The sequence below is a fragment of the Ovis aries genome, chromosome 1 (assembly GCF_016772045.2).
Source record: "Ovis aries strain OAR_USU_Benz2616 breed Rambouillet chromosome 1, ARS-UI_Ramb_v3.0, whole genome shotgun sequence".
Taxonomy (NCBI): Eukaryota; Metazoa; Chordata; class Mammalia; order Artiodactyla; family Bovidae; genus Ovis; species Ovis aries.
In genome coordinates, this window is record NC_056054.1 from 71,686,450 (window position 1) to 71,830,628 (window position 144,179).

General features: G+C 45.1%; 4 long non-coding RNA genes across 7 annotated transcripts; 1 reads left to right on the forward strand and 3 right to left on the reverse strand.

Annotated features, from left to right (window-relative positions):
- Window positions 1-11,187: 11,187 nt before the first annotated feature.
- On the reverse strand, window positions 11,188-70,463 carry LOC132658019 (uncharacterized). The gene is made up of 3 exons (XR_009596962.1): window positions 70,228-70,463; window positions 31,504-31,593; window positions 11,188-24,016 (listed from the first exon to the last, which is right to left on the reverse strand). It is a non-coding gene; the product is annotated as an uncharacterized LOC132658019 (long non-coding RNA).
- LOC132658017 (uncharacterized) lies at window positions 40,174-63,771 on the reverse strand. Its single transcript, XR_009596958.1, has 3 exons — window positions 63,676-63,771; window positions 62,657-62,823; window positions 40,174-44,104 (listed from the first exon to the last, which is right to left on the reverse strand). It is a non-coding gene; the product is annotated as an uncharacterized LOC132658017 (long non-coding RNA).
- Window positions 58,184-60,266, forward strand: LOC132658018 (uncharacterized). The gene is made up of 2 exons (XR_009596959.1): window positions 58,184-58,490; window positions 59,069-60,266. It is a non-coding gene; the product is annotated as an uncharacterized LOC132658018 (long non-coding RNA).
- Window positions 70,464-88,567: 18,104 nt separating the features above from the next.
- On the reverse strand, window positions 88,568-106,809 carry LOC114113097 (uncharacterized). Of its 4 annotated transcripts, none has more exons than XR_009596963.1 (4): window positions 102,048-106,809; window positions 101,070-101,286; window positions 100,489-100,727; window positions 88,568-95,439 (listed from the first exon to the last, which is right to left on the reverse strand). It is a non-coding gene; the product is annotated as an uncharacterized LOC114113097 (long non-coding RNA). The 4 variants fall into 4 exon arrangements; XR_006060107.2 differs by having other exon boundaries at window positions 101,070-101,200; window positions 102,048-106,805; XR_009596964.1 differs by lacking the exon at window positions 102,048-106,809 and adding an exon at window positions 98,062-98,219 and having other exon boundaries at window positions 101,070-102,040.
- Between the last annotated feature and the right edge of the window lie 37,370 nt (window positions 106,810-144,179).

Consider the following 144,179-nt stretch of genomic DNA (forward strand, 5'->3'; position numbering starts at 1 on the left):
CCCTCGAATCCCAGGGCTTGTCGCCCCACCTGCTGGGTGAGCTGTCAGTAGATCCTGTCCAGCTGCCCAGGGTTTGCCCCAGCTGCCCACGTCATGCCCCTTTCTGGTGGCCAGATGGTTCATCAGTGCAGACTGTGAAGTGATCTCCGCCTAACTCTGAAGGGCCTCTTAGTGCCAGAGCCCCCGTGGGTCACTGACACCATCTCCAGGCACGCACTGCCACTGGACCTCTCCTCTGCCCACTCTGCTTCCTCTCCTGCCCTTCCACAGATTGGACTCCAGGGGCACCCTTCATGCTCAGCTCTGTCTCAGAGTCTGCTGAGGGGTGGGGGCGGGGATGAACAGCTGCCAAATTCTCCCTTAGACGTTCTCTGTACAGGAGTGTCTTGCCCTTTCTTTCTCTTTTTCTTTGTATGTCTTCATTCATATCACATTGTACTGCTACTGCTAAGTCATTTCAGTCGTGTCCAACTCTATGCGACCCCATAGACGGCAGCCCACCAGGCTTCCCCGTCCCTGGGATTCTCCAGGCAAGAACACTGGAGTGGGTTGCCGTTTCCTTCTCCATTGCCTTCTATCCCTAAGGGGAAGGCAGATGCCAGGGACTTAGGGTGAAGAACTACATCAATTCTGGAGCAGGGGCTCCTGGCTGCCTTGAAGGCCTACCTGGGGTGACAGATCAGAGTGCGCTACTGAACTTTATTTCTATAAAGACCAAAAGTGAAGGGCTGAATCAGAGTTAGAGAGGGAAAGGCTTAGTTCCATTCCCTGACCGAATTCCTTTCTCCCATTTTTTTTAAGAAGAGATTTCCTTGCTCAATCCCCGCATCTCTCTCTCCTCCACCCCACCAGTCTTGCTGGAAGCTGTTGTGGGATTCTGGCCCTCTTCCCCTCTTCCTTCATGCCTCCATCAGACTGGGTCTGGAAGGCTTAATAAGGAGGCACATCAAAGGCGTTACTTCTGTGGCAACAACCCTCCCAGCCAGATAGAATCTCCTCCCTTAGGAGGACCCCCAGCTTCTGATACCCCATCTCAGCTCTTCCTCTGGAAACCCTGGGGTAAACGCAATCTAAGGGGGATGGATGAAAGGGACCCGGGGCACAGGGCAGCTCTGGAGGCCCTTTTATGTCCCGATTCCCAGGCGCTAAGGACGTGTCCAGACAGCTACCCCCAGCGCCCAGGTCGGCCCCACTCCCCTCTGCTCCTGGGACATGGTGTCTCCTCCAACCTATGTACTAGAAGACAATAAAATGAACAGACTATGTAGTATATTAGACCATGATGAATGATATAAGGAGCAAAGTTAAGATGTGATGTAGAAATTAAAATTGCAGCCTGAGCTAATTAATACAAGGTTCAGTTCAGTTCAGTTCAGTCGCTCAGTCGTGTCCGACTCTTTGCCTCCCCATGAATCGCAGCACGCCAGGCCTCCCTGTCCATCACCAACTCCAGGAGTTCACTCAGACTCGCGTTCATCGAGTCAGTGATGCCATCCAGCCATCTCATCCTCTGTCGTCCCCTTCTTCTCCTGCCCCCAATCCCTCCCAAAGTCTTTTCCAATGAGTCAACTCTTCACATGAGGTGGCCAAAGTATTGGAGTTTCAGCTTGAGCATCATTCCTTCCAAAGAAATCCGAGGGTTGATCTCCTTCAGAATGGATTGGTTGGATCTTCTTGAAGTCCAAGGGACTCTCAAGAGTCTTCTCCAATATAGGGTAGGAGAGTATATTCCCAGAGAAGGCGATGGCACCCCACTCTAGTACTCTTGCCGGGAAAATCCCATGGACGGAGGAGCCTGGTAGGCTGCAGTCCATGGGGTCACAAAGAGTCGGATGCATTGGAGAAGGAAATGGCAGCCCACTCCAGTGTTCTTGCCTGGAGACTCCCAGGGACGGGGGAGCCTGGTGGGCTGCCGTCTATGGGGTCGCACAGAGTCGGACACAACTGAAGCGACTTGGCAGCAGCAGCAGGAGAGTATATTAATTAGCTCAGGCTGCGATTATAAAATACCAGAAACTGGGTGGCTTAAACAACAGAAATGCATTTTCTCACAGTTCTGGAGTCAGCAGTCTGGATTACCAGCATGGTCAGGGTTTGATGAGGGCTCTCTTTCTGGCTTGCAGATGGCTGTTTTTTTTCTGTGTTCTCACGTGGTAGGGAGAGGACTTTGTTGTCTCTACCTCTATTTATAAGGGGCCCAGCTCTGTCAAATCAGAGCTCTACTCTCATAATCTCACTTATCCTTAATCACCTCCTTAAAGACCCTCCCTCCAGTGTAGTCACATCACCATATGAATTTTGAGGGGTCACAGTTCAGTCCAACACAGTTCAGTCCATTGCAGGGATTTACAGAAGTTCTCCCTGAAAAGATAGCTTTCAAGGGCATATCTGAAGTATGCTGCTGAATGATCCAGGATTATGTGGGAGAGAATAATTCAAGGAAGAACAAAGTGTAGAGCAAAGATCCTGAGGCAGGAGCATGCTGGGCGGCTGTAATGGATGAAAGGAAGAGAAGCAAGAAGTGAGATGAGAGGCAACAGGGAGGTCAGAGTATATTCAGCTGTTAGGCCATTATAAAGATGCTGGTTTTTATTATGAGTGAGACGGGAAGCTGGGGGAGCAAATATATAACAAGATGTGATTAAGTTTTAATGAAATCGCCGTAATTACTAAACTGAGGATGGATTGAAGGGGGAACATCGGGAAGCAGGGAGACAGCTAGAAAGCTAGTAAAATATTCTAGAGATTACAATGACTTGCCCTTTAGATCTGAGCTTCTCAAAGGCAGGAGCTGATCCTTATTTATTAATATTTGCATCAACACCTAACCCAGCACCTAACCCAGGCCCAGGCATTCAGTAGGTGCTCAGGAGATATTTGTGGCATGAATGAATTTACATGAAAGACATTATGAGACAAGAGGGACTGAGAGACTGGTTGCCTGTGGATGTGACATCATGCCCATGTCTTCTGTTTATCACTGTCCACCTAGAAGAGTGTGTGTTTCTGTTATCCCCTCCAGCAGCTCCACTGTCCAAACTGGGACTTGAGTGCACTCCTTGCTCTTCCCCCAAACTCTATGCATATAATCTTTCTGGACTGAAAGCTGGCTTTGGGATGTGGTCTCTCAGGGGCTATTGAAGTAAGGGAAGAAGAAGCCAGGACCAGAAGCTGTGTCAGCAGCCCAGACAAGGTGTGGCTAGAGCTGGTTATCCCAGAACAACCCTGTGCTTGGTAGCTCTCACCATTTTTTTTTTCTCTCTTACTTGATTTCTATTTATTTTAATCTTTGTAATTTTTTAAAAAAAATACCCTGTTTCAGGTGTGATGAGCATGTTGTTCACACCTGGTCGGGTAAGTCCTGGGAAGCCCAGGTAGTGATGGCCGTAGTGCCAGCCCACTTGAAAGACTGTCTGATAGAGGTGGGGCAGAGTTAGCAATGAAGGTGAGGAACCTGGGAGAAACAGCAATTCCTTTCCAGGATCTTTCCTTGCAGGCAGCTCAGAGGCAAAGTTTCCCCACCTCCATTACACCCAACAGAGTAAGGAAGAATGAGCAGTCCTCCAAGGTGAAACGCTCTCATCAGCTTGACATGAGGAACCCTAGTGGGTGCTTTGAAGCTCCACAGGTCTCAAGTCATAACCCTTCATGATCTCAGGAATACTATGTCTGGGCCAGCTTCAACCAGCTGTAGAGGCCCCTTGCTGGACCTCCTTGTGGATTAGAAGAAACTGGCCCAGAGAGAAAATCACCAGAGTCTTGTCCCCCCGTAGAGGATCTGCCTCCTCCCCTAACTGGCCAGGCACTTCACCTGTGTCATCTGAAGCTCAGCGTGGCTCCCTCTGCTGTGACACCTGAGGCCTTCCTGAGGAAGGGCATGTCTCTCCAACTTCCTGCGGGGCGTCTGTGTTTGTGTGAATATCTGTATCAACAGGAGTAGCCTGTGTCTTACACAGCAGACTCATAAAGTAATCAAAATGCATTTTTGTTTGTAGTCTGTCTGCATTCTGTATGATCTGTTTACTGTTGCTAATCCTTCCTGCCCCTGCTGGAGAACTCCAGCAGGCCCCAAGAACATGTTACTTATTCTTAATAAAGGACAATCCTAGAGTCATTTTAGGCAGTATCGACCTGACTCAGCAACAAGCATGTCCGGTCCAGGAGAGCAATCAAAACTCTGCACCTGATAAGATGCCAAACCCTGAGTCCTTCCCCAGCAGGCCTCTGCGGGCTGGCAGGCAGCCGTGGGGAACTGGGCGTTGGTCTGTTGATTTCTCTCTTATAGCTCTAAGAATTGCAAATAGATTTGAAACATCTTTACTGCAGAAAACATTTATTTCTCTGACATTCACTGAAAATATGGTACACAAAAATGAAAAAGAATAAAATGTTGCACTGAATACCATGAAGGCAATATGTCACATCAGTATTTTAATTCCTTGCCAACAATTTGAGAATTTTGGAGGCTTATTGGGTAAAAGACAACTTTATTTTCATTTTAATAGAATAAAAACTTTAAGCTTATGAGGGAAACTAAAAAATTTTTTCATTGTTTAGTGGCGACGTTCAGTTCAGTTCAGTCGCTCAGTCGTGTCCAACTCTTTGCGACTTCATGAATTGCAGCACACCAGGCCTCCCTATCCATCACCATCTCCCGGAGTTCACTCAGACTCACGTCCATCGAGTCGGTGATGCCATCCAGCCATCTCATCCTCTGTCGTCCCCTTCTCCTCCTGCCCCCAATCCCTCCCAGCATCAGGGTCTTTTCCAATGAGTCAACTGTTTGCATGAGGTGGCCAAAGTACTGGAGTTTCAGCTTTAGTATCATTCCTTCCAAAGAACACCCAGGGCTGATCTCCTTCAGACTGGACTGGTTGGATCTCCTTGCAGTCCAAGGGACTCTCAAGAGTCTTCTCCAACACCACAGTTCAAAAGCATCAATTCTTCAGTGCTCAGCTTTCTTCACAGTCCAACTCTCACATCCATACATGACCACTGGAAAAACCATAGCCTTGACTAGATGGACCTTTGTTGGCAAAGAAATGTCTCTGCTTTTGAATATGCTATCTAGGTTAGTTATAACTTTCCTTCCAACGAGTAAGCGTCTTTTAATTTCATGGCTGTAATCACCATCTGCAGTGATTTTGGAGCCCCCCAAAATAAAGTCTGACACTGTTTCCACGGTTTCCCATCTATTTCCCATGAAGTGATGGGACCAGATGCCATGATCTTCGTTTTCTGAATGTTGAGCTTTAAGCCAACTTTTTCACTCTCCTCTTTCACTTTCATCAAGAGTTTGGACAGATTTAAAAAAAATATTGTGCTAAAACTTAGGTTTGGAAGAGTAGTGGGCATGTGTGGTAACCCCTCATTAATCTGGGGTCATCAGGGGACAAGACATTTTAGAGAAATCACATATTCAATCACTTAAGTCCTATCCTTTGAGAAATTCAGTGCCTGTGTTAAACATTTTTGATGTAAGATTCTAACTTCCTTGCATACTGAAGGAAACACGAGTGCAATGGAAATTGGGTCCCATTTGCCCATAAGATCATCATTATGAAAATCAGTTATGGGGTCATTCTGAATTTGCCCTTGAGGCTACTGGAGTGTGTTGGTGTCTGCCCCTGCCCTCAGTGGGCTCGTAGCTGTGGTCCAGTAAGCCCCAGTGTCATTTCCTGGACAAGAGCCTGGGGACGCTCTGTAGACTCTAAAGTGTGGCACCCAGTCTGGCAGTGGCAGTGGGGTCTCTGCCCAGAGACAGCCAGGCTTACTTAGGCTTGCTCTCATTACTCCTGAAGTGAAGTCATTCAGTTGTGTCCAACTCTCTGTGACCCCATGGACTGCAGCCTACCATGCTCCTCCGTCCATGGGATTTTCCAGGCAAGAGTACTGGAGTGGGTTGCCATTTGCTTCTCCAGGGGATCTTCCCGACCCAGGGGTCTTAACCTGGGTCTCCCACACTGTAGGCAGATGCTTTACCACCTGCACCACCAGGGAAGTCTCTTTACTCCTACTTGCTTGTAATATGATATCAAAAGAAAGAAAGTGAAGTTGCTCAGTCGTGTCCGACTCTTTGTGACCCATGGACTGTAGCCCTCCAGGCACCTCTGTCCATGGGATTTTCCAGGCAAGAATACTGGAGTTGGTTGCTGTTTCCTTCTCCAGGGGATCTTCCTGACCCAGGAACTGAACGCAGGTCTATAGGCAGACTTCACCGTCTGAGCCACCAGGGAACCTATGATGTCAAAAGTGATTGAAACTCAAACTGCAGTCTTCATCTCTCTTTATGGTCTCAGCTTTGGGTTTCCCACTATCAAAAAGGTAGTTAGAATATCCAGGGTTAAGGATTGAACCCGGTTGTAAGCCATAAGGTGCTGTGTCATGTTTGCTGGTTTAACTAAAAAAACGCCTCCTGAGGCTCATATCCCAGCTTTAGCAGATATTTAATCAGAAGTAAGTTTTGAAGAGGAGCTGTTTACAGGAAGGGATAATTCTGGTAGATACAGGAGGAGTGTTCAAAGGAGAAGGAGTCTCCCCAAATTTCCTCCTGTGAAGCTTAGTGTGGTGGATGAGAATTGGGGCTCAACAGCATACACCAAGTTCTCTTCATCAGGACACCAAGAAGGGGATGAGCAGCCAAAGAATCTCTCTGAAGTTACACTGGTTCACCGTTTCCATCTCCCTGACATTGTTCAGGGGTTAAGTGTCTCTGGTCAGAGATGTGCTGTTATTTCAGCATAACTGTTCCTTTAAGAGGGCTTCCCTGCTGGCTCAGACAATAAAGAATCTGCCTGCAGTGCAGGAGACCTGTGTCTCTCCCTAGGTCGGGAAAATCCCTTGGAGAAGGGAATGGCTACTCACTCCATTCTTGCCTGGAGAATCCCATGGACAGAGGAGCCTGGCAGGCTACAAGGTCATGGGGCCACAAAGAGTCAGATATGACTGGGCAACTAAGTGCTTTCCTTTAAGAGCTCCTGGCACCTCTGGAAAGCAGGCTGTGGGCTGCTGCAGCACTAAGTACGTCTGAGCCATAATAGGGTGACCTCTGACCCTAATCCTAGCCACTGCTTGGATTTATGGGCTCCCACTGGTGTAGAGAGGGTGGAGTGGAGGGACCAGTCAAGTTCACCAGCTGGCAGATAGGCCTAGGGAGCTGATAGATTGGGGCTTGTTACATAAACTGGGATCCTGCTCAAAGCTCAGAGCCCATCAGATTCCCCCATTTTGCACAACCCCTGTAACGGTAGCCACATCCTCAGTGCATAAGTTTAGTTGTAACCATGGACCAGCCGATGAGCCTGTGCCTTGGTAGGCAAGGGAACAAGGAGAGGCCAAACCCACTAAAGAATTCTTAAGTTTAATAAGGGGGAGGATTTTGTGTGTGTTGGGTGGGTGTGGGGTGTTAGAGGCTCCCAGGATTTCAGACTAGGATCCTGCAAGATTTTGTCAGGTCAGACTGTTCTAACATGTAATTAAAATGCTGTTTTAATGCTATTATAAAATGAAATTTTAGTTTGGACACATCTTTAGAAAAACTCAGCCTCCTTTTCCATAAAAGTTGACGAAACAGTTTATAGAGGAAACACCCAGGCTTCCAGAGAATTGAATCAATATATGTAAACCATGGAAGAGATTCTGCAAGCTGAGTTGAGGGAAGCGTGGACGTTAGTAATAAATCTTTTGTCTTGAAGTTATAGTAAAAATAAACACAGTAAATTAAATAGCCTGTGGGTTTTACGAAGCTGAATCATAAAAAAATAAACACAAAATCCTGTGGTTTGGGCTACACAAAGATAAGCAATTGGGAATCTGTTTTTTCTTTTTTTTTAATATAAAAGCCTCTTTTCTGTTATGGATAAAGAGTTTATTAAGGAATTGATGTCAGTGTGTTTCTGCCCTCTATTCTTATATTTCCCTTTTTTCCCTATGATTGCCTATTACACTGGATATGAGAATTGAAAGAGATACTGCGGGTCGCTAAGTTTGATGCATAAGGAAAACTAAACAAATGTAGTTAAGTTCAAATAGAATAGAGCTTTTCTGCTGCCTCCTTCTTCTCCTTTATCCACCCCGCTCTGCTTTGTTGGTTCTTTTTTTTTTTGTCTGGTTGTGCTGTGTCTTCGTTGCTGGGCATTGGCCTCCTTCTTCTCCTTTATCCACCCTGCTCTGCTTTGTTGGTTCTTTTTTTTTTCTGGCTGTGCTGTGTCTTCGTTGCTGGGCATTGGCTTTCTCTAGTTACAGTGCCTGGGTTTCTCACTGTGGCTTCTCTTCCTGTGGAGCAAAAGCTCTAGGAAGGCGAACAGGCTTCAGCAGTGCAGCTCCTGGGCTCTAACGCGCAGGCTCGGAAGTGTGGCCCACGGTCTTTCGTTGCTCCTCTGCATGTGGTATCTTCCTAGACCAGGGATCTAACCTGTGTTCTCTGCATTGGCAGTTGGATTTGTATCCACTGTACCCACCAGGAAGTCCTGCTTTGTTGGTTCTTGTTAAGAACTGTGTGCTCTGAGCAGGTGTTGATGTGGCCCTGCTCTCCAGGGAATGTATTTATTCATTTACCCAACCAATATTTATTGAGCTCCCACTATGTGCCAGGCTCTCTTCAAGATCCTGGAGACTCAGTGTAAGTATGAAAAAGTCCTTGTTTCATTCATCAAGTGATGAATAAATCTTTGGCATAATTTTGAGTACTATTAAATGCTATGAAGAAAGACAAAGGAAACTAATGAGATAGAGAACAACAGGTGGGAGTCGGGGTCTATTTCATGTGGGAAAATCAGGGAAGCCTCATTTGAGCAAAGGCCTGAATGAGGTAAGGACTAAACCCAGGGGAGGATCTGGGCAAAGTGCATGGCTGAGACAGAAGAAACAGCCTGTGCAAAGACCCTGCGGTGGGAAACAAGCTTGACGTGATCTTTGGAAAACAAAGCCCAGTGCGGCTGGAACAGAGTGACCTGAATTTTTCAGCATCTTCCACACACTATGTTTCCCCCATAAAGCAATGAATGCATGTAGTAATGATAGAGTTGAGAATTATATGTAGTAATTGTAAAGATCAATCAAGACTGCACATGTAAATCTCCCAGGTTAGTGCCTAGTACATTATGTTGTTGTTTGGTTGCTGAGTTATGTCTGACCATGGACTGTAGCCCGCCAGGCTCCTCTGTCCATCAGATTTCCCAGGCAAGAATACTGGAGTGGGTTGCTACTTCGTTCTCCTGGGGATCTTCTCAACTCACAGATCAAACCCATGTGTCCTGCACTGGCAGGAGTGTTCTTTACCACTGATCCACCAGGGAAGCCCCCTAGTACATTTTAAGTTTTAGTAAATGTAAGCTATAATCATTATCTTTATCACTTGGGCAGCTCAATGTTCCTACCTAGCCAATGCACATAACCAGATTCCACAGGAGAGAACAGGAGACCTAGGGTGCTGTGGGCAGCTGCTCTGCCCCCTCAGGCCTTAGATCCCAGTCCTGTTTGTGGTCTGGTTACTTATGTGCCCTAAGGTAATTTCCCTACTTGTCTTGGATGTGTGAGCCATGTAATTCCTTCTTCAAAAGTTATAAAGATGAGACTCCAGCCAATAATTCGACATGAAAAGAGGCTATTTTCTCATCCTCAGGCTTGGTAAAGATTCCTGCCACAAACCAGTCATTATAGAAATGACTCAGCCTTTCTCTCGTGTGTTAATAAGATTTTACTGTTTTTGGTCCTGACTCAAACTGGCTTGGAGTGATGAGATCACGGATGCTGTGCCCATGTGTCACTGTGTAACTGTTTACTTGACTACCCAGATGCGTATAAGGCCGCTGCAACCTGTCACCTTCCCTCCAGGTCTGCTGCAGTCCTCGCCCAACTCACACAAAGGGTACCTGTTCCCTCCATCCTCATCTGCCAGGAAGTGGGGATGTAGTTCTCTTTTCTCTCTAAGGGCCAATCAGGCCGTGAAAGAGGGTTAGTGAGCTGAACTCAAAGTAAGGCATCTGAGTTCTCTTTACACCCTAATATCAACAATGCTTGGTGTCTTTTGGGGAGGCCTCACTGTGAGAACTGATCCAGGCCTGGGTCTCGAATTAAACCTTTTATTAGGGTTACGAGGGGGACCCTCTGGTCTCTTTTGGTTAAAATTATCCTGGTAGTTTAGAAGCAAACCAGAGTCCATTTATTTACTTGACAGACATTATGGATCACTGGGTACCCAGTGCCCCAGCAGGGCTTAGGTACCGAGGACAGAGAGACAGAAGGCAGTCTCTAATGCCTCAACAGTGTAAGGAGACCGATGAGAAAATAAACAGTTGTAGATTAGTGTGGTTGGTATTGTGACAGATCCTTGGGTGCTACAGAGGCATTTGGGGGTACCTGGCCCACACTGATAGTCAAGGAAGACTTCCTAAAGGATGGAATGCTTAAATGCCTCTGGAAGGATGCGTAGGTGTCGTATAATCAGGAAAGGCCCAGGAAGTGGGCAGAGGGATATTCCTAGAGATGGAGCAGCCTGAAAAGCCAGCTCGCCGTGACCGCTAACATCCATTTTCTCCTTCTTTCTGGGTGCACAGTTCGGCCATACTTCCCAGTCCCCCTCACAGGTGAGTGTGGCCACGTGACTGAGTTCTGGCCAGAGGCAGGTGTGCAGAGGTCTCCTGTGGGCCCCTCCCTGTGCTTTCCCAGTTCAGCTACTGGGGAGCAGGGAGGAATCAGTCCCCAAGGGGCCCTATGTGCGGCTTGAGGGAAGTCCAGAGTTAAGGGGCAGGTAATAATCATATTTAGCTTTTAGAATAATGGAGCTAGGGTGATATTTGTGACAAGGTTGAACTTAACTTGAGGAAAACAGCCACACTTAAGAAATCTTCTACCCTTTGGAGTTCACCACCCAACTACCATCCTTTTGTGATTCGCAGGTGAAACCTCAAAGGACCACCACCCTCAAATATTCTGAGATAGACCCATCTTCATCCTTCCTCAAGGCTCTCATAAGGTGCAGGATGACTCCCTTGTTCACCTGCCTGTATGAAGCCCCAGGCCCCTTCCCTTTCTCTGAGATATTCCTCCTTAATGAACACTCTCCCTGTTGCAATAGACCGAATAAACCCACCTCCTTCAGTGTCTGGGGCGTTTTGTCTTTTGCATTAACACAACAGCGCTGGACTAGGAGTCAGAACCTTCTATCTGAGAGTAGACTAGCACCTGTTTTATTTTTCTTCAACAACTTTTATTATATCCATGGGAATAGAAACACCTCGAGCAAAGAGCTTGTCTTTTTAAAATTCTGTTTCTTTGTTTTTAATTGAAGGATAATTACAATAGTGTGTTGGTTTCTGCCATACATCAACATGGCTTAGCCATAGGTATACATATATCCCCTCTCTCTTGAGCCTCCTTCCCACCTCACACCCAATCCCACCCCTCCAGGTTGTCACAGAGTCTTCTTGACCACTGTATCCCTGAGGGTCTGCAGCAGATCCTGGCCCATGGCAGGCACTCGAGAATTAGGACAAATTATGGCACGACAGCCCCCAGCCCACCTGAGACATCTGCCATTCACCCCGGGTTCCCTTGCCTTTCTCTGTCCCCTTTGTCTTCCTCCCTGCTTCTCTGTGTGTCCCTCTGTGTCCTCTGCTCCGGTTGCTCTCCTCTCTGCCTGCCTCTGTCCTCTTCCCCTTTTGGGAATCTCTTTCTATTCTCTCCCTTCCTCTTGCTTCCCTTGCTTCCCTCCATGGGTCTTGGACCTAGCAGATCCCTCTTATCCCTTCAGCCCTTGCCTTCTGCTGGGATGTTTATTGAGGAGGATGCAGGGCCCAGGGAGAGCGCTCCAGATAAGGACTGAGCCAGCGACAGCTGTGGGTCTGTCAGACGGGTACAGCTCTAACTTTGGACACGCATCTGGTCGAGGGATCCTTGAAGATAAAGATTCACTTGGAGTTGGTCGAGTCGGCATTTTGGAAACAATCAAGTAGATCTGAAGCCTTGCTCCAAGCGGGGAGGTGAGAGTTGGGGAGGGAGAAAACCAGACCAGAGCCCTGCCTTCCAGAACATCCTGGTCTCATTAGCCAAAGAGGTAAGGGCCACACAAGGTCTTCTAGGAAATAGTAGGGGAACAAAGATGTGCAGGCAGAGAGCTCTAGAAGGGATCAGCCACTGTCAACTTTGGGGTGAGCGGTCTGTGTGTGAATGGTAGCAGCCAGATAGAAGAGGAGATCCGGGCTCCAGCTGCCAAAGGTGAAAGCAGCTCCCCCGTGACACAAGGCCACCAGGGCCACCAGGGCCACCAGGGCCATGCTGGGCTGGGGAGCCTCTCCTGTCAAACCCTGTCCTGGCTCCCTCCCTGTCCCCACCAGGACCAGGGAAGAGCCTGATTCAAAGCCTGCAGGTCCCCCAGAGCATAGAACTGGAGCTGAAAATCTTGACGAATAAAACCTGCAGCATCTCACTGCTGCCGTGACACTCAGGAAGTCATTCACATTAGCATGCGAGGCTCTGGGAGCTGAGTGGGAGGCAGGAGCCAGCTGACGCTTGGAGGAAAATAAGACGGTTCATTTGTGCCCCTGAGGACTCTCCAGGCAGATGCTGATCTATCCAGCGTCAAACCTGTTTATGCTGAATGCAACACGGAATTCCTTTTGTGACTGCTTTTATAAATAGAATGGGCCATTTCTTTCTGGGAAATGCCTGGGAGATTCACGTGACCTCCTAAGAAAGGTGCTTGTAGTTCTGTTACACTGGAGGGGCAGAGAAGGGAGAGGCTCTTTTCCTGAGCCCTGGCATTTAGAAGTGTGGTTTAGAGAAGAAAAAAGGAGAGTGGCAGTAATGAGTAAAGTGAGTAAATATTTCCCCGAGCGGATGATTCTTGGAGCAAAAAGGGATCCGAGAGGGAAGGGGCTGGCAGAGAAAGGTGTGTGAGTGTTTGCTGGAGCATCTCCCGAGTTCCTTCAGGAAAAAAGCTCCTGCTTCATGGTCCTGATGACTTCTGTCCCTTCTCCCCAACTCGGCACAACATACCCACCTAGGTGGAGTTTCGTTCAGGTGTGTGTGTGTGTGTGCGCACGTGCGTGTGCTCAGCCATGTCAGAATCTGCAACCCCATGGACTGTAGCCTGCCAGGCTCCTCTCTCCACAGAATTCTCCAGGCAAGAACACTGGAGTGAGTTGCCATTTCCTCCTTCAGGGGATCTTCCCAACCCAGGGATCAAACCCATGTCTCCGGGGTCTCCTGCATTGGCAGGCAGATTCTTTACCACCGAGCCACCTTTGTGCAGGTAGTCATACTTAATAGAAGACTCGGTTGTTGAGTCATCCGTTCCTTATCAGTGATGGTCTCGCTACTCATACCTCACTACTGATGCTGACTCACGGTTGTCTCCAAAGCTGCAGTCTTTGGACCTTGGGAAGATAATTTTATAACAACACAGATGCTCCCTGGCCTGTGTGCTCTGAGGGTCACAACAGCATCTGAAACCAAGGCTCAAGGCCCAGGCTTATGAATATTTAGGGCACAGTCCCTGATTCCTTTTCTGGATCGTCCTTCCCCATCAATCAGAATATTTAGAAAATGTGTAAATAGCCATGCCAAAAAGATTAACTTGATTTACGTCTGTCTCTATAAACATACAGTATTTTCCAGCTTCCATATTTCAATATTAATATATCTTCAGCTGCTGAAATTTCAGCAGCAATAAGGCAACCCAAGGAGGGTAGGAGGCAGGGGAGAGAGAAGGAACCAATATTTCTGGTATTTCGTGACTCAGCACTGTGCAACTTTGCACATGTTTTGTCCCTCACAGGAACAGGGTACTAAGAAGTGTGATTAACCTCAGACCACAGTTGAAGAAAGTGGGGCCCAGAGAGTCGGAGTGCCACGTGCCAGTTTCCTCTGCAGCTTCCTCGCCTCCCTCAGACTTCCTTGAACCGAAGAGAGTCAGGGCTTTGCTCTGGATTAGGCTTCTGCTCAAGGGAACGTTGTGACTGGTTTGATCTTGTTTCCAAACCACTAACGTTTTCTCCACATCATCAATAAGGCTGTTTCGCTTTCTTACCATTCGTGTGTTCACTGGAGCAGCACTTTTAATTTCCTTCAAGAAGTTCTTCTTTTCATTCACAACTTGACTAAGAGTTTGATGCAAGAAACTAGATTTTGGCCAGTTTTCCTTGGACATGCCTTCCTCACTAAGCTGAATCAGGCATTTCTAGCTTTTGATTTGAAGCGAGAGACAGGTAACTCTTTCACTTGAACACACAGAGGCCAGTGTCGGGTTATTAATTGGCCTAAATTCAATGTTGTCATGTTTCAGGGAATAAGGGAGGCTTAACAAGAGGGAGAGGGGGAATGGCTAATGGAGCAGTCAGAACACACCCCGCATTTATGGATTAAGTGCCCCATTTTACATGACCATCTTATACATTCACAGTAATAACATCAAAGGCCACTGATCACACGTCACCATAACAAATAAAGTAAAAATGAAAAAACTTGAAATACTGAGAAAATTATGAGAATGTGACACAGAGACACAAAATAAGCAAATGCTGTTGGAAAAATGGCATCCAGAGAATTCTCAATGCAGGGTTGCCACAAATCTTCAATTTGTAAAAAATACAAAATCTATAAAGTGCAAAAAAAGGAAAGTGCAATAAAAGTTCTGCCTATAAAGCTTTTGTGGGAGAGGAAAGTAAAAACCTTTTCTACAATTAGTTGATTATTAATTCCTGCTGCCCCCACCCCCCACCCCTGCAATATGGTTATGGTTTCAGAGCAAAATAGGAGCTCAGGAAAAGAGCAAAAAAAATCTGATGTGTATGGAATTAATGAAGGGAATAGCCTGAAGAAGCAAGAATTTGAAAACCTTTGAATTTGGATGCTAGAATTTGTAGCAGGTTTCTTCACTCACCAAGAAAGCTTGTTAATCCATTCTTTAGGGATCAAGGGGATTCCATACATTCCTCTGGGGCAGTGGCCTGGTCCTACCTGCCTCAGCCCCACTTAAGGGAGAGCCTCCAAAGCCCACCCAGTTTGAACTGTGGAAGATAATAACGCTGCTTTCTGGGTCCACACAGAGACCAGGGTTACCTCTTTCAAAGAGCAGGCAGGGATCCAATCAAGAGACAGTGTCGGTTTACAGTTCAGTTCAGTTCAGTCATTTAGTCATATCTGACTCTTTGTGACCCTATGGAGTGCAGCATGCCAGGCCTCCCTATCCATCACCAACTCCCAGAGTTTACTCAAACTCATGCCCATTGAATCGGTGATGCCATCCAACCATCTCATCCTCTGTCGTCCCCTTCTCCTCCCAGCATCAGGGTCTTTTCAAATGAGTCAGTTCTTCACATCAGGTGGCCAAAGTATTGCAGTTTCAGCTTCAGCATCAGTCCTTCTAATGAATATTCAGGACTGTTTTCCTTTGGAAAATTGACTTAGGATTGACTGGTTTGATCTCCTTCCAGTCCAAGGGACTCTCAAGAGTCTTCTCCAACACCACCGTTCAAAAGTATCAATTCTTTGGTGCCCAGCTTTCTTTATAGTCCAACTCTCACATCCATACACGACTAATGGAAAAACCATACCTTTGACTTAACGAAACTTTGTTGGCAAAATAATGTCTCTGCTTTTTAATATGCTGTCTAGGTTGATCCTAGCTTTCCTTCCAAGGAGCAAGTGTCTTTTAATTTCATGGCTGCAGTCACCATCTGCAGTGATTTTGGAGCATAAGAAAATAAGTCTGTCATTGTTTCCATTGTTTCCCCATCTACTTGCCATGAAGTGATGGGACTGGATGCCATGATCTTCAGTTTTAGAATGCTGAGTTTTAAGCCAACTTTTTCACTCTCCTCTTTCACTTTCATCAAGAGGCTCTTTGCTTTCTGCCATAAGGGTGGTGTCATCTGCATAACTGAGGTTATTGATATTTATCCCAGAAATCTTGATTCCAGCTTGTGCTTCATCCAGCCCAGCATTTTTCATGATGTACTCTGCATATAAGTTAAATAAGCAGGGTGACAATATACAGCCTTGACGTACTCCTTTTCCTATTTGGAACCAGTCTGTTGTTCCACGTCCAGTTCGAACTGTTGCTTCCTGACCTGCATACAGATTTCTCAGGAGGTCAGGAGGTCTAGCATTCCCATCTCTTTATGAATTTTCCACAGTTTGTTGCAGTTCACACAGTCAAAGACTTTGGCATAGGCAATAAAGCAGAAGTAGATGTTTTTCTGGAACTCTCTTGCTTTCTCAATGATCCAATGGATGTTGGCAATTTGATCTCTGGTTCCTCTGCCTTTTCTAAATCCAGCTTGAAGATCCGGAAGTTCACGTTTCATGTACTGTTGAAGTCTGGCTTGGAGAATTTTGAGCATTACTTTACTAGTGTGTGAGATGAGTACAACTGTGCGGTAGTTTGAGCATTCTTTGGCATTGCTTTTCTTCAGGATTGGAATGAGAACTGATCTTTTCCAGTCCTGTGGTCACTGCTGCATTTTCCAAATTTGCTGGCGTATTGAGTGGAGCACTTTCATAGCATCATTGTTTAGGATTTGAAATAGCTCCACTGGAATCCCATCACCTCCCCTAGCTTTGTTCATAGTGATGCTTCCTAAGGCTCACTTGACTTCGCATTCCAGGATGTCTGGCTCTAGGTGAGTGATCACACTGTCGTGATTATCTGGGTCGTGAAGGTCTTTTTTGTACAGTTCTTCTGTGTATTCTTGCCATCTCTTCTTCTTAATACTTGATTTTAACTAAAACAAAAAGAAATTTGCTGGCAGTTGTATTTCCTGTTAGAAAGAGTTGTGGAAGGGTGAGTGAAAGGGTTCTGGAGAATGAATGACAAGCATGTGAGTAGCTTCTTAGGAACGCAGGTGGGGGTGTGATGGCTATAGATGGTGCGTTTAGTAAACAAAGCTCTCTTGGATGGAGCTTCCCTTCACCGAGCCCTCCCCTCCTTTGGGGCCTCTCAGGCCTCCTCTCTTCAGAAAGTATTATTATTTTTGGCCCATGCTAAAAAAATGATAAGAGCCTATTAACAGCAGCTACAGTCATTACTGTAGGGAAGGAAAAACCTTCCCTTCTTCCAGCCTATGTTCTTCTACTGGTCTAATTATTAAATTGCCATGAGACACACAGAAAGACAGACAGCAGTTTAATAATATGCCTATGTCCTGTATACTTGGGAGAGACCCAGGAAAACCAAGTAATTCCTTGAAATGGTAGAAACACTCATCCAAAATACCATTCTCAGCTGAAGATAAATGAAGATGCTGGAGGAAAGGGGAGTTATGAGAGGCTATCAGGAAAAGCACAGTAATAAGAGTAAGGTAATCATGCAGATCTAAGTCCTTGCCGTCTCCACAGATAAGAGTTTCAAGAAATCGAGTAACCTCCCTCTTTCTGGTACTGCCAGGGAGACACCCCTACAAGTCGAGATTCCCTTATACAGGTAAGTGTCTCTTACAAGGTGTAAATTCTTGATTTTCAGAGCTTCTTCTATGTCTTCTGTTTTTAAAAAAATAAAGACAGTACCAAAGGGGAAAGAAAGAAGGGATAAATTAGGAGTTTGGGATTAACATATACACACCACTATATATAAAATAGATTACCAACAAGGGCCTACTGTGTTGCCCAGGAAACTATATTCAATATTTTGTAATAACTTATAAGGGGAAAGAATCTGAAAAAGAATATATAGAGAGACCTGAATCACTGCTGCACAGTTGAAACGAATACATTATAAATCAACTGCATTTTAATTTAAAAAAAGGGAGAAAAAATAAAAATATAAAATAACCAGCCTAAAATAATCTTTATGCTAAAGAGACCTATTTTGGGGTGGCAAATTCTGCTTCCCTACATTACCAATTACTTAATACCTACCAAGTGCTAGGCACTGTCTGGAAACTTTTAACATGTAATATCTATTTCTTAACAGCAATCCAATCTTAGAAGCAGTCCAACAAGCTGTACATATATTAATATTATCTCTCATTTTCCTAACAACTAAGATTGCTTTGATTTTCCTTGTTTCACAGATGAGGAAACAGAGAGGTTGCTGTGTGTGCAGGGCCACACAGCCTGCTGCAGATGGAGCTGGCACTTGGGCCCAGCCTCCTTGAGGGCAAGGGTCTTGACATGCTCACCTTTTGTATCCTTCACAACCCAGCCCCTTAGTCCATTGTGTGCAGGAGGTTCTCAGCAAATACTAATTCGTTAAATTACTTAAATCAGTATTTGCCTACACACCCAGAGATAATGCCTCGGGATGTGGCTTTGTGTGTACGTCCTGGCAGTGGCAAAAAGGGAATGGGGACATGGTCTCTGAAGAGCCCTGGGCCCCAGCACCCACCTGCCCTGTTGGCCAGCAGCCGGTCACCTCCCTCTGACCACACTCTTCCACACTCAGAGAATGCCACGATTTGGAGCCAGAACTGGCCTCACAGACTGGCCCAACCCGCTTCATTTTATAGATGTTCCCATCTATAAATCAAGATCAAAATCTGTACCAAGTTTCATGAATTCACCACTTGTTCTTTCCCGCAGGAAATCGTCTTACACAACAGGAGATCAAAGTGGATCAATACACTCCTGAGCACATGCATGAAAGGACCTGTAGGTCCGGGGTCCCCCACCTCTGGGACCTAATGCCTGATGATCTGAAGTGGAGCTGATGTAATAAGAATAGAAATGAAGTGCACAGTAAACGTCATACACCTGAATCATCCTGAAACCATTCCTCTGCCCTGGTCCCTGAAAGAATTGTCTCCTATGAAGTCCATTTCTGGCACCAAAAATGTTGGGGTCCACTGCATAGGAGATGAGCAGTGAAAACCAGCCTCTGTTTTCAAGGGGGGTCTAGTTTGGTTGTAGAAAAACACAACAGTCAGTGATATTAAATACTTTCCAGGGGCCACGTCCAGTGGGGACTGTGTTCCCTCTAGAATGTATCATTTGTAATATTTAAAGCCATCAGAAGTGTTTCCCAGCAAACTTTTAATTCCTAAGCAGAGTAGACTGGGAACATGTTCCTGTCCAGCCTTCCCTCCACCTCCACTTGTACTCGGATGCTTTTTTTTCCTTCTAAAAGTACAAGAGTGCTACCTGTGTGAGCTGGCCAGGTCGCTCTGCAACCAGAGAATCCACGTGCTGGCTGGGTCCCAGCAACACCACACCCAGATATGCATGACTTCCTCATTTTTCTGCGTTTCTTGGGAAGGAGAGGTGAGCTTGCCTGGCATGACTCAGGCCAAGGAAGTGAAAAGCCCAGACACGGTGTTTCACCAATTCCTCCCAAGTTTACTAACCCAGCAGTGTTTGCAGACACTGAGATCTCAAGGCAGTAACTGGGAGTCTCTTGGGACCAGTTGTCTAAGACCTGAAGGTGACAAATACTACTTGATGATCTGATCTTCACTGCAAGTGCCAATGGCATTTTTTTCTTCTTTTTCCTTCTGTAACTTTTTAGGGAATTTTTCAGCAGGGTTATAGAAAATGGACTCAATTCTCTTCCCAAGCTCAGATTCTAATCAGGATTTTTCAACACCCTCCCAGTTCCCTGTGCAATAATAAATTATGCGTAATAAATAAATGCTATGACCAAATATTATTACATCATGGATCAGTGTCCAGAGTGGGCCTTGTAGAAATAGCACATAAAAGAGCCCTGGACATCCTGGTTGCCATTCTGGGCACAGGGCAATATTCAGTTTAGACCTCGGCCTTCTGCCCTGGAGGAAGGCTGGGCTCTAAGTTTCCCTGTTGTGAAGATGACCCCAGAGTCCTCACACAAGGGCCCTACGCCTGCTCTTGAACCTGCATGCGGACTGCTCCTGTAATGGAGATGAATGAGAGGTTAGGGTGCCTGAACTATTGTTCGTTGGTGGCTTCAATTGGACAGAAAGTCTGAGAGCCATTCTCTCTCACGTGGGTGTCTCTGGAAAGCTGCTTCCAAACTTCCCTGGAGTAAGGGAACTCCTTGAGTTTAATATTTACTGAGAACCTACTTGTACCGAGCCTGTGCCAGGCACATTAGGAAAAGGATAACTGTGCCACGGTTTCTGTTGTTGGTGGCCTCAGACGACATGCAGCCCAGCAGAGGTCATTATTGACCCAAAGACAGGATAACCCAAACCCACTGCTCGAATAAAGTCCTCAACCAGGTCTGCTCTTGGATTTGGGCTTGATGAGGTCCTAAAGGAGACACTGTTTCTCTGATGTTCCCTCTTTCTAACACTTCCTACCCTCTGAGGGTTTAAATGGGCTGATGATGAAGGGGATAAAGTTCCAAGTGCATGGACCCGGCAGGGTGCTGTGTAGACAGATGCTCTGTTCCCACTGGGGACCTCTAGGAGATGGTCTAGACCTGTCCTGGTGTTGACTCCCCTTAGCCTGGGTGAGGAAGCTGAAGGACCAGTCGGTGAGTTCCCTCTGTCCCTCACTGGTGGAGGGCACCAGCCCCTGGTAAGTCTGCCTCACCTGTAGGCCGGAGCTCCTGCAGACAGAGAGATCCAGAGTTGCAGAATGTGCAGGGGTGCAGAAAGGGGGGTGGGAGTGGAGCTGGGCAAGGCCTCATGGCAGCTGTCCGCCTCCGCCCCGCAGCCCCAGCTGAGTAGGGGTGTGCACACTCAGAGGAAAGCCAGCAGGATGTGTGGGAACGGTGAAATGGATACCCAGCCCCCGGGAGAGGAATGTGACCCCAGGGGTGTGGGCCTCTGTCTCCAGCAGGCAGTAGGGAGGTGGGAGCCAGGGGAATGGCGGTGTTGTTTCATACAGCTCTCCCTGGAGAGAAGTTTCCTTCTGAAAACACACAAGGGCTCAGGGAAACAGGTTTGAATTAACCTTACACATGGAGCCTTCACAGCCTGAGGATGGGCTCAGCGTGCTGGGGAGAAATGTCTTGGGATTCCTGCTTTCCATCCTTGCATAAATGTTCTCTGAGATCAGGATCTGACCTCAGGCTTTCTTGAATCTGCTCCATATTCCAAGTATCAGGGAGGAGCCGGGGTTCACACCAACCTGGCAGGTGGAAGTTTCTGTGACCTAGAAATGGGTCTGTGAGAGGCCCGTTTGGCTGTAATGAGCTAGCTTTCTGGGAACGTCATGAGCCTTTCTGCTTGTCCCATGCCACCAGGCTCCACGGGGCCTAGGAAACCCCTGAGACTGCACTGGGGCCGAGACTTGGCCCAGCTTCACGCTGGAAGTGATGCTGCCTGGATTCCGGGTGCCAAGGCATTTGTTAGTATTTCTGAGCTGTTCATTAGCATTGGGGGAGGTCAGCCCAAACTCAGGCAGGAAGGAAGGGCTGGGGAAGGAGGGTGCCTTCACCGAGCACATGTTCATCTACACATTTGGCCTGTGGTCAGCTGCCCTCCAGTCGGTGGAGTTTGTAATGTTGCTCAGCATGACCTGGGGCTGCCGGGTCAAAGTAGCTTAGGGTAGAAGTGGCCCTAGGACCAGCAGGCAGCCACCCCCTCCTCACTTCTCCCAGGTTCTGAATGCAGCAAAGAGAACTTCCCAGTGTAAACCCCCTTCATCCTCACACTGGAACAGACTGAAGCTCCCTGAGGTGTACTGTCAGCTCCCTCTTATCAACAGCATCATAGCTGAACTGTCTAATCAGGAGAGAGTGGAGGGCAGGAAAGGGTACATATCCCTTCCTGACCTAGCGCTCACTCTGTGGTTGGGCTCCCTTCCTGAGCAGGCAGAGCCCAGGGACTTTTCTGAGGTGAGTCTCCTCGAGCTTGGAGACAGGGAGCAGGTACTTCCAGCCTGGCCTGTGGAGTCCACGGTGCTCCTCCTCACTGGTCTTTTTCAGGCCAACGAAGGGTCATTCTCCAAAGATCCTGCCTGAGAAGAAAGCAGTCAAGCTAGACCCCAAATCCTGTATCAGATCAAGGGGTCCACATTCGCCTCAACAGAGCCAGTTTCTTCCTCCTCTGCAGGGAGCTCGGGCCCCTCAGCCTGCTTGGGCTGCCTGCCAGCAGTTGGCTTTTAAGGGGTTGAGAACCCTCTGGAGAACCTGTTCCAAGGAGAGAGCCAGGGAGAGTGAGCCACACCTGGAACACAACTTGAGGTGTTGGAGATCGGGCGTGGTTCCTACTTCAGCGCAGTGGAATCTAACCTCAGCCTGGCCCCTTGGATGTGTTTTCTGGGTCACAGGAAGAGGAAGGGCATTATTATTTTAATTCCAATTTTGTTTCACTCACTTAGTGGCTCTGGGCGAGCTACCTAAGCCCTCTGTGCTGGGCTCCTTGGCTGTCCACTGGTGGTACATAGTTCCTGGCTCAGAGGTTGCTACGAAGTCAAATGAGTGAAGGCTTTCATCCTGCTTAGAACACCGTGCATGTCAAGTGTTTGTCAAAGTGAGGAAAACCAAGGGCACAAGAGCACTACTTGGGGACCCTTAAGCTTAGGGCACGTGGAGGGGAAAGGACAGAGAGCAGTCTATAGCACAGTGACTGCTATGCCCAGGGATCGCCACAGGCAGGTGGGGGTTGTTTGGGGATGCAGAGACCCCTGGGACCAGGCAGTGGGTGCCGGGAGAGAGCCTTATATGGGAGGGTAAGAGGCAGGTACAAGTGGATTCACGTTATTGTTAATGTGGCTTCATCTACACTCACAGTGCTAACTGGTGAGGCACGGGTATAGGCCCTAGCGGGGCTCCCCCCAGAGTCAAAGTCAGTTTCTTAGCAGCTGAAAGTACAGAGAAGGTAAGGGCTGTGTCCTGGGAGGTACCTAGAGCTCAAAGGTCTGGTTTCTCCCCACCAGCTGTTCTTTCATATTTAGAAAAACTCTCCAGATCTTTCCCATTTCTACTTTGATAGGGCTGGGTTTTTACATCTCACTACACCTGAAACCTAATTCTTATAGACTTTGCTTACAGAGAACTTTGTTTCAAGTCCTCTGTCTTATTAGTTAGGGTGGTTGTTAAAATTAACCCAGGCTTCTAGAAAAGGCATCACCAAAAGATGGGAGTTTTTGAAAAGCTGCTGGTTTGGAAAGCTGAATGGGAAAGGGAGGTCCACACTGTACTTAACAACATGAGTCTTCGGAGCCTCCTTCTAAGGAGGGGCCAGACCACTCACTCAAGGCTTCATAAGAGGCTTCAGACCTGGCCCTGCCAGCTCCCCCAACCTCTCTGGGCTCTCCTGTACAACCTAAGTGGAGAACCAGGGGAAGGAGGAAGAGGACAAGTTTTCACCAGGGCAGTGTTCATGGGAAAATGTTACTTCCTCCCCAAAGCGACAGGGAGAGTTGGACGTGCTGGAAGACTGAGAGGGCCATCGGAGTGAAGCAGAATGTCATGAGACTGGGGAATTTCTTGGGGGGCCAGCACGTGTCCCTGGAATGCAGGCAGAGGCCTGCAGGCTCAGCTTGGGTAGAGGTGGGAGGGGCCTGTCTGGTAGCTGCTTGGCCATGAGCCAATAGGCCAAGTGAGCACGGTAAAGGCACAGAACAATGTTAGCCAAAAGGAAATACAGCTGCTCCGAGGGGGAACTCAGTCCACAGATGTAGCTGGAATGGGCCAGAGAAAATCTTACCCCACCCATGCTGAGATCAGAGCACCAGCCAAAATAGCCAGTATCATGTGGACCATAACTGAGCCAAGGCGAGACTAGCAACATCTTCCTAGCACAGACAGGTGACCTGTCATTTTAGATCGCCCCTTCCTCCTCTTCCCTGTCCCCCTCTAGCTTATAGCAACTTGACCCAAAAGGAGTGGTTAAGAAAGAGAGGACGTACCACACACCAAACTACTTCAAGTCCCGAGCTGAAGCCTGACTTCCCCATTGAGACAGGAAAGGGGAGATTTAAACTGGATCTGAGGTTGGAGTTCTGACCCAGACTGGGTTAGATACTGAGTGTGATCAGTGGGTTATGGAACCTCCATCAGTACAGGATGGGCAGAGACGGTGACTGGAGAGAACACCTTCTTAGACTCGCTCTCCAATTAGTTGAGACTCCTCGCTGTTTTTGCAGCCAGGAATTCTAGGAACCTGAAGAATATATTTTCTTCTTGAAACACAAGATCTGGAGAAACCTAGAAAATGAAGCAAGAGTGAACTCCTTGTCTGAAGCAGAGATCTGAAAACTCTGAAGCATTCATCAATGCTTAGAGAGCAGCTTCTTGAAGACTTGTAACTACGCAGTGTATTAGTTTTCTCTGCCTGCTGAAACTAATTACCACAGACCTGATGCTAGCCTAGGGTGACCCATGTCAGACCTCTTACCTACAGAACTTCAGGATGATAAAGTTGTGCTGTGTCAACCTCTATGCACGCACGCTGAGTCATTTCAGTTGTGTCCGACTCTCTGTGACCCTATGGACCATAGCCCACCAGGCTCCTCTGTGGCAACCCACTCCAGTATTCTTGCCTGGAGAATCCCATGGACAGAGGAGACTGGCAGGCTACAGTCCATAGGTTCAGTTGGACACAACTGAAATGACTTAGCATGCTTGCATAGAGGCTGATACAGCACAACTTTGTCATCTTACAGCTCTGTAAGTAAGAGGTCAGACACGGGTCACCCTGGGCTAGAATCAAGGTTTTGGCAGGGGTACACCGAGCACTCACATTTCACCACTTCAACTTCTTCTCGCCCTTTCTTCCCCCACATTTGAGGACCTAGTTACCATATTGGGCTCACTTGAAAAATCTGGGATTCTTCCAATCTTAAAGTTGTTTGGCTCAGTTTTCAATTCAGTTCAGTTTAGTTGCTCAGTCCTATCTGACTCTTTGCGACCCCATGGACTGCAGCATGCCAGGCCTCCTGGCCCATCATCAACTCCCAGAGTTTATTCCAACTCATGTCCATTGAGTCTGTGATGCCACCCAACCATCTCATCCTCTGTTGTCCCCTTCTCCTCCCGCCTTCAATCTTTCCCAGCATCAAGGTCTTTTAAATGAGTCAGCTCTTCACATCAGGTGGCCAATGTATTGGAGTTTCAGCTTCAGCATCAGTCCTTCCAATGAATATTCAGGATTAATTTACTTTAGGATGAACTGGTTGGATCTCCTTGCTGTCCAAGGGACTCTCAAGAGTCTTCTCCAACACCACACTTCAAAAGCAACAATTCTTTGGTGCTCAGCTTTCTTTATAGTCCAACTCTCACATCCATATACCACTACTGGAAAAGCCATAGCTTTGGCTAGATGGACCTTTGTTGGCAAAGTAATGTCTCTGCTTTTTAATATGCTGTCTAGGCTGGTCATAAACTTTTCTTCCAAGGAGAAAGCATCTTTAATTTCATGGCTGCAGTCACCATCTGCAGGGATTTTGGAGTCTCCAAAAATAAAATCTGTCACTGTTTGCACTGCTTCTCCATCTATTTGCCATGAGGTGAGGGGACCAGATGCCATGATCTTCGTTTTCTGAATGTTGAGTTTTAAGCCAACTTTTTCACTCTCCTCTTTCACTTTCATTAAGAGGCTCTTTAGTTCTTCACTTTCTGTCATAAGGGTGGTATCATCTGCATATCTGAGATTATTGATATTTCTCCCAGCAATCTTGATTCCAGCTTGTGCTTCATCCATTTACTCTGCATATAAGTTAAATAAGCAGGGTGACAATATACAACCTTCACCTACTCCTTTTCCTATTTGGAACCAGTCTGTTGTTCCATGTCCAGTTCTAACTGTTGCTTCCTGACCTGCATACAGATTTCTCAAGAGGCAGGTCAGGTGGTCTGTATTCCCATCTCTTTCAGAATTTTCCACAGTTTGTTGCAGTTCACACAGTCAAAGGCTTTGGCATAGTCAATAAAGCAGAAATAGATGTTTTTCTGGAACTCTCATTTTTTCGATGGTCCAGTGGATGTTGGCAATTTGATCTCTGGTTCCTCCGCCTTTTCTAAGTCCAGCTTGAACATCTGGAAGTTCACTGTTTACATAATGATGAAATCTGGCTTGGAGAATTTTGAACATTACTTTACTAGCGTGTGAGATCAGTGCAATTGTGTGGTAGTTTGAGCATTCTTTGGCATTGCCTTTCTTTGGGATTGGAATGAAAACTGACCTTTTCCAGTCCTGTGGCCACTGCTGAGTTTTCCAAATTTGCTGGCATATTGAGTGCAGCACTTTCACAGCATCATCTTTTAGGATTTGAAATAGCTCCACTGGAATTCCATCACCTCCACAAGCTTTGTTCATAGTGATGCTTCCTAAGGCCCAGCAGCTTACATTTTATCTGTAATCTTGATTCTCCTTTGCCATGCAACCTACCAGAGTCACAAGTTCTGGGAATCAAGACATAGACAACAATGGAGGGGGCCATTATTCCTCTCCCCCATGTGGCTTACACATTACTGAATTCAATTTAAACAAAAATGTATGTGATCCTTAAAATATGCAAGCCAAGATTCAGTCACATTCCATCACCTGCCTCACAGGGGTTCTGGGAACTAGAGAGGCAGTAGACAGAGATGGTTGGACTTTCATCACGTCTGAAGGGTCACCCCAAAGTTACTCCATCCCACTGAGACCCCAAGCAGGGGAAACAGCAGGATCACAGACCCTGCATGCACCCTGGAGCTAAGAGGCTCGGAACCCCTTTCTACACTCACTGCTCTACTGACACTGGGGCTTACCCTTTCCACTTGTAAGTGTCTTCTGTTGCAAGGATCTGGATTGCCAAATCCCAGGCAGCTTTAATCAGTTTAAGGTGCTGCAAGAGGCTGCTGACTTAGAGAAGAAGGAAGGTGGTGAAAGGCGCTGTCACTGGTACTCCTGAGTGTTGGGGCTTGCCTTTCTCCTAGGGTGGAATGTTCTGGCTAAAGGCTGCATCTGCACACATGCTGCAGCCCATGTTGGAGACAGAGTTGGAGCCAGCTCCTCCTGATCTCCAGGGAGGATCACCAGTGGAAGGCTCTGCAGAGCCTGGGACTGTTAACTGAACTTGCTGGGAGGGGCAAGTGTGTGGAATTGTTGCAACTCTCTGTATGTTTCAACACTGGCCTCTCTTCCCCTCCCTTCCCAGCTCAGGCTGCCCTAGGTGTTCTTGTCTGACCTCCAAATACAGAAGGAAACCATCCCCCAAATTAGGACCAGGTTCCCAGGCCTTATAGGTGTCCTGGGCTGGGGAGGTGTGATGAGCAGGCTTCTGTGAAGCTTCACATTGATTAGTCAGTCATGCACTCTGGGGTCGGGAGGGTGGTCTACTCTCCCTTACTAATGGGTCCAGCAGCTTCTGGTCCAGCACAGCCCCTGGGTGTCAGAACATTCCCCCTACTGCTCTCCCCACTGTCCTGTCATTGAGCACTTTGAGGACACGAGCCCAGCTTCAGACCACCCTCATTGATGTAGTGTGGCTGCTGAGCCATCCATTACTGATCTTTGTCCCCCTGGAGCAATGCCCACCACCCCCAGCTTCTTTACACAAAAGCTCTCTTTCTTATCTTACGCAATAAGTCTTAATAGCTTGTTGGAAAGGACACGATGGTCTGTTAAGCCCTTAAGAACATAAGTACTTATTTACTTATTTACCCTCCTGGAGAGTAAGATGGGCCTGGTGGGTGTTTCCTTAGAAATACAAAACCCTGAACCGGACCTGTCCTCCCCCTGGAGCATTCATTCAAGATGAGGTCACCTTCCCCAAAAAAACAGTCCAAAAGTTTTCCTTCTGAAGCACAGAAATCTATTCTCTAATCACATTTTCTGTAATGAGCTCTATTATACTATCATCATGGAAAAAATAATCACGTGCATTTGTGAATGTTTAAACAGCAAGGCCGAACGGACATTTCAGTTCAGTTCAGTTGCTCAGTCGTGTCCGACTCTTTGCGACCCCATGAATCGCAGCACAGGCCTCCCTGTCCATCTCCATCTCCCGGAGTTCACTCAGACTCATGTCCATCTAGTCCGTGATGCCATCCAGCCATCTCATCCTCGGTTGTCCCCTTCTCCTCCTGCCCCCAATCCCTCCCAGCATCAGAGTCTTTTCCAATGAGTCAACTCTTCGCATGAGGTGGCCAAAGTACTGGAGTTTCAGCTTTAGCATCATTCCTTCCAAAGAAATCCCAGGGCTGATCTCCTTCAGAATGGACTGGTTGGATCTCCTTGCAGTCCAAGGGACTCTCAAGAGTCTTCTCCAACACCACAGTTCAAAAGCATCAATTCTATGGCGCTCAGCCTTCTTCACAGTCCAACTCTCACATCCATACATGACCATTGGAAAAACCATAGCCTTGACTAGATGGACCTTAGTCGGCAAAGTAATGTCTCTGCTTTTGAATATACTATCTATGTTGGTCATAACTTTTCTTCCAAGGAGTAAGCGTCTTTTAATTTCATGGCTGCAGTCACCATATGCAGTGATTTTGGAGCCCCCCAAAATAAAGTCTGACACTGTTTCTACTGTTTCCCCATCTATTTCCCATGATGTGACGTGACCGGATGTCATGATCTTCGTTTTCTGAATGTTGAGCTTTAAGCCAATTTTTCGCTCTCCTCTTTCACTTTCATCAAGAGGCTTTTTAGCTCCTCTTCACTTTCTGCCATAAGGGTGATGTCATCTGCATATCTAAGGTTATTGATATTTCTCCCAGCAATTTTGATTCCAGCTTGTGTTTCTTCCAGTCCAGCGTTTCTCATGATGTATTCTGCATAGAAGTTAAATAAGCCTTGACGTACTCCCTTTCCTATTTGGAACCAGTCTGTTGTTCCATGTCCAGTTCTAACTGCTGCTTCCTGACCTGCATACAGATTTCTCAAGAGGCAGGTTAGGTGGTCTGGTATTCCCATCTCTTTTAGAATTTTCCACAGTTTCTTGTGATCCACACAGTCAAATGGTTTGGCATAGTCAATAAAGCAGAAATAGATGTTTTTCTGGAACTCTCTTGCTTTTCCATGATCCAGCGGATGTTGGCAATTTGATCTCTGGTCTCTCTGCCTTTTCTAAAACCAGCTTGAACATCAGGAGGTTCACGGTTCGCGTATTGCTGAAGTCTGGCTTGGAGAACTTTGAGCATTACTCTACTAACATGTGAGATGAGTGCAATTGTGTGGTAGTTTGAGCATTCTTTGGCATTGCCCTTTTTTGGGATTGGAATGAAAACTGACCTGTTCCAGTCCTGTGGCCACTGCTGAGTTTTCCAAATTTGCTGGCATATTGAGTGCAGCACTTTCACAGCGTCATCTTTCAGGATTTGAAACAGATCACCTGGAATTCCATCACCTCCACTTGCTTTGTTCCTAGTGATGCTTTCTAAGGCCCACTTGACTTCACATTCCAGGATGTCTGGCTCTAGATTAGGGATCACATCATTATGATTATCTGGGTCGTGAAGATCTTTTTTGTACAGTTCTTCTGTGTATTCTTGCCACCTCTTCTTAATATCTTCTGCTTCTGTTATTTCCATACCATTTCTGTCCTTTATCGAGCCCGTCTTTGCATGAAATGTTCCCTTGGTATCTCTAATTTTCTTGACGAGATCTCTAGTCTTTCCCATTCTGTTCTTTTCCTCTATTTCTTTGCATTGATCACTGAAGAAGGCTTTCTTATCTCTCCTTGCTATTCTTTGGAACTCTGCATTCAGATGCTTATATCTTTCCTTTTCTCCTTTGCTTTGCGCCTCTCTTCTTTTCACAGCTATTTGTAAGGCCTCCCCAGACAGCCATTTTGCTTTTTCACATTTCTTTTCCATGGGTATGGTCTTGATCCCTGTCTCCTGTACAATGTCACGAACCTCATTCCATAGCTCATCAGGCATTCTATCTATCAGATCTAGGCCCTTAAATCTATTTCTCACTTCCACTGTATAATCGTAAGGGATTTGATTTAGGTCATACCTGAATGGGCTAGCGGTTTTCCCTACTTTCTTTAATTTAAGTCTGAATTTGGCAATAAGGAGTTCATGATCTGAGCCATAGTCAGCTCCTGGTCTTGTTTTTGTTGACTGTATAGAGCTTCTCCACCTTTGGCTGCAAAGAATATAATCAATCTGATTTCGGTGTTCACCTCTGGTGACGTCCACGTGTAGAGTCTTCTCTTGTGTTGTTGGAAGAGGGTGTTTGCTATGACCAGTGCATTTTCTTGGCAAAACTCTATTAGTCTTTGCTCTGCTTCATTCCGCATTCCAAGGCCAAATTTGCCTGTTACTCCAGGTGTTTCTTGACTTCCTACTTTTGCATTCCAGTCCCCTATAATGAAAAGGACATCTTTTTTGGGTGTTAGTTCTAAAAGGTCTTATAGGTCTTCATAAAACCGTTCAACTTCAGTTTCTTCAGCGTTACTGGTTGGGGCATAGATTTGGATTATGGACAGTAGCCAAATGCAAACCAGTTTCTCTTGTTTGGATGTAGAACCACAGCCTCACACAACAATTTTGTCACAGTTATTTTAGGGATACGAATACAAGGATGCTTCTAACCCCAGAAACAGTTCTGCACTAAGAAGCCCTGGTGGCTGACCTGCTGTTTCACTCACTTGGCCTTGAGCCTCAGTTCCTTCTTCTCCAGGGAGAACAGCATGATACTACCTGCCTGCCTGCTAGGGGTGCAGCGAGCCCCTAGTGAGGGCAGTGGCGCAAGCATGTTGGGGTCTGCACAGCGCCCGGCATCACATGCTGGCATCAGTGGCCCTGGGGAGAAGTGATGGAGCAGCCCTGTGGTTTTGGTGATCCTGCCAGGCTAGGGTAGTGGAGAGAGTCTTGCCCAGAGTTCCGGCCACCTCCAGGGACACCCCCACAGAGAACAGGACAGTTGCCACAATGGCAGGATGAGTCAGGGAGAAGCAGGGGCTGGGAGGGGTTGCTGAGGGGGAGGCCAGGCTTGCTGTGACTTCCTTTCTGGCCCCAGTGAGAGAGCTGCCCAACCTGGCAGTCAGGCAGGCAGGACCCACTGCAGGGGCACCTCTCCACTGGAGGAGTCATTTAGGGTAGCAGTCCCCAACCTTGTTGGCACCAGCAACTGGTTTTGAGGAAGACAAAACCAGTGGACAGTAGTGATGGTGGTGATGGGGGGTTTAGGATGATTCAGGTGCATTATATTTATTGTGTACTTTATTTCTGTTATTATTACATCAGCTCCACCTTCCAGGTCCTGGAAGTTGGGGACCCCCTGATTGAGGAAACATTACAAGGGCTCTTAGGCTCTCAGTCTATTGCACAGGCCTAGAGTCACAAGCCTGCTGACACCCACAGAGGCTGTCACACCCCTGCATCCCGATTTCCCCTTTGATCCTACCCCTCCTTGAAGATGGAACGTGTGCACGTTTTTATCCTTTTATTTAGCAAGAATTGTGGGCACCTGGGCTGCGTGTGGCTGACTTCTAGGAAACTACTTTCATTACGTTTTACCATGTGATGTCTTAAGCTAGGGCTGAAGCTATGAACAGAAACCATTTTTGCCCGCATGGCTTACTGCAACATCAGCACCGCTTCCCCATCCCACAAAACACTGGCTTAGGAGGTTTAACCTTGCAAATCACTCTGCTCACCTCAGGAACTGCTGCCTCAAAACCATTAAATGAACTCATGACTGTCTAACTTTTCAGTAATTAACACCCAATAAGACTTTTGGAAATTCTTACCTCAAAACCCTTGCCTTTCCCCTTAGAACCGTTGCCTTTCTGTGTTGGCCAGTCTTCTCTATATTGGATTCCTTAGTTCTAAGCATGCTCCTGCAAGAAAGACTTACATTTAACTAAATCTCCAACCCACCAAACCTCTCACCTGTGAGATGCCACTGAGACTCTGTTTCAAGTTTGTGATAAGCAGGCAACTCAGTTTTGCCTTTTCAAAAGGCAGTTTGGGGTTGTATTTTTGGAGAGCCAGAGTTTAAAGGATATGCTAAGAAATAGCATGTGTTTTCTGAGCCTGCTAGGATCACTGTGGCTCAATGTAAAAGAATCCTCCTGCAATGCAGAAGACCCAGTTTCGATCCCTGAGTCTGGGATGACACCCCCTGGAGAAGAGAATGGCAACCCACTCCAGTATTCTTGCCTGGAAAATTCCAAGGACAGATGAACCTGGCAGGCTATAGTTTATGGGGTCACAGAGAGTCAGACACGACTGAGCAAATGAGCACAGAATAGGATCTTTGCCTTACCAGAAAGGCTAATTTTCCTTTATATCTTCTTTTCTCTTCATCTTTACCTAATTAATGGCATTTTGCGTATTCCCATATACCATCTCCTGTGTGAGGAAGGAGGAAGGTGTTCTAGCTGACGCTGTTAGTGTCCTATCTGTATCCCCTGGACCACAGGTCCCGTCAAACACCAATCGCCAGAATCTGCATGCGTGCCTGAGGGTTCTCCCTTCTTCCAGTTTAGATCTGGGGAAGGCTGCATAATCCTTGCTTCCTTCAGCAGCCAGGGATGCTACGATGTAACATACGTGCAGTGGGAGTGCTCAACCAGGGACTCTGGAATTAACGCAGGAATATCCCAGCCCTTAGCTCCTGGATGAAACCCTTTTTCAGGCACGTGTTTTACGCCTTGTCTCAGAGTTTCCCCTCTGGATTAAGCTTCTGTGGCTTACTGTGGTAGCTAATTTCTTGGCCTCCTTTCCTTCCCTGGATCCCTTTCTCACTTTGCTACCAATGTTACCTGTACTTCCCAAATAAACAATTTTCACTTGAATCTCTGCCTCATGATCTTTAGAATCCAAACTAAAGTGGATATCAGTAAACAAAAAGGAATGGAAACAAAACATCTCACACATTACAATATTCAAATGAATGTTTATTACATTAGAGACAACATTGCAAAGTATATTCTCAGTGCTTAGCCCAGAGCTGAGCCCGAGGTACGCATTCAACAGAGGCGTGGAGAGAAAGAGAAAGAGCCTAGTCAAGGACAGGCTGGACGATGACCCGGTAGGACTGTTGCAGAGGGGGTTGAAGAATCTTTAACTAAGTAGACAAGACAACCTTCGAGGATCCATGCAGAGTTAGTTCTGTGGGTGTGACTTGCCACAGTAGTTGTGGGGAGCCTCCTGGGTGCTAAGAATGGTGGTAAGCCTGGGCTCTGCTAATGTCTCATTTTCCTGTTGAATTTCTTCAGCTCCACAAAGTTTTACTGAGATAAAATGTATATTTGCAATATATATGTAATATTCACCCCTTTATAGTGTAAAATTCAGTGCTTTATAGTGTATTCACAGAGTCGGATAACTCTGGTACAACTATTACCACTATTCCTTCCCAGAATCCTTCATTACCACTCCCCTCAAAAAATCTTGTGCCCATTACCAGTCATGCCCATTCTTCACTCCCCCTAGTCCCTGGCAAACACTATTCTCTTTCCCGTTTCTATGGATTTGCCTATTCTGTACAGCAGAAGTGAAATCATATAATATGTGGTCTTTTCTGAGTGTGTTCTTTCACTCGACGTGTTTTCATGGTTTATCTGCATTGTAGCAGGAATCAGTACTTCATCCTTTTATTGTCAAATAATATTCCATTGCATGGATATGCCATATTTTGTTTATCCATTTATCAGTTAATTGAAATTTTGGCTATTTTTACTTTCTGGCTATAATACTGAACATTCATATATAAGAGTTTGTGTGCAAAAATGTTTTCCTATTTATACACACTAGGAGAGGAATTGCTGGGTCATATGGTAACTCTTGCCTGGAAATTCCCATGGATGGAGGAGCCTGGTAGGCTGCAGTCCATGGGGTCGCCTAGAGTCGGACATGACTGAGCGACTTCCCTTTCACTTTTCACTTTCATGCATTGGAGAAGGAAATGGCACCCACTCCAGTGTTCTTGCCTGGAGAATCCCAGGGATAGGGGAATCTGGTGGGCTGACGTCTATGGGGTCACACAGAGTTGGACACCACTGAAGCGACTTAGCTGCAGCAGCAGTTTGGTAACTCTATGTTGAACTTTCTGAGGAACTGCTAAACTACTTTTCAAAGGAACTTCACTATTTTATGTTTGCACAATCAGTGAAGGAAGGTTCACATTTTCCTCTTCCTATTTTTGTTTTTGTCTGTATTTTTATTTTTGTCATCCTAGTGTTTATGTGGTGGCATCTTATTACAGTTTTGATTTATATTTTCCTAATGACAAATGACGTCAAGCATCTTTTTATGTGCTAATCTTATTGAACATTTGTCTATCTGCTTATGAGAATTGACTATTCACACCATCGGCCTATCTTTTTGGCTGTGTAGCACAGCTTGTGGGATCTTAGTTCCGTGACCAGGGCTTGAACCTGGGTCCCGGCAGTCAGAGCACTGAGTCCTAACCGTGGACTGCCAGGGAATTCCTCCTCGGCTTATTTTTCAATTGTGGTTTTGTATATTCTGTATAGCAGACCTTTATCAGAGATATGATTTGCAAATGCTTTCTCTCTTTTTGTGGCTTGTCTTTTTACTTTCCTCAAAGTGCCCTTCGAAGCATAAACATTTTCAATTTTTATGAAGTCCAGCTTATCTGTTTTTTGCCTTTGGTTGCTTATGCTTTTGGTGTCACATATCAGAAACGATCACCCAATCCAAGATCATGAAAATTTACACCTATGTTTTCTTCAAAGAGTTTTATAATGGTAGTTCTTTATTTAGGTCTTTGGTCATTTTGAATTAATTTTCGTACATGGTGTACGAAAATGGAGCTAGGAGTCCAACATCATTGTTTTGTATGTGGAAATGCGTTTATCCCAGCACCTTTTGTTAATAAGATTATCTTTCCCATATTGAATTGCCTTGGCATCTTCTCAAAATTAACTAGCTATAAATTTAAGAGTTTACTTCCATAGTCTCAATTCTATTCCATGGATCTATACGTCTTTCCTTATTTTTATGCTATACTGTCTTGATTATTGTGGCTTTGCAGTTTTGAAATCAGGAAGTACAAGTCTTCTAAGTTTGTTCTTTTTAAGGATTGTTTTGACTATTCTGGGTCTCTTGCACTTCCATATGGGTTTTAGTATTAGTTTGTCAAATGCTAAAAAGAAAAAAGCCATGTGGGATATTGGTGGGGATCGTGTTGTATGTGTGAATTACTTTGGGGGAGAGTGGTCATCTTAAGAATATTAACCCAGTCCACAAACACAGAATGTCTTTCCATGTATTTAGATCTTCAGTTTTCTTCAACAAGGTTTTAAAATTTTTGTCTTGTACTTCTTTTGCTAATACGTTTCTACATAGTGTATTCTTTTTGATGCTATTGTAAATAGAATTGTTTTTTTCTTTTTAAAATTTATTTATTTTTAATTGAAGGATAATTGCTTTATAATAATTGCTTTGCTTTATAGAATACAATGTTATGTCATTTTCTGCCATACATATAATTGTTTTTTAAACTTCATTTTTCATTTTTTCATTGTTAGTATATGAAATGGAATTTTTATGATCCCACAAAATTTTGAAGTCTGTGTTTTTCCTTTCAAAATTAAGAATCGTTATTTTCAATAAATATTTTCTGCATCCTACGACATGAGAACCTTTTGGTGCCTGCCACAGAGCACTCAAATCATGCTGCCATTTTTGAGAGAAAATAGGAAAAAATTTGGTTTGGGGAAGTGAAGTGTGTATGACTTACTTAGCATCATGTTTATAGAGAGTCATGAACTATAAAAAATGAGAAGTCTTTGAGCATAGAACACAGATCTGAGGGTGCTACAAATGAGTTACAAATGAACTATTAAGATCCAAGAGCTGGTGGTGTAATAAGGGTAACAGAAATGCAGGTTAAAAATAACAACATATAAAAATCCTCCCAGAGAAAATGGGTATATGCATTCTAATATCAACTTTGGACATTGGCTATGAAATTCAGAGCTTGAAGGGATAGTCCAGGATCATCCAGAATTGCCTAGAGCATCCAGAATCATGATCCAGAATCTGATCCCCTGAATTTACAGGTGAGAAAACCAGGTCTAGAAGGTGAAGAAGTGCAGCAAGGGAGGAAAAAACCAAGGGCTTGGAAACAGAGGACCAACGTCATCACTACTAGGAAACCTTAGGAGAGGCTACTTAGTCTCTTGTCAACCTCAGATCTTTATCTTTAAAAAAAAAAAAAAAGATGCCTACCTTTCAGGGAGGTTTTAAGGAATCAGTTATTCCATGAGTCACAGCTTTTCCCAGCACCACGGCACTGTGCTTGGTGCTGGGGATACACTGGAGAAAAGAGACACAGCCTTGACCACTAGAAGAGCAGATTTGGGGTGAAGATTAAATGAGATAACAGGGCACAAGGCCAAGCACTGCGGTCCTCTGTCTCAAGTTCCAGTTAAATTTCTCAAGGGCTGAGGGTTTGTGCATTCATTTCCGAGTTCTGAGTACTGAGCACGGAGCCTGACACACTGAAGGTACTTCAGTAAGTGTTTGTTGAACTATATATATTTTCTTTTTATCCCAAGGCAAAGGAGAACTTTAGACACAAAAGGGAAGAATGGCTTTTGCCAGGCAAGAAAGCAGAGCATTACAGGAGGAGGTGATGACCAGCATGGAGCTTAGCATGAGACCAGGTCCTGGGCCAAAAGAAAGGGCAAATATTCTGAGTTGAGCCAGGGATTATTTTATTTTTAAAGAAAAGTTTTCTCTTGATAAGTTAAAATGAAATTTAAAAAGAAAAAAACCTCTCTGTCCCTTTTCCCTTCTAGTGACATCTACAGACATAAATCTTTTCTCACCAAATAAATCAGTTATCCTTAGACAAGATAGCTATGTTTTAAAATAGAAGTAAATGCAATTTATGTCAACATGACTCTGAGTAGTAAAAGCTTTTCTATACATACCATCACAAGTTTGAGCACACCCAAACTGGGATGGTAAGAATGATGGGTGGGTGCTCCATTGCTAAGTGGTGCCTGACTCTTTGATGAGGGCAATATAATTACAGGGAGGAGGGAATAAATTCAGGCTCTGGATTGGGAATCCAGGCCCCTGGGCATCACCGTGGATTTCTGCATGGATTCCCTCATTCTTCCTGCTGGGTCCACGACAGCTTGAGGATGCAGCCCACTGGCACTGGTGGGGTGGCCAAGCAGGAACCAAGCTGGGACCCCCAGGACCGCTGATTCCCTTGAGCCTCGTGTTAGGTGTTAGAGCCAGCCAGCTCCCCGATCTTCCCTTGCCTCACTAAATCGGCCCTCTCCAGACCTTACGAACAGAAGCAAATGAGTTGATGTTAAGTGCTCAGGTGGAAAGTTAGAGGGCTGGATTTGAGGTCCCCTTCTGCTTCTCACTGGGGGTATGATCTTGATGGGGGCACTCCAACTCTGAATTTCAGTTCAATCATTTGTAAAATGAGAGGTTGGATCCAGATCAGGCATGGTAAATACCCAAGAGGCGGCCCTTTCCTACATCTCATCCATGGCAGACATTGCCAATCACTCACTCATTGCTTCCCTTCCCACCCAGCCGCCTGAGATGCCATCACAGATATGCCACCTGGAGCCAACACCAAGCACTGGAACAAGCGCAGGATACAACCTACTTTCCATTCTTCACCAGACAGCTTACCCTGATATTATGTGATTCTAAATCACTTGCCCAGACTTCCTGCTCAACTTGTCATGAGGCAGAAACTAATGATTCCCTGAAGTCAAGAAACAGTCCATGGCGGCTCTCCACAAATGCAAGCGTTGTGGGTACTAACACTTATGTGAGTCCTCTCTACAAAGCTGTCACACAGTCAGGGCTTTCAAGTTGCTGAAGAAAGGGAATCCCTGGCTGAGCTTGGTCCAAGACGGTCCCTGGGGGTGGAGATTGAGTAGTAGGGCAGGCGGGGAGAAGGAATTATGAGTTGTTTTCTTTTTTTTTTTTTTTTTTCTGAACTATAAACTTCTGTTTCTGTGCCAGGATTAATTCCATTCCATGCAAGAATGGCTAGGGCAGTGTTGCTAGGAAATTAGCAGCTGTTTGTCTGGATGACTTTGGACAGGAATGCGTCATTCGTGCAATGCAAACAGGGAAGGGCTTTGAAGTGTGTGAAGCCAGTCTCCATCCATTGCTATTTAAGGAAACACAGTATGGGGCATTTTAGATAGAACCAAGGTGGGAGAATCTTTCCCAAAGTGATCTAGTTGCCAGGGTTGGGCGTCCTGGAGTATGGCCCCAGGGTCTCCTTCCATCTGCCTGTCTGCTTCCCTCACAACTAAGGCCTTGCTTTTGACCCTGCGCCTGTCTGCCGGGCGCCTGGGACCAGTCCAATGACCACTGAGCTGGAAGATGACTCCTCTTTAGAAAAGAGCCCTGGAACGCTAACTCACTCCCAAAGAATTTAGCCTTTGGGGCTATAAAGTGGAGCCCTTAAGAATATCTCGACCTTCTGATGGTTCCACTATATAGAGTGTTTTTGTTGTTTAGTAGCTCAGTCATGTCCAGCTCTTTGCGACCCCCTGGACTGTAGCCCGTCAGGTTCCTCTGCTCATGGAAAAAATACTGGAGAGGGCAGCTGTGTCCTCCTCCAGGGGAATATTCCCAACCCAGGGATTGAATCCATCTCCTGCATCTCCTGCACTGGCAGGCGGGTTCTTTACTGCTGAGCCACCAGGGGATAGAGTTTAAAGACAGGCAAAGCCAATCTATTTTATTAGTGATCAAAATAGCATTGACCTTTAGGGAAGGGGAAAGGACTAGTGATTGGGAAGTATCTCAAGGGACATTTCTGAGGTTTGGGTTATGTTGTTTATATTGGGTACACTGATGTTTTAACTTTGCAGTAACTCACTGAACTGCACACTCGAGACCAGTCTACTGTTCTTTGTGTATGCTATACTTCAATAAATTTTAAGTATCTAAAAAAAAAAGAGTACCCTGATCCATCTCTAGCCTCATCTCTCCATTGCCACTCTGCATTCTCCTACTCTGCTTTGTTTCTGACCAAAACACTCTTCTTGAATGAATATCCATTTTGTTTTCAAGATTTATTTATTTAGAGTCTCTCTCATTCCTTTCTAACATGGAAGCTCCATGAAGACATGGGTTTTTGTCTGTTTTGTTCACAGCTGTCTCTTCAGTACTAGAACAGTCTCCAGAACATAAGAGGCACCCAATAAATATTTGTTAAATGACAAAATGTACTCATCTATTCAATATTTTATCCAACCAGAAAACTGGATTTGTTTCATCTAAGAAAATTTTTGTAGAATACCTTCTGAATGCCTGGAATTATTCCTGGGTTTGGGTCTGCCGTCTGGGAGGAGTTTGAGGAGAAAAACAAAACAAAACAGATCCAAGTGCTCCCTTCATTTTTTATATATGTCTCAAATTAACCTATTGAGGCAAGTAGCCTTATCATGGTGTTCCAGAGGAAGAAATGGAGGCTCACAGAAAGTAACTTGCCCAAAACCACACGGCCACTAAGTGGTAAAGGCCAGACCTTTTATGAGATATACAAATACCACCTACAGCAGCCATCGCTGGCCCTTCTTTCTCTATAATTGTCTCTCCAAGTTAGCTGGGTTTCCAGACAGAAAAGCTGTTCTAACATTCAGGTTCTGATACAAGTCCCTCATTGAACAGAATATTGTGTAAACAACTGCAATTTTTTTTTTTTTAATCTGCCTTGGTTTGAGATTTCTACACTCTAAGCTCTGAAAAGCAGAGTAATTTCATCAGGACACTCACAGGACATGAGAACGTGCCTGGAGAGGAGACATCCAAATTTAATTTCCTGAACAACGACAACAGTTCTGGAACCTCTCAGAACGTCCTAGGTAGGATTCCCACTGGATTTGCTGTCTCATTTGTAGAGAATTCCTGGTTTGCACTATAAGTGAAAATAAAATCCATTTCCCATCAAATTTAGGCCTAGATTTTTTTTTGTGATATACGCCCCTTTCCAGGCCCCCAGGAATTTAGGCTTCTAATCCCCAGACGGCAGACTGGGAACACTTAGAAACTCTTAGGATTGAGCAACTGAGGACTCCAATAAACGCCTCGGCAGTCAGGAAACATCCCGTGTGTGAGTTAGTTGTCATGAGATCTCTCTGCAAGAAAGAGAGATCCTAGTTCCAAGAAAATGTCTGTTTATCTTTGTATATTACAGGAGCACTGTAAGTCCAGGGTGTCAACTGACAAAAAATGTCCAGCCTAAAAGTTGACAATTACCTTTTATCTGGGGCGTTACTGAGAACTATAGCCTGAGATGGCAGATAGCCCTGAGGGACTGTTCCAATGAGCTACGGGAGGAGCTGGGATATATAGGGAATTTTGGAGGAAGAAACAACAAGCAAAACTCCCTGCACAGTCGAACATTAAAAGATAACTGCTAATCGCACACGCACACAAACCCAGACATCTCCAGTTAATGACTTTAATCTTTTCTGTATATGAGAAGATATAAAAGTCTGTGTTCATTGAAATTATTCCTTCAATATGTATCTTACTTAGGCCCAGAATCCAGTTTTTCTCCATCTTAAATTCCCCTTGAATGCACTGCTGGGGCAGCCGCAGTGGCTGATACCTTTACGCCTGCAGCATCCTTTGTTCATTGAAACGGCAGGTGATGTTTTTTTGTCCACAGGAGCAGTGGTGCCACTCACCAAGTATAGGAGGGTAAGCCATCTCAGCAGGTTTCATTGCAAATAAATATCTTTCTAGCAAGTATTTTAGTAATAAAATTTCTTCCAACAGAGTTTCTCTTAAATCGTATTTATGTTAGTTTATTTTCTTTAACTACTCTTTTGGTTTGTGCAGTCATTTTTAAAAAGTTTTTGGTTAATTTCTTTTGCTATGCTCTCAGGTAAAAACCACATTTGTTGCAGAAAGAGCCTAAATATTTGCTTCTACCCTGATAAAATATGTACCTCTTTAGGCTTGATGGGAAGGAGTCAACAGCAGTGTTGTAAATACTATCATGTCCTGGTATCCCAGCTTGGGCACCCCAAACCTGGCAGGGCCAGAAACTGCAGATGAAAAGATGCTCAACATCTTTAGTTATTAGAAAAATACAAATCAAACCACAGTCAGATAACATTTCACACACACTAGGATGGCTGAAATAAAAAAGACAGTGTACAAACAAATGTTGGTAAGGATGTGGAGAAACTGAGACTCATACATTGTTACTAAGACTGTAAAATAGTGAAGTTAGTTTGGAAAACAGTACTTAAAAAAAAAAGTTGACGTTGAGCAACCACATGGGCACTTTTACTCCTAGGCATATACTCAAGAGAAATGAAAACATCTGTCCACACATATGCTGTGTTTTTAGTCGCTCAGTCAGGTCCAATTCTTTGCGACCCATGGACTGTAGCCCACCAGGTTCCTCTGTCCATGGAATTTTCCAAGCAAGAGTACTGGAGTGGTTGCCACTTCCTTCTCCAGGGGATCTTCCCAACCCAGGGATCAAACCTACATCTCCTGCATTGGCAGGCAGATTTGTTTACCACTGAGCCACTTGGGAAGCCCCCGTCTACATATATATGTGTACACAAATTTTACTGCAGAATGATTCATAATAGCCAAACAAGTGAAACAACCTAAATGCCTATCAACTTGTGAATGGATAAATTATACGTCATATACCCTTACAATAGAATATTATTTGGCTAGGGAAAAATCACTGATATATGCTGCAAGATGGATGAACCTTGAAAGCAGGCTAAATAAAAGAAGCCAATCACAAAAGGCCATAATTGTGAGATTTTTTCTATATGAAATGACCAGCAGAGGCAGATTCATAGAAACAGAAAGGAGATTAGTGGTTGCCAGGGCCTGGGAGGAGGAGAGAATGGGGAGTGCTAATGGGTATATATATACATATAATTTTTTTCTCAGTGGATAATGATGAAAATATTCTGCAGTTCAATAGTGGAGATGATTACACAACTTTGCCAATATACAAAAAAAATTCAATTCTATACTTTAAAATATTGAATTTTATGGTATGTGAATTATATCTCAAATAATCTAGTGGAGAGAGATATTTATATATATAAATAAAATAATATGAAAAATCATTATTACAGTTAAATTATTCTCTTTGAAAACCACTTTTCATCTATTGCAAGAGCTCAATGGATACCTTTGTAAACACAGAACATTGAAGTATATGAAACTGTGAATCGGGGAAGAGTACATTAATCTTGGCTTCCCTGGTGGCTCAGTGGTTAAGAATCTGCCTGCAATGCAGGGGATGTGGGTTCGATCCCTGGGTCTGGCGGATCCCCAGGAGGAGGGCATGGCAACCCACTCCAGTATTCTTGCCTGGAGAATCCCATGGACGGAGGAACCTGGCAGGCTACAGTCCATAGGGTTGCAAAGAGTCAGACATGACTGAAGTAACTTAGCACGCATGCACATTTTTCTTTACTCCCATTTTTCTCTCTGTGGTACATCACACCTTGCCCTGTTCCTGGATGCCTATTTTTGCCTTATATTCCAGGGCTTTCTCAAAGCATCACATTGTTGCAATTGCATCAAAAATCTCTTGTAGTGCTTGTGAAAAATTCACAAAAATTCAGTGGGACCCACTGAAACAGAAACTCTATGTGTATGACTCTGAAGTTTGCCTCTTTAATAAGCTTCTAGCAATAAAAACAATACTATTATTAATAGTAGCTTTACCTATAGAAATACTATGTGCAGGCACTATCCCAAGTATTTAACATTATTTAACTCATTTAATCTTCTGTACAATCTATGATTGGGTGCTACTATTATCCCCATCTTACAGATGAATAAACTGAGGTACTAAGAGATGAAGAAACTTTCCCAAAGACACACAACTAGTAAATAATAGAGCCTGGGGTCATATGCAGGCATTCGGGCTTTAGATTTTGAATTCTTGATCACTTCACAACACTATCTTCTATGGATAGAATGTTTGTGTCTCCCCAAATTCATATGCTGAATTAAGCCCCAACTGTGATGGTATTAAGATGTGGGGCTTTGAGGAAGTGCTTAGGTCATGAGGAGGAAGCCTCATGAATGATTAGTTCCTTTATATAAAAGAGGTTCCTGCTTCGCAGGTGGCTCAATGATAAAGAATCCACCTGCCAGTGCAGGAGATGTGGGTTCGATCTCTGGGTCAGGAAGATCCCCTGGAGAAGGAAATGGCAAACCAATCCACTATTGTTGCCTGGGAAAACTCATGAACAGAGGAGCTTGCTGGGCTACAGTCCATGGGGTCATAAGAATCAGACACAACTGTGAGTAAACAACAAAAGGGCTTCCAGAGGTTCCATCATGTGAACACAGAGAGAAGGTCCCAGCTATGATCGAGGAGGAGAGCTCTCAAGGGAACATGGCCATGCTGATGCCTTGATCTTGGACTTCCCAGCTCCAGAGTTGTGAGAAATAAATTTATGGTGTTTATAAGCTACCAGATATGTGGTATGTTGTTATTGCAGTCCAAATGGACTAAGACATCGTCTCTTCTCCCCATTAATTCTTACGCTTGAGACTCATTGTTACAGTTACTATTTAATACATTACTTTCATCTGCAAAATAAATATCTAGATTTTTAACTTTGATGTGAGCATTTACCAAACTAAAGTTTTTGAAAGTGTTCAGTTCAGGTCAATTGCTCAGTCATGTCCGACTCTTTGCGACCCAATGGACTGCAGCACACCAGACTTCCCCATTCATCACCAACTCCCGGAGCCTGCTCAAACTCATGTCCAAGTCGGTGATGCCATCCAACCATCTCACCCTCTGTCATCACCTTCTCTTCCCACCTTCCATCTTTCCCAAAGAGTCAATTCTTCGTATCAGGTGGCCAAAGTATTGGAGTTTCAGCTTCAACATTAGTCCTTCAATGAATATTCAGGACTGATTTCCTTTAGGATTGACTGGTTGGATCTCCTTGCAGTCCAAGGGACTATCAAGAGTCTTCTCCAACACCACAGTTCGAAAGCATCAATTCTTCGGTGCTCATCTTCCTTTGTGGTCCAGCTCTCACATCCATATATGACTACTGGAAAAACCATAACTTTGACTAGACGGAACTTTGTTGGCAAAACAATGTCTCTGCTTTTTAATGTGCTCTCTAGGTTTGTCATCACTTTTCTTCAAAGAAGCAAGCATCTTTTAACTTCATGGCTGCCGTCACAATCTGCAATGATTTTGGAGCCCAAGAAAATAAAATCTCTCACCGTTTCTATGGTTTCCCCATCTATTTGCCATGAAGTGATGGGACTGGATGCCATGGAATTCATTTTTTGAATATTTAAGCCAGCTTTTTCTCTCTCCTCTTTCGCTTTCATCAAGAGGCTCTTCAGCTCCTTCTGAAAGAGTTGTAAGATTGTAGACTTGAAGACAGGGACTTAAGAGGCTATAGTTTTGGTCAGGGACCACACCCACCCTTCCTCCCCGCTCATTAATTAGCTCTAGTGAAGTCAACTGCCCAGAGAAGAGGCCTGGCTCCTGCAGAAGAAACCTGGCCTGGATTCCATTCCTGAAGTTGGAGCTAACCTTCCCCCTAAGGTATTTCTGATTCATTCGGCTTGGAGAGGAGCCTTGCCTGAGGGTGTTATCACTCTTGTCACTGAGCTGGGTCAGTCCTTTTTGGAAGCTCTGGCCAGCTTTGGGCTGCCTACTAATGGTTGATGGCCCCAACCATTTCTGGCTGGCATTGGGTCCCCAGCTTCTGTCTGGCCAGAGTCACCCATCCTGTCCCCAAGGGCCGCACTTGTTTCCACATCACGTGGGACGTTCTGTGGCAGCTTTTTCAGCAGCCGGCGGTGTAGGATAGTGGAAGAAGCACAGGTACAGGTTTGGATCTGCCCCCGGGGGCAGGCGCATTGGTTCTGCAGTGTCTCCCTGACATAAAGCCTTCACCTATAAAGAGAGATCGCTGTTTCCAGATGATCACAATAACACCATGGACATGACTTCCCACTGTGTCACGTCAGCATCATCACTCTGAGTCGCCAGTCTTTAACTCCTAGTCTGGCCTCCCTCATCTAAAAAGGGCTTGCGTCCACTCACTCATTCAACAGTTATTAATTGAATGTATATGTGACTTCCTTTGCAGATAACACACAGAATTGCAAGGTGACTAACAGGCATCTCAAATTTACCATCATCTTATAGTCATCGTCACTGTGGACCTCTTCATTTCTCCCCCACACTGGCCCTCTTCCAGTCTGCCCCTGTCTTGTAACCAGCACCAGCAGCCATTCCATTACTTAAGCCAAAACCTAGAAGTCATCTTAGACTTCCCTCTTCGTTCATTCAGTCCATCAGCAAGGTCTTCAAAGATCACCTGAGGCCCTCCCTCACGTGACCATTTCTGCTCTCATCACTTATGACATTCCTCATGCCTGTTTCCCTGTTCGTTCACAGGCCGTGCCACACTCAGCCGTCAGGATAAACTGAAGCCCACCACCACTCCCCTGCTGGGAAATGAAACCAAGTGTTCTTGCCAAGTTAGCAAGGCTCAATCTGGACCACACCGCCCCTTGCCCACCTCTCTAACATTGTCCCCACACAGCTCCCCTTTCCCTGTGTCCCTGGCACACCAGCTGTCTACTCTGTCGTCCCGACACAGCCAAGCACGTTCCCATCTCAGACCTCCACACTGGCTGCGCCCTCGGCCTGGAACGCTCCCTCCTTCCCTGAATACCATATGCCTCCTTCTCATCACCTTGGTTTCAGCTCAAATGGTATGTCTTCAGAGAAACCACAGCTCCTCTCTTCCTTTATCTGTTCTAGTTTCTTCTCAGCATCTGTAGCCATTTGAATTTGCGTTTCTTGGGTATTTATTTACATGTCAGGTAGTGTCACTGTCCTCAAGTGTAATAGAAGCTTCTTGGGGGCGGAGGCTGGCTGGTTATCCCCAGCTCCAAGAGCCCACACGTAACAGGCTCTCAGTAAAGATTTCTTTTTTTTTTTTTTAATTGTTAAATTTAATGAGTAAAGATTTCTTAAATGACATGATGTCATTGACATGAAGTCACTGCTGTAGCACTGGTTTCAACTATATTTGACTTGTTCTTGGTGTTGTTTAGTTGCTAAGTTGTGTCCGACTCTCTGTGACCCCATGGACTGTAGCCCACCAGGATCCTCTGTCCATGGGACTTTCTAGGTGAGAATAATGGAGTGGGTTGCCATACCCTCCTCCAGGGGATCTTCCTGATCCCAGGGATCGAACCTGAGACTCTTATGTCTCCTGCATTGGCAGATGGCTTCTTTACCACTAGCACTATCCAGCAAGCCCCAACCTTACTTGGTGTCTAACCAGCCCCTCACACCTGGTGTGTCCAAATCTACTGTCCCATATTGTACTTCAGTAGAATATAGCATGTTGTACTTTTGAAAAGCTCCAGCCTGCCAAAACCCTCATAGTCAACCTTCACTCTTCTCTTTCTTTCATACCAATATTACATCTGTCAACAAGTCCTGTTAGCACTACCTACAAAATATATTCAGAACAAGATCCTTGCTCACCCGCTCCTACTACCAAGCTGCCTCATGGCACCATCACCTCCTTGCAATTCTCTCCTAATTGCTCTCTGGCTTCTACTTTTGACTCCTTTGTCTGATCTCAACTTATTAGAGTGATTTTTTTTAAACTTTCACCTCCCCCAAGTCAGAACCCTCGGATGGCCTCTCATCTGATATAGCACATTGTCTGAGTACATCACAGCCTTCCGAACCCTACGCAGTCTGGCTTCCAGACCTGTCTGACCACATCACTACCCTACTCACTCCGCTCCACCAGCAGAGCCACGCCAGCCTCCTTGCTGTCCTTCTCCGTTTCCTTCTTCAGGGGATCTTCCCGACGCAGGGACTGAACTCACATCTCCCATGTCTCCTGAGTTGCAGGCAGGGTCTTTACCACTGGGCCACTGGGGAAGCCAGGGATTAGCCATAAACCAGTTAAACGGGGGCAGTTTTCACAACTAACCACTGCAGCAAGTCTTTCCACTATGAAATTTGATTCTATAAACTTCCCATAGGGTGAAAATATTCACTCCACTGGGCACCCCAGCCAGCTCGGCCACCCAAAGGCTCTTCACTTACACACGGCAGGAGAACCCATGTTTCCATGTTCAAGTGTAAGGCATTTCTTGAAATTTTGTGGTGAGTTGGGGATTTTTATGAGTTAATTTTCACACACTCTCAGTACACATTTTTTCTTTCATTTGTTGGAAGATATGAAGAAACTGCATGATAATTAATCTGAAAAATATGTAGCTGTGATGACTAAGCAAACACCTCAGCTTTCATGATTGTGTCTGGCTGAAGTTCCCAGGAATGCTTTCCCCACCTCCCCCCCCCACCCCCCCGGGCAAACCCTCCCAGAAAGCCTACCGCATGCTAGCATCATGAGGACAAATGTCAAGAAGACATGACCCTTGACCTCAAGGGGTTCCCAGTCTGGTGGGGAAGATAAAGCTTTCTCACCTGCACAGTCATCCAGCCCTGCAAGGCAGTGAGTGCAGCGTCTGCTGTTGAGAACTTACTACACGTGATCCTTGTGGACAAGAGTGACCCAGGGTCTCTGAGAGAGATGGGCTCTGAGCTGGTCTTGAAAAACAGCAGGATGTGGAAAATCAAAGTTTCACAGAGCAGAGTTGCTCATCAACCTCTTACCTCTAGCTATGACCTCTGTTAATAAGTAAGAAATTAAATTCGAACACATTTTGACCACTGTATTTCTAAGTCTCTTTGTTACAGCAGCTTAGCCAATAGCCTAACTGATACATCTGTGAAGCACTTTTGGAGTTTACCTTCTCCTAACACGTTCAGCCCAATATGACTCCATTAGCGAGACTGAAGGAAGGGAGCCAATAACTCCTTGGCTCCCTTGTGATGAGCCAAGTATTATTCTAAAAAAAGAAAGACAGAAATCCATCAACTCTAACCTCCCACTGACTTGGCCAGGTAGGAGCTTTCACTTTCTTCTAGTGATAAAGAAGCTGAGTACAAAGGTTTCCCAAGGTCACACGCAGCTAGAAAGCTTCAAAGACCAGGAACGCAGATAGCTCTGATGCTCCCGGGAACCCATGCATAATCGATTGTAGAGGTTCAGAGGACTACATCGGGTGTGCCCTGTGACTCTTCTATTGGGAGGGCAACATACAGAATCACCGATGCTCTCCTGAATCCAAATGGGCCCAGTTGACCTGGGGAGTGGAGCAGTCTTTTAGAACTAGAAAAGAACTTGGAAGTTTTCCAGTTTAACCACCTCACTTTACAGATGAGGAGACTGAAGGTTGGAGAGGTCAAGTGGTTTCTCCGAAGTTCCATGTGCCTACATAGTTCATGTCCCCGTTCAGCACAGCAAACCATGAACCTACATCCTGGGCCTCATGGGCAAAAGGCTAAAAATGAGGGCATGTGTCTTCTTGAAGGTGACTTCCCTAGTGGCTCAGATGGTAAAGCGTCTGCCTACAATGCAGGAGACCCGGGTTCGATCCCTGGGTCGGGAAGATCCCCTGGAGAAGGGAATGGCAACCCGCTCCAGTACTCTTGCCTGGAAAATCCCATGGATGGAGGAGCCTGGTACACTCTATGGGATCATGGACCTTCTTTGAGTCTCTCTGAGGTCAAGAAGCAGACAATGATGGAAGGTGTTCTGTGTGGATGGGTGAGATGGACATGGGCAAAAAAGTGCCTCAGTTACTGTGGTCCAGAGCTGATGCTTGACCAAATTCTAAAGAAAGTCAAACTTGTCCTTGTCCCTAAGTTTCCCTTTCTGGGTCCCTTGCTCTTCTTCAGATTCTGACAGGTGATAGCCTGGTAGGAATGTAAGCCGTGTTCTGGGGTATGTATGTTCACATGGGCTCTCTCTCCAACCATCAGTGATGAACTGTGTTTTCCTCAAAGAGACTTCAGGCCCAGCCAGCAAGTAGGGGCAAAGGTGGGAGGAGAGGAGGCGGGAAACCTGATATGCATAAGAGTGTGGCCATCTCTGCAAGCAGCCTTGGGCCCTGTGGATGGAGTGTGTCCAAGCTGGTCTGTGTGCTGGGGCTCAGCACCGCTTCTCAGAAGACGTGTTTCAGTGATGAAAAAAGAGCTCTCATGCCTGTTTAGGAAGCTCGCTGCGTTCCCGAAAGGCTCCTGACTAGAGCAGGCTGAGTCAGGAGCGGGCGTGTTTGTTAGATAAACCTCGAGAGTTATTGATTTCTCAAGACTTTGTAAACTGATTCTGTGTGGGAGTATTTCCCTTTCCTTATATGGATCATTAGGGAAGGTTGGCCACAGACCAGGAATTCAATTTCTAACCAGACAAATTTCCACCCCCCCCCCCCCCCCCCCACACACACACACACACACACACACACGACTCCACTCATTTTAGTACAGGCAACTTCCAATAAATAAAAGTCTTTCTTTTTTTCTCACCTTTAAGACTGACTAGTTAGCGGAACCTAGCTGAGGGTCTACAGGGGTCTTTTAAGGGTCCCTTTCTGGCTGCTGTAATCCACGGTACAGGATAACTTTAAAAGGTGTTCTCAAAACAAGGTATCCTTAAAAAGCACCATAGGACAGACTTTTAACATTGCTTTTATTTTTATGTTTGGTTATTTTTGGTCTCCGCTGCTGCTCAGGCTTTTCTCTACTTGTGGTGAGCAGGGGCTTACTCTTCGTTGCTTTGTGAGGGCTCCTCATTGCGGTGGCTTCTCTTGTTACACAGCACAGGCTCTAGGCTCACTGGGTTCAGTAGTTGTGGCACACAGGCTTAGCTGCTACAAAGCATGTGGGATCTTCCCAGACCAGGGATCCATCGCATGTCTCCTGCATTGGCAGGCAGATTCTTTACCACTGAGCCACCAGGGAAGCCCCAGGAAAGCCTTTAAACCTAAATGCTCTCATTTGCTATTATCACGACCCCTGGGATGAAGATTGTGGGTCATATTATCATTTCCATTTGTTTGATGTGGAAGCTGAAGCCCAGAGTGATAAAGAACTCGCCCAAATTCACACAGCAAGAAATAAACCATTCTCTTCCAGTACCTTTTCCTACTTTTCCACAGCATCTGCTTTCTTGGGGGATAAGTCTGAAATGCCACAGGTCAAAAGAGAGAAAGGAGAAACCACCAAGACCGCATAGATAGTGCCTTCGTTTGTTCATTCATTTAAAAACTTTTACTGAGCACCAGCCATGTGTCAGGCACCATTCTCGGTGCTGGGGAGGCAGCCATGAGTAAAGCAGACAAGAATCACACAGTTTTTCTGGCCTTATTCTTTGACTCATGTCCCTTGCTGGGTAACAACACCTGGCATTTACTTAGAGCTTAACAATTTACAATGTGCTTTCCCGTATCAGCTCCTAAAACCTTCACGGCCATCCTCAGGCTGGGTGTGTTGCCTGCAGCATAGGCAGGTCCAGGATTGCACCCACCTCTTTTGATGGCCATGCCAGCCCTGCCCTTGCAGTCCATTTGCACTTTCTTCTTAAACAGCTAGCCAAGGGTCACAGCTGCTGGAGGGGGTGCTGAGGAGCCTCAGAGCTGCTGCACCCCCTCCCCTCCCTGCACCAGTTAGTGGGTTTCCCCAGTGAAACAATGGTGGGAAAGAGAGTCCCCCCAGCAATTTGTCAGTTCACAGCTTGCGAAGCCACAGATCTGACCACAGGTGGAGAAAGGATACAGCAGTTCATGCCCTTGTGACCTGTATGGCAGGTGGGGAAAGACTTGGAAGGGGTGCACTGGGAAGAGCGGCCACAAGAGACAGAGATGGGGGCTTTGCAGGAATCGGCTGGGGCACGTGTACATCCGTGGTTCACACGCATTTGCCCTGAAAGCAGCGCTGGGCCTCCTGATAGCAGCGCGCATTCAGGAAGGCAGTGTCCTTCTGGAGCCAGGGTGGGCTCAGCCTAAAGGAGGCGGGAAGTGGGACGTGAAGCCACACCTTTTTTTGAGGTACCTCCATACTATTTTCCATAGTGGGCTGCACAGCCTACATTCCCACCAAAAGTGAATGAGGGTTCCCCTTTCTTCACATTCTTGTCCACACTTGTTATTGCTTGACTTTTTGATAATAGACATTCTAACAAGAAAGTGAAAGTGAAGTCGCTCAGTCATGTCCGACTCTTTGCGATACCGTGGACTGTAGCCCACCAGGCTCCTCCATCTATGGGATTCTCTAGGCAAGAATACTGGAGTGGGTTGCCATTTCCTTCTCCAGGGGATCTTCTTGACCGAGGGATCGAACCCAGGTCTCCTGCATTGCAGGCAGACGCTTTAACCTCTGAGCCACCAGGGAAGCCCCCTATTCTAACAAGTGTGAGGTGATATTTCATTGTGGTTTTAAATTGCATTTCCCTGATGATGAACAATATTGAGACTCTTTCCATGTGTCTGTTGGCATCTTCGTGTCTCTTTTGAAAAGATGTCTTTTCAGGTCCTCTGCCCATTTTTCAATTGGATTGTTTGGATTTTGGATGTTGAGTTGCATGAGGGTTTTTTTTTTTTATATTTTGAATATTAGTCCTTTATCAGATATATTATTTGCTCAAATATATTCTCCCATTCAGTAGGCTGCCTATTTTGTTGATAGTTTCCTTTGCTGTGCAAATGCTTTTTAGTTTGATCTAGTCCCATTTGTTTATTTTTGCTTTTAGTTTCCCTTGCTTGATAATACACATCCCAAAAATTATTACCAAGACCGAGGTCAAAGAGCTTACTGCCTATATTCTCTTACAGGAGTTTTGAGAGGGTAACAGGCAGGAAGGCCAGGGGTCTCCAAATGGGGGAAATAGCCTGCAAGTGTCAGACATTTTATCTCTCTTAATCGGCAGGAGGAAACAAACTAGCGATATTTTTTTCCTTCCCTATATGAATTTAGAAGGAGGTTTCTTTTAAAATTCTGTGTTGTCATAATGATACCTGGTTTCACTTGAAGTTAACAAATGCCTTTTTCTTGTGGAAATGTTTATCTTAGGCTATGCTAATGTACTATGCATTTACCCCAAACTCTGTCTTCAAGTTGGTTCCGCCTTTTGGGCTCAGAACCTACTTGATAAACCAGTATGTTATACTCCTATATTGTTCCTCTAATCTATGTAAAGGAAACTATTTGTATGGTGCTCTGCCCTTCTTCAAGATTCAAGTTAATCATTTTATGGCCCAAGATAAACCATTTGGAGCCAAGATTATCCCAAAATACATCTTACGGGTGAGGGGCCTGGTGCCATTCTAAGTGTCGAGACACTCCTTTCTTTCATTAACAGACTGCTGGTGACTATATAACATCCAGCTAAAGACTAGCAAGGGGGTACTCTTTTTGCCCCCTTCTGATGCCTATGTCAGAAGCTTTCTCTATCTCCTTTATACTTTAATAAAACTTTGTTACACAAAAGCTCTGAGCGATCAAGCCTCGTCTCTGGCCCCAGATTGACTTCTTCTCCTCCGGGGGCCAAGAATCCCTGCGTCGTAATTCAACAACAGCCTTTCAGTTTCATGATTTCATGTCTTATATCTAAGTCTTTAATCCATTTTGAGTTTATTTTTACGTTTGGTGGTATGTGATATTTTAAAGGCAGTATTGCCAACTTCCTGTTCGGACAAGTTGCACCAAATTTAACCATCCTTAAGCAGAAGTTAAAAGTAATGATTTGAGTCTGAATTTTTCCAACAAGAAATAAATAATCTTTTTGCCCTTATATATCCTATTTTTGTATTTTTGTTCTGACCCTTACTTCAGCTTACATTGAAAGCTTGTTTGTGTGTGTATGTATGTCAATATCTTATATCTGCTCAGATTATAAAGTTCATTTAATTGATTGAACAAAAAAAGTAACAATTTAGGGAACATTGTAACCTCCTATGCTTGTTACTCTGATTTGCTCCTATGACGATTAAGATAAAATCCATTAAAAAAAAAAACACAAGGAGGTCTGTGAAGGATGTCAGAGAACCACAAAGAGAACATTGATATGTTAGTCCATGTTCTCAGGCTGTGGAAAGGAACAGCAGGAAATTGGATAAGATGATAAAAGGTTTACAAACATCTCTCAGGGCTGGAAAAAAGGCAGATGTTGAAGGCGGGAGCCCATGGAGATACTGTCCCGTGTGCGTTTTCACTCCTGAATTACACAGGAGGCTCCTGGGGAGGACGGTGGTTCTGCTGCCTTTACACTAGTGTCTGTGCACAAGGCTGGGACCCTTTGGGGATCAGTCACACGGGCCTGGAGGAGCAGCCGGGAATTAGACTTTACCAGGGGACACCTGCAAGAGGAAGGGAGAGCGCAACTGCTGGGCCTGGCGAGCTCCAGGGGCAGCTAGGAGAAGCGTCAGGTGGAGACCTAGATGCCTTCAGATAGCTGCCAGTTCTCAACCGCGTCGGGGTCCTTCTCAGCAAAGCATAGGAAGGTGAGCATCCAGGCTTTCTTTCACGGCACCGAATTCACTTTCCCTCAAGCCATCAACCATCTTTCACTGAGCAGCCGCTTAACACCTGGCACTAAGGCAGGCCCACAGAAGAAGGGGGAGACACACATTTGCCTGTGAGGAACCTGCGGGCTTGGTGAGGAGCTGAGACCAACGTGACTAGGAAAGCACCCCAATCCATTTAAAAGACTGGCAGGTGAGTGTCAGACTTGGGCATGAGAAGGTGTGGCGGGTATCCTAAAGACTGAGGAGGGGTCAGCAGGATGGGGGCTTCAGGGAGGAGGGGAGGCGCAAACTCCGGTGATTCTGGAGTGGGGGCCTCACATTCTTGCTTCTGTGAGGTGTGAAGAGCTGGTCCCTTTGAGAGGAAAAGTTCCACCTGGCACTTCCTGGGTCCCCTGCACTTCCCAGCAGCCTCTTCCTCATCAGTGCAGAGGGCTACCGTAGAGGGAGGAAAGGAACAAGCAGCTGTGGGAGGGTGAAAATCTTCTGTATCTGCCCCCTGGCTGCAACACAATCTCCCGTCTGACTCTTCTTTAGGGGAAGGGGAGGCTTCCAATACTCGTCTTTCTAGAGTCCTTAGTGTACGGCCGGACCCGGGGGCCATGATGGGCTGCCTCTCTTCCGTGGGAGGAACAGCCCCTAACAGAAGGATCCTCCCAGATCCCAGGGACCAATGACAGCACACTTCGCCAGCTAAAGCAACCCCCAGCCCAGCCGCGTAAAGGACCTATCAGCCCGCGACACCTCGACCTAACAACCTACCCGAACCCCCATCTACTACCCTTACCTTTTTCAGCGATCTTGCCAGACCATCCCTCACAACGAATGTATATAAACCACTCCCCAGCAGGGTCGGGGCCTGGACTTCCTCGACCTGCCTCGTTGGGGTTCGGGAACCCTGCCCTTAGGTGCTCCGCCATTAAAGCCTGTTAGACTCTCTTTTGGTGTCCTGGTGTCTTTTACCTAACACTTAGGACCCAAAAAAAAAAAAAAAAAGCCGACTACAGGGCCTATCAACATCCCATAGTTGGATAGCTGAAGCACTGGCATATTTACCCTGTTTAATCACCACCCCACCCCTCTGAGGAAAAAAGAAAAAACAAAACTTATTTCAGCCGCTTGAGGAGACAGAAAGAAAGAAAGAAATAGCAGTGACCTTTCTGTGGGACTGATGATAACTCGCTCCTTATAAGGAGCAGACAAAGAGCTCAGCTCATCGTTCAAGAATGTGTGGGCTTCCTGATTGATGAGCTCTTCTTCACGTTACCTGGCGATGGGGCTCCACACCTGAGCACAGCTTTTCCAGAACAGCAGAACGGGGAGCTCTCTTCTCACCAAGCCAAGAGAGTCCTGATTGCTGGAGATAACCCCAAACACAGAGCCTCAGAGTCAGTGCTACACTTGGATTTAATGGGGCCAAAGAGTTAGTTAGAGAAAAAGCAACTTTCTTATTATTCGAAAAACAAACTTTCTAACAGCTAGATAAGGGCTTCCCAGGTGGCTCAATGGTGAAGAATCTGCCAACCAATGCAGGGGATGTAGGAGACACAGGTTTGATCCTTGGGTAGGGAAGATCCCCTGGAGGAGGAAATGGCAAACCTTTCTAATTAATATTCTTGCCTGGATAATCCCACGGACAGAGGGGCCTGGCAGGTTATATTTCATGGGGTCACAAAGACTCAGACACGACTGAGTTACTGAGCACACACACAACAGATATATAAACACCAGTCACACAATGAGTTATTATTTAACTCCCAGTAACAGAAGGGTCAAAGTTCACAGAAATAAATACCCACATTCCTCCAGGAGCTAATAGAGTAAACAGGCCATCACAATCTTAGCTATTCTTTATTTACAGTATCTCCTCTATGTCATATGCCTCATCTATGATTTATTATTTACAACAGTAATCCAGGAATCATGGCCATTTTGCCAAAAAACATGCTGAAGCTGGAGAAGAGGTTATGTCACTTGCCTGAGTTCACACAGCCAGCACATAGAAACAGGAAGATTTGAACCTGAGTCTTTCTGACTCCCGAGTCCACAGTCAACAGGAGCCACAAACACCTAAAGCCCATGGAACACCAGGGCCCTCTGGGGTTGCAGTGTGAAGGAATTTGGTCACACCAACTTGTCCTGTTCCTTGTAATCCCCAGGCCTTCAAGGAACACATTAAGGTTGTGTTGTTTTTCCTTCTAGTTCTGTTTTGCTCAGAAAAACAAGGAACCAGAAATCACATCCCTGGGTGCTATCTCTGCTCAACACTGGAGGAGCCGGATCAATAGGGCAGTGCAGGCCTTTCTGTGAGATGCCCAAGGCTGAGCCTCCCTCTCCCTGGCCCCTGCTTGCCTGCCCCTCCCACCCAGGCTGCATCTCTCCGGCTCCCAGAGCTAATCAGCTGGGCCAAACTCATCACATTTTCGGTGTGGCTGTCTAGACATTTCCAACCTCCCACCCCTACAACTCATTCAAACAAATGTTTCATACCCACTATATACCAAAGCACAGTCCTAAGGTTTTGAAGGGTAAGACAGAGACGTCCCTGCCCTCTGGGAGCTGGCATTCAGGACTGTGGAGTCAATAACCAGCTACTCAATTACTTGCTTAACTATAATTGTATAAATTCTACAAAGATTGCAAAGTTGCTAAGACAGTGGATACCTAGGGTGGGGTCGGGGGTCCAGACTGGAAGTGGGGAAGCAGAAAAAGCATCCCCCAGGAAGAAGACAAGATGGCTGGATGCAGAGAAAGGGCCAGAGGTCCAGCATGAGGCCAGAGAGGTAAGCAAGGTCTCATCTCAAGGGCCCTTTACAGACCTGGACTCTCCTTGGAATGATGAGACTCCTTTGTAGGGTGAGAGTGGTGAATTATATGTGTGTATAAGTCAGGGAAGAAGGGAGTGACGCTTATGCCAACAAATTTTATAAATCAAATTGAGAATTAACAACTTCCTTTTTGGTTCTTCATTTTTCTGAAACAGTAAATTTGTCATAACTTAGAGGCTGCCAATTAAAGGCTCACGGTGTGACTTCCCTAATGGTCCAGGGGTTAAGAATCAACCTTCCAAGGCAGGGGACAAGGGTTTGATTTCCGGATGGAGAAATAAAATCCCACATGCTGCGGGGCAACTAAGCCCAACTACAGAAAGCCTGCATGTCAAATCCAAGACCCAGCACAGTCAGAATAGACAAATAAAGCGCTCATAGTAAATGTTTGTTCTTGACAAGGATGGTTTAAGCCTGAGTAATCCTCTCAAGAGGGCTTCCCTGATGGCTCAGTTGTAAAGAATTTGCCTGCCAACGCAGGAGACTCAGGTTTGATCTGGGGTCGGGAATATCCCCTGGAGAAGGAGATGGCAACCCACTGCAGTAGTCTTCCTGGGAAATCCCATAGATAGAGGAGCCTGGTGGGCTACAGTCCATGGGGACAGAAGAAAGTCGGACATGGCTTAGTGACTAAACAACAACCCTCTCAAGAGGAAGTATTCGCTCTCCTGCTCTGCCAGCAGTCTGAATCTGGAAGAGTCTTCCTGCAGACCCTTCCTACAGTTGTATTCAGAGGTATGACCCTCAAGGCCTATTCAAAGACATAGATTTGGGGGCAGGAGTGTGGGAGGAGAGAGACAGGGCCAAGAATAAACTGGTGCTGGTATCTCAAGGATGATCCCCTCCATCAGAATCCAGCTGTCCTGGGTTCTGGGGAAGCACTAAGGAACCCCCAAACATCATTATCAGAGTCCACCCTCATGTGCCCACTGACAGTTCAGGCCTTTGTTCCTTAAGCCTTTTTCCATGAGTACAATGAAGGCCTTGCCTCAGAGGATTCCCTGAGGTTTCTCTCACCCTCATGGTCTGGGATCTAATTACTTAATTGAGGTGTGCCATCCCCAGCTGCCTCCCTAGGAGCGTGTTTCATGGGGGACAACAGAGCCAGCCAGGGCCTAGAGAGGGATGGAAGAAAAAGGGGGAGAGGTGGGACGTCAACAAGGACTTTTTGATCCACTGACTCGGGGGAAGGAAGCAAGATAGGGAACAGCCTATGGCAACAGCATGATTCCACCCAGAGACGGTTCTGCCTGTGAAAGCTTGACTTGTCCCCTTCTCCAGAAGTCAGGGAGATTTAAACACGTGCATGTTCATACCCACATGCACGAGCACACACACGTGCACACACACACACACACACACACACACACTTCCTATTTAGGAGAATGGTAGCATTCCTTTAAAGTGTTTTTCTTTTTTTAAATTAATGAACTAATTCGGCTGTGTTGTCTTAGTTGAGGCATGCAGGATCTTCCTTGCATCATGTATGACGTTTTGATGTGGCGTGTTGACTCTCTAGTTGTGGTGCACCAGCTTAGTAGTTGCTCCAAGGCACGAGGGATCTTAGTTCCCGACCAGGATTCGAACAAGGTCTCCGGCACTGCAAGGTGGATTCTTTACCACTAGATTACCGGAAGTGTCTAAAGTGTTGTTTTTAAAACTATATTTGGAGACTACATTTTTTCAACTTGTGAGAATGTATTTCCAAAATCTCAAAAAAGTGATTAAAAAAGTCTTCTTTATTCCATAATTAAATTTACTGTTGGCAATCAAACCATACCAGCTTGCAGCATGAGCAACCTTGCTGCAATTCCTGTTGTGTCAAAGCCCTTTTCCTCGCATTCCGTACATTCCCATACATCTGCAAATTTTCCACTGAGCTTGTCCCCTCTGAAAAGTGAGTTCCAGGGATGTGCTCGCCCCACAAGCACATTGCTGGCCACAGAGAGTGTTAACTATCATGTGTTGAAAAGAATGTGAAAATAAAAGAGATAATGTCTGAAATGAAAAAAAAGGCGACTTTCTAAAGCAAATAACCAAATGTTGCCAATTCTGGTTCCCAGCTATCACAGTTGATAACAAATTATCCAAAGGCCAGAATTACGTGTGGCCTGGGCAATGGTCATATCCAAGAAAAACACATCTCCAGATATCTCCAGCTCCGTGGCTTCCAATCCAAGGCTCTGCAGAATCTGTGCCTCACTATGGGGCTCTGTTCCAAAAGGCGTAGGAGGAATGATTCCTTGCCTGGTAGAGTGGCTTGTGCCCTGGCTGGGATGCTGGAAACTATTCTAGAATCAGCCACCTCTGTTCATTAACAGCTGTGTGCTTTGGTTCCTTCTCCTAACCCTTTGGAGTTGCCATTTCTTATCTCTAAAATAACAGCAACAACTCAACAACCTTTGACTGAGGACAGACTGTTACGCTGTGCAGGACAGTGTGTGTTGAGATGTAGCTGCCACTTCCAGGCGAGTGAAGCAGTGGACACAAAATACTGGGTAAGTAACAAGGACGAGGTAACTCTGAATATTAGAGCATCTCCGTTTACCCAGTGAGTATTTAAGGTTTTGTTGCTGTGAATATAAAAATGTGTCGGGATATAAATGAAACAGACACATCTGTGTATAGTAGTTAATGTGTTGTTTTAATTACATATACATACTTAAAATCACTTATTATTTAGGCAGTGTTAGTGTTGATCACTTAGTTGTATCCGACTCTTCATGACCCTGTGGACTGCAGCCTGCCTGGGATTGTCCAGGCAATAATACTTCAGTGGGTTGCCATTTCCTACTCCAGGGTACCTTCCTGACCCAGGGGTCGAATCCATGTCACCTGCCTCTCCTGCATTGGCAGGCGAATTCTTTGCCATCTGAGTTACCAGGGAAGTACAAAATCACATATAATGTGTATTAATTTATAAATATTGATTAAGGGGTTAATAGTTTAAAGCATATATTTAAAAATTACAGCATGGTTATGATGTAGAAATGTTGCTTTTACTGAGCCACAATGCAATACGTTTGATCAAACTATTCCAATGCACCTTTTACATCAGTGTCTTGGTCTTTACCAGAGGGGAGTGGAGAGAGAAGAAAGATGACCAGCCTAATTGCTGAGAGGCCAATGAACCGCTGCAAACAGGGAAATCTACTTCAGAATCTTTAGTAAGTTGCTCTGCTCCAAAGTAACCACCTCCACAGCTTCCTTGTGCCTTCAGAAGAGTCAATATCACAAGTGTTCACACAAGCTGGAGGAACCGGCTTTTTCAGTGGAAACCAAGGGAAGGGAATGAGTTATACAAAGGTCACTGTGATGCAAAACCAGGACAGCAGCTCCAGAACAGGGAGCAGAGTCAGACATGGACCCAATTCGAGGCTGACCATGAATAGGCCTTCTTAGAATCTGCAGATATCTTTGGGTTGATTTGTACTTTCCAGGGTCTTTGATTGGGTATTTGAGTCAACCCTGGTGAGTCTCAAAGGATAAGGTGGGATTCTTTGTGTGTCTTGCTCAAGACATATACTGGACAAACTCAAACAGTTTGTCCCAGAATCCTTGGGGCAGCCCGGATGGAATCTCAGGATTGTCTGCCCTCAAAGCAGTGCACTCTATGCTGTGTAAGCCTGGAGATAACCATCTCCTTCCCTGGTAGCCATAGGGTGGTGTCATCTGCATATCTGAGGTTATTGATATTTCTCCCAGCAATCTTGATCCAGCTTGTGCTTCATCAAGTCCAGCGTTTCTCATGAAGTATTCTGCATATAAGTTAAATAAGTAGGGTGACAATATACTCCTTTCCTGATTTGGAACCAGTCTGTAGTTCCATGTCCAGTTCTAACTGTTGCTTCCTGATCTGTATACAGATTTCTCAAGAGGCAGGTCAGGTGGTCTGGTATTCCCATCTCTTTAGGAATTTTCCACAGTTTGTGGTGATCCACACAGTCAAATGATGCTAAAGCTGAAGCTCCAGTACTTTGGCCACCTCATGAGAAGAGTTGACTCACTGGAAAAGACCCTGATGCTGGGAGGGATTGGAGGCAGGAGAAGGGGACGACAGAGGATGAGATGGCTGGATGGCATCACCGACTCGATGCACATGAGCTTGAGTGAATTCTGGGAACTGGTGATGGACAGGGAGGCCTGGTGTGCTGCGATTCATGGGGTCGCAAAGAGTCGGACACAACTGAGTGACTGAACTGAACTGAACTGAACTGAACACAGTCAAAGGCTTTGGCTTAGTCAATAAAGCAGAAATAGATGTTTTTGTGGAACTCTCTTACTTTTTTGATAATTCAGGAAGAATAATCCTGGCGTAAACTCCCGGAGTTGGTGATGGACAGGGAGGCCTGGCGTGCTACAGTCCATGGGTTTATAAAGAGTTAGACACGACTGAGCAACTGAACTGAACTGAACTCCCTGGTAGCCTGGCTTTCTCCCAGAGCAGATCCACCACTAGCAGGCGGAATTATCCAGTAATCCTCTTTCCTTTGCCCTGGCTCTCCAGTCTTCCTCGGGCTTTGCCTTGATCCTGTCCCTCTGACATGGAGGCAGCCAGATGGTGGGCCTCATTGCCATCGGCAGGGGGTGTCCAGACACCTACCCTTTATCTTCAAGATATACAAAAAGAGTCCCAGAGAAGTTGAATTGCAGGTCGAAGGATCAGAGAGAGTCTTTTCCTACTCATCATAGCATCCTCCCCTTTCCTGACCCTAACTGCCATTTTCCAGAGACCAGGTCGGATTTCTTTAGGGTGTTTACCTTTCTTCTCCGCCAGAGACAGTGTTTGGGTTCTCTGTATCACCAGATGTGTGATACTAAACCAGAGTCTCTCCCTTCTCCAGACCTTCAGGTGGGATTATAGAAGTCACTGTGGTCACGGCTGTATAAACCCTCAGTCTGATCCCGGGCTTTGTCCCTCCTCTAACGCCCCCTCCATATCACTGCTGCCTTGGGGAATATTGAGTGGAGAGGAGCCAGGGCCCCGCAGGCTCTCAGGCTCTGATGTGCCTCGTCTCCGAAAGTCTCTGCAGCCTCCCCCGGCTGTCAGTCTGCCCTTTTTAGGGTCCTGCAAGGCTTCTGCCTCCTAGGTCTTCTGATCTTTTCCTCTAATCTTCTGGGAACACTCTCTATTCCCTGGCTTTCCCCACCAGAATGCTTTTTGACAGAACTGTTGGCTTGAGTTTTCTCTTCCATGAAGACAAATGTATTGGGGAAAAAAAGCCCCAGGTTTTAACTCCCCCCTACCCCACCATCAGCTTCCTGTCTCCATGGCCGGAGGCTGGGGCATTGTAAAGTGTCCCCAGAGTTGTGGCCTTTGTCACATTTTTTTGCACTTTCGGAAATTCCCCTTTCTCACTATCTCTTTAGACGCTGCAGAATTTACTGTGGTTCTGTTCACATTCCTACTTTGAATATCACTGGTTTAGTTGCGTTGAGCACATTATATGTGTCAGGCACTGTGATAAGCGTTTTACATTCATGGTCTCATCTTATCCTTACAATAGTCCTGTAGGGTAGGAACTATTATTTTTCACTCTATAGAAGTGGAATTGAGGCACTTGAACGAGAGGTTAGATAACTTTCCTACGTGGCTAGAAAGTGACAGAATCATGATTAAAACACAGCTAACTCTAGCGCCTATGCTATTTATGTCTATGCTATACTGCATCTTGGGGCTTCCCTGGTGGCTCAGTGGTAAAGGATTTGCCTTCACTGCAGGAGATGCCGGTTTGGTCCCTGGGTTGGGAAGATCCTCTGGAGCAGGAAATGGCACCCCACTCCAGTATCCTTGCCTGAAAAATCCCATGGACAGAGGAGCCTGGCAGGCTGCAGGCAATGGAGCCTCAAAGAGTCGGACACAACATGGCGACTGAACAACAATATACTGCATCTTACTGGGCCTTAGTATATCTGCCAGCTATCTCCTTTACCAAAGAAAAGAGCTATCTACTTTCTGCCCACCCCGTGAGTAGGTGTGTATGTGGCTGACTGTCCTTGGACCGACACACGTAACAGGTATCAAGTATCATTTGGTGGATGGAGGGATGGATGGATGGAGGGATGAGTGAATGGATGGTGGGCAGGTGAATGGATAGGTAGACAGATGGGCGGGTAAGTGCATGATGGGTGGATGGCGGGTAAATCGATGAGGGGACTGCCATGTGATTTAAGATTTTTTTGTGCAGAAAAACATTTTGGAACACAAGGAACTCAGGTAATTCAAAGTTATAAACACTCTGGATGTTTTGTTGCTTCTTTTCTCCGAATCCTACTGGGTGCTGTTCTGTCTGTGCGAGGAGGGCTTTCTAGTCCCACAGAACAAACAGAGCAGCTGTGTTCTGCTGACAGTTATTTCTGCTGCATTTATTTTCTTAGATGCTTCCGGCTAACTTTGGAATTCAAAATAGATTTGCTCAGGCAGGCTCAGTCTCTTCTCAGTCTGGCCGTTCCCTGATCCTGGTGGGGTCCCACAGCCCAAGTCTGACTCAGGCTGTGGCATTTGTTGTTTATGTCTACAAGTCGGAGGCACCCCTGTTGTGCAGAAACAAGGAATTCCACCTCTCCTAACTCCCTGCTGCAAAACAGAGGCTAAGTCTGGACATAGCCTAACCCAGAACAAGTTTATGAAACAGGCAAGCTCACAGGAGGGGGCCAAACTTACACAGCAGGCACTCTCCCTGCTCCACTTCCGCTTCCTCCTTCATTGTGTGACCCAGCAGGACCCTATGGGGCCTTCCTGGGACAGATCCATCTTCATATCTTCTGTAGCTCCTCTCTGAAGTATCCAGAAAATAGTGTTTGATGCATGTTTCCTGAGTTTTTCAGATGCTAAAAACCACCACCAAATGGAAGAAATTAACTACTTGATGATCATGAGCACATAGTCCCCAGACTTTCTGGGGCCTAAGGATTGATCACCTTCAGCCAATCAGAAAATCATGATCGAAACTAACAGAACATTGTAAAGCACTTATACTCCAATAAAGATAAATACTACATATTTTTAACTTTTAAAAATAAAAGAGAATATTGTGCTCGAGAGGGTCACATACCCTGGGACACCTCTCCCTCACCTGGCCATTAAAAAATGCTTTCAGAAACACTCTGAGGAGTTTGGGGTTTTTTTTTAAGCATGAGCAATCCAATCTCCTTGCATGGTCCTGCAATAAAATTTTCTCTGCTCCAAAAGTTGATGTTTTGGTTTGTTGGCCTCACTGTGTGTCAGGTACACAAATTTGCATTTGGTAACAATCATTCCAACCCTCATACAACCCCCAGACCTCTCTTCTTATTCCCTTGGTTCCAGATGACAAACACATTCTTGCTAAGGTATAGTGACTATGTTCCTTTCCCATTAGAGAGAAGTTCCTCAGTAAGAGCAAATGTTAAACTCAGAGGCAGAGTTGCTCAAATTACAGCAAACAAGTGATACTCCAGGCCCATCATTCAGGCTAGCTTGTTCATCTGTGATATTATTTCTATGCACTTGTTTACTAATGTTATTCAATCAAATGGACCCGGAGAACAGCTCAAGGCCAAGAGCTATTCTCATTTCTCTAGTATCTCTAGAGAGGCTTTTCCCATCTTACTCAGAATAAGGTTTGGGGGCACAAAAGTGCTAAACGCTCTCACCAGCCCCAGGCCCTCAGTCTGTGTGTCATTGCAGCGGATGCAACTTACCAGAAGTGGCCAGTCTTGCCCCTTACACGTTATCCGTGTGCCCCTTAGGAGTGACCAAGAGGCCATGCCATGAGGCCTGGGCTGCAGCAAGCCTCTGGCAAGACCTCAGCCTCAGGTACCTGTAGTGCAGGTAGGAAAGGTTTCAAGATGTTGATTAATGTGTCTATTTTGGCGTGGCCATAAGAAAAGAAGTAAAGGAAAATTATATTTGCTCTTCTTTGGTCTCACTCTAAGCTTTTGAATCAACTCCACACGCCCAGCTCTAATCTTTTTGTCTGGTTGTGAGCTAAGTTCACAGGAACACTGTGAACTTCCTGCATGAAACAAAAGGCAAGTTCTTTCTCTAGGGCTCCAAATCCTTTTTGTTGATGAGAGGACAATGAGAAATTTAGGTGTCAAATGTAATCAGCCTATTCAATGTGAAAAGAAATGAAATCTTTTTGCCTTGTGGACTGTGAACAAACCTGCCTGCTATAGGTGTGTCCCCGTCCCTGGCGATCATTCATGCTGGGGCCTCAGACTCTTTTTTAATTCATGTGGGAAAATGATTAGAAAGAAGGAAGGTGTGTTCCTGGCGGGAGAACTAGTCAGTGCGGTGCCTGTGTGAGCCGGAAAGAGACAGTGTGTCCTCCAGGTGGGCACAGCGTCTGCTGGGCACACAGCTCAGCAAGCAGAGTGCAGGCTGATTTCAGACCCCCTTCGGCCCCTTGTGTGAGGCAGCCCAGCCCCAGACCACCTAGCTTTGCTGAGATGGTCTCTGCCCTGCTCTGGAGAGGGTTCTTAGCGTCTTAGATCTTGGAATGCCTGCTTGGGACTTGCCCACCACAGACCTGAGGTCAGCGATCAAGTCGGCAGTGGAGCAGTGACAGTGACTGATTGGAGGTAGCAGGCTGGCCAAAGGCTGCATCATCCCCAGTTTGTCTTTTTTATTATTATTATTATTATTTTGGCCACACCACACAGGATATGGGATTCTAGTTTCCCATTCAGGGATCGAACCCAGGCCCCCTGCATTGGGAGTGCAGAGTCCTTTCTATTGGACTGCCAGTGAAGTCCCATCCCTTTTTCAAGGCACTCATCACCAGTGCCTGCTCAGCGCAAAGGGCACTGAATCTCAACCCATGCAAACTACAAGTGTCTCTGAAATCATCCATTCAAAACAGCTCTCAGATACGTAAAACATAATTGACAGAAACTCAAAGCTAGAAGCATTCTTGAGAGGCCATCTGGGTCATTCCTCAGCCTTTAGGCAAAACCACCTCCAAACTATCCTAGCCCTCTTGGCAGCTGATGGAAAGGTTGCTAGTTTAAGCCTTCCACAAATAAAGATTTTGGATGGGCTCTGAGGGCTTCCTGAATGCTTGTATTTTTATGTTTAATTATACTATGGACTAGAAGAAAAATCCTCTGTGAAGTTGGACATCAGCTCCTCACCCCAACCACTGTCATCCTCTTCCTTCTCTTCCTCTTTGGTTTATTCCCTGGGAGATCACGCTGAGAAATAGATTAAAAAGCAAGAAGGTGTTTGAGATGAGTGCTCAGGCCCCACACCTGTGAGGGAGTAAAGGCAGCAGGACCGGGCAGAGGTAGAGACCAGACTGCAGCACCGTCATCGTCATCGCAGTGGCCGCATATCTCAGTTCAGCCCAGCAGGAAGTACTTCTCTCTCCCAACATCAAGGTAACAGTCTCAGGAAAGGTCTGTGATTGGTTCAGGTTGGGTCCCCCAGTCCTTGGGTCCAATCACTGTGGCCAAGAGATGAATAATTATGATTGGCCAATCCCCTGTCACGTGGCCACCACTAATAGGAGGGTGATGGAAAAGCTTGCTAAACAGACAAAACCGACAGCTACCACTTAGCTCTAAAGCTATCTACCTTTCAAAGCTGCCGAAAAGATTAGGGAAGACGTACATAAGAGCCTAAAAGAAGACACTCAATCAATGGTCACTGCTGTTTCCTCCATCAGCATCAATAGCGCTAATACAAACCACCTTCCTTCTAAAGTCTCTGGGCAAACAGGTGCTGATAAAATCAACATTGACTCCAACTTCAGCCCCAAATTTGAACTTCTCTTGAACTTTTCTGAAGATCTGAGGATGTTTAGCAAATATTTTCCTCCGGGGTATTTAATCTTTGTGCGCCTTTGTACTTTCTGAGCCAGAACGGGCCTGGATCACCAGAACCATCATAAGGATGCTTATCTCCCTGACAGCTTAAATGGTCTGAAAGTATTTCCCAAAAGAGACAATCACCAGTGTTTTTCTAACCTTTCATACAGCCAGCGCATTTGGATGAAGTGGGGAAATTCCTGTCTCTGAACTGTCTTGCAAGGTCTCTTTCCAATGACGGATCCTGTATGTCCTTCCCAACCCTCAAAATGATAAGCCTCTCCAGAGCCTCCTGATGATGAAGTACAGAGTTCTGGGCCATTGGTGGCAAGCCCATCAGTCCAACTCCCCTGTTACAGTGCCATACTGCAGCCAACTGGATGGAGGTGGATGTCTAGACACTTCCCAAACATCTGGACACCCTGCCCTCTGCGTCCTTAACATGCTGCTCCCTCTGTGGAGAACATGCTCTTCCCACTTCCTACCCAAATAACCACTTCTCAAAATTCCTCCCATTTTTCAAGGTCCACCTCAATGCTATCTCCTTCAGGAAGTATGTCCTATCCCTTCACCCATCTGTGGTCTTGACTACCTTTTAATCTCTGTATGGAATATATATTGTGCCTTATGCTATGTTGCCTTAAGTAATAAGCTTCATAAATCAGTTAAAGGACATTTATCAAGAATCTACTATGTGCTGTGCCAGACACTGGAGACAGAGAAAGGCTGTCTATAGTCTTGTTTAGTTGCTAAGTCATGCACGACTCTTTTGCAACCCCATGGGCTATAAGCCATCAGGCTCCTCTGTCCATGGGATTTCCCAGACAAGAATACTGGAGTGGGTTGCCATTTCCTTCTCCAGGGGATCTTCTCGACCCAGGGATCGAACCTGCATCTCCTGCACTGAAGGCAGATCCTTTACCACTGAGCCACCAGGGAAGCCTCGAGATGCATGAGATAAAATTAACCCAGCCAACATGAGGCTCTTAGAAGACCAGGTAGTACCTATTTTAAATGATGAATTTTGAGGATATTGGCTCTTCCTAGTTGGCAATGGCACCCCACTCCAGTACTCTTGCCTGGAAAATCCCATGGATGGAGGAACCTGGTAGGCTGCAGTCCATGGGGTCGCTAAGAGTTGGACACGACTGAACGACTTCACTTTCACTTTTCACTTTCATGCATTGGAGAAGGAAATGGCAACCCACTCCAATATTCTTGCCTAGAGAATCCCAGTGAAGGGGGAGCCTGGTGGGCTTCCATCTATGGGGTCGCACAGAGTCGGACACGACTGAAGTGACTTAGCAGCAGCAGCAGCAGCAGCAGCAGCAGCAGCAGCAGCAGCAGCAGTTCATTCTTTAGCTAATTCATTCACTACCTGCTCTGAGCTTGGGTGTCCTCAACTATAAAGCAAAAAGCTTTGTGCCCTAAAGCCACAGAAGATCCTTTCTCATTCAACAGTGGGTCTCGTTTATATGCTATCGTCACTTTGCCAGCTCTTCAATGGGCACTCTGCTCCTTTATCATCCAGAAACAGTGTCCTTGTAAGTTTAAGAGAATTGAGGGCAGAAATTTGAATTAACCTATGATTAGCATATCTTTATTAGTTGAACAAGGTCAGCACGGTGGTCCACACCCTCTGTCTAGAACATAATCTCGTCAGTAAGATGGGATGCTTGGAGTAAGCCCTTGCCAACTCTGATGTTCAGTGACTCACAGGCATTCTCTCTCTTGCTCCCACAAAGAGCACATCATGTTCTACAAGGATGTGGCCACCAAGCCACCTGCCAGTGAGAAACAGATACTCAGCTATGCCCACCCTCACCCCAGGGAGAGCTGAATTTTGAAGAGGCTGTGACTGAGTCCAGAGGGCCTGAATTTTAGCCACTTGTCCCCATTCTCTGCGTAAGTTGTGGGAACCAGGTGAGCAAATTAAGTCTCCAGAGAGGAAAGGGTGGTCGCTAACACTCTCTGATGGAAAAGCTCCCCCTTCTCACCTCCTGTGCCAGCTCCCTCCCCCTGTGCGCTGCTTCTGGTCCCAGCCACGTGCCCATTTATGGGCTGTGCCTCTTTGACCTACCCCAGACTCGGCACACTTGTCAGCCCGGTACCCACCACTCAAAGAACTTAATGTAAGATGAGAAATCAGTCAGTTAATTCAATTTTTTCCAGATAGAGAAGAAGCTTTTCTGATCTCCTCCTAGCCCACTATATTACCAAGAGTGCAAAACAGAGCTGTTGGTTAGTTTATAAGGAGTAAACTAAGCTAGATTCCTATAGATATTTGCAGCCAGTTTTGGGATGTGGAATAAATGTTGGTATTTGGTGAAAGATAATAAATATATAGAGATATTCAGCATGTAGATTCCTCTGCAGTGTCTATATCTTCTTGTTCCCCTTTGAAGAAACCAGAATCGAAAATTGTAGATGAGATACTATCGCTGGAGTCTATGTAAGAGAAACAATACAAATGCCAGTCAAAAGGCCCCATACTCAAAAAAAAAAAGCCTTAACCAATATTAACATGCTGGCTAATATTGTAGCTTGTAAGTTAAAATACAGCACAAATGGTACATTGAAATCAGTTACTTTTCAGGTAGCAGACCTAATAATATAGATGAAGAGTGTTCCGTCTGGGACCCAAATATTTGATCAAGTTTTTCAGTTTATAGTTTATATTCAGATCTTAGGGTGTTTCCAGTGTGTTTGTTTTTATTATTAAAAATTTTTTTTAAGCATGTATAAAAGTAGAGAGAACAGTAAGCTTCAATATTTCATCATCCAAACTGTGCTCTCCATGCTTCATCTATTTCTTTTTTTCCCCTTTTTGTTATATTTTAAAGTAAATTTCAGATATTGTGTCATTTTATCCCCACTTAGTTTAATAACATTTTCTTTAGAAATGTTTAGAGCTTTTTCTTGTCTAACCACATCACAATCATCACATAGAACATAATTAGAAACAACTCTTTGCTGTCATCTGACACTTTGTCCATACTCAATTTTCTCAGAATACCCACCAAATGTCTTTTTATTATTTTTTTAAATCCTGGTACAGATACAATGCCCACATTACATTTGGTTGTTATGTCTCACGTGTTTTTAAATGTAGAACAGTATTTCCTCACTTTTTCCCCCTGCTATTAACTTGTTGAAGAATCCCAGCTTTTATAAAGAGAGATGTGTAAAGCTCAATGAAGAGCGACTGACAAGGTGTTAGTGGTGAGGAATCTCAAACACCAGAATGGACCCCCAGTTTTTCAGAGTGGTCAGGAAGCTGATGCTGTCATGGCTCAGGGTGCCAAGACCAGGAGACTAGGTTGAAAGACGAAAGGTTTAGAGTTCTAAAACAGATTTGAACTCTCAAAAACAAAAGGTCAAGCCATCAAGGAAATGCAAATGAAAACCATGATGAAATACGACTTCACACCCACTAAGATGGCAATAATCAGCAAAAGACAATAAACAATGCTTGTTGAGGATGTGAAGAAATTCAAACATTCATAAATTGCTGGAAAGAATGCAAAATGGTGTGCTGAAATGGTACACTGGGAAACAGTCTGGTAGTTCCTCAAAACATTAAACAGAGTTTGTCATATGATTTAGCAATTCCATTCCTAGGAATATACTCAAGAGAACTGAAAATACATGTCTACGCAAAAATCTGTTCATGAATATTCATTGCATATCATTCACAACAGCTCAAAGGTAGAAACAATCCAAATGTCCATGATGAATGGCTAAATTAACATGGTACACCCACACAATGAAATGTTTTTCACCAAAAAAAATGAAGCACTTTTACATTCTACAACATGGGTGAGCCCAAAAACTATAGTGCTAAAGTGAAAGAAGCCAGCCAGAAAAAAACACATATTATATGATTCCATCTATAGAAAATATTCAGAATCAACTGAGTAGATATGAGAAAGAAAGATTAGTGGTTCCTAGGTCTGGCTGGGGGGTGGGAAGGTTATAAAGGGGGTTACAGCTAAGGTGTGTGGGATTGCTTTTGGGGATGATGAAAATTTTCAGAATTAGAGTATGGTGATAGCTGCACAACCCTGTGAATATACTGAAAGTCATTGAGTTGTATACCTTAAATGGTAGATCTCAACAATGCTGTTCTATGGTTACATCTCAACAATGCTGTTAAAATATACACATGCAAAAGTTCAGGGGTTGGTTATCTGCTGGCTTGGAGCAGGGACAAGGACCCTTCCGGGGGAGGGCCACCTCTCGAGATGGAGGGGGCTGCCTGCTTTACCACTTTTGGCAAGTGTGACTTAGCCCCACTCGGCCTCCCTGCTGGCCCCCAGCAGGCTTCTGAAGCGGATCCGTCCCGGGTTATGAACCAGACAACCTCTTGACCCTGCTTTCAGTAATACCACAAATGGAAGCCCAAGGGGAACCTAAAGGAGATTCATTTTCGCTTTCACCCACCTGATTTTGCTCCAAGCTGACCATTTCCTCTCAGGCCTGTACGCATTCTTGGAAGACAGCAAGACCAGATGCAGGTCTGGATGCTAAACCCTCAGTGGAGGAGGGGGTGGTGGGGAGAGGTTGCCCGTCAGCCCCACCACCATGGCAGCCTCCTTGCCCCCGAGACCCGGAGGCTGAAAGCAGGCTTTCCAGGCAGTGGGTGAGATCAAGATTTCCTTTCCACATGGTTTCAGAATGGGGCTCTGTGTGATTGGAGGGGCTGTTGAGTAATACCCAGAATGAGGTTATGGCCAGGGAACAGTGGGATGTTGGTGCAGAAGTCTTCCTGCCTGACTCTGAAATTCTCTCCAGGCTGTTTAAAGTGCTGGTCTTGTCAGATGTGGACATCTGCCCGGCCCACGCATCTCCAATTATCCCTTCAGCCACAGGATCCTTTGCCCATTTTGGCCAAGGCATAGGCCTCAGGAGAAGGATTTGGGCCCACGGAAATTGCAGAGGACCTGAGTCTGCCGAAAGGCCTCTGGGTCTGCCAGTAATAGAGAAAGCTCCACGGAGGAAAGGGCGCCGTGGGTGGGCCGGGTTCCCTCGAGGCCAGAAGCAGTCTCCTGGCCACCCACAGCCATGATGGCGCCACCTTTCCCTTCTTGCTCCCATTGCTCCCAATTTCCGGTTCCACTTCGAGAAAAAGCAGCCACAGGCCACAACCTTTCTGAGCAGCTCCAAGGGAACAGTTCAATAAACAGAAGACAAACATCAGTGAGAAAGGGCAACTTAAAAAGGACATGTTTCCAGGGAGAAGAATCCAGAAAAAACAGTCAAAGGTTGTCTGGAGCCCTCACTCTATATGCTAAGGAAGTGCTCTCTTAACCCTGTGGGAGCAGACACTCCATTCCCTATTCTTTTCATTCCTAGCCCTGTGACCCCAGGAACCTCCATGCCTAGCACCCAGGAGCTTGTCTCTCTGTACATCTCGCCTCCAACATCTGTCCTCTGTCCCCTCCATTTCACCTTCTTCTTCCATATAGCACCCAAGCCCTGCAGCCAGGCAGGTGGGAGTTAGGATCCTTGCCAGGTGACGGTGGGCAAATCTCTTGACCCCTGTGCTTCCCTTTTGTGTCTGCATGTCCTGGGACTAATAATAGCTCTCTCTTTGTGGAGCTATGGTGAGGGTTAATGAGAAAATGTGTGCACTCAGCCCAGAGCAAGTGCAGGATTTTTTAAAAAAAATTCTCTTATCTCTCTCCTCCTCCCTCTTTCTCATTCTTTCCACAGTCTTTCCTTCCTTCTCCTGAAGTTAACTTTTCTAAGCTTAAACCTCCATCTCAGCCTCAGCGGTATGCTGGGTGATCCCCACTCCCAGCTGGTTTGCAGACTCCCCAAAGTTGTAAAGAGCAATATTGTATAGGAACATGGAATGTTAGGTCCATGAATCAAGGCAAATTGGAAGTGGTCAAACAGGAGATGACAAGAGTGAATGTCAACATGCTAGGAATCAGCGAACTAAAATGGACTGGAATGGGTGAATTTAACTCAGATGACCATTATATCTACTACTGCGGACAGGAATCCCTTAGAAGAAATGGAGTAGCCATCATGGTCAACAAAAGAGTCTGAAATGCAGTACTTGGATGCAATCTCAAAAACAACAGAATGATCTCTATTCAATTCCAAGGCAAACCATTCAGTATCACAGTGATCCAAGTCTATGCCCCAACCAGTAATGCTGAAGAAGCTGAAGCTGAACGGTTCTGTGAAGACTTATAAGACCTTTTAGAATTAACACCTAACTCCTTTTAATTATAGGGGACTGGAATGCAAAAGTAGGAAGTCAAGAAACACCTGGGATAACAGGCAAATTTGGCTTTGGAATACGGAGTGAAGCAGGGCAAAGGCTAATAGAGTTTTCCCAAGAGAACACACTGGTCATAGCAAACACCCTCTTCCAACAACACAAGAGAAGACTCTACACAAGGATATCACCAGATGGTGAACACCGAAATCAGATTGATTATATTCTTTGCAGCCAAAGATGGAGAAGCTCTATAAAGTCAGCAAAAACAAGACCAGGACCTGACTATGGCTTAGACCATGAACTCCTTATTGCCAAATTCAGACTTAAATTGAAGAAAGTAGGGAAAACAACTAGACCATTCAATTCAGTCCAGTCGCTCAGTCATGTCCGACTCTTTCTGACCCCATGAATTGCAGCACGCCAGGCCTCCCTGTCCATCATCAACTCCTGGAGTTCACTCAGACTCATGTCCATTGAGTTGGTGATGCCATCCAGTCATCTCATCCTCTGTCGTCCCCTTCTCCTCCTGCCCCCAATCCCTTACAGCATCAGAGTCTTTTCCAATGAGTCAACTCTTTGCATGAGGTGGCCAAAGTATTGGAGCTTCAGCTTCAGCATTAGTCCTTCCAAAGAACACCCAGGACTGATCTCCTTTAGAATGGATTGGTTGGATCTCCTCACAGTCCAAGGGACTCACAAGAGTCTTCTCCAACACCATCGTTCAAAAGCATCAATTGTTTGGTGCTCAGCTTTCTTCACAGTCCAACTCTCACATCCATACATGACTACTGGAAAACCATAGCCTTGATTAGACGGACCTTTGTTGGCAAAGAAATGTCTCTGCTTTTGAATATGCTATCTAGGTTGGTCATAACTTTTCTTCCAAGGAGTAAGTGTCTTTTAATTTCATGGCTGCAATCACCATCTGCAATGATTTTGGAGCCAAAAATAAAGTCTGACACTGTTTCCCCATCTATTTCCCATGAAGTGATGGGACCAGATGCCATGATCTTTGTTTTCTGAATGTTGAGCTTTAAGCCAGGTGTGACCTAAATAAAATTCCTTATGATTATACAGTGGAAGTGAGAAATAGATTTAAGGGACTAGATCTGATAGATAGAGTGCCTGATGAACTATGGAATGAGGTTCGTGACATTGTATAGGAGACAGGGATCAAGACCATCCCCATGGAAAAGAAATGCAAAAAAGCAAAATGGCTGTCTGGGGAGGCCTTACAAATAGCTGTGAAAGAAGAGAAGTGAAAAGCAAAGGAGAAAAGGAAAGATATAAGCATCTGAATGCAGAGTTCCAAAGAATAGCAAGGAGAGATAAGAAAGCCTTCCTCAGCGATCACTGCAAAGAAATAGAGGAAAACAACAGAATGGGAAAGACTAGAGACCTCTTCAAGAAAATTAGAGATACCAAGGGAACATTTCATGCAAAGATGGGCTCGATAAAGGACAGAAATGGTCTGGACCAAACAGAAGCAGAAGATATTAAGAAGAGGTGGCAAGAATACACAGAAGAACTGTACAAGAAAAGATCTTCGTGACCAAGATAATCCTGATGGTGTGATTACTCACCTAGAGCCAGACTTCCTGGAATGTGAAGTCAAGTGGGCCTTAGGAAGCATCACTATGAACAAAGCTAGTGGAGGTGATGGAATTCCAGGGGAGCTATTTCAAATCCTGAAAGATGATGCTGTGAAAGTGCTGGACTCAATCTGCCAGCAAATTTGGAAAACTCAGCAGTGGCCACAGGACTGGAAAGGGTCAGTTTTCATTCCAATCCCAAAGAAAGGCAATGCCAAAGAATGCTCAAACTACTGCACAATTGCACTCATCTCACACGCTAGTAAAGTAATGCTCAAAATTGTCCAAGCCAGGCTTCAGCAATACGTGAACCGTGAACCTCCTGATGTTCAAGCTGGTTTTAGAAAAGGCAGAGGAACCAGAGATCAAATTGCCAACATCTGCTGGATCATGGAAAAAGCAAGAGAGTTCCAGAAAAATATCTATTTCTGCTTTATTGACTATGCCAAAGCCTTTGACTGTGTGGATCACAATAAACTGTGGAAAATTCTGAGAGAGATGGGAATACTAGACCACCTGATCTGCCTCTTGGGAAACCTATATGCAAGTCAGGAAGCAACAGTTAGAACTGGACATGGAACAACAGACTGGTTCCAAATAGGAAAAGGGGTACGTCGAGGCTGTATATTGTCACCCTGCTTATTTAACTTAATGCAGAGTACATCATGAGAAAGGCTGGGCTGGAGGAAGCACAAGCTGGAATCAAGATTGCCAGGAGAAATATCAATAACCTCAGATATGCAGATGACTCCGTCCTTATGGCAGAAAGTGAAGAGGAACTAAAAAGCCTCTTGATGAAAGTGAAGGAGGAGAGTGAAAAAGTTGGCTTAAAGATCAACGTTCAGAAAATTAAGATCATGGCATCTGGTCCCATCACTTCATGGGAAATAGATGGGAAACAGTGTCAGACTTTATTTTTTTGGGCTCCAAAATCACTGCAGATGGTGACTGCAGCCATGAAATTAAAAGACACTTACTCCTTGGAAGGAAAGTTATGACCAACCTCGGTAGCATATTCAAAAGCAGAGACATTTCTTTGCCAACAAAGGTCCATCTAGTCAAGGCTATGGTTTTTCCAGTAGTCATGTATGGATGTGAGAGTTGGACTATGAAGAAAGCTGAGCACCAAAGAATTGATGCTTTTGAACGGTGGTGTTGGAGAAGACTCTTGTGAGTCCCTTGGACTGCAAGGAGATCCAACCAATCCATTCTAAAGGAGATCAGTCCTAGGTGTTCTTTGGAAGGACTAATGCTGAAGCTGAAGCTCCAATACTTTGGCCACCTCATGCAAAGAGTTGACTCATTGGAAAAGACTCTGATGCTGTAAGGAATTGGGGGCAGGAGGAGAAGGGGATGACAGAGGATAAAATGGCTGGATGGCATCATGGACTCGATGGACGTGAGTCTGAGTGAACTCCGGGAGTTGATGATGGACAGGGAGGCCTGGCGTGCTGCAGTTCATGGGGTCGCAAAGAGTCAGACACGACTGAGTGACTGAACTGAACTGAACTGAACTGTGCAACACATTTCTGCATCCTGGTAAGGGATCTGATCTTCCCCCAGTTCCCAGCTCTGCCCATCTCTGTAGCCCCCTGTATTGCTGTCTTGGGCTGGCCGCCACACAGGAAAGTGTTCCCACAGGGTTTAGCTCATCATTACCCCCACATTGTGACTTGCAGTAACTCCTACATTAGATGACATTCACTGTGTTAGATAAGGAAACAAGGGTCTCCTTTCAGTTCAATTCAATTGCTCAGTTGTATCTAACTCTTTGCAACCCCATGGACTGCAGCATGCCAGGCTTCCCTGTCCAGTTAAAGCGTCTCCTGTAGCTGCTGCCTCTCCAGGGCCTGAGCATCATTCCCCAGAGCAGGCAGGAGGGATGCATTCCTGTGAGGGATCCAGCTCTACTTTGCTTCCTTTTCAACTTATTTGGGCCACAGTACTGTGCACCTGTAAGGTGTCCCATGACAATTACAGGGACCCAGTTTTGTTCCTCTGAAGCATCTGAGCAAGCAAAGGAGAGGGGGTCCTTTGGCCATCTGTAAAACTCCATAAAGAATCCAGTCCCTCACTTTGGAGCCTGCATATCACAGTGAACTGGTCAAGCCTTGTAATCCGCCCTCCCGCAAGTAAGAAACAGTATCCTAGGAGAAAGGGTGGTCATCCACTCCCAGATGCCTAGAGAAAGCCTTGGCTCTGTAAGGAAGCACTCACCAGGTAGGTTTTATGCATGGAGGCTGCTGCCTGTCACCATGATGGCTCCTGACTACTGACAGTAGTGACCAGTTTGGGGGAGGCAGTTATCCCTGCCTTGGCACCACTCCTGTAGTAGTTGATGGAGGTTACCAATATTACACAAGGTTCTCCAGCGAAATAGAGCCAATAGGATGAATGGATAAGATAGATGGATGGATAGATGGTTAGGCAGAAGGATAGATAGACAGATAAATTATAGATAAAGTAGGGGAGGAAAAAGAATTGTTTTCCTTCTATCCTTCTAAATGCTCAGTGGGGTCCCTGTAACAAAATGGATTAATAAGAGAAAAATAGAAATTTATTTAACATGTATATCTCAAGGGAGCCACCCAGGAAAAAATGAGAAACTCGCAAAGAGGTATGTTAGAATTCTGGTTCAAATACCACCTTCAGCTAAATCAAAGCAAGGGTGTGGGGGAGTCAGTTATACAGGAGATGAGGAAACGTGTAAAAGTACAGTTTGTTATACAGGCTTTAATTGATGTCTTCTCCATTGATAAGTCTCTAAAAATTTGTCATCCTTCTCTTTCAGGTAAAGAGAAGGAAACACTCTCACAGAGACTGTTTTTTAATGAATGCAAATTTCCCTTACAGAAGAGTAACTTATGCTGTGTTTTGATAGCTTCTCCTGTGTTTACTGTTTCTCAGAACAATCAGCTCAAAATAATCTCCCAAGGGTGTTTTTGGGGGTGGCCTATTCTGATCTCCTATAATAGGTAGATAGAAATTTATTTATAAGGATTAGCTCATGAGATTACAGAGGCTGACAAGTCCCAAGATCTGTGGGATGAATCAGCGGTCTGAAGACTAGGGAGAGGTGATGGTGTCATTCCTGGCAGGCTTAGGACCCAGAAAGAGCCAGTGTTTCAGTTCAAGTCTAAAGGCAGAAGGGAAAGATCAATATCCCAATTTGAAGGCAGTCAGGTAGGAAAGAATTTTCTTTTACCTAAAGGAGAGTCAACTTTTCACACCTTCAACTGATTGGATAGGGCCCACCCATACTAGAGAGGGCAATCTGCTTCACTCAGTCTAGTGATTCAATGTTAAGCTCACCCAAAAACACCTTTACATAAACAGCAAGAAGAATGTTTGGCCAATATCTTGGTACCCTGTGACCCAGCCAAGTTGACACATAAAATTCACTATCACACACCATTCTTTTGAGCTTCTAGAGCAGCTTTCTGCAAAATATGTGCTTCATGGAGCCCAGTCTTAAGAAATGCTCCACCAAAAAGAGAGAAAGGGGGAGGGTGAGAAAGAGAGTGAGAGAAACATGGTATGGTCAAATACATTTAGAAAATATGATATATTTCTCTCTACCCTTGCCCAACTGCTCTTCAAGTCTTAAAGGGTAGTAGCAGATAAAGACAAGTGAGAAGTCCTGTAATCAAGACAACTATTTAAAGGTGTTTGACCCAGCAGTTCCCAGAATGATGGAACACCATTTAGGAAATGCGGCTCCAACAGTGGTTCTAAGCTGGCTGGACATTTGCCCCACATGGGGAGCTTATTACGTGCCAGTTCCCATACTCTCATTCAAGTGAGATCTGGAAGTCCTCATTCCTAAACACTCACCTTGCAGGATGAGGAAGCTGGGAGCTACTCCATTTGTCATTCACCCCACTCACTTAGGTGTGTCCAGGGAAGGGGAGCCACTTCCAGTGGGATCTCCTTCTCCTTGGCCGGACACCCTGCTTTGGTGAGGGTATTGTGGAGACCATCCCTTCCTGGAGTCACTCCTATTGTCCTCCTAACAGGCTTACTTCTGGAGCCTGTTCAAAGCCCCTGGAAAGCAGCAGGATTAAGGAGCATAATAAATGAAGGGGCTGGGTGCGCACGCAAAGTGTGGCACACGGTCGTGGGTCTCAGGCCTCACCTGGCCCTCTGGGTCCTGCTCGTTGCTAGAGCCTCTTTCTGACTTGGGCCTGCAGCTGTGGTTAGCTGTCCTCACACACTGTGCCTGCCCTCACTGTTCCTTCTCCGCCCTTACTTGATGCCCATCTTTCTTCACTTGGATAGCTCTCTCCGAAGTGCAGCCCAGTTATTATCTTATAGAAGTTTTCTCAAATACTGGGTAGAGACCAGTGCTCCTTGGTGCTCCCATAACACTGCATGAAACCCCATTCTAGCATTTAGTGCATATGGGTTACACTCATGTGTTTGTGAGTCCACTCCTTCCTGGACCCTAACTCTATTCCCCTCCACTTTAAAATTGAGGGTGTGTGTATGAAAAATCTGAGTTCCCATTGCATGAACATTTTGGCTAAAAACTGGCGTTCTGCATCTAAACTGCCCACCTATCGCTAAGTTCTAAGTGGCACTTGCTAGTGCCTACAAATTTATGATTTCCAAACAACTCACTGTCCTGCCCTCCCCTTTGTGAAGGGTTAGAACAACTCTACCAGGACTTCAGTTCTCTAAAGTCAGTGTATATTAAATGTCTTTGAACCCCTGGAGCCTGTATATTATAGGCTTTCAGTAAACCTTCGTGGAAATTAACTAAACTGTTGATAACTTCTTAGGAGACAGATCTCATTTATGTGATTCATTGTCTTCATGATTCCATAGGCAGAAACCTAAGTCAATGATGTTTCTTCTTTGCCAGATTTCCATATTAAGGATTCAGAGATTCACCAGGGGGAAGAGGGGACAGCAAGTTATCTGGAAATCACAAATTCGTAAGAACTCAGCAAGTATCTGGAAGGAATTAGGGACAGGAGGAGCAATCAGGATTAAGAAATGACAGAAGCTTATAGCCAAAATCATCATGAAATGAGACCTCATATTTTGCCTAAATAAATAAAATTTTACTTTCAAGAAGAAAAATTTTCTAAGTTAAATATATATATATATATATACATATATATATATATATATATATATATATATTGCTGGTTCAGTGCTCTTACTTCATGAGCAGCCCAGACATTTGAACGATATCATCAGTCAAGGCCCAACAGGAGACCAACAGCACCTGTAATTGAAGCTGTGGTTGTGACAGTAACTGAGGAAATATCGACAAAGGGACCAATGACAAAGATGTGTGTACGTGCTCAGTCGTACCCGACTCTTTGCGACCCCATAGACTGTAGCCCACCAGGCCCCTCTGTCCATGGGATCTTTTTCCAGGCTAGAATACTGGAGTGGGTTGCCAATTTCTCCTCCAGGGGATCTTCCTGACCCAAGGATCAAACCTGTGTCTCCTGCATTGGCAGGCAGATTCTTTATCACTGCGCCACCTGAGAAGCCCTTGACAAAGGTGAGATGGGGTTAATTCGTGTCCAGTGAAACCAGTCAGGGATGATGAGGTGCCCAGAGCCTAGCAACACTGGGAAGTTGCTCCTGCTCCTAGGCCCGAAGGGGTAACCAGAACCTGGGAATAACAGACTGCAGGGGTTGCCCACAGGAGCCGAGAGGGAGCTGGAGGGAATAAAGACCCATCCTCACTCTCTGTCAGCCTTCTAGTCTCTTATGAGAACTCCTTGGCAAACCCAACCAGAGGCTTGGAGGACCAAGAAGCCTGTGGATACAAATCTCCAGCCTCCTGGGGCATAGAGCATGGTGGAAAGGAAGGAAAACCCATCTGAAAAGGCAAATGAGGATTATGCAGTGATCCCTTGATTAAAAAATAAAGTCACATTCCTTTACTTAATGTCCATGTCATAGCAACTCAGAGCCCCAACCTCCCTCAAATTAGTCTCTTCTCAAGCCCTGAAGAGGGTATGTATACCCAACTTCTCCAACTAGTAGTATACAAGTCCTAGGCCCTTGCCTGCTGCTGGCTTTTGGCAGCATCTGTGATATTGAATTATATTTGTTTTTTTGTTTTTTTTTTTTTTGAATCCTAGGTCACCTGGGCTAAGAGAGGATAATTTTAGAGATTCTGGGAACTTCCTGGTCACCTGATCTGTGATGGTCATGGATCTAGCTGTCTGCTGAGGTAAAACTGTCTCCCATTGCCCTCATACACTGTGGGTATACAATACTAGATTTCCAGAGCCCTGCAGAAAGAAGAGCTGCTTCTGGGTCATTTTACTGGACATTAAAATAGGAAACATGTCTTCATCTTATAGTCAGAGAATGGTGATATATCAGATGTCTAGGTTTTATATGCGAGTTAAGGGAGAAATTTTTTATTTTCAAAATTTTATGACCATTTTGGATTAAGCTTAGGTCATTTCTTAATCTAAATGGCAATCCTTATCCTTAAATGGAACTGGAATTGTGATTTTTACAAGGTTTAGAGCCAGATTACCCACATCATCTATTATTACTAATCTTGTCTTGAACTGAAACACTACATGCTATTGTAATAAACTAGTGAAATTTATTGGCACCCAGCACCCCAGAGTGAGATAAATAGCTGTCTGAAAACATTTTGTGTGCCAAAAATCGTAATTTTTGAAGGCTTACCACCAACATTTGAAGTCTTGAGCTCAGAATCCTGGTTTCGAGAATTCTAGTTATAGAATCACTGGCAACATTTCTCAGAACTAATTTGGTTGATGTGGGGTGTGTATCAATCAACTCCACCTCTTTCGATCAATACCTCCAACAGGATGGGGTGAAATTCTGTTTAATTTGTTTTCATAGCCAAGATGCCTTTTAGAATGTTTTCCCTGGGATAGAGGGAGGAGGAGAGGAGATGCCAGATGCTTCTAACGTCACCTACTGCTGGTCAGAAGCTCTTTGGGTATGAGAATATCAGGGGATTGTATTGAAATGTTTTTGCCTGCAAGTAACTGAAAATTCCAAGTCAAAAAGACTTACACAACAAGAAACATTTCTTCTTTTACATAACAAAAAGCCCTGTGTTAGGATGACTCCCAAGTTAGTGACATCACTAAGAACCCAGTTTCTTTCCCTTTTTCTGCTTTGCCAACCTAGTGCAAGTACTGCGTCGTCCTTACGTTATTAGCTTGTGGGGATAAAACGGCAGCCACTGCTATAAGTATCACATAAAAACACGAAAATGTCAAATAAAAGAAATATCCCTGTTTCTCTTTTAAGAAGGAGCTAATCTTCTCGTTTCTTATCGATCTGAAGTGTATCACATGTTCAGGCTTACACTGTCTCTAGTAAGAGGAAGAGTAAGGGTCACTCGAAGTAGCTAAACTAACATTATCAAAACCCAGCCTCAGGAATCTGGGGATGGTCACAGCCCACCTGGAACCACAAGGGCCTCACTAAGGAGGGGATACTGAGTAGAAGTGGGATTCAGTTAGGAAGGAGGGTGGGGACCATGCCCACGGGAGGAGACAACCCACAGTGCCCACTGCAGACATCTAGCCGCATACCTGAGAAAGTGCCTCAGGTGGGATGGAAGGTGATGGGCAAGTCAGTACACTCAGGGCGGGATGTTTTTTTCAGGGGTGCTGCTACCTGGTCCTCATTCTCCACACTGGTGAGGGGAGCTCTGTTTTAGGAAACTGTATGGGCAAGAAACAAAGACAAACCCAGCAGATGTCCTTTCAGTATATGCTTGCATATGTAACATAATTTTGCATTTTTATCTGCATAAATATCTTAAAGTATGTACCCAAAAGATGTATGTATTTTGTCTGAATAAATATCTTCAAAGTGTGGAGTTAGAAGGACTTCCCAGGTGGCTCAGCCCTAAAGAATCTGCCTGCCAAAGCAGGGGACAGGGATTTGATCCCTGGGTTGGGAAGATCCCCTGGAGAAGGAAATGGCAACCCACTCCAGTATTCTTGCCTGGGCATCTCGTGGACAGAGGAGCCTGATGGGCTACAGTCCATGGAGTCACAAAGAGTCGGACACAAGTTGGTGACTAAACAACACCAGCAACATGGAGTTAAAACGATGAAAGGAGTAGGATTCTCGGCGTCAAACACCCTCTGCCTGGGCTGTATGTTTTCCTGGGTTTCCCAGGCATGGTCTTCTACAAACTCTGACTCATTAGATGACTGTGTGTCAGGTCATTTGTACTAATTCTTCATTGGAAATGTGCAATCCCTGTACCTGTGAGGAAGCCAAGAGCTTTCAGGTGACATTTCTACATCATCATAAACTATCTATCTCCAGGAAAAAAAAGCTATGTTTGCTTTTCTGGGTCACACCTAGTCCTCTCACTGATGGCTGGAGGACTGTTATTTCATGAAGTCTAGACTTGTTATCGCGCCCCAAGTGCACACCTGCTCCCCTGTGACTCAACCACGAGAGAGCCGCCCAGCAGCCACCTGGCCTCCCACTCCAGTCCCCTTTTGAAAGTCACTTATAGCTCCCTTTTGCCCATTCTTCTCTCTTCTATTGGGCTTTCCAGGTGGTGCTAGTGGTAAGAACCCGCCTGCCAATGCAGGAAACGTAACAGATGCAGGTTTGATCTCTGGGTCAAGAAGACCCCTAGAGGAGGGCATGGCAACCCATGACTTAGCATGCACTCACGCACCCCTTCTATCATCCTGAAGTTGGACTTACCAACCTTGTGTTGCAATTTTTAGAGTGTGTGAGTGCTCGGTTACTTCGTTCATGTCTGACTCTTTGTGACCCCGTGGACTATAGCCTGCCAGGCTCCTCTAGGCTAGTAATTTTCCAGAAACACAAGTTACCAAGACGAGTGAGTGATCTTGCCAGCTAACCTGCCAGTCCTTTCATGAGTAAAATCAATATTTTCTCAACCAGGGGTCTATCGGCTGGATACCAAATCAACTCTACCTTGAAAGGGTCAAAAATGAAACACCTGAGCTGAATGTTGCTAAGGGGCACATTATTGTTCATCAGAGGCCCTCCAGACGTCATCTGTTAAAGAATGAATCTACCAGTAGCATGTGGCCTGTTGGGTCAAAGTCCTGCTTATAGCTGGCTAAACTCCCTTGAAGACCCTAATAGGGCCTTTCCTTCTACAAAAAGGTCCTACTTTTCCAGGGAGGCAGTACGGTTTAGAGATTAAGGGCTCTATGCTAGAGTTACTGCTTTCAAATCCCGGTTCTGCCACCTACCTGCCATAGGATCTTAGGGAAGTAATTTCATGCCTCTGCAAACATGTTCTCATCTGCAGGATGGTACAATAGGTGTGTCTATTTCGTATGCATGTTGTAATTGTGAAGTGTAAAGTGACTGGTATATACCATGCTCAATAAATGTCAGCGGTTAATATCATTATTTTTTAAATGTTTATGTTCTTTAACCCAGAAATTCTGCTTCTAGGAATTTTTTCTAAGAAAGTAATTGTAGATGTATTAAAACAACAACAACAACAACTCTTCCTTTAGCATAGTTCATAACATCAAAATCTAGGTACAATTTAAATATCCAAGGATGAGGAATTGGTTGAATAAATTACAGTATATCCAAAAAAATGAAACACTATTCAATAATTAAATACCAATATATCTCTGGATATGACATGAAATGATGTTCAAGATAAAAGTGAAAGAGGAGAGTGAAAAAGTTGGCTTAAAACTCAGCATTCAGGAAACTAAGATCATGGCATCTGGTCCCATAACTTCATGGCAAATAGACAGGAAAACAGTGGAAACAGTGGCATACTTTATTTTGGGGGGCTCCAAAATCACTGCAGATGGTGACTGCAGCCATGAAATTAAAAGACACTTACTCCTTGGAAGGAAAGTTATGACCAACCTAGATAGCATATTCAAAAGCAGAGACATTACTTTGCCAACAAAGGTCCATCTAGTCAAAGCTATGGTTTTTTCAGTAGTCATGTACGGATGTGAAAGTTGGACTATAAAGCAAGCTGAGCACCAAAGAATTGATGCTTTTGAACTGTGGTGTTGGAGAAGACTCTCGAGAGTCCCTTGGACAGCAAGAAGATCCAACCAGTCCATCCTAAAGAAAATCAGTCCTGAATATTCGTTGGAAGGACCGATGTTGAAGTTGAAACTCAAATACTTTGGCCACCTGATGTGAAGAACTGACTCATTTGAAAAGACCCTGATGCTGGGAAAGATTGAAAGCAGGAGAAGAGGGGACAACAGAGGATGAGATGGTTGGATGGCATCATTGACTTGATGGACATGAGTTTGAGTAAACTCCAGGAGTTGGCGATGGATAAGGAGGCCTGGCATGCTTCAGTCCATGGGGTCACAAACAGTTGGACACGACTGAGTGACTGAACTGAACTGATGTTCATGAAATATGGTTAGTAAGTGATAAAAAAACAAAAATATAAAATGATATGGTAGGTATTTTATTAAAAAGTAGATACATTTTAAAAAATATAAAAAATAATGAGCATACATGCATGCAGGGAAAAGGGTATACCAAGGTGTTAATGGTACTTAGGATTCTAGACTAGTTTTCCTTATATATGCTTTTAATTTATCTATAATTATAAACAATCCATGTAAAAATCCAAAGAATTCCAAACTGTGTTGTTTTCTTCCTGTCCTGAGCGCGGCTGACTGACCCAAATCTGCTCAGGAAATTAGAGCAAGGCTGTTCCAAAAGTAGGTACCTGGTGAAGGGCAGCTCACCCATGGGCATATCCAGTGACCCAGGAGGTGTGAGGGCCTCTGCCCAACACGGGAACAGTGAACATCTGACCTGGGAACCAGAACCACTCTCTTGGGATCTGGACGAGAGAGTGAGGAATGGAGGGGGGCAGTCTGGCAGTTGAAGAGAACAAACTTGGACCTGTGAGTTGGGCTGGAGGCTCTACAGGAAAGAGAAACCATGGGGAAAAGGAGCAGAGGGGATTTCCAGTGTGACCTTTGGCTACTCATGGCTTACTGGTTCTTGGACCAGCTTTAGGCCACAGCTGTCCTTAAAATCAATCTCCGTTTTGAGAGTATTTTTGAGTGAGTTTCTGTGTCTCGCAGCAAAAACATCTGAATGACCAGTTCCCCTACTACTGTCTTCCCAAATGGATCATGCATTTCTTTAGGGCAGACAGCGTATCTTCTACACTACACACATGTAGCTCAAGTCTGGGCAGAGTCTGCACTAAAGTCACTTCAGTCGTGTCCTACTCTGCAACCCTAGGGACTGTAGCCTGCCAGGCTCCTCTGCCCATGGGGATTCTCCAGGCAAGAGTACTGGAGTGGGTTGCCATGCCCTCCTCCAGGGGATCTTCCCAGCCCAGGGATCAAATCCATGTCTCTTTGTCTCCTGCATTGGTAGGCAGGTTCTTTACCACTAGCACCATGCAGAGTTTAGTTGTTCATTTAATGCTTCATGTATTCATTTCCACACTCAACAAATATGTAATGTGTGTTTATGATGTGCTAGGTACACTTCTGAGCTCTAGGGATATAAGGATACAACAATAAACAAAATAGACAAAAAAATCTCTGCCCTCTGAATTGGTAAGATATAATAAATAAAATATATATAATTATGTTTTAGGTCATGAAAAGTGCTCATGTGAAAGATAAATCAGGAGAGGGAGGAATAAATCCACTAGGGTGGAGGGATGGGAGGAAGAAGGAACTGTAGTTGTAAAGAACATAGTCAGAGAAGAGAGAAACATGGGAGCAAAGTCCTAGAGGAGATAAGGAGGCGTGCCGTACAATTATTTGGGGGAAGAGCATTCCAGGCAGAGAAAACAGCAAGTGCAAATGCCCTGAGGCAGAGAGAGCCTGGTGTGTTTGAGAAAGATCAGTGACACCAACGTACTGGAGCAGAGCAAGCGAGGAGGGAATGGCTCTGGAAATGGATCCATGCCTAAAACATGATGGGACCAGAGGACAAGGGAGGTGTGAGGAAGGCAGAGGTTGTTCCTGAGAGGGATGTGTTGAGGTGAAGCCTGGACTGCCAATCTAAGACTGGAGAGTGAAACCTGAGCCCTTTCTTTGGGTCCTACCTTTGGGTAGGAGAGGAGGTCAGCGAGGGAAGAGAGGGGCTGGATCACATGGTTGGGTCATGGAGGGTGCAGAGGACCCTGGCTTCTACTTCTAGAGATGTGAGGAGACACAGGGAGCTTTTGAGCAGAATAGAGGCATGTTTGACTCGGGTTTAACAGAGTACCCAGGCTGCTGTGAGGAAAATGGCCTGGAGGGAGGCCAGGATATGGATATTTGAGCAACGCCAGGGGAGATGATGGGCATACAGATGAGGGTGGGAGTCATAGCTGTGGTGAGAAGAGGCAAAACCACATTCCAAATGTGATTTGAAGGTGGGTCATTGCAACAAACATGATATCTTAAAGAGATATGGCCCAAAACAAAGGCTCTGGCTCCAGTTCCAGGTTTAGGTCGAAGGTCAGCATGTCCCTCCCAGGAACAACCATTATCTGTTCTCGTATGACTCATTTTGGCTTTGGACAGCAGGGCATTTCCACAGGTCTCTGCCTGGATGAATCTTCTTTCTCAAATGATGCCCAACTTTCCTCCCTTCTGACTGTTCACCACCAATTGTCAAATAATTGAAAGAACCTCATTGTCCTTTTTGTGATCTTATCAAGTCTTTGGCAAGTTCAGACGAAGTAGCAAAATGCTCCTTTAAAATTTATTTACACATTTTCGTTGAAGATGAAAAAACAGATTCTGCATAGCCGTGGAAGCGAGCAGGGCAGGGAGACACAAAGGAATGCTCAAGGCCAATGTTCCTAGAGAAAAGTTGCCCCTGGTTTGAAAGCTGAGAATAAACTCAGGTGGGTGATTACAGTACCTTCTGTGTCATGAATCACTGCTGAGGCATATCAAACAGTGCTCTGTGGCCTCCAAGACTTAACATGCCTCCAAATATAGCTAATAAGTTACTGGGAAGAGTTTTAGCCCCTTGATAAACATCTCACTGAGGCTGAACAACGTAACTTCTGGAAATTAATAACCAGACCTCCTCCCACAGCTTCACCTCCCACGAACAGAAGGCTATTCAGCAAGAGAGCACAGACATCTTTGAAACATACATTGTCCCCATCTTTCCAGCTATGAACAAAAGATGAATTAATAACCCAGGAGGAAATTATGCTCAAAATCATGCCAGGAATGGGGCTGTTGAGTTTCTGAGTCAAATAGTACCAGAGCTAATGTCTGCCAATGCGTGTGGCTTAATTGCTCAGTCATTTTCAAGCAGCTGTACCAGAGGCTGACAGGCTTTGTTGGAATTATTGGAATTTTTTCAGGCTCTGTCTTGTTGGCCTACCTCATGCAGGAGTCAGATGAAATGTCAGAGGTGCAACTGCCTAAACTCCAAGTCACAAATTTCCTGCCCTGCCTGTGCTCATGGCTTTTCTCTGAAGTCCTTTGACTTTGGGGTCAAATGATCTGGTTTTGAAATTTAACTTCACCACTTCTAGTTGTATGGCCTTTAACAAGAGACTTAATTAGCATTATTCAACAATATTTATTGAATACCTACTGTGTTCCAAGTACTGTAAACACTGATGAGAACACAGTTCTTGGAACCTTGATTTCCTCATATGTTGATACCACTCATATCCCCTCCTTTGAGAATAAGCTTAGTAGAGGGCAGGGTTAGTGAGAAGATTAAGTGAGATGTTTGCTAAGCAGTCAGCACAGGATAAGTACACAGAGAATGATATTCATTATTGTAATTTTAAGGGTGTATTCATGGGACTTCTCTGCTGGTCCAGTGGCTAAGATTCTGAGCTCTCAGTGCAGGGGGCTGGGGTTTGATCCTTGGTCAGGGAACTAGATTCCACATGGTGCAACTAAGAATGGGTATAGCCAAATAAAAAATATTTTTCTTTTCTTTTTAAAAAATGATTCTCCAGAAAGTATTCATATTTCACAAGGGGATTAAGAAAACCTGGTCCTCTTTTAGAATGTAATCAGAAGTCCACTCCAGAATTTCACACTCTTTTGAAGCAGTCTTTCACTGGTCCTTGCCCATGTTTCCAGGATGATTAATTTCATGGCAGCCTGATTGGACCATGGGTCCCCACATATTTGGTCAGACATTATTCTGGGCGTTTCTGTGAGTGTATAAGCCAAGTAAAGCAGATTGCCCTCTTCCATGCTTGTGGGCCCAAACATCAGCTGAAGCCCTGAATGAACAAGAAGGCTGATCGTCCCCTGAGTAGAAGAGAATCCTTTCCTGTCTGAGTGCTTTCAGAATAGGACATCATTATTTTTCCCCCTGCCTTCAGACTTAAACGGAAACATAGGTCCTTCTGGGGTCTTGAGGCTACCATCCTTTGGACACAAACTACACCATCAGCATTCCTGATTCCCAGGCCTTTAGACTTGGTTTGACTAACCCCCCCAACTCTTCCAGACCTCCAGGTCGCTGACTCATCCAGCAGATCTAGGGAACTGCTGGCCTCATAACTGCATAAGCTGTAAGAACTTATTACTTGTGTACAGTGTTTAGTAGAGAACTCAGAAACAATAAGAAATTACTACCCCCAATTAACTGGGCTTTCCAGGTGGCATTAGTGGTAAAGAATCCGTCTGCCAATGCAGGAGACGCAAGAGACAAGGGTTTGATACCTGGGTCAGAAAGATCCCCTGGAGGAGGAAATGGCAACCCACTCCAGTATCCTTGCCTGGGAAATTCCACGGACAGAGGAGCCTGGCGGGCTACAGTGCAAGGGGTCGCAAAGAATCTGACATGACGGAGAGTCTGAGCCACACCCCAATTAACTAAGTTTGCTTTGAAATTTTTTTCCACTTTATTATTTTCAAGATAGCCTTAGCTTTAAAAAAATATATATATATATATATATTTTTTTTTTCATCTCTTGATTTCCAGAAAGTGGATAAAAATATCTTACTACTTCAGATTAAATAATTCTCTCCACAGTCAAACATGTATCAAGGAGAACTGCATTCCCTTGTTTCAGCCTCTTTTACCATACCTGCCTTTAACAAATGTGTGGATTAAGCATTGCATACCGCATAATATTTCAGCATATTCTAGCCATGAATTGCTCAACACTTAATCAGGAGAGTAAATAGCACTGGGATTAAAAAACCTCAAGCAATCTGGGTAAGTAGTTTTCATTTTACAGGATCCCTTTGCTAAGGCAGCATTGCTTATACATCACAGATGATTCTAGGGTCCACACATCCAACTCTGGCCTCAGTGGTTTCCTGGTGTCAAGGACAGAATCCTCCTTGCATTATACAGTTTCATTGCCAGTGGGAAGAAAAACATTGTCTTTTCTTTTCTCCAATCACACCTAAACCCAAGTCACATGCGACCTGTAGAAGCTGTGTCTCAGCTCAAAGAAATGTACAGTGATGTCCCCCACATGCCTGCTGAAAACATATCTGGATTGAGATGAGTGAAGGCCCTCCTCAACCTTCTCGATGCCATACCCACTTACCCTCCAACCTCAGGGTTAGTCCCTGCTCCCAGTCTGCCTTCAGGGAGGTCTTGGATCTAGCCAGTCCTGGGAGAAGTGTTGCTTTTTCCTGGGAGAGCTTTGGGAAGGCTAGCTGAGGCCTGGATGGCCCTCATCCAAGCGAACACATGGTACCCAGAGTCATCTTTTGATGACCTTTGCTCAGGGAGGAGGCGGGATGTGAACAGTCCCCAAATCTTCCTTCTGTGGCTCTATGATGTGCTATCTTATGATTTCCAGATGTTTTTTTTCCTAATAATAGTTGCTTGATCTGAAGTGAGAGTGAGTGTGCATTCCCTGAACATACAGTGGACATGGGGAAATAATCTAAAAAGGGTGGGAAAATAGAATATTTGCAACTGAATACATTTTTTTTGGCCTGAATGCTTCTCATAGTTGATAATCCACCCATAACGGCATGCATATCAGAAAGGAACAAATAAAGCTATCCTTATTTTCAGACAACCTATGTCCATCTAGAAAATCCCAAAGAATCTTTTCTAAAAAGCCCCAAACAAACAAAAATGAAGCAAACAAACAAAAAACCTTCTAGCACTAATAGTTAGCTAGGTGACAGGATACAAGGTCAATATTAAAATATCAATTGTATTTCCCATATATCGTCAATGACCATGTGGAAGCCAAAGTTAAAAATTTAATACCATTTACACTACACCCCTTCCCAAATAAAATATATAGACATAATTCTAACAAAACATGCATAGGACTTGCTTTCAAAAGACTATAAAATGCTGATGAAAGGAACTAAGGAAGACGTAAATAAATGGAAAAATGCCATGTTAACAGTTTGGAAGCCCAACCTAGTAAAGATGTCAGTTCTCCCCCAGTTGATTTATAGGTTTTAATGCAATTTCTATCAAAACCTCAGCAAAATTTTTATTGATTTAGACAAGATTATATAAAATATATGTGGAAAGACAAAGGAATTAGAATAGAAAATAATTTTAGAAAAGAAGAATAAAGTGGGAGGAATCACTCAATTTTAAGACTTACTGTATAACTACAGTATTCAAGATAATGTGTCTTATGGAGGAATAAATACATAGATCAATGAAACAAAATAGAGAAGCCAGAGATAAGTCTACAACGTACAGTCAGCTGATTTTTGACAAAGGAGCAAAAGATACTCAATGGAGGAAGGATAGGTTTTTTAAAAACAGATGGGGCAAACAATTGAATATCCATAGGCAAAAAACAAAACAAAACTCAAAACACACACTTTATACAAAATTAATTCATAAAGTGAAAGTGAAGTCCCTCAGTCGTGTCTGACTCTTTGCGACCCCGTGGACTGTAGCCCACCAGGTTTCTCCGTCCATGGGATTCTCCAGGCAAGAATACTGGAGTGGGTTGCCATTTCCTTCTCCAGGGGAATTTTCCCAACCCAGGGATTGAACCCAGGTCTCCCGTGTTGCAGGCAGACACTTTAACCTCTGAGCCACCAGGGAAGCAATTCATAAAGGATTATAGATTTAAATGTAAAACTATACAACCTTTAGAAGAAAACATAAAAAACCTTCAAGATCTTGGAAAAAGTGAAGAGCTCTTAAGCAAGACACTAAAAGTGCAGTCCATAATGGAAACATTAAGTTGCCCTTCATCAAAATTAAAACCTTTTTCTGTGAAAGATGCTGTAAAGAGGATGAAAAGACATGCTATAGACTAGCAGAAAATATTGCAAACCATCCATGTGGCAAAGGACTCATGTCTAGAATATAAAGGACTTTCAAAACTCAGTACTAAACAAGGGCTGGGGAGCTGGGGAGGGTGTGACTATGAAGGTGAAGCACTGAGGATTCTTTGTGATGACAAAAGGTTCTATATCTTGATTGAGGTGGCGGTTACACACATTTGCACATGTGAAAAGATTTCATAGACTTGCAAGTAAACACAGGAAACCTGAATAAGATCTGCGCCGTACTCGTGTCGGTTTCCCGGCAGTGACACTGTCCTGCAGTTATGTACATATTACCCGTAGGGGAAACTGGGGGACAGGACACACAGCCTCTCTGTACCTTTTTCTGCAACACTCTTTGAATCTCTAATTATTTCCAAAGTAAAAGTCTTTAAAAATTGTTGCCTGGATGGTCCCCACCAGTAGATCATCCTCAGGATTACTGTGACTTTCCCACCATAGACAGCGGATCTTTACAGGAACGGACTGGGGCTTTTATCTCTTTATGACGTCCATAAGCTGAGCACAGATATGCTCATTATGCTTCTAAATGACAGCTGTCCTTGACCTCCTTTGGTTCCTCCTCCTACTAGGGTGTCTGCCTACCTTGCGTTTACTTACAACTGCCTGAGATTTTCATCACCCAGTCCCAGAGGAGCTCCCCTTCTTCCAGATTCTTCAGATTCTGACGGCAACAGAAGGCTAGTCCAAATGAATTCTGTACTATTCTACTTCCAAATGAGAGTAAGTTCTTTGAGGTAGACGCTCTTTCTGTCATGTGCACCCCTGTATCTCCATCCCCTAGAACAGCGCCCAACACGTAGTAGGGACTCCAGAAATATTTATGGACTGAGGGACTGATTATCCATTAAACAGATACAAATAAAGAAAGAGCAGAAACAATCTTGCATGCAAATTAAGGAGCAGGTCTACAGGTCTCTCCCCAGGAAGGAGGCAGCAACCTCCGTTACATATTTATACCTTATATAAGGCCACCTAACACACATGCAAGGGCCACCCTGTGTGCAGCGATTTCTCCCTCAGGATTTCTACAAATGCTGCAAAGAAGGGGTGCTGTGCAGTGCCCGCCGGTGAATTCAACTCAAAAGCATTTACTGAGCCCTTCTGCCAACCACAGGGATTCGGAGGTGAGCAAAGCCCGCTTCCTGCCCTACAGAAGCTCCTGGTACCACTGGGGCAGACAGACAGGCAAGCAGACCATTCCAATAGGTAAGCCCAGGGTGCTAGGACAGTGAGCAGAGTGGAATCCCAGTTGAGCTCAGGGGTGATAAGGAATATTCCCCAAGGCATCAGACAGATGGGGAGTTGGAAAGATAATCACTCCTGAAAGCATAGTGTCTCTCAGACTCTGGGCTAAATGTCTCAGTGAGCCCCCTATTAACTCTAAAGGAAAGTTCATTCTTTCTAGTCACCTGAATCTGAGGAACAAGTAGCATCAGGCAAGTAAGAGGAAGGAAAGGGTGCTCCCAGGTCGAGAGAGCAGGAGGTGATACGTGATATCTGAGGCCTGTCAGTGCAGATGGCTTCTATCATTGGGTTAGAATTTGACTGTGATTAAGGCGAGAACAAGAACCAGGAATCACTGACGGGAGCCAGACCCTGGAAAGCTTCATTTGGTGCTCCCATGAATGCCAACAGCCTTCAGACCAGGCCCTGTGGAAGCCTGGCACTCTAAGGACCGAGCCAAAATTGCTGCAAATGTTTGGTTCAGCTTCATTCTAAATGTTTTTAGGAGAATGTTGTAGCAGAGGCTATAGCAGATACCTCGTGCTCCTTAACATTTCAGGCCATACCTGCATGCTCTAAAGTGCCAGCTCTTGCGCTGACCAAGAACTTTTTCTGACCGCCCGGGTTTACTGAGCCTGGCCACATGGCTGGTTGCCCACACCCCACAGACCTCAAACAATGCAGTTGGTTATAAAACACCAGCTTCATTTCCTCTTGGGAGAAATAATAGTGGGCCACGTGTCCTATGCTGGCTCCCAAAGTTCCCCAATGAACTTATGTTCTGTTTGTCCATGGTGGGATTTACAACATGATCTTCCCTTTATTGGCTGCCTTCCTTCCCCAGTCTCATGCCCCAGTCCCTGCAGAAGTTTCCTGGGAGCCCTTCCCAGATAAATAGCCGCATTTTAATCCTTATGTCAAGGTCTGTTTCTAGGGTTAGCCCAAATTAAGACACACTCATACACACACAATCTCTGGTTGGAATAAAAGAAACTGGTAACAGTGAAGAAAAATACTGGGGAGAAGAACACTGGTTGAGTATGAGGCAGCAGTGGGGGAAGGTCTATATATAAGGTTTTGGTGAATGGGGAGTTCAATACCATTAAGCACTCAGTTTAGAAAAGGGTTTTTTGTTAGTCATGAGGATCTGATGTCACCATGAAGGAATTTAGTGCTTCTCTAGGTATGAGGAGATGCAAGGATTGAGATCGTAAAATCGGTTCCTAAAAACCTCCAACAATCTAAAGACCTGCCCCACCAGATTCCCTGGAGCACAGAGCGCCTCTCTCCACCCTGAACTCCCTCAGGGGGTGTTGAAGGTCGACAGCTGCAGCAGTGTGGGGCTCAGTCTCCTACAGGCAGATGGCAAACGCCTTTGCTGTTCAGTTGTTGGCAGTGCCCTTGGTAAGTGCCAATTTATAGTTGACACGTCCCCCTTGTGGTCATAAGTCAGACCATACCTTGGGGGGCATTTCGTGACCATTCTCGCGTTGCTGGGAAGGCTCGTTCCCAGTTCTGAAGGCTTTTGCTGATAGGCCACTCAATGCGCCATTACTGGACTAGGTCTTAAAAGTCAAAGATCTCTGGACGCCTGTATTCTTCTAGTCACGGTCCAGGAAAGTATTCCCTTTCCTTGCATCTTCCCATGTCTAGAGTTACACTGTTACAATCACTGGTCATATATGTATCAAGTCTAGTCATTATTCTTTTCGTTGGAGGCTCAGTCATACACTTGGTAATACAAGAAACAATAATCTTGTGAAACAGGCAAAATACAAATAGTATAGTTAATGACATTAGTGGAATTAAAAGTAACTATTTTAGCCATGAGCCTCCCACACCAAACCAATTTTTTAAAAGATCATCAAAACTAGGGAAGGGGTCACTTAGGCAGAAATATGATTTTTTCATATGGTTCTTCAAATGTGTTACATTAAAGGATTTATCAGGAATGAAAATAGAGCATTCACTTTGAGTTGTAGCACAGCTATTTTCCTGTGGTGCTGTAAAGTGCCAAGGGCCTTGCGGTTGTGTAGCACTGCCTTTCTCATCATAGAGATCTCAGAATTCAATAAGCTAATAGGCCAGTTACTACCATTTAAAGCTTATGAAAGTTGTTAAGACTTCGATATGGCCAATTACATCCTCCAGCCTCAATGAAGACACACACACACACAAAGTTGGTCATACCAGTAGAATACAGATCTTTGACCAATTGGGATCATACCAATGGTAGATTGGTTGGGGTTACCTCTAATTTGTTAAATGTGTATGACCTTAAATTCATGGAAATCCAGGCTATACCTTTGTATCCATCCCTGTAGACATCAAGTCCATAAATTAGTGCCACAAATCCACTGAGTTCCATACCAATTTCTCTCTCTAAGGGTAAAAATAGGCATAGTTCATAAAGCACCCAGCTTTGTCTCATAGTATTGCCAGGTTGGTCATTTTTAGTATGATTTAATTGTTCCCAACACAGAGGAGCTTTTAAATTTAAATGATCGTAGTCTGGTGTTAAGCATATAGATCCATCCCATAATTGTGGGAGTTTTCCTTTTAATAGATGAGAGGTTAGTTTTTTGATTAAGACTTAGCTCATCACTCTGATTGAGTTTGAATGACCCTAAGAGAAAACTTAAATCTATGGCCAGGATCAGAGCAGGTATCATTAATTGGCCAGATGAGAGGATCTCATCTAGTAATATCATGAATAGACAGAACAGGACTGAACTTTCATCTAAAATAAATTTCCTAGGGGGTATCCAATCAGAGTTCTGAAAGAGAGAAATCCACCAAGGTAACCCAGAATTACTAGACACAGGTTATTGGCCACAGACCAACAATTGAATTGAGATTTAAACTAGTGTAGAATCATGTCCGTGATTGAAAACATTTGATTGGTAGGCACCGGTCCAAGGAATCAAGAAAACACTGTAAGTGATCATATGAATCAGGTCCAGCATCTTGGGCAAGCTGTCTACCTCTGATCTTGTCGTCTTCTCATTCTCGTGTAGTGCAGCTTCCTCTTTGAGACTCGTTTTAAAGTGAGTTTGAGGTCAGCAGGCCTCTCTATCGACCAGGCCAGCTTAGGGGCCTTTGGAAGTGGGAGTTAATTCAAGAGTCAGTTTCCCTTCCATTTCACTGTGCATGAGTCAGTTAACAGTATCTGACAGAAAGGTCCATCTATCCAGGTTGGAGACAGTTTCTTAAATAATGTCTTCTCCAGTCTTGGTTGCAGGTCATGCCTGAGGCATCCAAGTTAGTCTGTACTCCCCGAGGAGCCTGATGGATGCAAGGGGTCACTGCTGGTACCAAAGTTCCAGTTCCTCATGGAGTCCAGGCGAAGGAAGGAAGTCCCTGGGTCACTTCGTCGCGCCATAACTGTTGACTAAAAAAACACATACAACTTGAGAGTTGTGAGTTAAGTTTCACTGGGGGCAAAATGAGGACTGCAGCCTGGGAGGCAGCATCTCAGATAGCTCTGAGAGACTGCTCCCTATTTAAAAAATAAAATACTTTTTAAAGAAAGCGACTCAAAATAAATACTTTAGTAGTGTAAGTTGCTCAGTCATGTCTGACCCTTTGCAGCCCCACAGACTATAGCCTCCCAGGCTCCTCTCCCCATGGGATTCTTCAGGCAAGAATACTGTAGTGGATTATCATTCCCTTTCCAGGGGATCTTCCTAACCCAGGGATCGAACCCAGGTCTCCTGCACTGCAGGCAGATTCTTTACCATTGAGCTACAGGGAAGTCCAATAAGTACTTTAAAGAATTTTAAATCATTAAAAGTACAATAAGTACTTTAAATCATTAAAAAATTAACTGTTATTTTACATCAACATAGTCACACGTGCTTTATATCAAATACTACCATATTGGAGACCACCAATGCGTTAATTTATGTCATTGGGCAAATGTTCTTTGTTAGAGTGAGAATTGATCTTTTCTTATGGTTTGGTTCATGATTTTGAATATTTAATACAAGTGTCATTGATTAGAAAGACCGTATCTCTGTACAGGTGATCTCCTAAAATTCAGGCCAGTGTGTGTCCTCTTGCATCAATTTGCACAAACGCACAACCACAGTAAACTGAATAACCCAATGCAGGCTGACAAGACCTAGGTGATTACATTCACTCCCTTTGCATAATGGTCAGCTGTAGAGTCAGGATAACACTGCACGTGCATCTATCTGACTTTGAGCTACTTCTGATGGGACTTTCACGTTTAACATAAGCAATGAAAGCAGATACTGTTAATGATTCAATATTAGACTCAAAATCGTTCCTCTGCATTCTCAGATCTGATTTGTTTAATTAAGAGCATCCCAAGTTGGCAAGGCAGGCTGTGTAAAAGTAAAACATAAAAATGTTGCTAATTTTATTGCTTATATCTTGAACCAAACTTTCTCAACATTGGGCAATAGAAAAAAATACAGGAATAAACTGGATGCCAAGGATGATTTAAAACTGCAAGTGCACCATCATCAAAGAGTCTAAAAATAATAAATGTGGAGAAAAGGGAACCTTCCTACACTATTGATGGAAATGTAAATTGGTGCAGCCACTATGGAGAACAGTACAGAGGTTCCTCAAAAACTAAAAATAGAGTTGTCATATGATCCAGCAATTCCACCCCTGGGCATATGTCCAGAAAAAAACAAAATTTGAAAAGATTTGAGGCCATTGTTGCTTGAAGAATCCCATGGACAGAGGAGCCTGGGAGGCTATAGTCTGTGGGGACACACACCGGCCTGAATTTTAGGACTTGTACAGAGATACGGTCTTTCTAATCAATGACACTTGTATTAAATATTCAGAATCATGAACCAAACCATAAGAAAAGATAAATTCCCACTCTAATTTGAAAAGATACATGCATCTCAGTATTCATAGCAGCACTACTTACAGTAGTCAAGACATGAAAGCAACCTGGGTCCATCAACAGAGAAATGGATAAAGAAGATTATACACACACACACACACACACACACACACACACACACACACAATGAAATATTAGTCTGTCCTAAAAAAGAATGAAATTATGCCATTTGCAGCACCATGGGTGGAGGTAGAGATTATCATAGTAAGTGAATAAGTCAGATAAGGATAAAATACCACATGATATCATTTATATAGAGAATCTGAAAAAATGATACAGATGAGCTTATTTACAAAACAGAAATAGACTCACAGACATAAAAAACAAACTTACTGTTACCAAAGGGGAAAGGGGTGAGAGGAGGATAAATCAGGAGGTAGGGATTAACAGATACACAGTACTAAACATAAAATAGATAACCAACAAGGATCTACTGAAGAGCATAGGAAAGTATATTCAGTATCTTATAATAATTTTTTTATAGAAAAGAATTTGAAATAGAGTATCTATATACATATGAACCACTTTGCTCTATACCTGAAATTAAACTAACATTGTAAATCATCTACACTAAAATAAGTAAATAAATTTAAAAAATATAAACTGCAAGTGTATCCATGGCTGTGAATTTTCAAATATTTGTGCTTTTGAAATTAGCCTCATTATTCAGAGGGGCTGGCTTCATAACAAGCAAATATTATAAATGTAGCCTATAAAGTACATGTCTACCAATAAAATAACTTTCCATCTGTTTCTTCTATGGGTGTTCAATGTAATATTTTAGTTAAAAAATGAGTTTCAGTTCCATGTTTGAACTTCTGATGTGGAGGACAGCAACTAGTACAGGCTGCTGCTTAGAACAGAGCTGTGGTTAGATATGCGTGTTTCAGGCAGGCCACCCCCATCAGCTGTGTGGAGAAGGGGTATCGGGGAGTGTGACCACAGCTCTGTGCCTCCTGGAAAACCACCCAGGAGTAGCGGAAAGTGAAACTGGAAGCTGATTTGCCACTGAAGCTTGCCAGAGGGTGGCTGATATTTCAAGTGTGCGTGCAAGGGTCTGTCTCTCTGTGTGCTCAGTCGCTCAGTCGTGTCCAACCCTTTGTGACCCCATGGACTGTAGCCCACCAGACTCCTCTGTCCATGGGATTCTCCAGGCAGGAATACTGGAGTGGGTTGCCAGGCCCTCTTCCAGGGGATCTTTCCAATCCAGGGATCGAACTGGCATCTCCTGTGTCTCCTGCATTGGAGGCAGATTCTTTACCACTGTGCCACCTGGGAAGCCCCTAGGGAAAGCATATTAAATAAGAAGAGAAGTAATCAAGTGTAGGGCCCGAGAAGCAATGCCATGGCACCATGAAGCACACTCTCCACAGGCACAGGCACTGACTTCATAGCCAGACTGGAAAACGCCTCCAGAACTTGGATTCTGAATATGGCAACTGTGCTATAAATGCTTCTTGGTTGATTTATTCCCAAAGGCAAAGGATTGCATTACATCTAATTCCACTGAAACAAATTTATCAAAGTTTCCATACCATATCCAAACTTGCTCAAATGTCTCCATCTAGACAGAGATAACAATTGGCACTATAAGAAAAATTATTATTTTAATTGGGAAATGTCCACATACATTGGCTACTTTTAAATGGGATCTTTTCTCATTAATGAAGGAAAAAGAGAAAAAGAAGAGAGGGAGGGACCTAGGACCACCCCAAGCATAGGCCTCAGCTCCACTGCTCCACCATTGGAAAGTTAAGGAAACTGAGCTGCAGTTCCCCAACTCTGTGCCTAATTTCATATTTGTAATTTCATAGCTTTTCTTAAGGCATGCCCACATTATATAGACTCCTAGGACCCCAAACCAGAGCCAGCCTTTGCTACCAGCTGATTTGGAACCCCCTTTCTCCTGCTGTCACCTGCAAGGATTGCTCTCCACACCTCACCGCTGCTCATTTCCCAGCTCACTGCTTTCCCGCAGCTGCTCCAGCCACTGGTCTCCTAATTCCTCGAGCGTGTCAGGCGGTGGCCAGGCCTCAGGGTCTGGGCACTGGCTGTTCCCTTCTGCAGGATGTTCCCCTGTGCCCTCCCAGATGCTCGCCTCCTTGGGGTTGCCTCAGGCGGCACCTTCTCCATGGACCTCCCCATGGAACCTGCTCCTCCCTCCCCCTGCACTCCCCCTCCCCCTCCCCACCCAGTCAGCTTCCCACATCATCTGTCATCTGCTAACACACTTCACCCTGAAGAAGGGAATGACAACTCTCTCCAGTATTCTTGCCTGGAGAATTCCATGGACAGAGGAGTCTGGTGAGCTACGGCGCATAGGGTCACAAAAAAGCTGGACACATCTTAGCGACTAAACAACAACACACTTCGTAATCTAGTTCTTTACCTCTTCTTTTCTGTCCCCTCCTCGTCCCCACATTAGAATGGAAGTTCCACAAGGGAAGGGAAATTCAAAGTCGGTTTCGTTCACTGGTGCATTCCTAGCACCTAGTACCTAGTGCACAGTAATCACTCAGTTAACACTTATCTCATAAGCGCATGTAGGGCCTGAGGCCAGCACCCTGCCTGCTGCAGCTGGGGGTCGGCTCTGGTCAAATGAAAGGAAAGTTTCTTCTCAGAGGTGACTTGGTTTTGTGGGCTGGGCCAGGGGTCTGAGCCATGGGCTGAGGTCACCGGCGCCACTAGATCCTGTCCCTGCCTGTCTGCCTCAGGAGGCATCCTGGAGCCCTGGACACTGCCGCCACCTAAGAGTGAGCGCTTCCCAGAAACGTTGATGTTGGGATGGGAGGGCTGGAACGTGTCTGTCTCGTCAGGGTGGGGGACCATGGGACTTTCATGAGTCCAGTCCTACGAAAGTGCAGAGATGTTTATTCAGAGCTGGTGCTAATTTCCTGCCTTCGCACATCTGGCAGACACCCACCAGCCTGACTGGGGGGTGCAGTGGTGGTGCTCCTGGGAGTGAGGGCCTGGTGTCATTCTAACCACCCCCCCCCCGCCGGGGACACCTCATTGAGTGGTATTTGATCCTGGCGCCACGAGAAGGGCGTTTGTCTACGAGGTACAGGGTGTGGATGACACCGAGATGTCCACGGAGCCGGGGATCTCCAGCCAGCTAGTCGGGCCCCCTCCCGCTGCAGACGATGCTGATGACATCATGACGGTCGGGGATTTATACAGCAGTCTAGGATCGCCAAAGCTCTCCGTCATAACCTCTTTTGTGTCAAGGTCATCCAAACCCGGTAGCAACAGAGGCCAGGAAACACTGTCCTGCTTTCCGCAGGAAGAACACGAGGCTGAGTGGTTGGGGGTGCGGGGATCGCAGCGCTAGTGCACGTCACGGCTGGACAGGCTGTGCCCTGTCCTCTGTGCTCAGTGTGCTCACGGGCCCGCGATACCCTGGGGTTCTCACTTGTGGCCACATTCCCCAAAACCGTCAAGGCAGCTGAGTGCAGAGACTTATCCCCAGGGCTGCGTGAGGGGCAAGTTGCTTCATAGGCAGAATAGCAATGCTGGCCTCTCAGCACCCACAGCATACCCCCAGCTACTCACCAATCTCTCACAGATGGCAGCAAAAGAACGGAAACAAAACCACTTGTTGCTTTTTGGAAAATGGTAATCCGCTGAGAGTCAGTGAAAATTGAAGAGGCAAGCACTGGAGTAATCTTGTGATCAGGAGGATCATGGCTGTGACAGGTGCATTCGCAGCTGTCTCCTCTCTGCACTTGCCAGGAGTCAGACTTGGTGCTCCGCGCTTAACACATGTACCTCGTTTATGGCTTCCAGCTGCTCTGCGATGCAATAATATTGTTACTCCCACTTAACTGAGGCCTTGAGGTGCATTCCTCACTTAAAGCCTTACAGCTAGTAAATGGTGAAGCCCAGACTCGAATTTTGAGTCTATGGCAAAGCCCATGTTCTAAAAGTTTATGTTGTATGGCCCCTCGATGCGCATGAATGCTAGAAGAGGCCCCTCTTCTAGCAGCCTGTGTAGGCTCCCACACTTTGAGTAACCTGCAGAGGAGAACAGTCTCAGAATACATCCTGTCTCTTCTCTCGGTTCATTCTGTGTCTCTCCTCCCATTCCCTTCCCCCACCCTTCCCCCTCTTATCTCAAGGTCTTCTTCTCTTACCTTTCAGACCAGGGAAACCAAAATTCTTCTCTCCTGATCGTGCAGAACAGTCCATTCATTCAGCAAATGTTTTGGGTGACTATTCCATGTCAGGTCTTTCCTAGACACTGTGCACATGGCTGTGAACAAACCTGATGTGAATCCCTGATTTAATGATGTGATCGTGCTGGTGGAGAGATGGACAGGAAATACACAAGAGCAAGCCAGACAGGTACTGCTGAGAGGGAAATAAGGCAAGGGGAAGTGGACGTAAGGATGGGGCCACCCTTTAAGGTAAGGAGGAGATCAGAGGAGGCTTCCCTGAAGAAAAGGCATTAGGACTGAGATCAGAATTCAGATAGGAGCCGGCTAACTGAGGGGATGGCATGGGGTTCGAACAGGGGGCCAGAGATGAAGCCCTAGAAGGGGCTGCGGACTCCTCACCTCCCCCCACCATGGGCTACGGTAAAGAGGTGGAGTGGCAGGTGTGCAAGTTCTCCTGGGCTCCAGGGCTCCTGGTGGCTGTGGGAAGCTGGGAAGTTGAGCTCTTGCCTTTGGTGGGGGCAGCTTACTTGGGTATCTGAGCTGGGAGGAAGCCTTTGGGACTGATCTGAGCCATATGTAATGTTAAGGTTGAAAAGCAGAAAACACCCTTTGAGGTTAAAATATAAATAACCCAAGGGGCCTCATCCTGGCCGATCCTGGGCTCTAGAGAGAAGCCAGATAGATCTGAGCAGACATTTCAGGGAAATTCCACTATATACCCAAATACTGACTTCACAGATCACCTTGAGAATTAAATGAGGTGATACATGTAAAAGCCTGTGCTTCGTACCTATGACATTAGATATTCAATTTTCCTTTTCTTTTCTAACTAGTTACCTCCTTTCCCAAGTCCTGAGCCCTGCGTGGACCTTGAGGGCCTCAAAAGGAAAAATAATGAAACTATGTTGGATCCCCAGCAGCTTGGAAGCTCAGCACCACATCTGGCCCTCTTACCTTTCCTGTTAATAGTGACCCCATGAGATGACCAATAAGTTGTGCTCACTGAATAGCCTGGAAATAAATGGCTTTGTTCTTAAGGTTCTCCTGTAAAGAGATTTCTCATATTCAAACCATCAGAAGAGGAAGTAGGGCCGTCTGAGTGGGGCTACAGAGAACTGAGAGCAGGCGGCCCCCGCCTTTCCCATTCACGGACATTGCTTCATCACCCCAGCGAAATGCAGGCCAGGGAAGCCTCTGGGGTGGCCCAGCAGCGGCCTTATAAGGACTTTCGCCAAGCCTGCCAGGTGTGTCAGCCTGAAGTCCAAGAGGAGGCTGTGATGGCCCTGGTGAGTCAAGGCCTGGGCGGGTGAAACAGCCTGAGAAAGCCATGTAGGGAGCAAGTGAGAGTTTTCTTACTCTCCCCTCTTACATGTTTCCGTATGTTTTAAATTATTAGCTCATTAAGCTTGGCAACTGAGCAAACAGAGAAAAAGGTTTTAGAGTTTACAACAACAGTCCTCATAAGCTTTCACTTCAGTAGTGGAGGAAAGTCTGCTTTCTGGGGAAGTCAGGTGGGGGCAAGGGGCAGGAATGAAATAAAGCTGTAGGTCTGTGGAGAAATCCCCTTGAGAATTAACACACAGCAGCCCCTTCAAGTGGGCTTCCCAGGGGGCTCAGTGGTAACGAATCCACCTGTTAATGTAGGAGATGTAGGTTCAGTCTCTGGGTTGGGAAGATCCCCTGGAGGAGGGCATGTCAACCCACTCTAGATTCTTGTCTGGGAAACCCTATGGCCAGAGGAGCCTAGCGGGGTACAGTCCAGGGGGTCGCAAGAGTCGGATACAATTCAGAGACTAAACCACCACCACCACGGCCCCTATGAGACAAGACAATATATACAGTGACACCGAGCTGGCCTCAGCCCCACGGTGGCCCCAGCGAGACCCAGGCTCTTTCTGTGTCTCCCAACAAAGGCCAGCCAGGGATGGGTGGAGCGGCCTCAGAGAATAGTGGGCCTTTTGAAGTATACTAAATCGACACAAAGAGTTGGCCACGACTGAAGCAGCTTAGCATGCATGCACAAAGCAAACGAAGGTGCAGTAGGCATGACCAGAGGTGGCGTAGTGTCATAGTTAAGAGACTGACTTTTGAAATCTTATAGGTCTTGGCTTTACCATTTTAGCTGGGTGGATTTGAGCAAGTTAATTAATCTTCCTAAGTCTTGACTGCCCCTTGTACCTGTGAAGTACCTGTTCATTTAACAAATATCTACAAAGCATACCACTGCTTTATATAAACTCATCAAATTTTCATAAATAGCCTGTGATGTAGACTCTATTATTATCCTCATTTTATAGGTGAGGGCAGTAACCTGCCAAGATCACATAGTCACTGGCAGAACTGGAATTTGACCCCAGATAGTGGGGCTATGGGCTTCCCTAGTAGCTCAGCTGATAAAGAATCTTCCTGCAATGCAGGAGATCTGGTTCAATTTCTGGTTTGGGAAGATTCCTTGGAAAAGGGATAGGCTACCCACTCCAGTATTCTTGGGCTTCCCTGGTGGCTCAGATGGTAAAGAACCCACCTACAATGCGGGAGATCTGGGTTCGATCCCTGAGTTGGGAAGAGCTCCTGGAGAAGGAAATGGCAACCTGCTCTAGTATTCTTGTCTGGAGAATCCCCAAGGACAGAGGAACCTGGCGGGCTACAGTCCATAGTGTCACAAAGAGTCAGACAAGACTGAGCAATTAAGCATCGCACAGCGCAGTGGGACTCCAGGATCTGTGCCCTTAAGCCCTAAGCTCTGCTGCTGAGAGTTTATTCAGCACATGATGGAGTTCTGGAGAATTCAGTGGACCCTGTAATGTAAGAGCTCTCACCACAGTGCTGTGCAGAAGCCGAATGCCACCCATTATTACCTCCGTTTATCTACATAAGGGGTGGGAGGCTACCCAGAGCGGACTCTGGGAGGAAGATTCCCCGGCTGGTGGCTTAGCAAGACAGGCCCTGAAAGAAACTGATAGGAGAGTGAGGCAATCAGGACTGGAAAGGTAGGGGCCCCAGGTTGTGAGATTTCAGGCAAAGTCTCATGAGATACGACTTGTGAGCTGGTCCCCATCAAGGCCAGGAGCTGGACTTTGTGCTCATAAACTGTCAGCCCTGGCTAAGGCGGGGAGCCTGAAGAAATGGAAACTCCCAGGCACCTCTGGGCAGGCAATCTTCCAAAGAGACTGGCTGGTATGGGGCCATTGGAAGAAAAGCAGCTGCCACCCACCACTGCAGCTGGTCCCTTGGCTGGAATTGCCCTTCAGCAGCTCCTTCCTCCACCATTTCTCTCCCTCTCCACCAGCAGTTCTACCAGTCTAGGTGGCTTGTTTGCTGAAATGACACAAACTTTAATCCGTGAAGGATCTGAACCCTTGGTTGCCATGCTCTCATCAGGTTGTAGTTACAGGAATCGCCCATCTTCAGCTACAACCTGGCACCAAGGTATTCCCTCCAATAAATCCCCGAATTTCCAAACTATTCCTCCTTCTCCCCGGGATGCGGCAGCAACCCTACCTCCTCACGATGATCAGGGGCGTTTACTCTGCTACACTGCATCTGTTCACTGTTCTCATATCTTTAACATCTGTAACCTTGGGGACTCCATTCACAGGCCCACTGTACTGGCACTGGGAAGACTGAGAGCAGGTCATGTGATCCTGTCCAGCTGGTTGCTGAGCCTCTGATTCTATGGTAGAGTCTCTCTGGTGGGCATTCATATATGATACACTAATCCATACACTTTGGGGCCCCTTTGTGTGCTCTTCTCCCACATCACCTTATCCCCAGTCTTCCAGTCTTGCTGCATCCAGACCCCTGACCCAGCAGCCAAACCACTGTCACAGCTCAGGACTAAAGCCACGTGTCTCTCTTCACAAACAGGATGACTGCTACACTGCCTGCAGCTCTGCCCATGGGCAGGATTTTCTCCTGCCCTCCTACTCTCTTCAGACTCCCCTGAGTGGAACTGTGATGCAGCACAGTCTGTTTTCAGCTCACACCAACGGATCCAGTCAGCTCTCCATGAGTCAGGCCTGGATTTTTTTTCCCTCCTTTGCCAACTGGTCACAGGAAACTCCTGGCCATTGGCATGAGTTATAGGGAAGTGTCAGTTCAACATAAATGGAGAAGGAAATGGCAACCCACTCCAGTATTCTTGCCTAGAGAGTCCTGTGGACAGAGGGGCCTGGTGGGCTGCTGTCTATGGGGTCGCACAGAGTTGGACATGACTGAAGTGACTTAGCAGCAGCAGCAGCAGCAGCAGCAGCAGCAGCAGCTGATAATGCGAGTATGCTCAACTCGGTCAGTTAGAGTATTCATGCCCTCTAGACCTGGACCTGCTCTGGCCCACTCCTAGCTGCATCATGACCTCTGTAGGATGAATCATGCTGGGCCCCTCCAGCCTTACGACTTGTGTGAATGACAGCCCTCAGTCTCTGAAGGGTAGTTCTGGATTGACATGTATTTGATGACTTCTGGCAAGATGTTCAGTCTCTTCCCAGGTTCAGTACCCTGCCAAGGGCTTCCGTTTAAAAAGTGCATCATTTCCTGCAACAGATGGCATGTCCTTGCTCTAGAACGTAGATGTCTGCACTGCATCTCCTCTGATGCAGCTCATCAGAGATGTCGCACAGTGCTCTCCTTTACTGCAGGTACCTCCAGCACTGTGGGCCTTTCCAGTTCACGTGGCCCCAGAGGCAGGACACCTTATACTGCAGCTTAGACCTGCTGCAGAGCCCCCTCTTTCTCTGGGATCAAAATCAAAATCAAAATCAAAATCAAAATTGCCAGTCATGCTAAAGTCCTCTGATAAATGGGATGAAGCACTTGTCACAGGCGCAATATATGCTGCTTCCAGTACCTGAAGGACTTCCCAAGATCTGTGCCTGTTTCATGGTTGTAAAGAGGTGCAGATGTATTAACTGATCCTTTGCTTTGGAGAGAATGTTCAGCATAGTTCAGAATACTGGAGCCTAAAACTTTACCATATAGCTGACCCCTGGAATCTCTGTAAGGTTTATTTCCAACACTCTAGAACACATGTATCATCTTACCACGGCATCCAGAGATGCCACTTCCAGTTTACCAAGTCTTATCATCATAAAGACATCAATATGGTGGACTGAAGGGCAAAGTACTTACAGCTTCTTAAGAAGGGAGAAGGTTGAATTTTCAGGAGACATATTTAGATGAGCATGCCATCAATGCCAAGGAAAAATATACAGTTGTGTTAGTCAACCTTTTGTGATCGGATAGAAAAGAAACTAGTGGTCAATAGGAATTGGCAAGAGTTCTCTAAAAACAAGTCTGGCCAAGAGCACATGGGGTGCAAAAGACAAATTGGAAATCAGTTCATTTTGTCTTGATAATGAGTACAAAAGGATGATTGACAGGAGAGTAGGTAGAAGAGATAAAATGCATGGATAAGATGTTTATTATTTGTATGTTGTATTTACCCACACAATTCTTATCCATCAATAGTTGGAAATTAAATGTAATTTGTTCCCCTTTGTTGGTGTAGGAATGGACTATGAAAATGTTAGCTTCTATTTCTTGGGACTTAGTGAAAGCCGGAGTCAAAAATGCAGGACAAATTCCATATGCTGTGAAGTTCTGCCACCAGGGGCTAATCTACCAAGCCAAGATGCCTCATGATGAGAAATTATCCCACATGGCAACATGTTCCCCAAATGGCAGCAAAGATAAATCTTCATATTGCTCTTTTAATCAACAGGAAGAAAAAATTTCCCCCATTTTGGCAAATTTATTGTTTTTGCTATTACAAGAATAACACATCACACTGTTCATTGTAAATTTTTCAAAATATGAAATAAAATATGAAGAAGTGAAAGTGTTAGTCACTCAGTTGTGTCTTGTGACCCCATGGGCTGTAGCCCACTGGGCTCCTCTGTCCATGGAGTTTTCCAGGCAACGACACTGGAGTGAGTAGCCGTTCCCTTCTTCAGGGCATTTTTCTGACCCAGAGATCAAATCCAGGTCTTCTGCATTGCAGGCAGATTCTTTACCAACCGAGGTATAGTGGCTCAAGATCAAAATAAAGCATGAAAGTCACTAAAAAGTCTAACCTGATCCAGTGATAATTACTGATAATAGTTTCATAATACTCTTTTATTATTTCCTTGCTGAATGAAAGGAAGGGTGGATAGGTAGTGGGTAAAAAGCTTTATAATCTGTCTCTTTACTTACTATATTGCAGGCATTTTTTCCTTACATTAATAAAAATATCATGTAGGGATGTGAGAGTGGGACCATAAAGAAGGCTGAATGCCAAAGAATTGAAGCTTTTGAATGCTGGTGCTGGAGAAGATTCTTGAGAGTCCCTTGAACAGCAAGGAGATCAAACTAGTCAATCCTAAAGGAAACCAACCCTGAATATTGATTGGAAGGATGAAACTGAAGCGGAAGCTCCAGCACTTTGGCCACCTGAAGTGAAGAACTAACTTATTGGAAAAGACCTTGATGCTGGGAAAGATCGAGGGCAGGAGAAGGGGGCAATAAAGGATGAGATGGTTGGATGGCATCACTGACTTATTGGACATGAGTCTGAGCAAATTCCAGGAGATAGTGAAGGACAGAGAAGCCTGGCATACTGCAGTCCACGGGGTCAAAAAGAACTGGACACGACCTAGCAACTGAACAACAATAGAAATGCAAAGATATAGAGATTGCTTCTCTTCTAACAATCACATAATATTCCATTATATGGCTGTTACCATGATTTATTTAACCAAATCACTATGACAAAAGATTGACTCATTTTCATTTTCAAATGTTTCATTATTAATGGTACAGTTAATATTCTTCACATGAACTTTGTACTCTTATCCAATTATTCCTACAGGACAGAGTCCTCAGACTATTGGGTCAAAGATCCTGTAAATTCAAAATTTTGAATTCAGTTCAGTTCAGTTGCTCAGTCGTGTCTGACTCTTTGCGACCCCATGAATCACAGCATGCCAGGCCTCCCTGTCCATCACCAACTCCTGGAATTCACTCAGACTCACGTCCATCTAGTCAGTGATGCCATCCAGCCATCTCATCCTTGGTCGTCCCCTTCTCCTCCTGCCCCCAATCCCTCCCAGCATCAGAGTCTTTTCCAGTGAGTCAACTCTTCACATGAGGTGGCCAAAGTACTGGAGTTTCAGCTTCAGCATCATTCCCTCCAAAGAAATCCCAGGGCTGATCTCCTTTAGAATGGACTGGTTGGATCTCCGTGCAGTCCAAGGGACTCTCAAGAGTCTTCTCCAACACCACAGTTCAAAAGCATCAATTCTTTGGCACTCAGCTTTCTTCACAGTCCAACTCTCACATCCATACATGACCACAGGAAAAACCGTAGCCTTGACTAGAAGGACCTTTGTTGGCAAAGTAATATCTCTGCTTTTCAATATGTACTCTGCATATAAGTTAAATAAGCAGGGTGACAATATACAGCATTGCTTAATTGCTTTCAGAGTACATCATGAGACGTTGGGCTGGAAGAAGCACAAGCTGGAATCAAGATTGCCAGGAGAAATATCACCCATATGGCAGATGATACCACCCTTATGGCAGAAAGTGAAGAGGAGCTAAAAAGCCTCTTGATGAAAGTGAAAGAGGAGAGTGAAAAAGTTGGCTTAAAACTCAACATTCAGAAAACGAAGATCATGGCATCTGGTCTCATCACTTCATGGGAAATAGATGGGGAAACAGTGGAAACAGTGTCAGACTTTAATTTTTGGGGCTCTAAAATCACTGCAGATGGTGACTGCAGTCATGAAATTAAAAGATGCTTACTCCTGGAAGGAAACTTATGACCAACCTAGATAGCATATTGAAAAGCAGAGACATTACTTTGCCAACAAAGGTCCGTCTAGTCAAGGCTATGGTTTTTCCTGTGGTCATGTATGGATATGAGAGTTGGACTGTGAAGAAAGCTGAGCACTGAAGAATTGATGCTTTTGAACTGTGGTGTTGGAGAAGACTCTTGAGAGTCCCTTGGACTGCATGGAGATCCAACCAGTCCATCCTAAAGGAGATCAGTCCTGGGTGTTCATTGGAAGGACTGATGCTGAGGCTGAAACTCCAGTACTTTGGCCACCTCATGTGAAGAGTTGACTCATTGGAAAAGATTCTGATGCTGGGAGAGATTGGGGGCAGGAGGAGAAGGGGACGACAGAGGATGAGATGGCTGGATGGCATCGTCACTTTAGCCGCTATGTGGAGGGTGGGTTCAAGGAGAGCAAACTGGAAGGCAGGAAGGCAGAGCTGCTGTAGGATGGAGATGCAGGCCTGAACTGAGGCTCATCCATGGACTGGAAAGATGTTACAGAGGCGGGAACTGGTGACTATCTGCACATGGGGGTGGTGAGCATTAGTGATGGTGCCATTAACTGAGCTAGATGGCAGATGGGAAGAAGCAAGCGTGGGAGGAGTTTAGTCGAGAAGAAGTTCCTGTGGGATGCGGAATGAAGATACCCAGAAGGCAACGACATAGGAGAGTCCACAGCCCATGGCCAACTCTCAGCTGGAACTCCAAAACTGGGATTAAAATATACACACCTCTATTGGTGGCTCAGATAGTAAAGAATCTGCCTCCAAGATAGGAGACCCAGGTTCAATTCTTGGATCAGGAAGATCCCCTGGGGAAGGAAATGGCAGCCCACTCCAATGTTCTTGCCTGGAAAATCCCATGAACAGAAGAGCCTGGTGGGCTACAGTCCATGGGGTTGCAAAGAGTCAGACACAACTGAGTGACTTTCACTTCACATATACAAAACAGATAACCAACAAGGATCTATTGTATAGCTTAGGGAACTATTCTCAATATTTTGTAATAACCTACAAGGGAAAATAATCTAAAACTGTATATAATATACAATAGGTCCTCCCCGGTGGCTCAGTCAGAAGAGAATCCACCTGCAATGCAGGACGGAGAAGGCGATGGCACCCCACTCCAGTACTCTTGCCTGGAAAATCCAGGGACAGAGGAGCCTGGTAGGCTGCAGTCCATGGGGTCGCTAAGAGTCGGACACGACTGAGCAACTTCACTTTCACTTTTTACTTTCATGCACTGGAGAAGGAAATGGCAACCCACTCCAGTGTTCTTGCCTGGAGAATCCCAGGGACGGGGGAGCCTGGTGGGCTGCCGTCTATGGGGTCGCACAGAGTTGGACACGACTGAAGTGACTTAGCAGCAATGCAGGAGATCAGGATTCTTTCCCTGGGTGGGGAAGATCCCCTGGAGAAGGAAATGTCAACCCACTCCACTGTTCTTGCCTGGAAAATCCCATGGGGAGAGGAGCCTGGCAGGCTGCATACAATCCATGGGGTCGCCAAGAGTCAGACACAACTGAGCAACAACAACAACAAACTGAACGTAACTGCATCACTGTGCTGTACACCTGGAACTAACTGTAATCAATTCCACTTCAATAAAAACGTAAATTTTTTAAAAGTTAAATGCAAAGTTAAAAAATAAAGTTGTGAGGCTGCAGCCTGTCAGTGAGCACTGACATCCTGGAATCACCCTTGCAGCGGCTGGATGAGCAGCAGAGGCGGCCCGGAACCCCAGGGAAACCCACAGAGGGAGCAGCCGTCTGGACAACCAACGACCCCTGGATGGATGCCGCCGTATGCGTCAAAACAAACTGAAGACTTGTTATCCAGCCTACTTAGTGAACTCAAGCTCAACACTCTAAAATATTGTCTCCAGGATTTCCATTCCCAGCTCAGTCAAATCACGTTTCTCACGTCTGCGTAAATGGCTGAAGAAACCAGCCTCAGGGTGTGTGGCGTCTCTGTCACCGGCTTCATTTAGAGACTTTTGCACAATCCCAACTAGCCTTCTATTTCTGGGGCTCTGCTTTCTCACCATACATCCTCTTCATCTCATGCTTAGCCCCATGGAGAAATATTTCAACATAAGGAAGCATATAACGCGGAGGAAGAGAAACCCCCCCCCACCACCACCACCCAAGTGCTGATGCTTTCGTTGAAATGAGGCACGTCCACCAGCTGCGCTGGGGCTGGGGCCAGTTGGGCAGACTGGGAACCAGATGGCAATGACTTGTCTGCCAGACAAGTGTGTCTGACCCTTGCCTAACAGAAAAGTAATTTTTACCACTGATTAGGGAGGATTTGCTCTTGCTTTAATATGCTCTATTTTTCCACTAGTCAAGACTCATTCAGCAGCCCTCCCAGAGCCCTTTCTTACATTCTGAATCACACTTTGAGAAATTAATTATTCACCATCTTGTATCATCAGTTGTGCCCCCAAATACATTAGAAGTTCCCCGAGGGGGCCAGAGACCACGATATTACTTCTCATGGAGTCTCCAGGTGCCTTGGGGCTGGTCTGTATCCGTGGGAGGTCTTGGTGATGTATGGTGAATTAGACAGTGTGAGCACTGGGGCCCACAGTCCTGTTCCTCTCAAGCAGGGAAACTGAACCCCATGGAGGCTCAGCAGTGTGTCCACAGAGCTGGAGGAGCAACACCAAGATTCCTGAGCAGGGCTGTGACTGGTCACGAGCACAGCCCTGGCCAGCCCCCCTGCACTTACTAGCCATGTGAGCTGGGGTGAGTTACCCTGCCTCTGTGTCTACTTCTACAAAACAGAATCTGAGGGAGAAGCAGAGCTCAGGGAAAGCACGAAGATTGAGTGGGCAGATCCAGAGAAAGCCAAGAAAACCATATCATTTCAACGAAGTATTTGCTACTTCTATGTAGATAGCACAAGTTCACGGAACAAATACATTTTCAATTCAGTTCATCTCTACCCAGAGGGAAGTTGGGAGTGGAGCTTCTTGTTCCCAAGGACAGGACTGTTCCTTCCCGACACAGGGGTCCATGTGCCTTAGAGCACTGTCCAGGTTGCATCAAAACTGGAGTATCTACTGTCAGGGCAGAGACCTGCGCCCAGGCCCTGAAACTGGGAGAGAAGTGTGAAGTCAAGTAATCAGAGGCAGAATGCACTGTGACGGAGGCAGGGTAAGCCCATCAAGACCATGCTGGGTGCTGGTGGTAGGAGAGGAGGGATAGGTTGCCTCACTCCCCAGAGCCCCTCCCACTCCTTGAATCCAGGCTGTGTTCTCTTGTAATAGGGAAGAACACATGTGACTCCATATTGGGTCTGCTCCTTTTACCTTAGCCTTCGTATTCTATTGCTTTTGCTACAAGTACAGAATGTTGCCTACACCCTGAAATATATAGGATAGCCGGTTCTCAAGGATCTAAACTTCAAAGGTATAACGCTTCATTCAGAAATGGTATAATATATGAATGGTATAACCATTCATACAGAAATTAAAAGTGACAGAACAGAGAAGAACATTTGTCTTATTGGAGGTTTATAGGAATATTGCGATCTGACCTATGTAAACAGCAGCAAGAACAAAGGATTTCCCTGCCAAGAAGTTTGTAGCACCCAACCACACCCCCTCCACTCTTAGTTTAAAAGAAACCTGAATTCTAACTTCAGTAAGAAGGTTCTCTGGGACACTAGTCCACCATCTTCTCAGTTTGCTGACTTTCCTAATAAAGCCACTATTCCTTGCCCCAAAACTGGATTTACTGGCCTGTCTTGCAACGAGCAGTATGAGCGTAGACTCGGTAACACACTCAGTTACACCCCTCTGCTGAGTATATAAACAAATCCCCATGATCTGTTTATGCCACCTCTGTGTGCTCTATCCTCCTGCCCCAGCCCATCCTCCTATTTCCAGAACTTCAGCTACTAGCATATCCTTTCTCCCTTCCACCATCATTGCTGCTTTCATTATATAGGGTTTGTACTTATCTATTTGGTTTATTTATTGGTTGGTTTTAGAGTATGCTTCATTAGCACAGAGTTTAAGAAAAAACTAGCAAACTAGACTGTATTTGCTAAGGGGTGTATATTTAGGGGATACTCTACAAAGAGCGGGGCCTCCCAGGTGGCTCTAGTGGTAAAGAACCCACCTGCCAATGCAGGAAACGTGGGATTGATCCCTGGGTCAGGAAGACCCGCTGGAGAAGGAGATGGCAGTCCACTCCAGTATTCTTGCCTGGAGAATCCCATGGACAGAGAAGCCTGGTGGGCTAACAGTCCATGGGGTCACAAAGAGTCAGACATGACTGAGCAACTTAGCACGCGTGCTAAAAAGAGCACCCATACTACCCAAGGCACTGTCACAAGCACCAACTCAGAGTTAATCTTTTAAAGAGCCTCATCGGCCTTCATTCTGTCATAATCTTCACATCACAGATAAAGTGAGCACAGAGAGATAAAGTATTCATCCCAAGGATTTGCAGAAAGTGAGTAGAGAAACCAAGATGTGAATGGACACCTTCTGTCCTCAGAATCCATGTTCTTACCACTGTGCTATTCTGCCTCGTAAAAAACAGAAACATGTGGGAATGATTGTTTCAGAAGTCAGCATAGTACTTACCTTTAGGGGAGGAAAGAGATAGGTATCAGAGAGGGATGAAGGGGAGATGGCCAAGGTCCCCTCATGACTTAGGTGGTGGTTGCGTGCATGCTCAGTCCATCAGTCATGTCTGACTCTTTGCGACCCTAAGCACATTAGCCTGCCAGGCTTGTCTGTCCATGGGATTTTCCAGGCAAGAATACTGGAGTGGGTTGCCATTTCCTTCTTCAGGGGATCTTCCTGACCAGGGATCAAACCTATACCTCCTGCATCTCAAGCCTTGGCAGGTGGATTCTTTACCACTGAGCCACCTGGGAATCCCAGGTGGTGGTTACGTAGGATTCATTTTGTAATGATTTGTTGAGTTGCAGGTGCCTCTTATGTAACACACACTGCTGAGGGCTAGAGGAAGGAGCGCGCCGAGCTTGCAGTTGTGGTTTCTAACTTACATGGGTGGAAAGCTAGAAGCTACACCTCAGGATTTGCTTCTCAGCTCGGTCCTCCCACAGCGCGTTGGGGTCCCCTGCTTCATGTTGTGGGCACTGTGGCACAGCCTCCTGGGCACCAAAGGAGCCAGAGTGCCTGAGAGGCTCATGTGATTGAAAAAAACTGCTATCCTGGGTTCCCTCATCCTGGGGCTGGACATGAAGTCAGGGGAGGGGCTTCTTCCAAACTTCCCTGGGAAATCCTCCAGAATAATCCACCAGGAAGACCAGAGCAAGGCTCAGCGCAGGGTAGCCAGGGTCAGGGCTGGGCTGGGTCCGGAGGGAATGGGCAAGGCCCCAGTCCTCCACGTGCTCATCTTGCCTGACTGTGACCTCCAAGCCTTGACTCTCCTCTTCATGCCTTCTGGGGCCCCCACAGGCACAGACCCTGCAGACCTCTGCCCTCATCATTGCTCTCACTTACTCTTCACTGGTTGGTGGCAAAGAGCCATTGTCTGCTGCTGCCCAGAATGAGGCTCTGGCTGTTTCATGGGATTTTCAGATAGTGAGGCAGGGGACTTGGGCCTCCAACCGTAATCCTGTTTGAAGTCAGTGGGACCCTGACAAGTCACAGTGTTCTTCTCATGGCCCGTGGTTCCTCACAGGGGGGACCCCATGGTGTCATTTCTCCCGGGAGGGATGACTCGTCACTTTAGGGAGAGCCTGTGTCTGCAATTTTGGATTCTGGCACTGGCACACTGATGATGACACCAGAATTCCCCTTCCACTCCCTACCCAGCCTTGAAAGTCCAGCCTGCTTCCTGGCTCCCCCTCATGCGGTTCAGCCCTGTGAAATCAGCAAGGTCAGCACAGTCCCCTCCCCTCACCCACACTCTGCTCACCCCCCTGGGCCAGTACACTCACTCCCAGATCAGCCTTGTCTCCTGACTGCCTAACACTCTTTCCCCTGCCAGTGTCAGGGGGGGTTGCAATACGGGACACACCATGTCGACTTTTCTATAAATTCTCTCATCTAACCCCTATTTAAACATAGCTCCTGGCACACAGGAGTGGGCCCCTAAATATTTCTTGACTGGACACCTCCTCACAATGATCTTTTATGGGAGGTACTATTAACGTCTCCATTTCATAGATGAGAAATTAAGGCTCAGAGATGTTAAATAACCAACCCAAGGTCACAGTGACTAGTGTCAAAGCTCAAAGTCCAAGGGCATATCTGTTTCTAGGTCTTATGTATTCACCCCACTGGTCTTCTTGGTCTTCTACAGTTCATTCATTTATTTAACAAATATTATTTCAGTATCTACTATGTGCCAGGAATCATTCCAGTTTCTTGGACGCAGTAGAAAATAAAATAGAGAAAATTTCTGCTTTAAGGAGTTTACATTCTAATGAGGGACACAGACATAAAATATGAGAAATAAGTAACATTTATAGTATGATTAATAGTGGTAGGAGCTGATGAAGAAATAAAGAAGGGAAAGAAAGAATGGGGTGTCATTTAAAATGGGGTGAGCAGGAAGGCTTCACAAAGAAGGGGTAGCTAAGTAAAGACCTGAAGGAGGTGAGGGAGACGCCTTCTAAGAAATTCATGGGGAAGAGCACCAGGTTCAAGGGCCTGAGGCAAAGAGGATTCTTGGTGAGTCCCAGGAACAGTGAGGGACCCCACGTGGTTAGAGCAGAGTCACCGAGGGAGACGGCAGTGGGGCTTAGAGTAGCAGGGCCAGGTTGCACAGAGCCTTAAGCCATGGTACATAGCGGTGTGAACCCTGAGTGCCATGGAGTTCATCAGAAGACTTTGAGGGGGGGCATGCGGTGTTCAGGTGTGCTTTCAACAAGATGACTCTGCTGTAGACTGAGACTTGAGGAAAAGCAAGGCTAACACATCAGACAGCCAGGAGGCTGCAGTGCTAACCCAGACAGGATATTACGGCGGTTTGATGGGGTGGCGGCAACGGAGGCGATGGGAGACGGTTGATTCGGAATAGAGTTTGTAGATGGTGCTACCAGGATTCCAGACCCCCGTACCCACTTGCCTGCTGGACACCTGCAAGTTCCCTGGCACCCCAGACTCATCATCTCCCCCCAAGAAGCTGTCATCCCTCCTGTACTTTAGTCTCTGTTAATATCACTCCATCTAGACAGTGGCCCATCACCCTCAAGCCTCCACACGCAATCCGCCACCCTGTCCCATCCAGTCTGCTCTCTCCCGCCTCATTCCCACTCCTCTCCCTCCGCCAGCGCTGCGTCCCTCTGCCTGGGCTCTCAAGTCAGGCCCGGACTCAGCAGTCTCCACATCATACCAGATGGATCTTTACGGGAAACAGACCACATCTGTTTAAAACTCTTCTAAGACTCTCTGTTGCCTGTTGAATAAAGACCAAATTCTCTGACCCAAAGCTGTCTAAAAGAAATAGATTGTGAGCCACACAGGTAGTGTGGCTTTCTCTAGTAGCCACATTTTTAAAAGTAAAGAGAAAACAGGTAAAATTAATTATAAATATTAATGTGATTTAACATGTAATTAACACAGAGATATTGAGATTTATATATATATAGTTATATATAAATAATACACACACACACACGAAGTCTTTGAAATCCAGTGTGTGATCTACATTTACAGCACATCCCCATTTGGACCAGACACATTTCACACAATCAGTGTCAATGTATCGGTACCAGATCGGACAGAGCAGTTCCAGCCTTTCAGCCAGAGCCCTCCCCCGTGGTCCTTTCTTCCTCCTCTCCTTTCTGATCCTTGTCCCCGTTCCACCTCCCCCTGCCACTTGTTCCCCTTGCTCTTGCAGATCCTACCAGCCTAGAGCACCCCAAACACACATGCTATTTCCCGACTCCCCACACTTGCACATAAACACAGTGATGCACAGCAACAGGTGTGTGCCTGCTCTCAAGAGCCAGTTCTGCATATCTCTTTCCCACGTCCCACTCAGTCATGCCATATTAGTGGCTTGACATGTGCTACGGTGGGAGTATTTACATCACCGAGATTGGCAAACGCTGTAAATCAGGCTTTTGGGGAGGACGGGGCCCACTTGCTAAACACATCACTGCACATTTGTATAAATCCCTTGTATAAATCCTCTTCTACTCCTAGTCCGTCTGATACGCTTATCACTAGTGCACTGTCTACGGAGGTTTGCCCTCCTACTTGTCTCCAAGTTTGAAAAAAGAGTGTAGTTTTCTGTCTCCAACTCTTAGCATATGAATTCCTCCCTCCTTCTCTGTTTTTCATTTCTCTGAATACCCTATCATAATTATCACTGTATATAAGAGACCATAAAGAGAAGAAGTTTATAAGTTTGAAAATGAAACCCATCTGGGAATGAATCCTGCCTCCTCTACTTACTGGTGATGTAGCCTCAGGCAAGGTACTTAATTACAATGAACACTGATTTCCATACCTGAAAAGAGGCTTAAAACTACATCACCACAAAATTATCGTGAGGATTAAATTATATAAATTGTTTAGTCTATTACCTGGCATATACCAGACACTCAAAAACACTTAGATATTATTAAGTCTTTCAGTATTTATCACTTGTATAAAGTACTTGCTCAAACACTTTCATTAAAATAAATGTTGAATGAAATTTCAGAAATTCTTCAAGTCTAATTCAGAGAGCGCATGAGTCAGAATTCCAGCTGGAGACAGATGGTACACACACTTAAAGAGATGACTAAGAAGGGTTTGTTAAAGAACTCTTTAGAAAAGTCTGAGCAGGGATAAATTAAGTCCAGGCTTGGCAACAGTCTGTTACCACCTCTAGACATGAAGATGTGATGGGGGAGCACTGCCCTGAACCCAGTGAGAACCACAGCTATAGGAAAGGCCGCCTTTTCCTACAACCATAGCCGTAGGAAAAGCTACAGCCTCCATGAAGGAACCTAGCAGGTGTCAAACCATCGAGTTGAGGTTGGAGAGACAACCCACCTTGATTTCCTCCAGCTTATCTGGAGGACCCCCAGCTGGTGCTTCCCACTGGCTAAACCCAGATCAAGCCCAGGGCAAGGAGCCCTCACATAGCTCCTAAAGATCAGCCTCTTGGGCAAGATGGGCTGGCGGCTCAAAAGAAGACTCTTGAGAGAGGTTTTAAATGGATTGAAGCCCCTTCAGCCTGCAGGTGTCTGGTCTTGCTTACACACCAGAAATAATAACCAATGAGACTGGGTCTTGAAGGATAGAATCTGATAGCAAGCATTCATATGGGCCAAGTTTGTTTTCTCAAATGCAAGAGGGCTGATTTCATTCTATAACCCTCTACTTGGTTGGCAACTAACCATTCTTGGAGTCAGGAAGTCCTTCCCTATGTCTCACTTCAAAAATTCCCACCACAACAGAAACATATTGTACTTAAAGAATTCTCTATAGAGACGGGAAAGAACTGGTGCATAGATAGACAGCCTCAATTGAAACACCACTATAGAAAAGCCTGGTGGGCTGCAGCCCATGGGGTCACAAAAGAATCAGACACGACTTCGCGACTAAGCAACAAACAGCAAAACAGTGCTGTGACCTTTGCAACGGACCATCACAGTCCTTTTAATTTTCCCTCTGTGGTCCTCTTTTCCAGCTTTCTGGCCCCTCTGTAGAAATGGCCTGTTGAATATCCTACTGATTCAGAAGAACTGTTCAAATGTTGGTGTGATTGTCTTTGCTGTTTTTGTCCACCTGGAAAAAGACGGTTTTCTTGGAAAAGGCTGGGAGGAGATTGTAATCATTTCCTGGTTTTTATTGTGGAACATCTTCGGCTTCTCCACAAACCCCTTAATCTGGAGAAAACAGTTATGGCCACATCAACTTCACTTCCCTATCTGCCCTAAAATATGCTGTTCTGAGTCTTCCCTTCCCTGCTAACCATTTCTAAAAGCACCGGCTGAAGCCCATTCCACAGAAAGGTGCCCCAGGAGCCGGTAGGCAGTGAATGATCCAGACTCAACCAGCATTCTGACTGTTCCCGTAAAACGTGAGCCCCACAAAGACACAGCCACATCTACGTGCTCGCCTGCGTCCCCAGTGCCCGATCTACTGGCCGGCACGCACCAAGTGCTCAGTGCTTTCACACACTGAATAAATGAATGAGTGTACACTGTGTGCCAAACACTCTCATGTACAAAATATAGGAGATCTTGTCTTTCACATGTGAAAACTGAGAGTCCAGTGTTATTTAAAGTGTCAGCGGGCAAGGCCTCAACCTCAGACCTTCTGGCTTTTGTAGTCAAATGCACCCCACTGCTTGCCATCTAAGATGCCTTCCTCCAAACAAGCCACTTTGCTTTACCTTTGCTATTCCCTCGGCCAAACTTAATTTTTCAGTAATAAGTCCTGGACCACAGGGGATGCCATGATCATGAGCTCCTCTCTCCACAGTTAATTAACCCATATGTGTTATTGTTGCTGTTTGGTTCGTTGCTAAGTCATGTCCAACTCTTTGTGACCCCAGGGACTGTAGCCTACCAGGTTCCTCTGTTTATGGGGATTTTCCAGGCAAGAATACTGGAGTGGATTCCCATTTCCTTCTCCAGGGGATCTTCCCAATCTAGAAATTGAATCTGAGTCTCCTGATTAGCAGGCAGATTCTTTATCACTGAGCCACCAGGGAAGCCAGTGCAGGAGATGTGGGTTCAGTCTTTGAGTAAGGAAGATCCCTTGGAGAAGGAAATGACAACCCACTTCAGTATACTTGCCTGGAATATCCCATGGACAGAGGGGCCTGGTGGGCTCTTGTCCACGGAGTCACAAGAGAGTCAGACAAGACTTAGCAGCTGAGCAACAACAACCCATATGTGTTATTGTCTCTTTAACATTTGTCTTGGCCCAGGATCTTCCCCATCTAATCCTAAGATCTGCAGCCACTTTGGGGGAGATTCTGAGTATAGCCTAGAGGCTTCTCTTTGAGTAAGCTACTGTTGAGATATCAGAAACCTTAGCTGCCCCAGAGCTACCACCTGCCAGTAGTGGGCTTCATGACCCAGTGGTCTGGCAGCTTCTGGGGCATCCCTGGTCTGGGTGGAAGCCTGCCTAGTTTCAGGCTCTCCCAGGGTACAACGTCAAGCTGTAACCTGGCTCCAAACTGAGATTCCCGAGTTTCTCCCTCCAGGCATCCCCATGGACTCCTGGATATCCCTGGCCTGAGAGCCCCAGGGACTGGTGGCCCTCCACCCCCACCCCCTCCATGCAGTGCCTCACCGTCCAGGCTGTCTGCTCGCTGCAGCCAGAACTACCAGCACCAGCACTCCTGTGGCCTCTGCCTGCCCTGGCTGTGTTCTCTTCGGCAGGGCCTCCTGTGGAGCTAGCAAACCCTCGAGTGAAAGGCATGCTTTCCTCCTCTTGCAGTCCCTTCTCCTCCACTAAGAATCTTACAAAACTAACTCTGATGTGCCGGCCTCGGGACAGGGTCACATTTCAGAAGCACAGGACAACAGCTAAAATATAATTTGAAAGGAATTTCTTTCTATCTCATTCCTCAGGCAAGTCATTACAGGAGGTAGACAAAGACAGGAATTCGTGAACATCCGCCTTTTCGCTTCCATCTCCTCGGCTCAGAGTTGCTCTGAGAGGCTGTCCTCCTATCCCTGAAGAAAGCTCCTCTACCCTCTGCCTCCACCCCCATCCCCTTCCTCCCTGGGTCCGTGCTCTATGGATGGATGTGGCTTCTGTCCCAGCAAACGGATCTTCCCAAGTTGGGGAGAAGTCAGGAGCGCACAATTAAAGAATTCTTTCTAGATGCTGGGAGGGAGGGAGTAGTGAGTACGCACACTGACATCAATTCTCGTCCATCAGTTCAACAGTTTTCAGAAAAGGCATAGCCTCATGATTTTAATCTTAGTCACTAACCACTAGAAACATGTTTCCTTCTAATCTTTCTGATGTTTAAAGTGTCATGTTAATGATTACCATCCCTCCTTGGTGACAGAGCCAGCTGGCTGGTGAAAAACACCAACTCTGTGCTTGAGGCTGGCTCAGGAGTCCTAGTTGGTTGGTTGGTTTCATCTGGTAGAGGTGGGGGAAAGCTGCAGCCCTGCATCAGAGCTCTACCTTGTGTGGCATAGCCTGTTCACTCATTTATTCAATCAACCACGATTTTCTGTGCAGTCATTATTAGTCCTGTTCTCTGCTATTAATACATACAGAAGAGACAGAGATGAGCAAGTCTCAGCCCTCACCTCCAAGGAGTGCACCTCAAACTAAGGCAGCAACTGTGTGATCACATCAATCATAGCCCAATTCCGAGGTGGTCCAGCAGACATAGAAGCAGGGCACCGTGGGGTCCTTAGGACAGAACAGCTCACTCTGATGTAGGATACAGATTGATCAGTATAAGAAGTCTTCCCAGATGGCTCAGCAGGTAAAGAACCTGCCTGCAATGTAGGAGACACAGGAGACGCAGGTTCGATCCCTGGGTCTAGAAGATCCCCTAGAGGAGGAAATGGCTACCCACTACAGTATCCCACTACAGTATCCTGATGATGGGAAAGATTGAGTGCAGGAGGATAAGGGGATGACAGAGGATGAGTTGGTTGGATGGCATCACTGACTCAATGGACATGAGTTAGATCAGACTCCAGGAGATAGTGAAGGATGGGGAAGCCTTGCATGCTGCAGTTCATGGGGTCACAAAGAGTTGGACACAACTTAGCAACCAAACAACAACCAGTATTCTTGCCTGGGAAATTCCATGGACAGAGGAGCCTGGGGGGCTCCAGTCCATGGAGTCGCAAAGAGTCAGACACTACAGGGCAACTAAGCATGCAAGAAGCCTTCTCAGAGGAAGTGATATTTGAGCTGAGTCAAAAGAGAAAGGTAGAAGCACTTCAGAGGAAGAGTGAAATACAAGCATTTCAGGACAAAGCCGTGGAACAAGCAATGCCATAGTTGCATGAAAGGGGGTGGTAAGGTTTGGGAAGGGTGAAAAGCTTAGAACAGTTGGAGGGCATGTGAAGCAGAGTGTGGGAGGGGATACTGGGAACTAGGTGGGTGCAAGAATGTGAAGGACCTTGGACAGTTTTTAAAATATATTGGAGGAAAATAGAAAAAATGAAAAATAACCTGCACTCCTCATCCTTTGTCATGTGTTACAGAAAGTACTACATAATGGAAATTTCTTCTTTGCACATTCAAAATCATCATACCAAGGAGTTCAGTTCAGTTGAGTTGCTCAGTCGTGTCTGACTCTTTGTGACCCCATGAATCGCAGCACGCCAGGCCTCCCTGTCCATCACCAACTCCCGGAGTTCACTCAGACTCACGTCCATCGAGTCCGTGATGCCATCCAGCCATCTCATCCTCAGTCATCCCCTTCTCCTCCTGCCCCCAATCCCTCCCAGCATCAGAGTCTTTTCCAATGAGTCAACTCTTCGCATGAAGTGGCCAAAGTACTGGAGGTTCAGCTTCAGCATCATTCCTTCCAAAGAAATGCCAGGGCTGATCTCCTTCAGAATGGACTGGTTGGATCTCCTTGCAGTCCAAGGGACTCTCAAGAGTCTTCTCCAACACCACAGTTCAAAGGCATCAATTCTTCGGGGCTCAGCCTTCTTCACAGTCCAACTCTCACATCCATACATGACCACTGGAAAACCATAGCCTTGACTAGATGGACCTTAGTCGGCAAAGTAATGTCTCTGCTTTTGAATATACTATCTAGGTTGGTCATAACTTTTCCTCTAAGGAGTAAACATCTTTTAAATTCATGGCTGCAGTCACCGTCTGCAGTGATTTTGGAGCCCCCCAAAATAAAGTCTGACACTGTTTCTACTGTTTCCCCATCTATTTCCCATGAAGTGATGGGACCAGATGCCATGATCTTCGTTTTCTGAATGTTGAGCTTTAAGCCAACTTTTTCACTCTCCACTTTCACTTTCATCAAGCGGCTACTTAGTTCCTCTTCACTTTCTGCCATAAGGGTGGTGTCATCTGCATATCTGAGGTGATTGATATTTCTCCTGGCAATCTTGATTCCAGCTTGTGTTTCTTCCAGTCCAGCGTTTCTCGTGATGTACTCTGCATAGAAGTTAAATAAGCAGGGTGACAATATACAGCCTTGACGTACTCCTTTTCCTATCTGGAACCAGTCTGTTGTTCCATGTCCAGTTCTAACTGCTGTTCCTGACCTGCATACAGATTTCTCAAGAGGCAGGTCAGGTGGTCTGGTATTCCCAACTCTTGAAGAATTTTCCACAGTTTCTTGTGATCCACACAGTCAAACGGTTTGGCATAGTCAATAAAGCAGAAATAGATGTTTTTCTGGAACTCTCTTGCTTTTTCTATGATCCAGCAGATGTTGGCAATTTGATCTCTGGTTCCTCTGCCTTTTCTAAAACCAGCTTGAACATCAGGACGTTCACGGTTCACATATTGCTGAAGCCTGGCTTGGAGAATTTTGAGCATTACTTTACTAGCGTGTGAGATGAGTGCAACTGTGCAGTAGTTTGAGCATTCTTTGGCATTGCCTTTCTTTGGGATTGGAATGAAAACTGACCTTTTCCAGTCCTGTGGCCACTGCTGAGTTTTCCAAATTTGCTGGCATATTGAGTGCAGCACTCTCACAACATCATCTTTCAGGATTTGAAACATCTCAACTGGAATTCCATCACCTCCACTAGCTTTGTTCGTAGTGATGCTTTCTTTTTTTTTTTTTTAATTTTTTTCCATGTTCACTTATTTTTTTATTTTATTTTTATTTTTACTTTATTTTACTTTGGGGAGAGGGCGGGATGATTTGGGAGAATGGCATTGAGACATGTGTACCATCACGTAGTGATGCTTTCTAAGGCCCACTTGACTTCACATTCCAGGATGTCTGGCTCTAGGTGAGTGATCACACCATCGTGATTATCTGGGTCGTGAAGATCTTTTTTGTACAGTTCTTCTGTGTATTCTTGCCACCTCTTCTTAATATCTTCTGCTTCTGTTAGGTCCATACCATTTCTGTCCTTTAGCCCATCTTCGCATGAAATGTTCCCTTGGTATCTCTAATTTTCTTGAAGAGATCTCTAGTCTTTCCCATTCTGTTGTTTTCCTCTATCTCTTTTCATTGATCGCTGAAGAAAGCTTTCTTATCTCTCCTTGCTTTTTGGAACTCTACATTCAGATGCTTATATCTTTCCTTTTCTTCTTTGCTTTTTGCTTCTCTTCTTTTCACAGCTATTTGTAAGTCTTCCCAAGACAGCCATTTTGCTTTTTGCATTTCTTTTCCATGGGGATGGTCATTATCCCTGTCTCCTGTACGATGTCACGAACCTCAGTCCATAGTTCATCAGGCATTCTATCAGATCTATTCCCTTAAATCTATTTCTCATTTCCACTGTATAATCATAAGGGATTTGATTTAGGTCATACCTGAATGGTTTAGTGGTTTTCCCTACTTTCTTCAATTTCAGTCTGAATTTGGCAATAAGGACTTCATGATCTGAGCCACAGTCAGCTCCCAGTCTTGTTTTTGCTGACTGTATAGAGCTTCTCCATCTTTGGCTGCAAAGAATGCAATCAATCTGATTTCAATGTTGACCATCTGGTGATGTCCACGTGTAGTCTTCTCTTGTGTTGTTGGAAGAGGGAGCTTGCTATGACCAGTGCGTTCTCTTGGCAAAACTCTATTATCCTTTGCCCTGCTTCATTCCATACTCCAAGGCCAAATTTGCCAGTTACTCCAGGTGTTTCTTAACTTCCTACTTTTGCATTCCAGTCCCTATAATGAAAAGGACATCTTTTTTGGGTGTTAGTTCTATAAGGTCTTATAGGTCTTCATAGAACCGTTCAACTTCAGCTTCTTCAGTATTACTGGTTGGGGCATAGGCTTGGATTACTGTGATATTGAATGGTTTGCCTTGGAAATGAACAGAGATCATTCTGTCATTTTTGAGATTACATCCTAGTACTGCATTTTGGACTCTTTTGCTGACCATGATGGCTACTCCATTTCTTCTGAGGGATTCCTGCCCACAGTAGTAGATATAATGGTCATCTGAGTTAAATTCACCCAATCCAGTCCATTTTAGTTCACTGATTCCTAGAATGTTGACATTCACCCTTGCCATCTCCTGTTTGACTACTTCCAATTTGCCTTGATTCATGGACCTGACATTCCAGGTTCCTATGCAATATTTCTCTTTACAGCATCGGACCTTGTTTCTATCACCAGTCACATCCACAACTGGGTATTGTTTTTGCTTTGGCTCCATCCCTTCATTCTTTCTGTAGTTATTTCTCCACTGATCTCCAGTAGTATGTTGGGCACCTACTGACCTGGGGAGTTCCTCTTTCAGTATCCTTTCATTTTGCCTTTTTGTACTGTTCATGGGGTTCTCAAGGCAAGAATACTGAAGTGGTTTGCCATTTGCTTCTCCAGTGGACCACGTTCTGTCAGACCTCTCCACCATGACCCGCCTGTCTTGGGTGGCCCCACAGGGCATGGTTTAATTTCACTGAGTGAGACAAGGCTGTGGTCCATGTGGTTAGACTGACTAGTTTTCTGTGCATATGGTTTGTGCGTCTGCCCTCTTGCAACATCTACTGTCTTACTTTGGTTTCTCTTACCTTGGACGTGGGGTATCTCTTCATGGCTGCTCCAGCAAAATGCAGCTGCTGCTCCTTACCTTGGAGGAGGTCGCCCCTCCTGACCTTGAACGTGGAGTAGCTCCTCTCGGCCCTCCTGCGCCCGCGCAGAAGACTTTAAGACAAGTCCTAGTTTTGTTTCTACATCTCCGGAAAAGCTATATTGTTATACCAAGACAGAAGACTTGGCTTAAGTCACAGAAGACCTTAAGACAAGTCCCAGATTTGCCGATTACTAGTTTTGTAACCTCAAGCAGATGACTTCAGTTCCCTCCTCCGTTCTCCCATGACTATGTTTATACTTCTATTATTATATGTATCGCATCTCTGTGCTGCCTAGGAGATTCAGAACGTCTCAAGACCAAGCTGTTATTGGTCTGGGGGGAAATGGCAGTGCCTAGTACAGTGCCTGATACATCATAGACATCCCCAAAACTAAAACATGACCTCTTGAAGTTTATCAATTAGAGTAATTATACCAAATTATAAATATTTAAAAAGGCAATTCATGTAATTTATAAACTGTAACGAATAATATGCATTTCTAAAAGTTGTAACAATGTCATTATAGAAATCTGTCTAGTTTTTGAAATTATGGTTCCATTAAATTAGTCCTTCTTCATATTTGAGAAATTTAGGGTAAGGGCTTTGTGAGAAAAAGCTAACATTGCTCATTTACAGTGATTTTTATTAATCACATGACTTATTCAACTTCGAGTATAAACCTCTGTTCTCACATGTTCTTTTAAAAATTCAATTAGTTACACCGTTTAAGGGTTGGTATACTTGGTATGTGTGCCTGCTAGTCACGTCAGTCATGTCTTCAGTCGTGTCCGACTCTTTGTGACCCCATGGACTTTAGCCCACCAGGCTCTTCTGTCCATGGAATTCTCCAGGCAAGAATACTGGAATGGCTTGCTGTGCCCTCTTCTAGGGGATCTTCCCAACCCAGGGATCAAATCCAAGTTGTCTTCATTGCACAGGCAGATTCTTTATTGCTGAGCCACCGGGGAAGGATGACAACTCTAAGCCAGGGTTTCTCAACCTCTGCACTATTGACATTTTGGGCCAAATAACTCTGTTGGGGGTGGGGAGCTGTCCAGTGCATTTTAGGATATTTAGCAGCTTTACAGCCCCTTCGACCTACTAGGTGCCAGTATCACCCTTCCCTCCTACTCAAGTAGCAACCAAAAAATGTCAAATGTCCCTTGGAAGGAGACAGGGACAAAATTGCCCTCCTCTCTTCCTTGCGAAGCACTACTGCTCTGAAGTTTTTACTTATCTTTTTTCTCTTGTATCTTTAAATATTAACTTTCTCAATATTTGAAATGTAGGAACTCAACTCTCTTAAGTGCTGCAGAATAAGACCAGTCTGAGTCCTACTTGAAGCATTTTTCACTGACTTGGATTTGAAGATACTCATGTCATGTCCTTCAGCGTGTATGATGAGTCGGAGAGAATTTTCTAGTTTGTCAGAGAAATTCCCTCTTTCTCCCTTATTCCTCTTCCATACTCAGGGTTGGGACAGCCTCAACATCTAGCCTTCACGCCAAGATGCTGAAGATCAATCCGACAATTCCATCACCATTTCTTCTAAGAAGCAAGTAGACTTCTTACCCCTAGGGGCTGTGATGGCCTGGCTTCTTAGAGTTCCCCAAGCAGACATAGAATCAAGTTCCCTCTGTGAGCCTCACTGCACTAGTGGGACCTTGGGTCTGAAGCATGAGTACATTTGGATGTAGTCCCTTTATATTGCCACTAACAACTCTCTCCTAAGTGAACTACACCTATTTTCCTTTTCACATATGTACTTTTGCTCCTACCTCCCTCCCTTCCCCTGCATTTGGTGTCTCTGTGGACTTATCCCAATTCACAAGCAATGACATAACTTTTCCATCCCCTTGATGCCTTGGGGCCAGTCCTCTCATTCAGACAAGATGTTTACTTTCTTCCCCACCTCCTGTCTACCTTCCTTTGAAGAACACAGTCTATGGTTCTGATTGACATTCATTTTCTCCAAAGTGCAAAAGCTGTTATTAATAGTCTCTGCTTGCTTGCTTATGAACCTGGTAACCATGAATTTACCAAGTACAAATGCCCTGAGCACCTGTGATGCTGCCACTCACTCAACAAATGCCTCACTCACAGATAGAAAGGATGCTATCTCATCTGTTGCAAATGACCCTGGTGTGCCACGCACACAGTTCCATTCCTCTTTGAGAAACCATGTTCTTGAGGACAAGGAGGAATGAGACTCTGCCATCTGATTGCATTATGCTGCTTTGGATGCTCAGTGTCAGGCACATAACAACACGTTTACAATTGCTTTTGGAGAGAGAGTTTGCTAACACAAAATTATCTTTACAAATTAGTATAACCAGCTACTTTTAAAAGTAATCATGTAAAGATGAGTTGACATCTTAGAAGACAGGAGAGTAGCTAATTAGGAACTCATATGAAGAGGCAATTTGGAAAGGCTGTTCACTGTATCCAATATGTCTCAAAATAATCCTCTTTGCATTCACCGCTACCATCACCACCACCATTTGGAGCCTCTACATAGTGCCTGGTGTACATTATGTCATTTAAATGTCACAACGATCCTGGTGAGGTTTTCTTGGAAATAACTATCTCCATCTCACAGATTAGAAACTAAAACTCAGAGACGTTAATGTGGACATGACCAAGGGCACACAGTCCTTAAGTACCAACCTTTGGATCCAATCCAAAGCCCAACAAAGTGAGATGTGGGATGTCACTATTCAGAACAGGGATTTCTACAAAGCTCTGAAGCAGAGTAAAGAGCTTCTTCTCTAATCCTGACAACTGTTACAGTAAGAAGTCCTAAAAAATATCTCATGGTAAAGACTAGGATTCAGAAGATTTCTATCATAATCCATACTTTTCTATTTTCTAGTGGAATCATCCTGGACAACTGCCTTATTGCTGAGCATCAGTTTCCTCATCAAAAAGAGAGATTAAGAGTTCTGTGAGTAATTATGTATTAATGTTTATTCTCTACAGAAATGTAGCTTGACCATTAGCATTTCCCAAGAGCTTCATCACCAAATCATGGGAAGAACCTGGCTTCCCTACTCCGGTCAAGTTGGTCGGCCACTGCAGAGGCTGTCCGAAGCCAGCGTGCTCTCTTTCCCATAGCATCCGTGATGACACGGGGAGAGTGAGCATGTCAGGCCACAGGGGCTGCCTCTCTGATAGGCTGACCACGCTTGGGATACAGACAGAGCCTCTTCTGAGTAACCACAAGGAAAGGATGGGCCGACTCAAGGGCATGCCTCCAAGTGGCTGACCAGCACCCACAGGCTTCAGAACACTGTGGTTAGCCTCAGACTCTGGCAGGAGGGATGAGGCCCAGCTCCCAAGTCGGTCATTTCCACAAAAGTAAACCAAGATGAGTCATGGGAGGATGAAGAAACCGCTAGAGACAATCTTCCGTGTGAGGCTCACTGTAAAGAATTAAAGCTGGAGACGGGAGAGCTCTAAGAACCTGGGCGGCTCATGTTTCCAGCTTAGTGAGTCAATGTGTGAGACATGTGGCGGGATGAGAACGTGTGTGTGTGCATGCTCACACTCATGTGCAATGAAGGACTGCTTCTGTGTATCCTCTGCCTCCACTTGGTCGGCCAGCTGCCACTGAACATTGTCCTTGTGCGTTGGAAACTTACACAATATTATTACTTGAGGGAGAGCTGGGCTCTTCTTGATATTACAAAATTGCCCTTTCAAAAGTTTGGACCAATTCAATTTTCACTCTTGCCGAGTATAACAGGGTCTCTTTTCTTCACCAGTTTCAACACTTGGTAACAGTACTATTATTTACACTTTTATTTTTAAAGTAATACCAACATGTGATGAAAATCACATTTAAAGAGCACATAACACTGTGAAAAATCTCCTTCTCCCCCACATACCCTGTTCAACTCCCTATGCTAACCAACTTCAGCCAATTTTGATTTTAGTTCTGGTGCTTGCCGCAAAATACTAAATAGCATGTTTATATCTCAATCTCCTATCAACTTTTAACAGTTCGGACTGTCTCCTGCACAGAGATTTGTGCTCACTTATCTTCTCACCATCTCTGTCTCTTCTCACCTTCATAATTTTAGACAATGTTTCCCTTAATGTGTCACCATGTAAATGAACAGTCAGTCCCTCTGCCTTTGCCCCACCCTTTCTCTCTATGCCTTCGCCTACTCTCTTCTCCCATCACCACCCAATGCCTTTTATGTTTATTGGGTTTGCAATAGCTATATTCTATTCTGAAACCAAATTTAAGCCTTTCATATTTTGTCTAAAAATTTACTCTAAAAATTGAGGATCAACAGGTAGTTTTTATAATTCTGTAAATATATGAAAATTATTTACCAAAGAATCAAGTAAGGAAGAAAATAATCCTGAGCCACTCAAGAGAATGTTCAAAAGTCAAAATCAAAAGAATCCTCTTTCCTTACCCCAATCAGTTTCTCCCAAGCATGCCTTAATTTAGATTGCTTCTTGTTTGAATTAGGATTTTCCTTCTGATTTTTATTTATTTCTGGGGTTTCTAGTTGCTTTTCTTTTTTAACTAATTGACAATATAAACAAATATCTTCATTACCATATGCTTGTCATCCATTTTCTTAAAAACATACCATTTTCAAAAGGTTTAATATTGCTCCATTACCTTCCTGTCTTTCAAGTATGTACCACAGTCACTATGTTCTTTTTTTGTTTTTTTTTTTTCATTTTAATTACACCCTTATTTATTTCTAATATTTTTTAATTCTAAGACTTCATCTTTGTTGTATTCCTTTTACTCTTATTGGAATGTACACACAAGTAATCTTACAATGCTGTGGTCTGAATGTTTGTGTCAGCTCAAATCTATACATTGAAATCTTAATTCCCAATGTTACCATATTAGGAAGTAGGGTCTTTAAGAGGTCATGAGGGTGGTACCTTCATGAAGAGATTTGTGCCCCTATAAAAGAGGCCCCTGCAAGCTTGCTTGTCCCTTCTACCATGTGAGGAAGTTAGCAGTCTGAAATCCAGAAGAGGGCCTTCAAGAGTACCCAACATGCTGGCACCATGATCTTGGATTTCCAGCCCCCAGAACTGCGAAAAATAAACAGTATTGTTTATAAGTTACCTGGTCTGTGGTATTTTGTTATGGTATCCTGAATGAACTAAGATAGTGAATAAATGTTTAAGCCTTTGTTTCGTCTATAAACAAAATTAATTCTGAACATTGAAAATCAATCATCAGATTTATAACAGTATAATTGTATAAGCATTGTTAACTGAAAAATTGAATAGTGTGGTTCTAAATATTCTTTATTTGCTCCAATGCTTGGTGAATAATTTGTTTAGGTTGATAATTCTAGATGGAAAGTCACATTCCGATGATAGGACAAAGGCATTGCTCCACTAGGTTACTCTAATGACATCCAAAATCACTGAGAAGAAGGCCAAGGCCATGTTAATTTTTATTCTTTTATGGTGCCCCATCTTTTAAAATTAATTTATTTTAATTGGAGGCTAATTACTTTACAATACTGTGGTGGCTTTTGCCATACGTTAACATGAATCAGCCACAGGTGTACATGTACACCCCATCCCAAACCCCCATCCCACCTCCTTCCCCATCCCACCTCCTTCCCCATCCCCTCCCTCTAGGTTGTCCCAGGGCATATGGTGCTCCATCTTAACTCCCTGGGAATACTGAGCATCTTCTCTTTATATTTCATGCTCTAAGCTTTAATACAATGCATGTGTGTGTGTGTGTGCTCAATCACTTTCAGTCGTGTCTGACTCTTTGCAACCCTATGGACTGTAGCCCACCAGCTTCCTCTGTCCATGGGATTCTCCAGGCAAGAATACTGGAGTGAGTTGCCATGTCCTCCTCCTGGGGATCCGCCAGACCCAGGGCTCTAACCAGCGTCTCCTGCATTGCAGGCAGATTCTTAACCTCTGGGCCACTGGGGAAGCCCAACACAATGCATATGGGTCCTTAAAAAACTATTTTTTCTGTCTCCAGTAGCTACTTCCAGTTTGAAAGCTCTCGCCTTTCAGTGATCATTTTTCTCCCTTATGTTCTCTGCTGTTTCTGGAATTTCTGCCAGAAAGATGTTGGACTTCCTGAATTAATCCTCCACATCTTTTAACTTTTCCCTCATATTTTCCACCTCTCCCTTTCTGTTCTACATTCTGGAACATTTCCTCAACTTTCTTTCCAGTCCTTCTATTGAAATGATTAATTTTCAGGAACTCTGGCCGTCCTTGCTTATCCATTCGCATTCACGAGTATATGTCAGTAAGTGGAGCATATGGACTGGCACCGCTCACAGGGGTAGAAATCAGGTTGATGAGATGCTTCCCACACCCTGTATGCCCCCTTCTTAGGGCCAAAACAAGGAAAACTTCAATCTGGAGGGCCACCCTCATCCAACCCTAGACCTCCCCAGGTGTGCTAATGGTAAAGAACCCCCCTGCCAAAGCAGGAGATTTAAGAGACACGGATTTGATCCCTGGATTGGGAAGATCCCCTGGAGGAGGGCATGGCAACTCACTCCAGTATTCTTGCCTGGAGAATCCCATGGACAGAGGACCCTGGCAGGCTACAGTCCATGGGGTCGCAAAGAGCTGGATATGACTGAACTGACTTAGCAAACAAACCTCCCAGACTCCCCAGGCAAACTGCTGAATTTCTAAAGGCAACTGGTACATGTTCAGCTGGTCTGTGCATGTGGTGGGGAGACGGTGGGAGTAAGGGAGAGCAACTTGCTCAGCCGTTCCACAGATCATCCTGAAAATAGTCAACCTGATTGCCAGACTGCTTTTCACCTCTACTTTCCCCCTGTCGACTTAGCTTGGCGTGTCTTCCAGAGCCCCTAGGAAGATGGCACTCCTTCCCAGAAATGAGCTCTCTCTTCGCTGCAACATTCTCCCACACCTCAGATACTGCTTCTCCCTTTGTGGGTCATTTGGCAATTCAATCGTATTTGCTTTCTATTTATCTTCTATGCATGCATGCATACTTAGTCACTCAGTCATGTACAAATCTTTGCAATCCTATGGACTGTAGCCCGCCAGGCTCCTCTGTCCATGTTATTCTCCAAGCAAGAATACTGGAGCAAGTTGCCAGTTCCTCCTCCAGGGGATCTTCCCAACCCAGGGATCGAAGCCACGTCTCCTATGTTTCCTGCATTGCAGGTGGATTCTTACCATTGAGCCACCTGGGAAGCCCATTTATCTTCCGGAAAGTTATCAGAAACTGGTGATGTCCCTACCTGCTGCACTCTGCACCACTTGGATGTATTTCCTTTTGCACATCTTCACTGCCATTTCAATAGGCCTCTGACTCCAGCATTCTTGCCTGGAGAATCTGATGGACTGAGGAGCCTGGTGAGCTACAGTTCAAAGGGTCGAAAAGAGTCGGACACAACAAAGCTACTAAGCACACACACACTGAGCTGGAGTGAAGGAAACTCGTGGGCTCACTTCACTCTCTGACCTGGGAGCCCAAAGTGGAACTGCTGAACATTTAAAACTCTGTCCTAGAGGCAAGCATATCTCACCTTTAACCTGTCCTTCTGCCATTTTTAGTGAGGTTGTGTATCTCTCATATTTGGTTGGCCAGTTAAACTCCTTCAGTAGATATGTTCATATGATGAATGGTTCTAGACATCATTCAAGTCTAGCAGAAGTTTTACTTCAGCTTCTCACACAGATCATTTTAGGCTGCAAAGACATGCTACTTGCTAACTCTCAATCCTGTGAGTAGTAACCCATAACTCTCTATGAATTATTAATCAGCAACAGTAGAACTGTCATTTAAAAAATCTTGGTAGTCTCCTTTCTCCAAGTTTGCCTCCTGCTCCTCTTTCCTAACTTCATTGAGAAATTGAGGGCAAAGAGGAAAGGCTGCCCCACACCATGTATTTTCTCCTTGAGTCAGGTTCCATCCTGCCATCTACTTAAACTGTGACCCACTTCCCAAGTGTTTCTCTGCTCTCAGAGTTGACCCACATGAGACTTGTGGCTAGTGCCACCTCTGTCTGCCAAGAAAAATCCTCTGGTGCGTGGTAGGCTAAAGGCGTCCAGCCTTTAGCAAGATGTAAGTATGAGATGGAAGGCTCCACGAGTGGCAGCTGGGGAATGAACTGGCAGCTCCCAGTGTCCTCTTAGTCGGCAGTCAAGGGCCCCCACCTTGGTTCCTACAAGCTGAACTCTCTCTACCTGCTACAGCTCAGAACCATACTCACAGCAGCTTATTTCAGTAACTTGAGCACTCTTTGAACAATACATTTTATTTGGGGACATATATCAAACCCCAAAGTTAATCTTGAAAAGTCACAACGATACTGAGAAAACCTGAAGTCAGGTATGTGCCTCTTAGGCTTCCCAGGCGGCACAAAGGTAAAGAATCCTGCCAATGCAGGAAACACAAGAGACTCAGGTTTGATCCCTGGGTTGGGAAGACCCCTTGGAGTAAGAAATGGCAACCTGCTCCAGTATTCTTGCATACAATCCACGGGATCAAAAAGAGTCAGACATGACTGAGTGATTGAGCACACACACATGTGTCTCTTAGGAGTTTTAAGTAAGACAAGGCATTTTAGTCCACTCATGTAGCAAACTGGGAAGATTTGGGGAATTCAGAACCCACGTTCCTCCCACCCCTAGCCTGGCATGGTTGACCAGGGATGAGAGTCTATTTATGGCAGAAAGCCTGTGCAGCAAGAGCTTGAGAATGACTCTTCCCCTTCACCACAGGTGTGCACGAACTTCTGAATTTAGGAGAAAGAAAGAGGAGCAGGAGGGAATGGCTTTTAGTGAAGGATGAGGGATGTCTTCTCTCAAAATTTTGAGAAAGCCACAATTCTGTCTTAAACCATAGTGCCATGGAAAGAAGCGCTACCTCAGGAGACTCAAAGAATGGGACTCAAACAGGAAAATCCCGATGAAACCAAGGGTCCAGGGAAGGGATCCTCTTTCACACACCCCAAAAGTAAAGGACTTTGTACACAGCGGATACCTGTTTCAGCTTGCAGGGGCTGGCATAACAGAACACACAGGCTGAATGTCTTAACAACTGACATTTATTCGCCCCAGTTCTGGAGGTTTGAAATCCAAGATTAAGGTGCTGGCAGGGTTGGTGAGGGCACTTGTTGGCTTGCAGATCTTCTTCATGTGTCTCCATGTGGCCTGCTCGTATATGTGGAGAAAGAAATCTCTAGTATCTATTTCTTTCCTTGTAACAGCGATCCCCAACATTTTTGGCACCAGGGACCAGTTCCATGGAAGACAGTTTTTCCATGGACCAGGGTAGGGGGTAGTTTCAGAATGATTCAAGTGTATTACATTTATTGTACACTTTATTTCTATTATTATTATATCAGCTCCACCTCAGAGCATCAGGCATTAGATCCTGGAGGTTGTGGACCCCTGTCTTACAAGAACACCAATCCCATCTGCCAAGGTCCCTCATTTATGACCTCGTTTAACCTTAATTACTTCCTTATAAGCCCTGTCTCCAAACACAGGCCCTTAGGGGTTATTCAACATATGAATCTGGGCCAGGACCACAATTTGGTTCACAGCATTACTGAATAAACACCAATGGTTAATTAACTACTGATCTATCTGACTGCTTTCCCAAAACATGGGGTCCCTCCTTCTTGTTTACATCCTTCTTAGTTCTTCCTCAAGGCAAATGCCATCGCCAATATGATGGCACTAGCCAGGTCATCAAGGGTATAGTTTTTACAATGTCCCTATGAGGTGACAAACAGCCACATGTCCAGGACCAGTCACCTCCATCCCCACCCTGCCTGCACGTGGGGGTCTCTTGGCCCCTTCTCTCTCTCCCTCTGTCCCTATGACACTCTGTCTCTAGCCCAGGGAATGTGACAGTCTGAGGCTTGCATTCACTATTAGGGGGAGATAAGAGACCCTACTTCAGCTTCTAGCCTCAGCTGTGTGCTTTAATTCAGCTTTGTCAGACCTCTGCTCTGTGGGGAGGGGATGGGAGAGAAGTAGAGTGAGTCTTGTGCACAGCCAACAAAAAAGAAAAGGACTTGTTTTCCCATTTGTTATCATTCCCCCCTTCTCTCTTCCTTACACACACACACACACACACACCAAGAAAGGCATCGCTGACAAGGAGAATATGGACAGTTCCAGGATCTCTGCCAAAATGTCATCAAAATCTGGTCTACATCTTTAACGAGGAATATGAGTTTATTGTTCCAACAGTCTGCATGTTCCATCTAATAAAGAGTCATAAACACAAGGAAGCTCTGGTTTCAAGCTATAAATGTGTCTACTCACTGCCTGAGCATCTAACAAGATGACTGATCGTGCTACAGGAACAGACGAGAACTGCACAAGAATGATTCTCCCTGAGCTCACACAACCCAGAGTGATTCCTCAAGGTGTCCTTTCCCTCCACGAGTAGTTCCAGGTCACAGGTACTGTATTCAGAGCTGTCCTGGCATTCTCCTGACTCCCTAGAGCATCGCAGCTCAACATCTTTCTTTTTTCACTGTTTCCTCTCTAAATCTTTTGATACTCCAAAATATCCCTAACACACTTATAGTTTATGAAGTCCTTTCGCATGTCATCATTTAATTCTCACCAATACTCTGTGAGGTAATGAAGACTCAGACACTCATGCATTCAACAAGCACTGATGGAGAGCTTAGCACCATTGCAAGCAATGGGGAGACAGGGGTGGCTGCAGCATCCTGCCCATGTGTGAGGGGCTTACAGCCCCCCAGGGGAAATGGGCAGGCACAGCCAGACCACTCAGTACACCAGGTGTCAGAGGTGAAGGTGCAGTCGAGCTCAGAGGGGCCAGGGAGGCTTCCTGAGGAGGAATATGGATCTCAGTCCTGACGGGAGGGCCCGGACAGGCAAAGAAGGAGGCTAAAGGAATGCCAGGCAAGACAGCAGGATGCTCAAGTTATGCAAGAGGAAGTCTGGCCCATTTGTGGCGCTCTGAGTAGCTGAATGTGGCTTGAGACAGAATGTAAGATGGGGTAGGGAAGATGGGTCAGGAATGTATCAAGAGAGGAACTCAGGGGCCAGACCACAGGGCAATATCTTTCAGGACATGTTATGGAGTTTTACTCCAAGGGGAATAAATAGGTAATCACTAAGGGTGTTAAGTAAGAGGCACATGATGAAATTCACAGTTTAGAAAAAGTAACTGGGCAGTGGCCAGACTGAAGGTGAGGCAGGGGGATACTGACATGGTCTAGAAGAGACAGATGCTGAGATTTCCATTCAGAGCAATGGCAGTGGGGCTGGGGAGTAGGGCTAGATTCAAGAGATATTTAAGAGGACACTATATAGGACTGCAACTGGACGTGGAAGGTCTAGGAGTAGCTAGGGCAAACATCCAGCTTTCCTTGGGCACCTATGGATGGGTGACACTGCCATTCACCTGAGTGTGACTAGGAAGAGAAGCTGGTTTTGAAGGAAAGGTGAGCAGATAGATTGATACCAAACTCCAGGGGCCTGCAAATTCCAAATAGAGATGTTCAGGGAAGTTTGGAATCAGGCCTCAGGAGCATAGAGGAGGGGTCTGTCTTAGAGATTTGGATTTTGGACCCAGAGATCCAGAGATCACCATACTGAGTGAAGTAAATCAGAGCAGGAGGAATATTGTGACATCTCTTCTAAGTCACAATATAAAAATAATCTAAAAAGAAATAATACAAATGAACTTACAAAACAGAAAGAGACTCACAGACTTAAGAGAATGAAGTTATGGTTGCGGGGAGAGGATGCGGGAGGGGATAGTTAGGGAGTTTAGGGTGGAAATGTACACACTGCTATATTTAAAATGGATAACCACAAGAACCTACTGCATTGAACACAGAACTCTCAATGTTATGCGGCAGCCTGGATGGGAGGGGAGTTTGGGGGAGAACGGGTACATGTATATGTGTGGCTGAGTCCCTTCACTGTTCACCTGAAACCATCACAACATTGTTAACTGGCTATGGCCCAATACAAAATGAAAAAGGGTTTTAAAACTTTTGCTTGTCTTAGATCCCATTCTGTCTCCACTCTAGAATCTAAGTTCTCAGGTAGACTCCGTGATCAAGCTGTCCCTGCTAAGATGGATACAAACAGGCTAGAGAGAAATCCATCCTATGATACTCGCTCCTTTTAACTAGAATTCTTAGAGACATGTAAGCAGCACTGTTAAAGGCAACAATTTCAAGCAGCTTGGTAGATTATTCAGGAAAGAGTGTGAACAGGAGAGGAAGCAGAGAAAGCTGGGAGCTAGATCACCATGAGTATATTTCACAGCATATTAAAGTGTTTGGATTTTAATTCATTCAACATGGCGAAGTGGAGTCCACTGGCCCACAAGCCACTTTTTATCATAACAATTGGCATTATATTATCTATTGTTTGTTGTCTATTGTATTCTATATTTCATCACTGGGCAAAATGACAGATGTGCCCTTGACTGTACACACACCCACACACATACACTCCGCACCACAAGGATCTTTCATCTCTGAAAAACAACAGAAGTAGAGACAGGGTAATTTTCAAATCAAGGCCACAAGTCCTAAATCTTCTTACTGAAATACTGTTGAGTGTTCTCCTCGGTACCAGAGCTGGGCCAGCTAGAAACCCCATTCAGAGCTGAGTTTATTAAGAGGTAAGTTGAGAAGAAATCCTTCAGGCAAGGGATTTTTTTGTTTCTTTCCCTCTTTGCAAATATAATTTGCAACTTTCAAGTTAATGAAAAGGAGAGGAAAGGAAACACCTGAAAGGTCTTTTAAAAGAAGTACAAACTTGGACAGACTAAGAAACACTTACAAAACATTCTATTCTGCTGTGCTGTTCCAGCCTTGCAAGACCTCAGCCACAGTGACCTCAGGGTCATAGAAAGAAGAAGCCTGCAGTGTCCGGGTTTGGGGAGGGGTGGTTTTATCACTTGGCTTGGAGCACTGGCTTATCTCCAGGTTCTAAGATCCTACAGCAGGGCCCAGGGCATGTTGCCTGTCTGGGGAGCAATCAGCTGCCAGCCCCTCTGCTATATCTCTGGGGAGGAGCCCTGGGCGGCAGGTGGTGGGACAGTCCAGCCAGCCTCCCAATTGCAGACAGGAAATGCCGTCTCACTGCAAATCAAGGGCAGCAGAGTTCACAAAAGCACATGCTGTCTGGCTGGAATGGAACTATAAGGTCGCCCCATCCAACTCCCACCAGTCAGCATTTGAATTTCTTCCACAACATTCCCATCAAGTGCTCCTTAGGCCAGCACTTGATAGGACATTCATCTTTCAAGGAAGGCCATTTTATCTTTGGACAGTTCTGGCTGGAGAAACAGCGAGGCTCACACTGGATCTAAGTGCCTCTCTAACTTTGGCTAACACATGGGAGGTGATCCTCTGTAATCACAAGGAATATGTAACTGCCTGTTCCAAATGGCAGATGTTCAACTGTCTGAACACCAGCTTGATATGCTATCAAGCAGATCAGACCAGTAAAAACTAAAGAAATTTGAATAAGGGATAGACTTTAGCCGGGCTTCCCCAGGGGCTCAGTGGTAAAAAACAGAATCTCCTGCCAATACAGGAGACATGGGTTGAATCCCTGGGTAGGGAAGATCTCCTGGAGGAGGAAATGGCAACCCACTCCAGTACTCTTGCCTGGGAAATCCCATGGACAGAGCAGACAGGTAGGCTACTGTCCAGGGAGTGACAAAAGAGTCAGACACGACTTGCAACTAAACAGCAATCAGTTCAGATCAGTTCAGTCTCTCAGTTGAGTCTGACTCCTTGCGACCCCATGACCTGCAGCACGCCAGGCCTCCTCGTCCATCACCAACCCCCAGAGTTTACCCAAACTTGTGTCCATTGAGTCGGTAATGCCATCCAGCCATCTCGTCCTCTGTCGTCCCCTTCTCCTCCTGCCCCCAATCCCTCCCAGCATCACAGTCTTTTCTAATGAGTCAACTCTTCACATGAGGTGGCCAAAGTACTGGAGTTTCAGCCTCAGCATCAAACCTTCCAATGAACACCCAGGACTGATTTCCTTTAGGATGGACTGGTTGGATCTCCTTGGAGTCCAAGGGACTCTCAAGAGTCTTCTCCAACACCACAGTTCAAAAGCATCAATTCTTCGGCACTCAGCTTTCTTCACAGCCCAACTCTCATCTCCATACATGACCACAGGAAAAACCATAGCCTTGACTAGATGGACCTTTGTTGGCAAAGTAATGTCTCTGCTTTTCAATATGCTATCTAGGTTGGTCATAAGTTTCCTTCCAAGGAATGTCTTTTAATTTCATGGCTGCAATCACCATCTGAAGTGATTTTGGAGCCCCAAAAAATAAAGTCTTACACTGCTTCCACCGTTTCCCCATCTATTTCCCATAAAGTGATGGGACCAGATGCCATCATCTTCATTTTCTGAATGTTGAGCTTTAAGCCAACTTTTTCACTCTCCTCTTTCACTTTCATCAAGAGGCTATTTAGTTCCTCTTCACTTTCTGCCCTAAGGGTGGTGTCATCTGCATATCTGAAGTTATTGATATTTCTCCTGGCAATCTTGATTCTAGTTTGTGCTTCTTCCAGCCCAGTATTTCTCATGATATACTCTGCGTATAAGTTAAACAAGCAGGTGACAATACACAACCTTGACATACTCCTTTTCCTATTTGGAACCAGTCTGTTGTTCCATGTCCAGTTCTAACTGTTGCTTCCTGACCTGCATACAGATTTCTCAAGAGGCAGGTCAGGTGGTCTGGTATTCTTTCAAAATTTTACACAGTTTATTGTGATCCATATAGTCAAAGGCTTTCGCATAAATAATAAATAAATAAAGCAGGAATAGATGTTTTTCTGGAACTCTCTTGCTTTTTCCATGATCAAGTGGATGTTGGCAATTTGATCTCTGGTTCCTCTGCTTTTTCTAAAACCAGCTTGAACATCAGGACGTTCACGGTTCACATATTGCTGAAGCCTGGCTTGGAGAATTTTGAGCATTACTTTACTAGTGTGTGAGATGAGTGCAATTGTGCGGTAATTTGAGCATTCTTTGGCATTGCCTTTCTTTGGGACTGGAATGAAAACTGACCTTTTCCAGTCCTGTAGCCACTGCTGAGTTTTCCAAATTTGCTGGCATATTGAGTGCAGCATTTCACAGCATCTTCTTTCAGGATTTGAAATAGCTCCACTGGAATTCCATCACCTCTACTATCTTTGTTCGTAGTGATGCTTTCTAAGTCCCACTTGACTTCACATTCCAGGATGTCTGGCTCTAGGTGACACCATCGTAATTATCCAGGTCATGAAGATCTTTTTTGTACAGTTCTTCTGTGTATTCTTGCCACCTCTTCTTAATATCTTCTGCTTCTTTTAGGTCCATACCATTTCTGTCCTTTATCGAGCCCATCTTTGCATGAAATGTTCCTTTGATATCTCTAATTTTCTTGAAGAGATCTCTAGTGTTTCCCATTCTGTTCTTTTCCTCTATTTCTTTGCATTAATCACAGAGGAAGGCTTTCTTATCTCTTCTTGCTATTCTTTGGAACTCTGCATTCAGATGCTTATATCTTTCCTTTTCTTCTTTGCTTTTCGCTTCTCTCCTTTTCACAGCTATTTGTAAGGCCTCCTCAGACAGCCATTTTGCTTTTTTGCATTTCTTTTCCATGGGGATGGTCTTGATCCCTGTCTCCAGTACAATGTCACAAACCTCAGTCCATAGTTCATCAGGCACTCTGTTGATCAGATCTAGGCCCTTAAATCTGTTTCTCATTTCCAATGTATAATCGTAAGGAATTTGATTTAGGTCATACTTGAATTTAAGTACTTCAATTTAAGTCTGAACTTGGCAATAAGGAGTTCATGATCTGAGCCACAGTCAACTCCTGGTCTTGTTTTTGTTGACTGTATAGAGCTTCTCCATATTTGGCTACAAAGAATATAATCAATCTGATTTTGGTGTTGACCATCTGGTGATGTCCATGTGTAGAGTCTTCTCTTGTGTTGTTGGAAGAGGGTGTTTGCTATGACCTGTGCTTTCTCTTAGCAAAACTCTATGAGCCTTTGCCCTGCTTCATTCCGTATTCCAAGGCCAAAATGCCTGTTATCCCAGGTGTTTCTTGACTTCCTATTTTTGCTTTCCAGTCCCCTATAATGAAAAGGACATCTTTTTTGGGTGTTAGTTCTAAAAGGTCTTATAGGTCTTCATAGAACTGTTCAACTTCAGCTTCTTCAGCATTACTGTTTGGGGCATAGGCTTGGATTACCATGATATTGAATGGCTTGCCTTGGAAACGAACAGAGATCATTCTGTCGTTTTTGAGATTGCATCCAAGTACTGCATTTTGGACTCTTTTGTTGACCATGATGGCTACTCCATTTCTTCTGAGGGATTCCTGCCCACAGTAGTAGATATAATGGTCATCTGAATTAAATTCACCCATTCCAGTCCATTTTAGTTCCCTGATTCCTAGAATGTTGATGTTCACTCTTGCCAGCTCCTGTTTGACTACTTCCAATTTGCCTTGATTTATGGACCTAACATTCCAGGTTTCTATGCAATATTGCTCTTTACAGCATTGGATCTTGCTTCTATCACCAGTCACACCCACAGCTGGGTATTGTTTTTGCTTTGGCTCTATCCCTTCATTCTTTCTGGAGTTATTTCTCCCCTGATCTCCAGTAATATATTGGGCACCTACCGACCTGGGGAGTTCTCTTTCAGTATCCTATCATTTTGCCTTTTCATACTGTTCATGGTGTTCTCAACAGAGAGCGCTAGGCTGCGACTGCTCAGGAGTGGCAGAGAGGAGCTACCCCATCTCCAAGGTCAGGGGCGGTGGCTGAGCGGAGCAACCTCACGTTCATGGAGCGGCGGCTGCACGGGCGCAGAAGGTCCGAGAGGAGCTACTCCACATTCAAGGTCAGGAGGGGCGACCTCGTCCAAGGTAAGGAGCAGCAGCTGCACTTTGCTGGAGCAGCCGTGAAGAGATACCCCACGTCCAAGGTAAGAGAAACCCAAGTAAGATGGTAGGTGTTGCAAGAGGGCATCAGAGGGCAGACACACTGAAACCATCATCACAGACTAGCCAGTCTGATCACACGGACCACAGCCTTGTCTAACTCAGTGAAACTAAGCCATGCCGTGTGGGGCCACCCAAGACAGGCGGGTCATGGTTGAGAGGTCTGACAGAATGTGGTCCACTGGAGGAGGGAATGGCAAACCACTTCAGTATTCTTGCCTTGAGAACCCCATGAACAGTATGAAAAGGCAAAACAACAACAATAGACTCTAGCTAATGATATTTGTTTAATAATAATTTTTTTTTGTTAAAAATAATTATTTTTAAAGAAAGAAAGAAAAACAATGGGGAGAAAACACTGAGAGATCAATAAGGTTGGAAAAACTCTAGCCACACTGATAAAGAAAAACACAAAAATTTTCAGTGTCACAGATGAGAGACTTGGTATCACTATAGATTCTATAGATTAAAAAAAAATAAGAGCACATGAACATTATGCCAATAAATTCAACAACTTATAATGAAATAGACAAATACTTTGAAAGCCTCACACTATTAAATTTCACTCAAGAAAATATAGATAAATATAGAAAATATAGATAAATGCTATATCTATTATAGAAATTGAATTTATACTAAAAAATCTTTCCATTAAAAAAAACAAACTTCAGGAAGAGATGGTCTCTGGAAATTCTACCAAATATGTAAGGAAGAAATAAAACCAATTCTGAAACTTTTCTAGAAACTTGAAAACGGAAATCTTCCCTACTCATTCTACTGGCCACCATAAATTTTGATGTAAAAACTAAACTGATATTAAAAGAAAATAAAACCACAGATCAATAACCCTTATAGTCATAGATGTAAAAACTTGTAACAAATATTTAACAAGTCAAAACCAACAATATATTGGGAAAAAAATCTATGACTAGATGGAATTTACCTCAGGAATGTAGGATGGTTTATTATTTGAATACTACCTCCTGCATTGCAGGCAGACACTTTAACCTCTGAGCCACCAGGGAAGCCCACTAATTAGTACAATTCTTCATATTAACAGACTCCAAAAGAAAACTATGGTCAACTCAATAACTTTTCAATTATGAGATGAATAATGTCTGAGGATCTAAGGTATAACATGGTCACTATAGTTGATAACACTGTATTGTATAACTGAAATTTGATTACAACTTCCCTTGTGGCTCAGATGGTAAAGAATCTGCCTGTAATGCAGAAGACCTGGGTTTGATCTCTGGGTTGGGAAGATCCCCTGGAGAAGGGACTGGCTACCCACTCCAGTATTCTTGCCTTGAGAATTCCATGGAAAGAGAAGCCTGATGGGCTACAGTCCATGGGGTCACAAAGAATTGGATATGACTACGCAAGTAATACTTTCACCTTTTTCCACTGAAAGGTTCTTACCAACCAAAAAAAAAAAAAAAGAAAGATAAATTATAAAAAGATAAACGTGTGAGGTGATGGATATGTTAATTAGCTTCATGCAGGAATCCTTTACCAATGTATACATATAGCAAATCATTACAATGTACACTTCAAATAGCTCACAATTTTGTCAATTTTACCACAATAAAACTGAAACAAAAAGAATAAAAAGGAACAGAGTGAATGGTTA